The sequence below is a fragment of the Phacochoerus africanus genome, chromosome 1 (assembly GCF_016906955.1).
Source record: "Phacochoerus africanus isolate WHEZ1 chromosome 1, ROS_Pafr_v1, whole genome shotgun sequence".
Taxonomy (NCBI): Eukaryota; Metazoa; Chordata; class Mammalia; order Artiodactyla; family Suidae; genus Phacochoerus; species Phacochoerus africanus.
Window position 1 is genome coordinate 153,532,213 of NC_062544.1, and position 143,570 is coordinate 153,675,782.

General features: G+C 46.5%; 3 protein-coding genes across 4 annotated transcripts; 2 read left to right on the forward strand and 1 right to left on the reverse strand.

Moving 5' to 3' along the window:
* The first annotated feature begins 242 nt into the window (after positions 1–242).
* On the forward strand, positions 243–61,050 carry TXNRD3 (thioredoxin reductase 3). Of its 2 annotated transcripts, none has more exons than XM_047782650.1 (17): positions 243–532; positions 11,413–11,460; positions 15,197–15,257; positions 16,513–16,622; positions 18,457–18,561; positions 18,786–18,858; positions 19,924–20,043; positions 23,998–24,140; positions 25,341–25,456; positions 26,178–26,403; positions 27,563–27,655; positions 33,404–33,480; positions 34,013–34,169; positions 37,280–37,387; positions 53,817–53,912; positions 60,108–60,242; positions 60,476–61,050. In XM_047782650.1, exons 2-17 carry the CDS (start codon positions 11,455–11,457, stop codon positions 60,536–60,538), a joined length of 1,689 nt encoding a protein of 562 aa, XP_047638606.1. In that variant the 5' UTR covers positions 243–532; positions 11,413–11,454; the 3' UTR covers positions 60,539–61,050. The 2 variants fall into 2 exon arrangements, with proteins under 2 accessions (XP_047638606.1, XP_047638597.1); XM_047782641.1 differs by lacking the exon at positions 60,476–61,050 and adding an exon at positions 55,447–55,528 and having other exon boundaries at positions 477–532; positions 60,108–60,188.
* Positions 61,051–69,900: 8,850 nt separating this feature from the next.
* C1H3orf22 (chromosome 1 C3orf22 homolog) lies at positions 69,901–72,546 on the forward strand. The gene is made up of 3 exons (XM_047752076.1): positions 69,901–70,088; positions 71,055–71,186; positions 72,321–72,546. The coding sequence occupies exons 1-3, from the start codon at positions 70,000–70,002 to the stop codon at positions 72,544–72,546; spliced, it is 447 nt and encodes a 148-aa protein (XP_047608032.1). The 5' UTR covers positions 69,901–69,999.
* Positions 72,547–74,933: 2,387 nt separating this feature from the next.
* Positions 74,934–91,473, reverse strand: CHST13 (carbohydrate sulfotransferase 13). Its single transcript, XM_047782662.1, has 3 exons — positions 91,261–91,473; positions 80,646–80,728; positions 74,934–76,532 (listed from the first exon to the last, which is right to left on the reverse strand). Exons 1-3 carry the CDS (start codon positions 91,361–91,363, stop codon positions 75,687–75,689), a joined length of 1,032 nt encoding a protein of 343 aa, XP_047638618.1. The 5' UTR covers positions 91,364–91,473; the 3' UTR covers positions 74,934–75,686.
* Positions 91,474–143,570: the final 52,097 nt, after the last annotated feature.

Below are 143,570 nucleotides of genomic sequence, written 5' to 3' on the forward strand. Positions count from 1 at the left end.
CAGCTTAGCACACGCCCCTTTTCTAAAAGCAGGCGAGTCCGTTGGGCGTCCGGGCATTGGCCTAGATCGCATGCGCCGGGGGTGGGGCGGAGCCAGGGGCGGGGCGGGGCGAATGGGGGGATCCGGGGGCGGGGCGGGATGGATCCGGGGCGGATCCAGGGGCGGGGCGAGCTCCATAACCCCAGTCGCCGCGGGAGCCTGAGTGTGGTCGCTTGTCTGGCGGAGTCCGGCGGGGGGTTAAACCGCGGCCCTGGCACAGCCATCTCCGCCGCCGCCGCCGCCGCCGCCGCCGCCCTCGCGGGCGCAGACGTCGCCGGGACCGGGGAGGGGCGCCACTCCCAACCGCCGGCTGGGCAATGTCCGTGGTGTGTCCGTGCCGTCGCCACCCGGACGCCGGGCCCGCTTCTCCGCCCCTGGGACCAGCCGCTCGTCCTCCGCGGCCCGCGAGGAGCTGCGGCGCCGCCTGCTGGGCCTCATCGAGGGCCACCGAGTGGTCATCTTCAGCAAGAGCTACTGTCCGCACAGCACGCGGGTAGGCAGGCAGTGGCTTCTGGGCCTGCTGGTCCGTCCGCCTCCGCGGCCTCCAACCCCCGGACCCGATCCGTTCTCCGCCCGCGCCCCTAGACCCCCCCCCCCCCGTGTCCGTCCGCTCAGCCCTCGCGTGGAGCCCGTCCCGGGGGCGACACCGGCCCCGCCGGCTGCTCTCCTGGCTTCCGCCTCGGGTCGGGCCTGCGGGCGAGCCACGGACACCCCTGGCCGCGAGCCTGGTCGATGTGGTCGGGGCCGGGTGTGGGAAAAAGCCGGGTCTTGTTCTGAGAGGAGAGCACTAGGAGAGGCCGCAGTTCTGGCAGGTGTGCTGGCGCTTCCTGGCAGTTTCAGCCGCCCTGCACGCGGCCCAACGGGGTCAGCTGGGGGCAGACGTGCGCGTGTGTCCTGAGTTTTAGATCCTTTTGAAGACAAACCCATTGTACGATGGGACTTTGAATATTTGAACTATACTTCACGTTTATTGAGAGTTGAAATAATACTTGGAGGATGCACATGCGGGAACCGTTGGGTTAGGTGCGTGAAATTATAGATTATGATTTGCAGATTTGCATTAAGTTAAACATTGTTTGGTGAGATGTGTATCACAAACACCTTAGAGTTTCTCTACGAAGACCACACCCTGCCCTGCAGGGACCTCATGATGTCCCCAGCCCCACTGCCTCCTCCCCGCCCCCAGGGTAACCTCTAGCCAGAATTCCTTGCTTTTCTTTAGGGTTTTGCCACATACATATATATCCTTAATATTTTGTTCCTTAATATTTGTATCCTTAATATTTTGCTTGTCTTGGTACTTTATATAAGTATTATCATGCATTTGCCTTCTGCACTTTTTTCAACAGTTATGTTTTAGAGATTCATGCATGTTAGCATCTGTAACTGTGGTTTTTAAATTTTCATTACTGTATTATTCGCTAGGATGAATCATACCACAGTGTATCAGTTCTATTGTTGCTAGTATTTTGCTGTTTTTAAAAACAATAAGGCTCTGCCTATTGCCTGTCTCCCAGCGCACACACACAAAGCTTACTTTAGAGCACATGTCTTGAAGCTGAGTTGCTGGGCCACAGAGGATGCATGATTTCTGCCTTAACTAGGTGAAGCCAAAATGTTTTTCCAAGTTGTCATACATACCAACTTACCCTCTTAATGACAGTGTAGTATTAGTCCCCATTGCTCTACATCCTTACCAACAGTTGATAGTTTTGCATTTCCCTCATGAAGCTGAACATGTTTTCAAGTGTTTATGCCTTCTTTGAGTTTCCTTAGCTGCAAAACATTTAGGTATTTTGCTTATTTCCCTATTAGGTTGGGACGGTTTTTTGTACATATTATAGGCATTCTTATTATGTTTTTGATCCTAGTCCTTGGATTATATGTATTGGAAAATCTCCCAGATTTGGATTTTCTTTTCACTTTTTTTTTGGTCTTTTTAGGGCCACACCTGAGGCATATGGAGGTTTCCAGGCTACGGGTTGAATAGGAGCTGTAGCCGCCAGCCTATGCCACAGCCACAGCAATGAGGGATCTGAGCCGTGTCTGCGGCGTACACCTACACCACAGGATCCTTAACCCACTGATCAAGGCCAGGGATTGAACCCACGTCCTCATGTCCTCATAGATGCTAATCAGGTTCTTTAACCACTGAGCCACAACAGGAACTCCTCTTTTCACTCTCTTTATGGGATCTTTTGATTAACTGAGATTTGGAAATTTAATGTAGTTGAATCTGTCACTTTTTCTTTTCTAGTTTGTACTTTTTGTGTTATTTAAGAAACCTCCTTCTACTCTGAGTCGTAAGGATACTCTCCTGTTTTAGGTCCTGAAAGAGTTAGAGTGTGCTTTTCACACACCCCTTCTTTACTCCACCTGGATGTGAAGCTGATGACATGCAGGGATCCGGTTGGTTTTGTCCTTTCTAACTTATCAGTTTTCCCTGTGCCCTTTATTGGACAAGCCATCCTTTCCTCGACGGTTGGAGAGCTCACTCATCATCCATCTGGTTCTCCAGGCTCTGCCTTCTATCTCTACTTTTAAAAATTGTCATTGGAGCTTTTAAAATGAGAACTGTGCCTGGCCGCCACTGTATCGCTGGGGCCTAGAATAGTGAGGCAGGCAATGTGGTTTGAATAAGTAAATGCTCTTCCATCATTCTAGTCAAACCTTTGCTGACAGAAAATCTTAGGACAAATGATTTTTTATTCTGTGTGTGTCAACACTTCCAATAATGTGCCCACTACTTTGAGTCCCATTCTGTATTTGGACAGCTCTAATTACTAGAATTGTTTTAATTGAATCCAAATCTGTCTCTCTGAAACATTTACTCCCTCTTGGAGGTGATAGTTGCTCCAATGCACAGAATTAGGAATTGGGCTTCTACCTGGATGACAGATCTTTCAGTACTTTCCCTGAGCGTTTTTCTTTCCTGGCCAAGCAGCCTGCTCTTTATGTGTTCATTTCATCTGTCTTTACATACAACCCTTTGCTTGCTGTATCATGCAATAGTTTCAGTATGAGCTGCTGAAATGTGTCACCCAAGCAGGACACCACATTCCACATCCTTTCCTTTGCAGAATTAAGCAAAGAGGTTTGTTCCTTGATTGGGCCGCCAGGTACTTAGTGTTGTGGGGGCACAGAAGTAAAGAGAGGGTGGCCTTACCTCCCAAGAACTCATGATGTAATTGAGCTGTAATCATCCAATTCTCATGCATCGAAAGAAACACGTGTGCAGGACAGGCGCCGTGGGACCAAGAGACCAAAACAGCTGCTTCTGTGGGGTTGGAAAAATTGAAGACTATTTAAGCTTGTCCTTGAGGACTTAGTTGGCTGTCTGTAGGTAAGGGAGAGCATCTAGCTAAGGAATATGTATCAGCACAGGTAGAGGATAATGAATTTTGGAAGGCTGAAAATAGGGCGAAAGAAAGGAAGTCAGGAGAGTAACTGGAAAATAGCTGAACTTCCGTTTCATAGTTGTATTGAGATTTTAAAATGCTCTGTGGTATGCGTAGACTTTTGAGACAGAGTGAAAGGCTCTGACCTGTGATTTGAAACCTGGGAACAGTACAGAGAATAAAATAAATGTGGAGGCCCCTGGGCTGTTTGGGAAGTTCCCATGAAAGTCAGGTCAAGGTGATGGCCCAAATGGAGTCATGAAAAAAGCCTTGATTTTGCTAGCTCCTCCCCACATTAACTTTAAGCCATGTTTTCCCCAGTCCTTAATTCATCCATTTCTGGATGTAAAATATATACTTCCATTGGTTAGGCTTTTTTTTTTTTTTTTCCCTGTGGAAAAACTCAGATAACATGAAGTTTACTGTTATAACCATTTTCTGCTTAGTGGCATTAGGTACATTCCCATGGTCGTGCAGCCGTCACCACCCTCTGTCCACAGAACCTTTTTCATCTTCCCCAACTGAAACTGTCCCCGTTAAACAGTAACTCCCCTCCCCCAGCCCCTGGCAGCCCCTGTCTGTCTACTCTCTGTGAAACTGACTGCTCCACAGACAGCATATAAATGGAATCATACAGTACTTGCCCTTTTCTGATTGGCTACTTTCATTTAGTCTAGTGTGCCCAAGGTTCATCTGTGTTGTAGTCTGTGTCAGAATTTCTTTCCTTTTTAAGGGTAAATAATATTGCATTGTCTGCAGAGACCATATTTTGTTTATCCATTCATCTGTACACTTAGACCACTCTCAACTTTTGGCTTTTGTGAATATTGCTACTGTTAATGTGGGTTTGCAATATCTGTTTGTGTCTCTGTTTTCACTTCTTTTGGTGTAGACCCAGAGGTGGAATTGCTAACTCATATAGTATTTCTATATATTTCTAATTTTTTGAGGAATCCCCACATTGTTTTCCAGAGCAGCCACACTTGTTTTATATTCCCACTAACAGTGCACAAATGTTCCAGTTTCTCCACATCCTTGTCAGCACTTGTTATTTTCTGGTTTTCGTATTGTTTTTGTTTTGATAATAGTTATCCTGATGGGTGTGACGTGGCATCTCATTGTGGTTTGATTTGCATTTCCCTAATGATTAATGATGTTGGATATCTCTTCCTGTGCTTGTTGTCCCTTTATTAATGCACAGTATCTTTTTTCATTTTTAAAATTTTATTGAGGTATTTACAAGGTTGTGATAATTTCTGCTGTACAACAAAAGTGATTCAGTTATCCATATACACTTACCCATTTTTTTTCAGATTCTTTTCCTATATAGGTCATCACAGGATATTGGGTAGATTTCCCTGTGCTGTATAGCAGCTTCCCTTTGACCATCCATTCTATATGCCACAGTGTGCACATGGCAGTCCCAAACTCCCAAATCATTCCTCCCCTCTACCTTTCCCCTTTGGTAATGCTGAGTTCATTTTTGAAGTCCTTGAGTCTGTTTCTGTTTTATAAATGTGTTCATTTTTATCATTGTTTTTAGATTCGATGTATAAGTTCTCTCCTGTGATGTTTGTCTTTCTCTGGAGAGTATCTTTTTTGGAGAAATGTCTATTCAAGTACTTTGTCATTTTTTTTTTCTTTTTTTAGGGCCACACCTGTGGCGTGTGGAGGTTCCCAGGCTAGGGGTTGAATCAGAGCTACATCTACCAGCCTATGCTACAGCCACAGCAATATGGGATCTGAGCCATGTCTGCAAACTGTACCACAGCTCATGGCAACACTGGATCCTTAACCCACTGAGCAAGGCCAGGGATTGAATCCACATACTAGTCAGATTCATTTCCACTCCTCCACAATGGGAACTCCCTGTCAGTTTTTAAATTGGGGGGTTTTGTTTGTTTGTTTCTTTAGTTCAAGAAAGTTCTCTGTATAATCTTTATGTTAATCCCTTATCAAATATGTGATTCGAAATTTCTCTCCAGGAGTTCCTGTCGTGGCTCAGTGGTTAACGAATCTGACTAGGAACCATGAGGTTGCGGGCCTTGCTCAGTGGGTTAAGGATCTGGCGTTGCCGTGAACTGTGGTGTAGGTCGCAGACGAGGCTTGGATCCCGTGTTGCTGTGGCTCTGGTGTAGGCCGGCAGCTACAGCTCCAATTAGACCCCATATGCTGTGGGTAACCTCCGTATGCTGTGGGTGCGGCCCTAGGAAAGAAAAAAAAGACCAAAAGAAAAATGAAATTTCTCCCCAATTCTAGGATTTGCCTTTTTACTCAGTTGATACTTTCATGCACAGTATTTTTAATTTTCATGAGGTCTAGTTTTTCTGTTTTCTTTTCTTACCTATCCCTTTGGTGTCATATCCGAAATATTGTAAAATCCAGTGTCAAAGTTTTTGTCCTGTTTTCCTAAAGTTTTAGAGTCTCAGTTCTTACATTTAAGTCTAATCCATTTTGAGTTTTTTTGGTGTGTGCACAATGTTAAGTAAGGGTCCAGCATTATTCATTTGCATATGGACATTCCAGTTTTCTCAGCACCATTTATTGCAAAGACTTTCCTTTCCCCATCAAATGGTCTTGGCACCATTGTCACAAATCATTTGACATTATATGTGGGGTTTTATTTTTTGGCTCTCTGTTCTCTTCTGCTGATCATATGTCTGTCTTTATGCCAGTACCACACTGTTTTGGTTACTGTAGTTTTGTAGCAATGTTTTGAAATCAGGACATGTGAGACCTCCAACTTGATTCTTCTTTTTTCAAGTTTTTTTTTTCTTTTTGGCTATTCAAGTTTCCTTTGGAATTCATATGAATTTTAGGATGGATTTTGCTCTTTCTGCAAAAATCATTTTTGGAATTTTGATAGAGATTACACTGAATCTGTAGATCACTTTGAGTAGTATTGACATCTTAGCAATATTAAGTCTTCCTAATCCATACACATGGGATTTCTTTCCATTTATAGATGTCTTCTTTAAATCTTTCAGTCTCATGTTTGTAGTTTTCAGTGCACAAATCTTTGCCTCCTTGGTTAAATTTATTCCTGAGTGTTCTTTATGGTGTTTAAGTAGAATTCTTTTTTTTTTTTTTTTTGTCTTTTTGCTATTTCTTGGGCTGCTCCCGTGACATGTGGAGGTTCCCAGGCTAGGGGTCGAATCGGAGCTATAGCCACTGGCCTATGCCAGAGCCACAGCAATGCGGGATCCGAGCCACATCTGCAACCTACACCACAGCTCATGGCAACGCCAGATCGTTAACCCACTGAGCAAGGGCAGGGACCAAACCTGCAACCTTATGGTTCCTAGTTGGATTCGTTAACCACTGTGCCACGACGGGAACTCCGAAGTGAAATTCTTTTTTAAATTTCTTTTTTGGATTGTTGATTGTTAGTATATAGGGAAACAACTGCTTTTTTCGGGGGGGGGGGCACACCTGCAGCATGTGGAGGTTCCCAGGCTAGGGATCGAATCGGAGCTATAGCTGCTGGCCACAGCTACAACCACAGCAACACAGGATCCGAGCCATGTCTGCAACCTACACCACAGTTCACAGCAACACTAGATCCCCAACCCACTGAGCAAGGCCAGGGACCCAACCCGCAACCTCATGGTTCCCAGTTGGATTCGTTTCTGCTGCGCCATGATGGGAACTCCAGCAACTGCTTTTTTAAGATTGAAATATAGTTGATTTACAGTGTTTTGGGTGTACAGCAAAGTGATTCAGTTTTATATATACACACACACTCTTGTTCAGATTCTTTTACATTTTAGGTTGTTACAAGATATTGAATATAGTTCCCTGTGCTATACACCAAGTCTTTGTTGGTTATCTATTTTATATATAGTAGCATGCATCCATTAATCCTAAATTCCTATTTTATTCCTCCCTGTCTCTTTCCCTTTTGGTAACCCTAAGTTTGTTTTCTATGTGAGCCTCTTTCTGTTTTGTAGATAGGTTCATTTGTGCTGTATTTTATATTCCACATAAATGATGTCATAGGAAGTTTGTCTTTCTGACTTACTTCACTTAGTATGATAATCTTGAGGTCCATCCATGTTGCTGCAAATGGCATTATTTCAAACTTCTTTATGGCTAAGTAATATTCCATTGTGTGTGTGTCTGTGTGTGTGTGTGTGTGTGTGTGTGTGTATATATATCTTCTGTATCTGTTCATCTGTCAATGGACAGTTAGTTTGCTTCCATATCTTGGTTATTGTAAATAGTAACGTTGTAAACATTGGGGTGCATGTATCTTTTCAAATAGAGTTTTCATCTTTTCCTTATACATGTCCAGGAGTGGGACTGCTGGATCCTATGGGAGTTCTATATTTAGTTTTCTGAGGAACCTCCATAGTCTTCTCCATAGTGGCTACACCAATTTATATTCCCTCCAGCAGTATAGGAGGGTTCCCTTTTCTCCACACCCTTGCCAGCATTTATTATTTGTAGACTTTTTGAAGACTACCATTCTGACTAGTTTGAGGTGGTACTTTGTTGTAGCTTACATTTGCATTTCTCTAATAATTAGTGGTGTTGAACATTTTTTTCCTGTGCCTATTGGCCATCTGTATCTCTTATTTGGAGAAATGTCTGCTTATATTTTCTGCCTATTTTTTTGATTACACTTTGTTTTTTTCAATATTGAACTGTATAAGCTGTTTGTATATTTTGGAACTTAAGCCCTTGTCAGTCACATTGTTTGCAAATATTTTCTCCCATTCTGTAGGTTGTTTTTTCATTTTGCTTATGGTTTCCTTTCCTGTGCAAAAGCTTTTAAGTTTAATTAGGTCCCATTTGTTTAGTTTTGCTTTCGTTTCCATCACTTTAGGAGACAGATAAAAAAAAATATTGCTGTGATTTATGTCAAAGAGTGTTCTGCCAGAGTTCCCGATGTGGTGCAGTGGATTAATGATCCAGCTCATCTCTGTGGTGTTGCTGGTTTGATCCTTGGCCTGGCACAGTGGGTTAAGAATCTGGCACTGCCACAGCTGTGGTGTAGGACACAAATGTGGCTTGGATTCAATCCCTGGCCCAGGAACATCCATATGCATGTGCAGCCGAAAAAGGAAAAAAAAAAAAGGAGTGTTCTGTGTTTGTTTTCCTCTAGGAGTTTTATAGTATCTAGTCTTATAGTTAGGTCTTTAATCCATTTTGAGTTTAGTTTGGGGTATGGTATAAGAGAATTTTCTAATTTCATTCTTTTACATGCAGCTGTCCAATTTTCCCAGCACCACCTATTGAAGGGACTGTCTTTTTTCCATTTTATATTCTTGTCTCCTTTATTGTAGATTAAGTGACCATAGGTGTGTGGGTTTATTCCTGGGCTTTCTATTCTGTTCCATTGTTTTTGTGCCAGTGCCATACTGTTTTGATTACTGCAGCTTTGTAGTATTTTCTGAAGTCAGGGATCCTGATCGCTCCAGTTTCATTCTTCTTTCTCGATATTGTTTTGGCTATGGAGTCTTTTGTGTTTCTATACAAATTTAATTTTTTTGTTTCAGTTTAGTGAAAAATGCCATTGGTAATTTGATAGGGATTTCATTGAATCAAGTATGATCATTTTAACAATATTGATTCTTCCAATCCAAGAACATGGTATATCTTTCCATCTGTTTGTGTCACCTTAAATTTCTTTCATCAGAGTTTTGGAGTTTTCAGAGTACAGGTCTTTTGCTTCCTTAGGTAGGTTTATTTCTAGGCATTTTATTCTTTTTGAAGGAATGGTAAATGGAATTGTTTCTTTAACTTCTCTTTCTGCTATTTCATTGTTAGTGTATAGAAATGCAATAGATTTCTATATATTAGTTTTGTATCCGGCAACTTTATTGAATTCGTTGATGAGCTCTCGTAGCTTTCTGGTGGTACCTTTAGAATTTTCTATGTGTATTAGCATGTCATCTTCAAATAGTGACAGTTTTATTTCTTTCTCCATTTATATCTTATAGTTTTTGACTCTAATTTCCTCTCTTACTGTTTTCCTTTATAGTTAGTTGATTTTTTTGTAGTGAAACTTTTTGATTCCCTTCCTGTTTCTTTTGTCTATATTTGCTAGATTTTTTTTTTTTTTGGTCTTTTTGCCCTTTCTAGGGCCACTCTTGTGGCATATGAAGGTTCCCAGGCTAGGGGTTGAATCAGAGCTATAACTGCCAGCCACAGCCACAGCCACAGCCACAGCCACGTGGGATCTGAGCCACGTCAACAACCTACACCACAGCTTATGGCAATGCCGATCCTTAACCCACTGAGCAAGGCCAGGGATTGAACCCGCAACCTCATGGTTCCTAGTCGGATTTGTTAACCACTGAGCCACAACGGGAGCTCCCTATTTGCTAGATGTTTTTGCGGTTGCCATAAGGATTACATATAGCATCCTAAGGATAAAATTTATTTAAAGCTGATATCAATTTGACTTCCATGGCCTACAAAAACTCTACTCTTTTACAGTTCTGCCCCACCTTTATGTTATCAGTGCCACAGACTACATCTTTACATATTGTCTACCCATAGACTTATAGTCGTTTTCTGGCTTATATTTTTTAAATTCAGTAGAAGAACAAAAAATATAATTATAAACCCAAATTACAGTAATACTGATCTGTATGTTTGTATGTGTTTATCTTTATTAGAAAATTTTGTACTTTCATATGGCTTTAAATTCCTGTCTAGCATTCTTTCATTTCAACTTAAAGAACTCCCTATAGCATTTCTTACAGGGCAGGTCTAGTATTAATATACTCCCTCAATTTTGTTTATGTGAGAAAGTCAGCTTCGTCCTCATTTTTGAAGGTCTTTTTCCTTATTTTTTCTTTTTTTCTTTTTTTACCAGTAACAGATTTCTTGGTTGATTTTTTTTTCTTTCAGGACTTTAAATATATCATCCACACTCTCTGGCATGCAAGGTTTCTGCTGAAAAATCCACTTATGATCTTATTGAAGATCCCTCATATGTGATGAGCCGCTTTTCTCTTGCTACTTTCAAGATTCTGTCTTCTGTTTTTGACAATTTGATCATAATTGTCTTCTTTTTTTTTTTCCTTTTTTGGCCACCCTGTGGCAAATGGAGTTCCCAGGTGAGGGATCAGATCTGAGCCACAGTTGCAATCTATTACCACAGTTGTAATCTATACCACAGTTGTGGCAATGCTGACTCCTTTAACTCACAGCTGGGATGGGGATGGAACCCGTGTCCTGGTAATGTAGATATGCCACCAATCCCATTGCACCACAGCAGAAACTCCAAACTCATAATGTGTCTTGATGTGAGTCTCTTCAGGTTTTCCTTCTTGGAATTTTTTGAGCTTCTTGTATTTGTATATGCATGTTTTCCTCAAATTTGGGAAGTTTGGGGGCATTATTTCCTCAAATAAGCTTGCTGCTCCTTTCTTCTGAGACTTCCAAAATGTGTATATTGTTCTGTTTAATGGAGTATCTCAAGTCACTTATTCTGTGTTCATTTTTCTTCTTTACTTTTCCTCTTTATACTTAATTTCAAATGGCCTATTTTCAAATTTGCCAATTCTTTCTTCTCTCTGTTCAGGTTTGTTGTTGAATTCCTTTAGTGAATTTTTCAATTCATTGATTATCTTTTTCACCTTCAGAGTTTCTGTTGATTATTTCTGTCTCTTTTATGGCATTCTCATTTTGTTCATATGTCATTTTCCTGATTTCCTTTAGCTCTTTGTGTTTTCCTCTTTGAGCATATTTAAGAAAGTTGTTTTCAGCAGAGTTTCCATGTCTGCCTGCTTGCATCTCTCACAAGCATCCTATCTTAATAAATCTATTTCTTGCCTGTCAAAAAAAGAAAGAAAGAAAGTTGTTTTCAAAACTTTGTCTAGTAAGAATGAAGTCTTTTTGTTCAGGGACTTTTTTGAGATTTATTTTTTTCCTTTGGGCCACTTTTTCTGTTTCTTTGTATACATTTGATCTTTTCTTGAACATTATAATAAAAAAAAGATAACTCTCCCTGTCTTTGCAGACTGGCTCCATTCTGGGGAAGAATTTCACTGACCATTGCAGCATGAAGGTACAAGCTCTTCTCAGTCCTTTTCTGGACAGTCATATTCCCTGGGCCTGTATATGTGCTTTTCACTCACAGGCCTAATTCTCCTATATACTTGGCTGCTTTAAAGTATCTGAAACCCGGAGTTCCTGTCGTGGCGCAGTGATTAACAAATCCAACTAGGAACCATGAGGTTGTGGGTTCGATTCCTGGCCTTGCTCAGTGGGTTAAGGATCTGGCGTTGCCGTGAGCTGTGGTGTAGGTCGCAGACGTGGCTTGGATCCCGCATTGCTGTGGCTCTGGCGTAGGCCGGTGGCTACAGCTCCGATTTGACCCCTAGCCTGGGAACCTCCATATGCAGTGGGACGTGGCCCTAGAAAAGGCAAAAAGACAAAAAAAAAAGTATCTTAAACCCCTTAAGACACACACACCCCTTCTTCTCAGGGCCTCAGCTATTAGATTGTGTTCCTCTGCCTGTGTGCTCTTGCCCCCAAGTGTCTTCAGATTTACAGTTCACTTTGGGTTTTCATGAACCACACCCACTCCTTCATGGCTTCCTTTTAGTAACTAGTCCCTCAGGCAGCTCTCAGACAGGGAAGAGTGCTACAGATCCAGGCCTCTATGCTCTACCCATTTTGTGAAAGAGACCTGGGGTCCAGGCTGCTGCTCCCCTCTGTTGTGCCGTGCCAGGGAGGCTAAAAACACTGCAACATTTTCTGCTGTTTTAAATGTGGCCCTTTCTTCATTGAGCATTTACTTGCTTGCTGTAGATCTCTGACCAGTTTCCAAAGCTTCTATTAAGTTAACTTACTTTGATATTGTTTGGCTTCTTGTATATTTAGATTACTGTTTTTCATCAAATTTGGCATATTTTTGGACATTTCTTCAAACACTTCTTTTGCTCTTTTCTTTTTCTTTTTTACTGGTATTCATGCCATGTGTACATTGTGCTTAATGCTATCCCATATTTATTTAAGGCTCTGTCATTTTCTTCATCTTTTCTCTCTGTAGCTTGTGGCTGCATAATCTCTACTGATCTGTCTTCAGCTCTGCAGATTCTGCCAGTTCAAATTTACTGTTGAGATACTGTAGCAGACTTTTGATTTTAGTCATTGTGCTTTTCCATAATTCCATAATTTCCAGTTGGTTCCTCTTTGTGATTTCTCTTTCTTTATTGATATTTTCTACTGGATAAGGTATTACCATCATACATTCCTTCATCTCATGAAGCATACTTCTCTTCAATTCCTCGTACATATTTACAGTGGCCATTTTACCGATTCGGTATGCAGTCTGGGACCTCTCAGAGGCAGGCAGGTTCTCTTGCCTGCTTTTTTTCCTGTGTGTAGATCCACTTTCCTGTTTCTTTGTATGTCTGGTAATTTTTTTTGTTGGAACTGGGACATTTTAGGTAATATATTATAACAAGCCCAGATTGAACTCTAATGCTTGTTTGTTTCTTTTTTTCTTTCTTTTCCTTTTTTTACAGCCATACCTGTGGCATGTGGAAGCTCCGGGTCAGGGGTCAAATCAGAGCTGCAGCTGAGACCTCTACCATAGCCACAGCAACACAAGATCCAAGCCACATCTGTGACGTATGTTGCAGCTTGTGGTGATGCTGGATCCTTCACCAACTGAGCAAGGCCAGGGATTAAACTTGCATCCTCATGGAGATGCCAGGTCCTTAACCTGCTGAACCAGAGTAGGAATTCCGCTTGTTTCTTTAGTGAGTTGTCTGGATTATTTGGGGAAGTTTTTTGTACCTGAAGATGGAGGCTCTGACACTCCTCAGAGGTGCAGCCTTGGGTCTGCCCAGTCTCTGGGGGTTGGCAGGTCTAGCAGGGCTCTGACTAGACAGACGTCTGTGCTCTGCTGTCTGACACTGACAGACTCATGCCTGGATGTTAGGCAGCTTAGTTGCGCTGTTGTTTTTGACAATGCCCTGGGTATAAATGGTGCTATACCCTGATCCAAGTAAATCTGGGCCCCTTTGCAGCAGAGTTTGGAGGCATTTGTGGTTTGCTCTGATGCTGGAGGGTTGTTCTGCCTGTCTCCCCTGGTCCTGCTGAACCAGCTTCCTACAGTTTAGGCGGTTGCTGGGATGGAGCTATCAGCTATCAGCCTCCTAAGTGCTCAGTGCTGAAAACGCCTTTATTTTCAGTTGCACATTTAGACTTGAACTTCCCCACAGTCCGTTTCAAATAAAGTCAGTTCCTCTGGGCAGAGTTTTGAAATTCTCCGATCTTGTGCTTTAACTCTTGCCCTGAGTGAGATCTCTGAGACCAGCTTCTCTTAGCAGCACAAGCTTGCTTTATGAGCAGACTCTGGTGGTTGTGGCATTCTCTGGTCTTTCTGAATTGCTGTTCCCAGCCTGGAGTCTTGCCCTACAAGTGGGCTAGGGCCAAGGTGATCAGGGGGCTGGTATTTTCTCCTAGTTAGAGACTTTGATCTATGAGTGGGTGAGGAAGGGAGGGTGCCTTTCCCGTGTTTCCAGTCATAGTCACCAGGAAAACAGCCTTTGCCATCCAGAACTGTGGGTAGATTGAGAAATGATAGTGGCCTAACCCTTCTGGTGACTAGGATTTCAGGGGACGAGGAGCCTTGTTTTCTTGACCACGTTCAGTTGAAGTGGAACATCCATCATGCTGCCCTGGAGCAGGTGCCTCAGACATGTCTGCTCTTATTGACATCTGGTAGATTTTCTTGAATGAACGTTTCCTTACTTGCTATGTGCTGTCAATTTCCAGAGACTAAATGGCTGTTTTTAAATAACTTGCACCTGTTTCAGATGTTTACCGGGAACCAAGTTCATCACGTGTCCACCCTGGAGTCAGAGCCTCTGGGCTTCATCTTGAGGTCCGAAAGTCTTGGAGGGTGTGAAGAGTGGGAAGTGGGCTTTGACAGTCCTCTTTGGCTGTAGTTTAGAGAACCAGAGGGAACATAAGGATGCAGAGAGAACTCTTAGGATGTAGCTGAGAGATTCAGTAGTAGAAATTACTGGCTCATGATAATAAGCATGGGGATTGGGCAGGGGAATTGGTTCAGCACAAGGCAGTTACTTGGACAGATGGGGAGTTATCATGGATGGGAAGATGCCGAGAGAGAGGGAGGCACTGAAGACTCGGAATCAGTGCTCAGTGGAGTTTTCCTGCTTCAGATGGCATCTAGGGCCCCAACTGCAAGTCTGACCAGCTATTGGTGAGGCGGGTACTGCTGGTCCTCCACCTCATTTGAGCAGCAAGGACTAGGATTTAGTGTTCAGGCAACTGGGTGAACTTGTCAGTTTCCTTGTCTGTTTCAGGGGGATGATGGCAGGGGATTGTGTCTTTGTCCTGTCTCCAGTAGAAAGAACAAGGGAAGACACATAGTCGGTGTTTGATCAATAAATATTTGTTGAGTGGTTTAATGACTATTGAGAAAAAACACAAAGAGTAAAAGGAATGTGGAAGAAGATGATTTTTATTTGGGGCATGTTGCACGTGAAAGACCTGTGCTCGCTCAGGTGGAGAAATAGTGTTTATCTGAGTTCAGAAAAGGGATTTGGGCAAAAGTTACAGATTTAGAGGTTGAGGATGTAGATTATAAAAGAAAGAAAGAAAGAGATGGGCCGAGATTATTCTGGGAAGATGCATAGAGGGAACCAGACCAGAGCTCATATTCCAAAGAACACCGGTTCTGAACACCCCCTGTTACTATGCCCATACTTCATTCCTCTCTTGAATCTTTGTGAGAGTAAACTTAGCAAAATTTTTTGTTGCAGGTTAAAGAGCTCTTTTCTTCTTTGGGAGTTGAATGTAATGTCTTGGAACTTGACCAAGTTGGTAAGTAGCATGGTTAGTACATACTGTTGTTTATCATAAATGTTATCAGGATTGACCTCTTTCCATTTGCCTTGTTCACTTCAATCTACTCCTGCATCTTTGGGTTAGATGAGCTGTTTTCATCTACAATCAACTCTGTAAAAAAGTGACTCTGTACATGAAAATAATTTTTGTGTAAATTTTTTGGTTATGCTTTTTGCATCTGAGGGGCAGGGGTAGAAGGAAGGTAGATAAGCCGGTAACATGGAAATACTTCGGGCATTTCAGATGTGTCTGACAACTTTCTAGCAAAATAGATTAAGCTGTCATAGATGAAATGAGTCTGCCCCTATTTCCTGAGTGTATTACCCATGAGGGGCAGCGCATTCAGTTTTCTGCTTTATACGTTTGAATTCTTGTCGTCCCTGTACTGCACATAGGCATTTTTTTTGCAGGATTGGGGATGTTGTGGTGAACAGAAAAAACTGACCTCTGCCTTCAGGACCTCACCCCTCCTTTTAGCCAAGTTTAATAAGTGAAATATTCTTCAATCTTTGAGACTTCTGTAAAGAGAATGCCCAGTTAGGACTCTGAAGGACTTACAGCCAAGTTTTATTTTTCAAGATGAAGGATGCATTTTGATCTATAGTGATAGAGATTTTTCAAATGTGATTGTAGGAAATATTTTCTGCGTTGTCTACCGTTGAAGTAGAGTTTATCTTCTATTTGCTCTTTAAAGAGGGTTCTTATCTGTCTCGGCCTCGTCATTGAATTTTTTTTTCTCAAATGATTTTTATTTATTTATTTTTATTATATATATATTTTTTCCTCCTATACAGCATGGTGACCCAGTTACACATACATGTATACATTCTTTTTTCTCACATTAAGTGTTCCATCATAAGTGACTAGACAGAGTTCCCAGTGCCACAGAGCAGGATCCCATTGCTAATCCATCCCGAAGGCTGCATTCTGCACCTGTTTACCCCAAGCTCCCTGTCCCTCCCACTCCCTCTGCTCGTCACTGAATTATGAATCAAACTCTCATTTAGAAGGGTTTACTGTGAAAGGAGTCAGTGGCCTGGTCTTTATTCTTTAAGGTTGCCTTTGGACACCTGAGTGCTCTCCCCACTTGAGTGGTTATCTCATAACGCTGTGTGCCATACCGACCTCGCAGGTGTGCACATGTGGGTGGTCTGAGTGTCCTAATGCTGTGCTCAGCTCACGGAGGTGTGGCACTGGCAGAGCTATACGTGATTTGTCTTTTGCTCCATAGATAATGGAGCCAGTGTTCAGGAGGTGCTGTCGGAGCTCACTAACCAGAGGACTGTGCCCAACATCTTTGTGAATAAAGTGCACATGGGCGGCTGTGACCGGACTTTCCAGGTAGTGACAGTGCCATGTGTTCTTGAGTGCTGTTTGTTCAAGTTTTATTTTGAAAAAGTGTTTAAAAGGGGAGGAGATGCGTTTTAGGGCTATTCATTTGTCTTTTGAAGCTTGTGCAATGAAAAGCATGTGGTTATCAGATAATCTTGATTACTTTAAGGGAAATTAGCTTTCCTACCAACTCAAAGTTCAGAAGCTGAGCAGGAGCGGCTTTGAGAGAGGGTGCAGGACAGGTGAGTGGGCTGTCCTTTTTTTTTTTTTTTTTGTCTTTTTGCTATTTCTTTGGGCCGCTCCCACAGCATATGGAGGTTCCCAGGCTAGGGGTCGAATCGGAGCTGTAGCCACCGGCCTACACCAGAGCCACAGCAACGCGGGATCCGAGCCGCGTCTGCAACCTACACTACAGCTCATGGCAACGCCAGATCCTTAACCCACTGAGCAAGGCCAGGGACCGAACCCGCAACCTCATGGTTCCTAGTCGGATTCGTTAACCACGGCGCCATGACGGGAACTCCTGGGCTGTCCTTCTGATGGCACAGAAGCGGGGCCTCCCCTCCTTGAGGGAAGTGCAGTCGGGACAACGCTGACATTCAAGTCCAGGAACTCCTGTCAAGGCTGCTGACCCTGGGAGCTTTGCAGAGCTTTTATGATTTGATTCCTAGGATGCTAAAGTGAGCAGGGATCATTCAGTTAAGTAGGGATTGACGAAAATTAATACTTATTAAATAAGGTCCTTATTAAATAAGGTCCTTATTTTAAGTAGTTGTTTGCTTTTGTTAAAATTCTGCTCTCTATCCTTTATATACATATGCAAATGGTAATAAGCCATGATTAAATGTTCATATTTACATTTTAATTAAGAGTTATGTTCTTGTTGGGAGAAAGGATTGTCTACACAGATGTTAATCTGGGTTCAGCATCATTACCTAGCAGCTGCTTGCCATACCTGCCCTGGAAGCTGTAACCCAGCCCCCGTTGGGCTAAGTGTGCAGTCATAGCCTCTCAGCACCTTCAGAGGTGCCACTCTCGCCAAGCTTAGCCTGGAAAATGCTGTCGGAGGAGGTGTCGGGGGTGGGGGCGCACTTGGAGACCTGAAGGCATGACCTTGGACGGTGGCCGACTAGGAGGCAGATTTCCCTGAGGGCACCTAAGAATAAGGAGACCCTGGCCTGGGGACCATAGGGCCAAGTGACACTTCCACTGTGGCCTCAGGATGAGCAGGTTCCAAAACCAGCTGGTGGAACTGAGCTACCAACTCGGACAGACCGAACTAGTGTTAGCTGCACATGGAGCCTCTCACCTCACCTCAGGTGTTTCTGACCACAAGGACGACCAGGGACAGCAGTGCCCTGCAGGGCCAGCGTCCTGACCATTCGCAAGAGGAAAAGCAAAATGTGTGTGCTATCTAGAAAGTTGCAAAATTTAGGTCGGTTTATGGGAAACTAGGAAAAAACTAAAAGTGCATGTCCTGCTGATGATGCGTGAGAATTGTTTTTAAAGTGAAGGCTAGCAAAGATGAACAAAATATAGAGGATCCGAAAAAATGGAACTTGGGTGTTTGACCACACTTGGGTATGGTATTTTGATAAATGACCTTGTCTGACATGGACGTAAAGCTGTGACCACCCTGTCATTTGACACACACGCTGCTGTGGGGCCATAACCAACAAAAATATGTTGGCATACTTTCTAACTCGCTGGCTCCAACTGAGTAGCAATTGTGGGTCAATTGTTTCCAAGATTTTTGTAACAGAAATTTATGCTGAAGAAGCATAGGGTGCACAGAAGCAGTTTGAAAACAAGTCACTCTGTGTTCTCTTTGATTAACCCTCAGGCCCATCAGAGTGGCTTGTTACAGAAGCTTCTTCAGAACGACCCAGCCTACGATTATGACCTCATTGTCATCGGTGGTGGCTCTGGTGGCCTCGCGTGTGCTCAGGTATGAGGAAAAAGACACTCAAATATCATTTTCCTGGTAATTGCCTCAAGCATGTCTTCAGCCCCTTAAAAAAAAAACAAAACAGGACGTTCTAGTTGGAGTTATAAGTGTATGGTGTAAGCTGGTGTAATGGGGAGAGACTGTGCGACAGCACAAGCAAGGTCTGATCCCTCAGGGGGTGTCGGGAAAGTGACACCATCTTTACATATAGCTTTTTTTGGTAGGAAGCCGCCATTTTGGGGAGGAAAGTCCTGGTGCTGGACTTCGTGGTCCCCTCGCCCCAGGGCACATCATGGGGTGAGTGGCTCTTCTGTCCTTATGTTGTTGTTGTCTGTTTTTTTTTCTGTTGTTGTTGTTGTCTGTGGGCTTGTCATTCTCATGCAGTCCTCAGCAACAACCTCAAGTGTCACCAGCCCGTTTCCTGGGTTTTGAATCTCAGATCACAGCATTAACAAGAGGAGTTGGAAAATAATATAAAAATAATTAAGGAAGAGTTTGCAAAAAGAAAATCCCTTGACCCTATCATTCCAGCATTTCTGCCAGGATGATGTTTGCACACACGTTGATGTTTTCACATAGTTATGGCATGATGTGGCGTGTGCCTCGTCCTGTCTGAGGTTGCTATGACGCTTTCCTTTGTTACTGAGTTGATTTTATAACTGACCCCAATAGCAGCAGGATGGTGGGTCGAGGTAGTATGTGTGGTCGCTCCAGGTCAGTTTAATGCAACGTGGCTACCTCCTAGCCCTGGACTTTGCTGTAGCCCAGACTTGCTGGCCCTCGTTCTTTCCTTGGTAACACAGCACACAGACTTTGTGCCAGGTCATTTCTGCTCATGCCTCCAACCCTCCTGTTGTCAGCCCCTTTCCACAACGCTGATAAGTTAGCCAAGCGCCAGTTTTGCTCATCCTCAGCTCCTTCATTGACCCTTGGTCAACAAGTTTGGCTAATCATTTGCATGTTATTGTAGAGTGCGATGTTGGCCCTACCACCATTCATGTTTGTCATTTCCATGTTTTAATAACACCCACTCTGCATGTATATAAAACCACGCACACACAAAACACTAAAAGTGGAGTTCCCATCATGGCTCAGGGGTTAACAAATCCGACTAGGAACGATGAGGTTGCGGGTTCGATCCCTGGCCTTGCTCAGTGGGTTAAGGATCCGGCATTGCCGTGAGCTGTGGTGTAGGTTGCAGACGCAGCTTGGATCCCGCGTTGCTGTGGCTCTGGTGTAGGCCGGTGGCTACAGCTCTGATTCGACCCCTAGCCTGGGAACCTCCATGTGCCGCAGGAGCGGGTCTAGAAAAGGCAAAAAAAAAAAACAAAAAACCATTAAAAGTAGTACTTTCTTTCTCAGGTCTTGGCGGTACTTGTGTAAATGTGGGCTGTATTCCTAAGAAGTTGATGCATCAAGCCGCACTCCTGGGGCAGGCGTTAACCGACTCAAGGAAGTTTGGCTGGGAGTATAGTCAACAAGGTTGGTGAGAGTTCATAAAAGTAGGGATTGGGTAGAAGGAGGGAAGAATGAGTTTCTTAGAAGGACTTGCTATTTATATTTCCATGAGTTTGAAATTCATTTAATCAACAGTTGTTAGGCCCATCGAGCATCAGCCGGGCTGACCGGAGGACTCCAGTGGTCAGTTTAAAGCTGCTTCCGTGGCCTAAGTGCTTTAGGGAGGGAGTTGCTGCAGCCACAGCCACTCAGCACCCTAGCCCAGTGGAAGTGAGAGGGAGTTGTCTCTGTTCTCAAATAGGAAGAACATAGACTAGCAAGGGGCATCTGAGGGTTTTACCCGCTATTGTATGACATTATCTGTTTTTATCAGCGTTTATGTGTGTCTTAAGTTAATGAGAAATGGAAAACAGATTCACCAATAAACATGTACTGGTGAGGCTCTGAGGATGTAGATAGGAAACCATCACTCCTGCCCTGGAGCAGCACAGTCTGGGCCGGGGGAGGAAAGGAAAGAGTGAGAGGAGGGGAGAGAGGAGGAAAGGTGGAGGGGAGGGGGAGAGGAGGAGGAGAGAGAGGAGGGGAGAGAGGAGGTAAGGGGGGAGGGCAGGAGAGGGTCGGGATGACAATGCCTGTCTTCTTCCCAGAGGCTTGGACCCATAGATCACACATGCGTGTGCAAGTTTAAAGCATCATAGATGATTCTGACACAGCTGATTCTGCCAGGATGCCAGGCCCTCAAAGGGCAGAGGGTGAGGGTGAGGAGGGGGTAGGAGAGACCAGATGGAGCAGGCAGGTTTGGTGGCATCACAGTGACCTCCCTGGGACAGATTTCCCCAGACAGTCCACTCTGCCTTGACGGAGCTTTCTGTCAAAATGGAGGTAAAATGAGGCCTCTCCACCTGGCAGGTAGCTTCTGAGGAGTCCCCACTTTCAGAGACTCTTCTCAAACCCTTCATTCTGGTGATAGGGTACCATGGGTCTCTTCAAGACATCCTGGTGGGAAGGTGTCTGGGGATGGCCTTTCTGGGCAAGGCCTGGTTTTGGAGCCTGGCCTGTGGGGAGGTAAAGTCTTAGGACTTACTGAGATGGAAGGTAGAAGAGGGCAGAGGACAGGTGGGATCTCTAGACACTGATACCTGAGGGGGGCTGTGCACAGAGGATGCTGATACCTGAGAGGGGGTACACTGTTTATAGAGACTGTGGGCTGAGGTCATTAAGCACAGGATTTGGACAGACAGATGGAGTCTAAGAAGAGAACTAACTTGAGTGAAATGCTGCAAAAGGGTGGGTGGAATAGAATTGGAATGATGGTCATTTGGGGTTGGTACTTTGTGGAGGCTCTTTTTAAAATTACACTTGTTTGTGCCCTGTTACTAAATGGCTGGGTGTGAGTGGGGTGGTTGCGAGTGGGGATGAAGTGTGGGTGCCCCTGTGGTGCCTGCAGCATAGCTTGTAGTGCCCCCCTCCCCAGCCCCGGGCTACATGCTTTCATGGAGGGGAGCAAGGGGTCTTTGGGCCAGACAGTGTCCCCACCTCCCCTCAGTGCTGATACGTCTAAATACCATCCCATGTCCTTGAGTGGGGTCACCCTCTGAGTTGCCCCCACACAGGACCGTATGTTAACCTGGAGGTGCGGCACCGAGATGCTCGGCAAGCCGTCAAGGCCTTGCCCAGGAAGGCCATCCCCAGACACCTCCCCACCAGGATGTCCTGAAGGGACCTGTGGTACCTATCACAGTTTTCAGGCACTAGCTCAGTGACTAGCCCAGAGAAGCAGCTGAATCTGAGGGGCCAGAGGCAGGAGGCAAGGCTTAAGCCTCCTGAACAGGAAGTGGCTGTTTCTTTGCTTACTTTGCTGGCTTTTTGTTGTTGTTGTTTTAGCAGAAATGGATATGAGGTTAGTTTTGTTTTGTATTGTTTGTCTTTTTAGGCAGAAGTGCCCACGGCACCTCCCAGGACTTCAACAATAAGTTAAATTTATAATGGAAAATAACAAAAAAAAGATAGAATAACTTGGAATCAATTTAATTAGGAATATACAAAATATACAAGGAAAATATATAAAAAGCAAAACAAAAAATATACTCTGATTGCAGATGGAATGTTTCCATATTGTGATGATACCTCAAAATTAATTTGTAAACTTTAAGTCCAGGGAAAATGGCAAAAAAAAATTTCTTTCTGGAACTTGATAAATTATTCTCAAGTTTGTATTGAAAAATAAATGTGTGAGGGAAAAGGCTGGTAAGCGACTGTGCCATCAGGGTTTGATGGTGCTGCCATTTGGTGCAGGACTGAGCAGAGGGAAGAATGGAGGACAGGCAAATCTGTAGACCTGCCTCGTCAGGGTCCCCATGAGCTTGTTAGCGGCATGGCCTCTGTGGTCCTGCCCCGAATCCACAGCCTTGTGGTGGGTCCCAGGACCCATCCATTCCAACATGCTTCCTGGGGGCCTGATGTGCAGCCGTGTCTGGAACTCCTAACAGGGAATGTCTTTACAGGAACAGAAAAAAAAGGGACACGTGAAGTGTGGATTTAACCAACAAGGTCCACGTTCCTTGGGATAAAAGGTCCTTTAAGGGCTGGGTAGGAGTACCCATTGTGGCTCAGTGGTTAAGAACCTGACTTGTATCCATGAGGATGCAGGTTCAATCCCTGGCCTTGCTCAGTGCGTTAAGGATCCAGTGTTGCCCTGAGCTGTGGTATAGGTTGCACATGTGGCTCGGGTCCCATGTTGCTGTGGCTGTGGTGTAGGCCAGCAGCTGCAGCTCTGATTTGACCCCTAGCCTCGGAACCTCCATATGCCACAGGTGTGGCCCTAAGAAGACAAGAAAAAAGGAGTGGTGCTGGGAGGCCAGCTTATCAGGGGAGTAGTGGGAGGGGCCACAGCATAAGTGGGTACAAGCCCTTGTTGGGGGGTCTTCTCTGCTGGGTCATAAGCCCTGGGATTACAGTGGGGGTCAGGGACATAGTAAACAGAATGGCTATCTGGACTCAAAATTAGGAGACTTGGTTGATGCTGATGTCCCAGGACAGGTGTCGTGACGTCTGAGCCATAGTCACTTATGCTGACCGAGCCCCCACACTGTGACCTCTTCCCCTTCCCTGTGTTCTGATGTCCCACGTCCCAGTGCATGTGGCCTCCTGGAGATGCTAGAGGGCTCGGTGTCCACATGTGACCAAAGGGCAGCTGGCCAGCTGGGTTTGCCTTTGGGGATCTCATCATTTTGGCAGGAGCCCTGGGCTGGCCCCCATGTCTCACAGACACAGGCTGCGTGGAAACTGGTCTCTCCTTGGGGACCAGTGTCCACAGACGAGGGGCAGCCAGGAGGTAATCCCCCCAGAGGGTCAAAGGTTGTAGGAGCAACCTTGGTCCCATCGATTTCCACCACAGCTTCCATGGGACATGGGTGAACTCTGTCATTTGAACGTGGGGAATTCACTGTCACAACCCTGGACCTGGTGGGAGTGGTGGGGAGGCAGGGGGAGCGTGCACCTGCCCACCAGTATAGACCACCCTCCTGCCTCAAGACTGCTGGAGGGCCGGCTCCCCACGCTCTCTTTCATGGACTTGCCTAGTTTTTAGAACTCTGTTTTTGCATGTTTTGTAATAAAAAAGAAGAAGAAGTATATACCATAACTGGCATAAAAGAGATTTAGGTTACTTTTTTCGCTTTTTAGGGCTCCACCCACGGCACATGGAAGTTCCCAGGTTAGGGGTCGAATCAGAACTACATCTGCTGGCCTATGCCACAGCCACAGCAAAGCCAGATCCTTAACCCTCTGAGCGAGGCCAGGGATCAAACCCACAACCTCATGGTTCCTAGTCAGATTCATTTCCGCTGCGCCACAATGGGAACTCCTCTTCTGTTCACTTCTTGATTCTTAAAGCGATACATAGGCTGGCTCTGTATTATATATAAATTATTGTGGAAAGTACCATCCCCTTCACACCCACCCCCCATTTCTCCCCAGTGAAGCACAACTGGGGGACCATGACAGAGGCCGTCCAGAACCACATTGGCTCCCTGAACTGGGGCTACCGGCTGTCTCTGCGGGAGAAGGCTGTGGCCTACATCAACTCCTACGGGGAATTTGTCGAACACCACAAAATCAAGGTCTGTGTGACGTCCTGTCCTGTCCATGCTTTCCTTGCTTCTGCCCATGCTTGTCATGACCCCAGGTTCCGTGTCGCCTGTTTAGAGCTGTGGCCGGTGTTGCGTGCTTTTCCCCATTGCTTGTGGAGTCCAAGTCTGATCAGACTGCAGAAATCACCTTTTAAAGAACTCTCAGTTTTAAGCTGTTATTTGCCTTTTGGTTTCTTTGCCATCTTAAATGAGAAAATGTTTAGACTAGACAGTTCAAAGCCCAAAAGTCTAAAAAGAAAAGCTTTAACAGTGTGATTCTTTTGAAAAATGAACCCTTCACTAGAATTCCGGTATGTACTGTTCATAAACGCACTAGGAAGAGTACCATCAGAATTGGTGTATTTGACACGTGCATCTATGGCATTTCTATCTTGTAAGATCAGTATTTAGGGAGAGTGAGACCGTTTTGGTGAACATCAACATTTAGCTGGGGTCTGGGAGACTGTGGTTGCCGTCTCAATGTCTGCTCCACCTCTGTCCTCTGCCTAGGTGGATAGTGTGCAGTGACCTGGACAGGACCCAGGATTGTAGTCTGCAAAAGCTGAGACCACACAGGGTGGGAGTCCCAGTGGGTGGGCTTGTTTCTCTGGCTGTAACCCGCCTGCCTCCTTGTCCCCCCAGGCCTCAGTGGCTGGGCTGCTCAGGACCCTCCTCCAGGCTGCCCTCTCTCATCTCACTGTTTTCCATCTTTTTATGAAGAGGTGTCTGTGATTTGCTTTGTGATTGAAAGTGAGCAAATAGTGAGCCCCTTTGTGGATTCCAGGGCCTGGACTTGGGGACACACATAAGGGTCCTCACCGTTATCACTACTTCCACCACACCCCAGCAGATGCCCTCTTTCCTTGTCACTTCCTGGCACTTTGCACAGATCCCAGCACCTCTCAGGCCTGTGGGCTTTGCCACGCGCCGCTCTCTCCAGCCCTCTGACCTTCCTTGGTTACCGTACAGCCGTCCTGACCAGACTTCCAGTCCCTGCTGCACCGATACGGCGGCCGTGGTGGCCAAAATGTGAACATGTCTGTTTTCTGTGTGGGAGGTTATCCCACTGCATTCCTGTCTTTGCACAGCTGTCCTGCTGACGGCCAGCTCCAGAGGGTGCTAAAATGTGTGTCCTGGGGTCTGAAACCCTGTTGTTTGTTGAAAAGTGAGGTTTACTTTGCTTTTTTCAAGGCAACCAATGGAAAAGGACAGGAAACATGTTATACTGCTGCTAAGTTTGTCATAGCAACAGGGGAAAGGCCGCGGTATCTGGGGATCCAAGGAGATAAGGAATACTGTATTACCAGGTAAGGGTCATTAGGCCATTTAACTGGAAGTTGTGTGATGTTTGTTTGTCTCCAATTTATGTACTCCCTATCTTATTTCACAAAATACTTGAGTTGATGGCGGATAAAAGTTGATGCAGTGCAAGGGGCTAATTAGTTAACTAGAATGGAGCAGAGGATGAGGGCATGTTGGCACCCACAGATGTGTCCTAGGCCTCCAGGGAATTGCTCTAGGAATTAGACTCTGAATTTCCAGAGCCCAAAGTGAAGCAGTACATATGATTAGCTTTGGGGTTTTGTGTCTGTGTGTTAGAATAGTGAGCCAGCTGAAAAGGAAAACACTGAGTCTTGATAGGCATCTTCCCTGGACAGCCATAACAGGACATCAGACCTCGATGATAAAGCAGGACAAAGACTTTCAAACTTTGACCAAATGCTCTTTAAGAAATACACTTCTTAAGAGGTTGATCAGGTGAACACACAACATGCACACACAGACATACAAAGCAGACATAGCAGTTTCTTCTTCCACAGAATGTGGTTTAATATCCTCTCTTCCGTTTTGTTGTTTAATAAGTCTTTGCCTGTGACCCACTAATTTGATCTTGAAAACACCGAGCTGGATTTCTTATCCCATGGTGGACACAGTCACAAACTCCGAAAGGCTGTTTCTGTGTCTGCTCCTGGGTGGAGGGCGTTGTGGAAGCCGCTCTGCCCCCAGGTGCCCGTTCTCCGTTTGCAGCGATGACCTCTTCTCACTGCCCTACTGCCCAGGCACCACCCTGGTGGTGGGGGCGTCCTATGTGGCCCTGGAGTGTGCAGGTTTCCTGGCCGGCCTGGGCCTCGATGTCACGGTCATGGTGCGCTCTGTGCTCCTGCGGGGCTTCGACCAGGAGATGGCCGAGAGGGTGGGCTCCTACATGGAGCAGCATGGCGTCCGCTTCCTGCACAAGTTTGTGCCTGTGGAGGTAAGTCCGAAGCCAGCACCCCTGGCCCTTTCACAGTGCCTGAGCACCCTTTGCTTTCACAGCCCCTTCCCTGAGCTTTTCCTTTGCCCTCCCTCTGCTTGTTGGCTTGTCGGTGATCTTCTCTCGGGGACACTGACAGCCTTCCCTGCCTCCTCCTCCTCTTCTCCTTCTCCCTCCCCTCCCCCACCCCCTGTCTTGGCTTCTTCCCTCCCTCTCCTTCCCCCACCACAACCCCTTACCTCCCTCCTTCCCAGGACCCCTTCTTTAGGGCCCAGGTAACCCTCCTTCCCTCTGCCTTCCGGCCCCTTCCTTCCACCTTGACATGTGAGGCTTCCAGCTCCCCACCTTTGTCTCCCTCCCTGCCTCCCCTTTGAACCCTTCGGTCAGGGTCAAAGCAGAGCCAAGGCTGTCCTCTCAGTTCTTTTCTTCCTGGGCTTCTGGGAGCCCCCCGCCCCCTCTGCCCCCACCTGGCCCACACTTCATCACCTCCTGGCTCGGGCCTCTCTCTACCTCCACATCCATTTATGCGGCTGCCTGCTGAGCATCTCCACTTGAATTCCTCACAAGCATTTTAAATTTAATAAGGATCAGAGTTCTCATCATGGCTCAGCAGGTTAGGAACCCAATATAGTCTCCATGAGGATGCAGGCTCAACCCCTGGCCCCACTGAGAGGGTTAAGGTTAATCCAGCATTGCCGAGAGCTGTGGTGTAGGTCACAAATGCGACTCAGATCTTGTGTTGCTGTGGCTGTGGTATAGGCCAATAGCTGCAGCTCTGATTCAACCCCTAGGCCAGGAATTTCCATATGCCACAGGTGTGGCTATAAAAAGAAATAATTTAATTAAATCAAACCATGAAATAGAACTCTTGATTTTCCACTGGATGTATCCCTAAGCTTTCCAGCCCATCTCTGTAGTCAGGAAATGGTCCCATGGTCCACAGTTTCTTTGGTCAAAACCTGAAAATCACCCCTTCATGGTTCCTCTTGCATTACCATCCACCTAACCCAGGAATTTACTTCCACCTTCAAATTGTACCTTGGGGCGGGCCCTCTTTCCTCTGCTTCTGCTTAGTCCAACAAACCTAAACACACACGCTGTGACCCAGCTGTTTTCTGTCACCTATAGAGAGAATGGTTCCGCTGTTCATCCTCTCCAGGTACAGCAGCTGGAGAAGGGGTCCCCTGGGAAGCTGAAGGTCATGGCTAAATCTACAGAAGGTCCAGAGACAATCGAAGGGGTTTATAACACGGTGAGTTTCTGTCTGCAAGCTCATTTGGATGAACACACTCCAAATGAGCGCAGTTGAAGCCTATGGGGAAATGAAATAGAACTCTTGATTTTCCACCTAATGTACCCCTTTTGTGCATTAATTACAAGGGGTACATTCCACTTAATGCACCCTTTAATGTACCCCTCAATGCACACCAGGATTAATCTTTTTCTTGGTTCTTGGTGAGGGTCTAATACATATGGAAGGTGGTTGGGCTTTGACACGATGATTTTCAGTGGTTCATGAAGAATATGATGGTAAGATATGTGTGTGTGTAACTGTGCAGAGGACAAAATCTGGAAGCACACATACCTGACTGTTATTAGTGCTTACTTCTGGGAATTAGATATCTTACACATTTCTGCAATTGAATATTTTTACAATAAACATTGAATAGATTTTATAATTGGAAACAGCAATCAAGATAGTTCCATTTTCAGGAGTTCTTATTGTGACGCAGCAGAAACGAATCCGACTAGTATCCATGAGGATGCAGATTCCATTCCTGGCCTTGCTTAGTGGGTTGGGAGTCTGGCATTGCCATGAGATGTGGTGTAGGTTGCAGACAAGGCTCAGATACCAAATTGCTGTGGCTGCGGTATAGGCTGGTACCTACAGCTCTGATTCGATCCCTAGCCTGGGAACTTCCCTTTGCTGCGAGTGTGGCCCTAAAAAAGAAAACAAATTTTCATTTTCAAAAACAAACAATATAAAAATCTCCAAACAAAAACGTGAACAGTCCATGGACTCTAGGGTGGCAACAGTTCTAACTTAAACTGATGATATTTGGATACCAACATTTCTCTTGTAAATTATGGTTTATGTTTTATATACTCTTCTAACATGTTTTTTTTTTTTTTTTTTCAATTAAAGTATACATACAATGCAGAGAGGATCACCAAAGCCAAAAACATATATAGTTTTGAGGATTGCAGTGAATGTGTAATTAGTTGGAAACACTCAGCTTCTCTGCAGGATCCAGTCTTCCAGGCCATGCATATGGTGTATCTGTCCTTTGATTTAGGCCGTTGTAATAGTTCCCAACAGCCTGGGAACCTCCACATGCTGCGGGAGCGGCCCAAGAAAATGGCAAAAAGACCAAAAAAAAAAAAAAAAAAAAGAAACAGACCTCCAGTGCAATGTTAATAAGAAGTTCGGAGCTGGGTGATTCTGCCTTATTCTCCGTGTCAGAAGGAAAGCTTTTGGTGTTTGATTGTTAAGGAGTAGTATTTTCTATAGGGTTTTGGTAGATATTCTTAATCAAGCTAAATAAATAATTTTCTGTTTCTTGTTTGCTAAGTATTTTTTTGGTAATTTTGGTTTCTTGGTTGTTTCTTAAAAATCAGGAGTGGGAGTTCCCATTGTTGCTCAGTGGATTAAGAATCTGACTAGTATCATGAGGATGCAGGTTCAATCCCGGGCCTCGCTCAGTGGGATAAGCATCTGGCATTGCTGCAAGCTAGGGTCTAGGTCGCAGATACAGCTTGGATCTGGTGTTGCTGTGGCTGTGGCATAGACCTCAGCTGCAGCTCTGATTTGACTCCTAGCCTGGGAATTTCCATATGCCACAGGTATCACCATTAAAAAAAATAATAATCAGGAGTGAGTATTTAGCTTTAAGATTCTTTTATAGCTGTTAATGATGATTTTTTTTTCCTTCTGATCTGTTTGTTGAATTACATTGATTTTCTAATGTTCATTCAACTTTTGTATTCCTGGTATAAACCCAACTTGGTAATAGTCCTCTCTATATATGGTTGGATTTCGTTATTTAGAATTTTTACGTCTATTCATGAATTGTATTGGCTTCTAATTTTCCTTTCATTTATTGAACTTCCCAGAGTGTTCTAGCTTGTCAAGGTTGTTCTAGCTCAAGACAGAAGTTTGGAATATGTTCTTTCTTGTTCTATACTCTGGAAGTACTTATGTAATATTATAATTGGTTCTTTGCATGTTTGATAGAATTCACTGATGCAACCACCTGGCCTAGAATCTTCTATGAAGATATATTCAATTTTCTTTAACAGAGGACTTTCAAGGCTTTCTGCTTTTTTCTTGAGTTACTTTTTTTTTTTTTTGTCTTTTTGCCATTTCTTGGGCCGCTCCCGCGGCATATGGAGGTTCCCAGGTTAGGGGTCGAATCGGAGCTGTAGCCACCGGCCTACGCCAGAGCCACAGCAACGTGGGATCCGAACTGCGTCTGCAACCTACACCACAGCTCATGGCAACGCCGGATCCTTAACCCACTGAGCAAGGCCAGGGATCGAACCCGCAACCTCATGGTTCCTAGTCGGATTCATTAACCACTGCGCCATGACGGGAACTCCTTGAGTTACTTTTGATTCATTGTATTTTCTAGATATCAGTCTTTTTCATCTAAGTTATCAAATATATTGGTGTAAAATTGTAAACAATGTCTAAAATTGTGAACTTATTTTGTAATGAGGTATAATTTACATGTAGTGAAATGTGCAGTTTTGACAGTGTACATGTTTATGTAATCCACACTCTTGAAGGTAGTAGAATATTTCAGTGAGGCTGGAAAGCTCTCAGGTGCCCTTTCCTACTCCCTGACCACAAGCAGCCCTAATCTGTGATTGTTTAACTGTAGACCCGTTTTTCTTATTTAGATGTCACAGACAAGGAGCTATGCTGTATGAGTGCCTCAGGATCTTGCTTAGGGAGCCCTTTTGTGGTTCTTTCACTGTGTGAACTGTCTGAAAACACCACGGGTTCACTTACTTTCCTGTGGGGGGACACCGGGCTGTGTGCAGTTGGGCTGTTGAGACTGTAGCTCTGTGACAGTTTCTCGAATGAGGTCTTTTGTGGGTATACATTTTCCTTTCTCCTGCTACCTCATAGGAGAGTTTCTGTGTTTAACTTTTGGGGAAACTGCCAGATAGCTTCCAAATGATTATATCATTTTATGTCTCCACCAGGCAGGCATGAGTTGGTGGTTCTGTATCCTTACCAACATTTAGGGTGGTTGGCTTTTTTGTTTAAGACACTCTAGGGTGTATGTAGTGGTATCTGTAGGTGTAATTTGCATCTTCCTGATGACTAATGATGTTGGGCAATTTTTCATGTGGTTTTTTTTGCCATTTAAATATTTTCCCTTATGAAGTATCTGTGTGAGTCTTTGGCCCATTTTTGGGTCAGGATACTGAAAACTTTTATTTGGAGTTGCAGGAGTTCTGTGTGTATTGTGGGTTCATTCCTTTCTCAGATGCATGTGTGTGAATATTTCTTCCCATCTGTGACTTGCTTGTTTAGTTTTTTATAACATCTTTTTATGAACAATTGTTTTAAAGTTTTTATGAAGTTCAGTTTATCATATTTTTATGGTTGAAGCTGTCTATGTGATCTACCAAGAGGTCATGAAGATATTCTCTTGTGTTTTCTTCCTGCAGATTTATAGTTTTACATTATATGTTTACGCCTATAATTTACCTTGAACTAGTTTTTGTTTACAGTAGGAGGTAAGAATTGAGGTTCTTTTCTTCTGTGTTAATACCCAGAGCCATTGGTTAAAAAGATGCCCCTTTCTCCATCAGATTGCTTTGTGTCTTTATTGAGGTCATGTGATGTTTAACTATGTGTCTGCTTCTCTCCTCTCTAACCCTGGACCCGCACCACTTCGTTTTGGTCCTTGAAGCTTTATAGTAAGTCTTAGACCAGAAAGGGTAGGCTCTCCCACTTTGTGTAGATACTTGCCATACACTTTTTTTTTTTTAATTGGAGTACAGTTGATTTACAATGTTGTGTTAGTTTCAGGTTATAACAAAGTGATTCATTTACACATATATGTTAATCTCAGACTGCTGGTTAACACCCCCTTTCCCCTTTGGTAACCCGAAAGTTTATTTTCTATGTCTGTGGGTCTATTTCTGTTTTGTAAATAAGTTCACTTGTATCATTTTTTTTTTAGATTGCACCAATAAGTGGTATCAGGCACTATTTGTCTTTCTCTGACTTAATTCACTATGATCATCTCTAGGATCATCCAGGTTGCTGCAAATGGCTTTATTTCCTTCTTTTTTATGGCTGAGTCATATTCCATTGTACACATGTACCACATCTTCTTTTTCCATTTCTCTGTTGTTGGACACTTAGGTTGCTTCCCCTACATGAATTTTAAAAACAGTTTGCCAATTTTTAAAAATAAAGTCCTCTGGGATTTTGATTGGGATTGTATTGCTTATGTAAATCAGTTAGGTAGAACTAACATCTTAACAACATTGATTTTTCCAGAACATCAGCCTCATATATCTTTCCAATTATTTATGAGTTCTTCAGTTTCACTCAGCAACATTTTATCATTTTGCTTGAGGTCTTTCACATATTTCATTTATCTCTAAGAATTTCATATTTTTAAGCTATTGTAAATGATATTTACAAATTTTAAATTTCAGTGATTAGTTGGTAGAACTACAAGTGATTTTGTGTATTGACATTGCTATAGCTTCAAAGGATTTATTCTGCCTAAAACAGTAGTTTTGCTTCTTCTTTCCAATCTGCATGCTTTTTACTTCCTTGTCCTGCCTGGTTACCCTGTGAAGGCCTCCAGGGCAGTGCTGACCATATGCTATGAGAGGGACCCCCCTCCTGTTGCAGGGTGAGGGCTTTTGCTGCCTCTGGGATGTCAGCGCCCGGCTTCTCTCAGATGCCTTTTCAGGCTGGGGATGTGCTCATTTATTCCAAGTGTGCTGGGATTTTATTAAAATCCACAGAGGTGTTCAGTTTGTCAAAAGCTTCCCCCATTCCCCTCTCCCGCCTCCCACCCCCAGCATCTATCAGGACAATTAGATTGTTTTCTCCTTTATCCTGTTAATATGAAGAATTACAGTGATTAATTTCTGTATGTTAAACCAGATTTGTATGTTGGGGATAAAGTCCACTTGATCATGACTAAATATCCTCTTTTTATGTGGCCCTGCTTTACTAGCTAATGTTTGTTAAAGATTTTTCGTCTGTGTTCATGAGGAGTGTTGGCTTCTGATTTTTTTCTTCTACACTCTTGTTTGGTTTTGTGTCAGAAGTTTATGCTGGCCTCCACAGAAGGCCTTGGCCCCTCTTCCTCATCCCAGGAGTTTGTGTGTTATTAACGTTATTCAGGAGTGTTCTGTAGACATTTCCAGTGAAGTCACTTGGGCCTGGAGTTAATTTATGGGAAGTTCATAAACTGTGAATTTGACATCTGTGATGAGAAGAGGGTACCTTCATCTTGGGCTGCCGAATGAAGGGTTTTTCTCACCTCTGCAGCCCAGACTCTAGAGGTCAAGGTTTATCCTGAGGCCTCTCTCCTTCCCCTGTGTGCTCACGTGTTCACCTCAGGTGGTGTTGTGTGTCCTGGGTGCCCCTTCTTCAAGGACGTATGTCAGACTGGATTAGGGCCACCCTAATGGCCTTGTTACTGTGATTGCCTCTGTGAAGGCCCCATCTCCAAGCACAGCCTCATTCTGAGGTCCTGCAGTTCAGGCTTCAACATAGGAATTGAGAGAGGGGCACCATGCAGCCCATGACATAAGGTTTTTCAGATTTGTTTATGTATAATTTTGGTAAATTCTGTCTTTCGAGGAATCTTTTTCTTCTAAGCTGTCAAATTTATTGGCATGGGGTGTTCTTAACGCTCTATTATCCTTGTAATATCTGGAGGATCCCTAGAGATGGTACCTCTTTCATTCCTGCTGTTGATAATTTGCCTTTTTGGTCTCTGCCTAAATGTAGGTTTTGTTAGCAATTGGTCGTGACTCCTGTACAAAGAAAATGGGATTGGAGAAGATTGGTGTCAAAATCAATGAGAAGTAAGTACACGTGGCATGGTCCTATTGCTGCACAAAGTGAAGTGCTTCTCTAGATCACCTTTGGAAATTCCCACTCATTACCCAGATGCATAATTTTTTAATGCTTTGAGTTTATAAGTGCTGTGCCAGCTCTGCATTATCCATTTTTCATTAATCAACCAGTAATTCTTCATGTTTTCCTTAAACATCTCACACATGAAACAGTTATTATAAAAATAGTCGTAGAAATGTCTTTACCTGTTTTCTGTGATTTAGGATGAAATATATGTCCCTGGTCATGCAAGGAGAGGAATTTCAAGTTTGACTCTGGGGGATCTAGAGATGTTCTGGGCATCTGAGAAGCAGGCAGGGTCTCTCAGCCAGAATGGGTCTCCTTGGGAGCTGCGGCAGGCCTGGTTCCTGTTGCTGCTGGTGACCAGGTGCACCAGTGCTTAGTGGGTCTTCTTCCCAGGTTAGTCTTTTCCTGGAAGCGTGTTCATCATCCAGCAGTGCAGGGTCAGTTGTAATGGTTTTTCTCTCCAAAACCCAATAGGAGTGGCAAAATCCCAGTGAACGATGTGGAACAGACCAATGTGCCCTACGTTTATGCTGTTGGGGATGTCCTTGAGGGCAAGCCTGAGCTCACACCCATTGCTGTGCAGGCGGGCAAGCTGCTGGCTCGGAGGCTCTTTGGGGGCCGGTTAGAGAAGGTAAGTTCTTCCTGCTATGTTGGTGATAACGTCTGAGTCAGCAGTGACTTAAAAGCAGTGCTGGAAGTTCTCATCCTGGTACAGCAGGAGCGAATCCGACTAGGAACCAGGAGGTTGTGGGTTCGATCCCTGGCCTCATTCAGTGGGTTAAGAATCCGGTGTTGCTGTGAGCTGTGGTGTAGGTTACAGATGTGGCTTGGATCTGATATTGCTGTGGCTATGGTATAGGCTCATAGCTGTAGCTCCGATTGGACCTCTGGCCTGGGAACCTCCATACGCCGTGGGCGAGGCCCTAAAAAAAAGCAAAAAGGAAAGTCATTGCAAGTGGCACCGTGGGCTTGTTTTGCTGGGGAAAGAAGATTCCCCTAAATTGCTAGCAGTTAAATACTGTTTACGGATGGTTTCAAATAACTGTCTTAGGAGTGTCTTACATGCAAGAGGTTGTAGTGGGTGGCATGGGGGCCACCCAGGTAGGGCTGTCTTTTTCTGACTGGTGGGGGTGGGGGTGCTCTGCCCCAGGGGAAGAGTCCTGGCCTCTGTGCCTGTGCAACCTCACCACAGCCACCGCATGGCTTGAGTCCACTCATCTGCAGTCTCCCCACCTTCCTGTGACCGTCTGTAAGCACAGACTTGTGCTGCACTTGATGGGAAAGCAGTTCAGGACTAAGGGGGAAATGGCATTTCTGGGAAGCGGAGGACAAAGGAGAGGATGTTGCAGGGGTTTGGGTTTGCTGACGAGATAGAGGGACCTCAGGAGCATAGGTTGGCGGTTGGCAGGGGAGGGTGGGACAGTGGCTCTGCCCAGTAGCCAGAGGGCGTCAGTGGGCATTCAAAGCCTGGGGCAGCACAAAGAACATCCATCCTCGGTGCCCTAGGGTGCCGGGGCTGATGGCAGGCAGGGCAGGTAGGGATGCAGGAGTACAAAGGGCAAAGAGGCTGTGAGGTTAACCTGCTCCAGGTCACCAGAAATCTGTGACGCCACAGGGGAGCAGTGTGGGGCTGGCTTCCTTGAGGCAGGGACTGTGGACGACCTTTACTGCCCTCAGCTCTCTTTGGAGGGTGTTAAACGCAGGAGGGTGAGTCACAGACGCCCGCAGACCTCTTACCGGTTCTCCACTCCGAGCATGTGGCTGACAGTGCCTGTGCTTTGTGCCAAGCTCCTGACGATGGCAGTAACAATGTGCAGCTAGGATCCAGGATGCTTTCTCCTGTACAGAGAAGCTGCACAGAGTGGCTGCGTCAGATGGAGGGCACATGTCTGAGTCACAGGGCACAGCTGGCTCTCCAGTCTCAGCTTCTGTCACCTGATAGAACCCTGTCACCGTCTGCTTGTTTGCTTGCTTCATTCTTCATGACTGAGTTTTTGGCGGATCCAGGCCGCTTTTCCTGTAGAACAGCTCACATTCTGGATCTCTCCAGTGCTTTGCATGGGCAGGTTCAGGGAAGGTTTGGGGCACAGGTTCTTCATAAGGGAAGCACCTGTGTCTCCAGATGCCTGTGAGGTCCTGCATGAAGAAATCATGGGCTCATAATGGGGCCAGGGCTCTGTTGGCCTTGATGGGTGCAGGGATGTGAATGGGGGTGGGGAACACGCCTTCCCAGGGCAAGGGCACTTGGCATGGAGGCCCAGCATGTGCCTGAGGGCTGAGGTATTGATCAAGGTGGCCATGGGTGGGGAGATGGGACAACAGAGCTGAAGAGGCAGGACCATGGGAAGGCTGCACTTGGGGCCAGGATGGCCGAGCCCCTTGCAGGAGGCAGGTCAGGATGTGGGAAAGTGCTCTGGGTGGAAGGGGGGATGTTGAGGAAGTTCCTGTGGATTTTCCATAATTGGTATGAAACAGGAAAAGCTGTGGAGAATGTGGGATGCGGGGTCCAGGAATGGACTAACAAGCTTGAGACCTCAGAGGTGTCAGGAACTGCTGCTCTGGTCTGCACAGTTCTGCAGGCTTCTGTGGCTGTGCTGGAAACAAGAAAACAGTGCTTGGTGGGTCCTGGAACATGAGGTGTCGGGGCCTCAGGTGAGAGTCAGGCTATGCCTGGTGCCCAGACTGCCCAGTTGGCACAGGAGTACCCACTGAGGCAACTGACTTTTCTTTGGTGACAAAGCAATACCTCAGTCAGACAAGCACGTTGATGGGGTTTCTTGTGAGGATCACGGCCAGTAAGTTGAATCCCATAGTAACTTGGAGCAGGACCAGGTGGGGACTGGGCTCAGGGGCTGCCCAGGGTGGGGCTCACAGGGTGGCCTTCCTGATTGGCAACCACTCTGGCCAGTGTTTCTTCCTATCCGGCCACCACAAGGGACTTCACCACCAGGGCCTTCTTCCTTTGCCTCTAGTTCATTTCCTGCAGGAAAAAGAATTTGACAGGCAGAGCTCACTTTTTCTATGTAGATTTCTAGCCAGCTGGTCACTTTCTTTGGCCTGGAGGTCTCCCCCGACCTAGTTCCCTGTGACCTGTTGTGGGGACAGGTAGCACTGTGGGCAGTGTTGCCCCTTGAGGGGCCATAGGCCAGCAGGAAAGTCACCTTCATCTCTGGCTGAACCCGCCCCCTCAGCCCCACACAAGCTTCCTCTCTACTTGACCACAGGGCACCCTCTCCTGCAGGCAGGGATGCTTGCACTCACACCTGCCACCCCAGCAGGTGCACAGGGCTGCTTGTTCAGGTCTGTGGTCTTCCCATGATATTGTCTCCGGCTCTGCCTCAGGCTGATGAGGGCCCTGAAGGGTCCCATCATAGCCACAGACTTGTCCTGGCCTGGTGGTGTGATGGCCCCCATGCATGTGGCCATCCTCCCAGGTGGTCCAAGCCAGTCACTCTGCCTGCACGGCTGAGGGGCTTCTTCTCATCCTCACAGGGGCGAGGTCACAGGCTTGGCTGGGGGTATAGTCCAGCTTCCGGTCAAATGGCCTTGGTCACTGGCTAGTGCATGGTCCCTGCCCTGGAGTCAGGGCTCGCCTGTCCACTCAGTGTCCCTGAAACAGTGGTGGGCCGGAGTGCCTTACACTGGACCATACTTGTTTATCTTCCTTTTATAAATGTGCATAATGGGTTTTCACTGTAAAAAGTGCACAAAATAAGAGAATGTGACTTGTCTGTGTTCCAGTGTGACTACGTTAATGTCCCCACTGTGGTGTTCACACCTTTGGAGTACGGCTGCTGCGGGTACTCAGAGGAGAGAGCCATTGAGGTGTATCAGAAAGAGAACCTAGAGGTGAGATGGTTCAAACTTCTCTTTTAATCAAAGGTTTGTCTTCACAGTCACTTTTTAATTTGTCGTTTTGCAAGTTACCATAATGATTATATTCCTAGTTTGGGAAAATTGGAGATTAATCATGTAGCCCTGTCTCAGCAACGATAAGAATCCATGGAGTTCCCGTTGTGACACAGTGGTTAACAAATCCGACTAGGAACCATGAGGTTGCAAGTTCGATCCCTGGCCTTGCTCATTGGGTTAAGGATCCGTTGTTGCCATGAGCTGTGGTGTAGGTCGCAGATGTGGCTCGGATCCCGCGTTGCTGTGGCTCTGGTGTAGGCTGGTGGCTACAGCTCCGATTAGACCCCTAACCTGGGAATCTCCATACGCCGCAGGAGCGGCCCTAGAAAAGGCAAAAAGACAAAAAAAAAAAAAAAAGAATCCTGTGGCTGGGCAGAAGGCTTTGCTGTGTATTTTGGACTTTGAGTGGCAGTGACAGGGGGTCTTGGGTGAGCTTGGCCAAGGCAGCACAGGTTATGAGATGGGGGTGTAGGATATTCACAGCCCTGCTGAGGGGTGAGGCCAGGAGCTGGGAGGCCGTCCTAGCTCTTCCTTCTCTCGTGGGGTTTATGTGCTTGCAATTCAGTCTTCTGCAGAAACAGAAATGCACCCCACAGCCCAAATAACCCGTGTTTGCCCCATAGTCTGGTCTTTGGAGGAACTGATGGACTCAGCACTCCTCCATCTCAGCTCCAAATTAGGGGGATTTCCTCAGGTCCCACTTGGTGGGCAGGAGCCAGATTCAGGCTGTGTGCACGTAGCTCTGGGAGTCTTGGCCCACCCTGGGCAGTTCCAGGGCTGTTGGCCTGTCAGGAGCTGGGGGCTATTCAGATGCCCCCAAAAGTGTCCTCCACCTCCCCACCCCTGGCCTGTCCAATTGTAACTGCCTCCTGAATATTTTCTTGTATTATGACTTGGTGGAGGTTTGAGTGGCTTTTTCCTGCACCTCCTCCCCACTCAGGAGGGTGGGGAAAATAAAAAGGGTTGAGGATTAGTTCTACTTGATGTTTTAAGCAGAAGACAATTGGCATTTCACTGGGAACCCTTTAAACCACAGCAGTGATACTCCCTGGTTACTTGGCCTGATGACTTGGTGAGGCTCTCCTGACATTTCTGCGGTTGGGGACCAAAATGATTATAACTTCGTCATGGTATCTTAGATGGGGTTTCAGTGAGAAATTTACATTTTTTTTTTGTCTTTTGTCTTTTTGTTGTTGTTGTTGTTGTTGCTGCTATTTCTTGGGCCGCTCCCGCGGCATATGGAGGTTCCCAGGCTAGGGGTTGAATCGGAGCTGCAGCCACCGGCCTACACCAGAGCCACAGCAACGCAGGATCTGAGCCGCGTCTGCAACCTACACCACAGCTCACGGCAACGCCGGATCATCAACCCACTGAGCAAGGGCAGGGACCGAACCCGCAACCTCATGGTTCCCAGTCGGATTCGCTAACCACTGCGCCATGACGGGAACTCCGAAATTTACATTTTAGAGGACATTATTTAATCAGTGTTTGTAATTAACTCCTGTTAATAATGAACCATCCTTTTTGCACTGGTGAACTTTATTTGGGTCTTGGAAAAGTGATAACAATTCTGGATATAATACTTAGTTCTAAAACTTGCTGAAATTACTGAGAACTTAAGATAGGGCAGGCACATGAGGAGAGGGTGTCAGAGGCTGTACCCCATGTAAAGGGATCTCTCCAGAAGAGTTCCCCTGCTTTGTGGGGTTATGTTAAGGTCTCCTTACTAAGGTTTCTGCAGATCAGCTCACCTGGTCCATGCATTTATTACAGGACTGAAATTGGATCTGTTTGTATTCTTAATATTCCTACTATAAAGGTATGTGAGGAAACTCTCATAAGTATGCATATCATATGTTTTAAGTGAGGAAATCGCAGTGAAAAGAAGGTGAGGGTAGAGGCCAGGAATGGTGTAAGAAGGAAATGTTCATTTGTTTGAAAAATTGATGCCATATAGTCCCTGTGGGCTTGCCTTAGGGCTAAGCTGACAGTTTAATTTAACTCTGAGTTTCCTTCTGCCCACCCAGGAGAGGGGGATTGAGAGCTGTTTCTTCAAGTTCTTTTAAAAGGGCCTGAGATCTGGGGAATAACATCCTTAGAGTATTTACTCAGTAAAATAGTCTGTTTTCTAGAACTTTTCTTATTAGATCCAGGAAAGCAGCTCCTGGTGTAATGCCAGAGGGTGGTGCCAAGAAAGCAGCTTCCATAATCTCTCAGTAAGAAATCAGAAGAACGGGAAGGAGGAGCAGAGGGACCCGTGTGCTGTGCTAGCCTTCCCTCCCCATGGCCTGACTCAAGGCAAAACTTGTACACTATTCTCTGGAACCAAGGTTTTAACTGCTTAATCTAAAGTTCTTTGAGGAGTGCCCATCGTGATGCAGTGGAAATGAATCCGACTAGGAACCATGAGGATGCAGGTTCCATCTCTGACCTTGTTCAGTGGGTTAAGGATCTGATGTTGCTGTGAGCTGTGGTGTAGGTCACAAACTTGGCTCAGATCTGGCGTTGCTGTGGCTGTGGTTTAGGCCAGCAGCTGTAGCTCTGATTAGACCCCTTGCCTGGGAACCTCCGTATGCTGCGTGTGTGGCCCTGAAAAGACAAAAGACAAAAAAAAAAAAAAAAAGGTTCTTTGAGAACCTAATGAAATCTTTGGTTCCCTAAATGTGCCGGTGTCCCTGAGAGTCATCCTTAGGCTCCCCGTCTGTAGGTCACTGTCAGTGGTCAGCTCACCAGGAGGAGGCCTCTAGGCTTGGCTGCAGGACACGTCTTGTGTGGATTTGCTCATTCCTGTTCCTGCCCCTCCCCACCCCCTCGCAGCCATGACGTCTCTCTGTTGCCTCTCAGCCCACACCCCTCTGGTCATCACATGCGAGCCAGAGAGCACTTTTAAAAATACAAATCAGGGAGTTCCCGTCGTGGCGCAGTGGTTAACGAACCCGACTAGGAACCATGAGGTTGCGGGTTCGGTCCCTGCCCTTGCTCAGTGGGTTAACGATCCGGCGTTGCCGTGAGCTGTGGTGTAGGTTGCAGACGTGGCTCGGATCCCGCGTTGCTGTGGCTCTGGTGTAGGCCGGTGGCTGCAGCTCCGATTCAACCCCTAGCCTGGGAACCTCCATATGCTGCAGAAGCGGCCCAAAGAAATAGCAAAAAGACAAAAAAAAAAAAAAATACAAATCAGTTGTGCCAAAATACTAGCAAACCAAATGGAGAAGCATAGGAAAAGGGCTATATATCATGACTCAGTGGCATTTTTCTCCACAGTGCAAGGATGATTTAACATACGAAAATCAATCAACCAATGGAAACACATAATCATCTCAATTGATGCAGAAAAAGCATTTGAAAAAATCCAACACTCTTTCATGATTAAAAAAATAAAGACACACTCAGTAAGCTAGGAACAGAAAAGGACCTCATCAACAGGATAGAGGCCATATCTGAAGCATAGAATTTTGTTTTCTGACTATTCTGGAGGCTGTAGTCTGAGGTCACGATGTTGACGAGGTGGTCCCTCCTAAGTTCCTGAGGAAAGGACCTGCCCCAGACCCTCTCCTTGGCTTGGAGTCACCATCTTCTCCCTGTGGCTTCACGTCCTTGTCCTTGTCCTTTTCTTGGAGGGACACAGTTGTATTGAATTAGGGCCCACCCTTGGGACTTCATTCTAATTGAATTACCTCCTTAATTACATTATTACATTTTGGGGTATTAAGGGTTAGAACTTGAACAGATGAATTCCTTTGGAGGATGGGGACGCAATTTAGCCCATAACAGAGCTAAATGAATTTACAAAGCTGCAGAATATAAAATCAACACACAAAAATCAATTGTGGGAGTTCCTGTTGTGGCACAGCAGAAACGAACCCGACTAGTATCCATGAGGATGTGGGTTTGATCCCTAGGAATCGTTCAGTGGATTAAGGGTCTAGCGTTGCCATGAGCTGTGGTGTGGGTCACAGACGTGGCTTGGATCCAGCTTGCTGTGAGCTGTGGTATAGGCCTCAGCTGCAGCTCCAGTTGACCCTCTCAGCCCATGAATAGGTGCAGCAGTAAAAAGAAAAAAAAACAGAACAAAACACAATACTATTAAACTTTGCTCAAAGAAATTAAAGACCAGAGTTCCCATCGTGGCTCAGCAGTTAACAAACCCAACTAGTATCCATGAGGACGTGGGTTCAATCCCTGGCCTCACTCAGTGGGTTATGGATCTGGTGTTGCCGTGAGCTGTGGTGTAGGTTGCAGACACAGCTCAAGTCCAGCATTGCTGTGGCTGTGGTGTGGGCCAGCAGCTACAGCTCCAATTGGACCCCTAGCCTGGGAACCTCCATATGCCTCAGTGCGGCCCACTGCAAAAAAAAGAAAGAAAGAAATTAAAGACCTAAATAATTGGAATGATGTTCCATGTTCATGGAATGCTTAATATTGTTAACCTTTGGGAGTATATATTAGGCTTGTACATGGAATTAAAGTCTGACCAGACAAGGTGTACCTCTACTCCATGGAAAATTAAAAGTTCATGAGAATGAAATAATTGTATGTGACTCAGCTTTGTGTAACTTGATTAAAAGATAGCTTTATTGAGATATAATGCACCGTTCAGTTTACAACTCAGTGGATTTTAGTGTGTTCCTAGAGTTGTTCAACGATGATCAGCTTTAGAACAGTTTTACTGATCCAGAAGGAATCCCTGCACCATTGGCAGCCACTCCTGCTTTCCTCCATCCCTTCACCCTCGGCTTTAGGCCACCACTGAGCCACTTCCAGTCTCTGTAGGTTTGCCTGTTGTGGACATCTCAGAGAAATGGGACCATTTACTGTGTGGTCTTTCATGACTGGCTTCTTTCCCTTGACGTAGGCTGGTTTCTAGGTCCATCCATGATGTAACATGTGTCAGTACCTTATTTCTTTTTTGGCTGAGTAATATTCCCTCTATGGACACATACATTGCACTTATCCGTTCTTCACTAGTGGACGTTTGAGTTGCTTCCACTTTCTGGCTGCTGTGAACAGGGCTGCTCTGAGCATTCCTGTGGAGGTTCTTGTGTGCACGTAGTTTTATCACCTCTCCCTGGGTTGGACCTAGGAGTAACAACTGCCGGGTCAGAGGGAAACTCTATGTTTAGCTTTTTGAGAACCTGCCAGACTGTTTTCCAGGGTGGCTGCACCATTTTATATTCCTGGCAGCAATATAGGAGGGTTCCAGTTTGTCTCATCTTGGCCAACACTTGTGATTGTCTGGCTTTTTAGATTTTAGCCATTTGAGTAGATCAAATGTTGACTCTAAAAAAAATATGTCAGAGTTTCCATCATGGCTCAGTGGTTAACAAATCCGACTAGGAACCATGAGATTGCAGGTTCGATCCCTGGCCTTGCTCTGTGGGTTCAGGATCCAGCATTGCCATGAGCTGTGGTGTAGGTGGCAGACGCAGCTCAGATCCTGCATTGCTGTGGCTGTGGCGTAGGCCAGCAGCTGCAGCTCCAATTAGACCCCTAGCCTGGGAACCTCCATATGCTGCAGACGTGGCCCTAGAAAAAGACAAAAAGACATAAATAAATAAATAAATAAATAAATAAATAAATAAATAAATAAATAAATAAATAAAAATTTTAAAAAATAAAAAAGATATGTCCACAACACCGTCCCCCCCAAAAAAAACAGGTGAATGTGACCTTATTTGGAAAAAAGGTCTTTGCAGGGGGAATTAAGAGTCTTGAGATAAGATCATCCTAGATTTCCTGGGTGGACCCCAAATCCAATGGCAAGTGTCCTTATAGGAGACGGAGGAGGAGAAGTCCATGTAAAGACAGAAGCAGAGGTGGAATTCCGTGGCCAAAAGCCAAGAGATACCTGGGATGACAGGATCTGGAGGAGGTGGGAAAATGGCCCTGTTAGACTGAAATTTACCCCGTGGCTACAGTAGTTAAAGTTGCACTGAGTGGCACACAGCAGGCAGAAGGATGAGTGGAGCAGAAGTTGAAACCCACATGACTTCAAATGCTTAGAAGAATGAAGATGTCAGAATAGTGGTGTTTTAACTAGTGGGGAAAGACATTCATGTACGAGTGTTGGAGTAAGTGGACAGTATTCAGGAAAAATACAAGGTCCCACTCTGAACTCTGAAGATCAAAATCTTAAGGAGTCCCTGATGGCCTAGTGGTTAAGGATGTGGCATTGTCACTGCAGGGGCCCAGGTCACTGCTGTGGCTGGGGTTCTGTCCCTGGCCTGGGAACTCCTGCATGCCATGGGTTTCTCCAACAGCAGCAACAACAAAAAACCCTTAAATGCAATAAAATATTCCAAGTACTAGGAGGTGAAGTGTCGTTGTATAGGACAATCATAACTTAGGCTATGCCTGGAGATCAGCTTGACACAGGGAAGCTAATGCTGGAACAAGCAAGAGCCCTGAGCAAACTCAGGGTCTTTCTTTTAATAGGATTGTGAACAAAAGGTGTTGGGGCAGAGACTATAGATAAAACTTACAGGGACCACACAAGCCTGGGGGGATTATGATTAACAGAGTCTGTTCTAACAATCATCAGGTCTTATCTCAGGAAGGCATACATTAACCTTTACATCAGGCCTGTTTGTTTCCTTCACAGGGACTGTAAGCCTTAATTATATAAAGTTCTTCCCTAGCATAACCCTCTTGGCATTCCAAGAGGAGGTCACGGTTTTCCATGACCTCTATAATCTATTCTCTTTCCTTACTCTAGCCACTTTCTTTCAAGTTTGAGGCTTATGGCCCTGTTTTCTTCCATCCACAGGGAACAAACAGCTAACACCAGGGAGGGCCAGAGGGGAATGTGTGAGTGCCAGGGACAGGGTGCATCACATTGAGAAATCACATTTAAAACCTCAGAGTTTGCACCATCTCTTTTCATAACCTTAGAGGGTGTGTTTTAGGAATAATATCTTGAGGTGAGGAAACATTTATATTCCGTTCCTAATAGCCACAGAGATTGAAATGTTTGTATTAAAGTATGTGGAAGAATTTATTTCTTTTCTTTTAAATATATAATGTTTTGCATTGAATCTAAAGATTTTTAATGCAAGTAACTGAAGATTGATGGGGCTTTTTTTAAATTTAATTTTATATCAGAGTGTAGTTGACCTACAATGTTGTGTTAGTTTCAGGTGTACAGCAAAGTCATTCAGTTATACATATGCATATAGCCATTCTTTTTCAGATTCTTTTCCCATATAGGTTATTACAGATTGAGTATATTTCTGTGTACTGTGCAGTAGGTCCTTGTTGTTTATCTATTTCATATATAGTAGTATGCATAAATCAACTCCAGACTCCTAATTTATCCCTCCCCCGGTTTTCCCCTTTGGTAACCATAAGTCTGTGAGTCTGTTTCTGTTTTGTAAATAAGTTCATTTGTATCGCTTTTTTAAGATTCCATATATAAGTGATATCATATGATATTTGTCTTTTTCTGACTGACTTCACTTAGTATGATAATCTCTAGGTCCATCCATGTTGATGCAAATGGCATTATTTCATTCTTTTTATGGCTGAGTAGTATTCACTGTATGTATGTACCACATCTTCTTTATCCATTCCTCTGTCAACAGACATTGAGGTTGCTTCCATGTCTTGGTTATTGTGCATAGTGCTGCAGTGGACATAGGGGTGCATGAATCTTTTTTTGAATTATGGTTTTCTCCAGACATATGCCCAGGAGCAGGATTGCTGGATCATAATGGTAGTTCTATGTTTAATTTCTTAAGGAACCTCCATACTGTTTTCCTTAGTGCTTATACTAGCTTACATTCCCACCAGTGGTGTAGGAGGGTTCACTTTTCTCCACACTCTGTCTAGCATTTATTGTTTGTAGACTTTTTGATTATGGCCATTCTCACTGGTGTGAGGGGACACATCATTGTGGTTTTGATTTGCATTTCTTGCATAATTAGTGATGGTGTGCATCTATTCATATGCTTTTTAGCTATCCGTCTTCTTTGCAGAAATGTCTTTTGATTGGGTTGTTTTGGATTTTTTTTAATATAAAGCTGCATGAGATATTTGTATATTTTGAAGATTAATCTCTCATTGACTGCTTCATTTGCAGAGATTTTTCTCCCATTTTGTGAGTTGTCTTTTCATTTTTTTTATGGTTTCCTTTGCTATACAGAAGCCTTTCAGTTTAGTTAGGTTCCATTTGTTTATTTTTGTTTTTATTTTCATTACTGTAGAAAATGGATCCAAAAAGATACTACTGCAATTTATGTCAGAAGAGCGTTCAGCCTATGTTTTCCTCTACGAGTTTTTTTTTTCTTTTTGCCTTTTCTAGGGCCACATCTGTGGCATATGGAGGTTCCCAGGCTAGGGGTCGAATCGGAGCTGTAGCCACTGGCCTACACCACAGCCACAGCAATGCGGGATCCAAGCTGCGTCTGCGACCTACACCACAGCTCACAGCAACTCCGGATCCTTAACCCACTGAGCAAGGCCAGGGATTGAACCCCAAACCTCATGGTTCCTAGTCATATTCCTTAACCACTGCGCCACAACAGGAACTCCGTCATCTAGGAGTTTTATAGTATCTGACCTTACGTTTAGGTCCTCAAGCCTTTTTGAGTTTATTTTTTTCTGTGTGGTATAAGAGAATGTTCTGATTTCATTCTTTTGCATGTAGCTATCCAGTTTACCCAGCACCAGTTTACAATGGAAAACAGAGACTGTCTTTTTTCCATTGTATATTCTTGCCTCCTTTGTCATAGATTAGTTGGCCATAGGTGTGTGGGTTTACTTCTGGATTTCTATACTGTTCCATTGACATGATAGCTTTTAAATAAAATTTTCATTTTAACTTTATATGTATGCACTAATCATTGATGCTTAACTTTTTTTTTTTTTATTTTGTTTTTTAGGGCTGCATCTGCAACATATGGAAATTCCCAGGCTAGGGGTTGCATCACAGCCACAGCAATAACAGATCCGAGCCACATCTGCAACTTACACCACAGCTCACAGCAATGCGGGATCCCTAACCCACTGAGCAAAGCCAGAGATTGAACCTGCATCCTCTTGGATCCTGGGCCACGAAGGGAATGGCCTTCCTTAACTTTTAAAATGGTTATTTCTGGACGATGGGATTTTTTTTTCCACTTTCTTTGTGATTTTCTACACTTTTTTATTCTTATAATAACTTACTGTCATTTTTATTTAAAAAAGACACCATTCAGAGTATAAAATACATAATCCTATTAAAGAACAAAGAATCAGAGGTGGAATCAAGATGACGGATGTTTGAGGAGTTCCCATTGTGGCTCAGCGGTAGTGAACCTGACTAGTATCCATGAGGACGAAGGTTCCATCTCTCTCCTCACTTAGTGGGTTGGTGATCTGGCATTGCCATGAGCTACACTGTAGGTCACAGATGCAGCTTGGATCCAGTGTTTCTGTGGCTGTGGTATAGGCAGCAGCTACAGCTCCAATTTGACTCCTAACCTGGGAACTTCCATGTGCCATGGATGCAGCCCTAAAAAGCACAAAAAAAAAAAAAAAAAAAAAAGATGACGGAGAAGTAAGATGTTGGGCTCACCTTCTCCCACAAACACATCTAAAAAAAAAAATCTATGTATACAACATTTGCACAGAATATCTACTGAACACTGGCAGAAGACCTCAGACCTCCAAAAAGGGCAAAAAAAACCCTCTACATACCTGGGTAGAACAAATGGAAAAAGAGAAAGAGAGAACAGAAAAAAAGAATCAGAACTGGACCAATACTCCTGAGAGGGAGCTGTGAAAGGGGAAGGGAATCTGCACCCTGGAAGGCTGCTTGACTGATGAGGGCATCAGGCAGTATAGAGGGCGAACCTCAAGGCCTCAGAGAAAAGCACAGAAGCTGGACTGAGGAGGGCAAAGTAGAGAGAAAGCCACACACACCATCAGTACCACCTCCTGGGACACTTCAACCTGAGATGCTTGGAAGGGGCTGGGTGCTGAGACTCAGGCCCTGGAGGTCATTCTGGGGAGAGGACTGGGATTAACTGTGTGGAGACAGCCTCAGGGGCTAGGGAGCAGTGTGCCACGGGCTGAAGGAGGAGGTCTGGGCCCACAGGAGATGCAAGGTACCACTTTGGGGGAGGGTGAGAAGAAGAGGGGTGGGGCCACCATAGGAATATTTTCCTCTGCATATGCTCTCAGGTAGCAGGGTGCCTCTTACATGGGCTACGGCAGCAAGTACAAACTGCTGCAATCATCTCGGACTCCAGAGGTGGGCCTAGCCTGCCACCAAGCATCTGTGAAAAGGCACCGCCTGTGGCCCCAGATACCTCAGGGGTCACCACCGAGGAGGGCCCTGCAACTGAACATCACCTATTGCCCTCACCTTCCTGGAAATAAACACACTCTGCTGTCAAGGGCCCTGCGCATGGCCCCCGCCTCCCCATGGGTCCCTGCCACTGTCAAGGGCCCAGTGACCAGATGCTCCCTGCAGGTGCCACCCATTGGCCCCACCTCCCTGGAAGCATGCACAGGCCATACACCTTCACACCCCCTGTCAAGGGTTAACAGCTTGCACACATTGAGGAAAGAGACAGCAAGAATCCAAACCAAAAGCCACCCTCATGCCAAAAAATAAAAAGCCCTCACAAGCTACCCAGGGATGCTCCCACATATAAAATAGCCCTCCAAAAATACAGTAGATAATTGTTTTCCCTAAACTCACAGAATAAGAAAACTATAAACCAAATGAAGAAGCTCAGGAGCCATTCCCAGTTAAAAGAACAGGAGAATTCCCCTGAAGGAGAAAACAATGAAACAGACCTCTGCAGTCTAACAGACACTGAGTTCAAAAAGGAGGCAATGAAAATACCGAAGGAATTAAGAACTGCTCTCAACAGTAATGCAGGTTACTTGAGAATGAAAATAGAAACCATAAGGAGAAGCCAAGAACAATTAGAAAATTCACTTGCAGAGACACAAACTGAGTTAAAGGCATCAAAGAGCAAAATGAATAATGCAGAAGAACAAATAAGTGACTTGCAAGATAGAATAATGGAAATCACCTGATAAGGACAGGTGACAGCAAACCAAATGAAAACAAATGAAAGCAATGTAGGAGAGCTATGGCGTAATATAAAGTATGCCAAACTACATATAATAGGGACCCTGAAAGGAGAAGAAAGGTAAAAGAAAATTGAAAATATATTTGAAGAAATTATGGCTGAAAACTTTCCAAATCTAAAGGGAACAGATATCAAGATACAAGAAGCACAGAGGGTCCCAAACAAGTTGAACCCAAAAAGACCCACACCAAGTCATTTTATAATAAAAATTGCAAAAGTTAAAGCCAAGGAGAGGATTCTAAAGGCAGTGAAAGAAAAACAAAGAGTTATTTATAAGGGAATCCCCATAAGGCTATCAGCTGATTTCTCTGCAGAAATACTACAGGCCAGAAGAGAGTGACAAGATATACTCAAAGTTCTAAAAGGGAAAAATTTGTAACCTAGAATACCCTACCCAGCAAAATTACCATGTAAAATAGGAGAAATAAAGAATTTCTCTTACTGGGAATTCCTGCTGTGGTACACTGGGTTAAGAATCCAACTGCAGTAGCTCAGGTTGCTGTTGAGGCATGGGTTTGATCCCTCACCTGGCATAGTGTGTTAAAGATCTGGCATTACTGCTATAGGTCAAAGCTGCAGCGGATTTAATCCCTGGCCCAGGAGTTTCCATATGCCTCAGGTGTGGCCAAAAAAAAAAAAGAATTTCTCAGACAAACAAAAACTAAAAGAATACAGCAATACTAAACCTATTATGAAAGAAATACTGAAATGTCTCCTCTGAATAGGAGATATAAGAAGATATGGGATGGAGAAAATCACAATGGTAATCACTTCAATAAACCATATACAGATCAAAAAGAAAAAAGAAAGTAATTGTGAAGGCGATAATAAACTCAAGGAACAGCAAGAGAATAAACATGAAGATGTAAAAGAGGATGTCAAAATCATAAAATATGGGGAAGGAGAGTGAGAAAATCTAGATTCTGTTTTTTTTTTTTTTTTTTTTTAGAAAGTGTTTGAGCCCGCATGACTGTCAGTCTGAAGCAAGCAGATATAGGAAGTGGTTAATGCACTTGAAAAACTGGGCAACTACAAATCAAAAACAAACAATATATTAACAAAAAAAAAAGGGGATACAAACATAAAATAAAAGGAAATAGTCCAACCAAAAAAAGAGTAAGAAGGGAACAAAAGAGAAATATAGAATCAATTAAAAAACATAGAAGTAACTGGAAAATAGGTATTTACAGCAATAAATATATATATTTATCAATAATTACCTTAACTGTCAATGGATTGAATGCTCCAATTAAAAGACACAGAGTCACAGACTGGATATTTTAAAAAGAGCCTACAGTAGGGGAGTTCCCCTCGTGGCTCAGTGGTTAACAAATCTGAATAGCAACCATGAGGTTGTGGATTCGATCCCTGGCCTTGCTCAGTGGGTTAAGGATCTGGCGTTGCCATGAGCTGTGGTATAGGTCGCAGATGCGGCTTGGATCCCGTGTGGCTGTGGAATAGGCCGGTGGCTACAGCTCTGATTCAACCCCTAGCCTGGGAACCTCCATATGCCACAGGAGCAGCCCAAGAAATGGCAAAAAAAAAAAAAAGCCTACAATATGCTGCCTATAGGGGACTCACCTTAGGGCAAAGGACACATATAAATTGAAAGGAGATGGAAAAAGATACTTCATAGGAATGGAAATGACAGGAAAGTGGGAATTGCAATACTCATATCAGACAAAATAGACTTTAAAACAAAGGCCATAAAGTACCTTTAAGGACACTGTTTAATGATAAAAGGATCCATTCAAGAAAAGAATATTACACTAGTCAATGTATATGCCCCTAATATTGGAGCACCCAAATATATACAACAAATACTAACAGACGTAAAAGGAGAAATTGATGGGAATACAATAATAGTAGATTTTAACATCCCACTCACCTCAATGGAGAGATCCTCTAGACAGAAAATCAACAAGGCAACAGAGATCCTAAATGACACAATAAAACGGATAGACTTAATTAATATTTTTAGGACATTACATCCAAAAAAAACAGACCATACATTCTTTTCAAGTAACATTCTCAAGGAAAGACCATATACTGGGGCATAAAACTAACCTCAACAAATTCAAGATTATAGAAATTATTTCAGGTATCTTCTCTGACCATAATGGCATGAAAATAGAAATCAACCACAGGAAAAGAAATGAGAAAACACTGACTACATGGAGACTAAACAACATGCTGCTAAAAAAAAATCGGTAAGTGAGGAAATCACAAAGGAAATTTAAGAATACCTTGAGACAAATGACAATGAAAAAACAACTATACAAAATCTATGAGATGCCATGAAAGTAGTTCTTAGAGGAAAGTTCGTAGTAATACAGGCCTTCCTCAGAAAAGAAGAAAAATCTCAAATCAACAACCTAACCTACCACCTAAACAAATCAGAAAAAGAACAAGCCAAACCTAAACTTAGAAGAAAGAAGAAAATAATAAAGATCAGAGAGGAAATCAGTATAATAGATATTTTAAAACAATAGAAAAATCAATAAAACCAAGAGCTGGTTCTTTGAAAGGGTAAACAAAATTGACACACCTCTGGCCAGACTCACCAAGAACAGAGGAGAGAACTCAAATAAACAAAATAAGAATTGAAAAAGGAGAAATCTCAATAGACACTCCAGAAATACAAAAAAAAAGTAAGAGAATACTATGAACAATTATATGCCAACAAATTTGATGACCTAGAAGAAATAGACAACTTTCTAGAGACATACAGCCCACCAAAACTGAATCAAGAAGAAATAGATCAGCTAAACAGACCAATTACTAAAAATGTAATTTAATATGAAATAAAAACACTACCTACAACAAAAATCCAGGATCAGATGGCTTCACAGGTGAATTCTACCAAGCATACAAAGAGGAACTTATACCCATCCTCCTTAAACTTTTCCAAAAGGTTGAAGAAGAAGGAACACTCCCAAAGACATTTCATGAAGCCACTATCACCCTAATACCAAAACCAGATAAAGATACTACCAAAAAAGAAAAGTATAGGCCAAAATCTTTGATGAATATAGATGCAGAAATTCTCAACAAAATTTTGGTCAACCAAATCCAACAATGGATCCAAAAAAGTCATACACCACAACCAAGTGGGATTCATCCCAAGTTCACAAGGATGGTTCAACATATGCAAATAAATCAACATCATACATCACATCAACAAAAGAAAAGCCCAAAACCACATGATGATCTCAATAGATGCAGAAAAAGCATTTGACAAAATCCAACATCCATTCATGAAAACAACCCTTACCAAAGTGCATATAGAGGGAACGTACCTTAACATAATAAAAGCCATTTATGATAAACCCACAGGCAATGTAATAACTCAATAGAGAAGAGCTAAAATCTGGAATGAGATAAGAATGCCCACTCTTACCACTTTTATTCAACATAGTATTCTAAGTCCTAGCCACAGCAGTCAGACAAACAAAAGAAATAAAAGGTATCCAGGTTGGAAGAAAGAGATAAAATTGTCATTCTTTGCAGATATCGTGATACTATAATATAGAAAACCTTAAGGACTCCAGACAAAAACTATTCAAACTGATCAATGAATTCAGCAGAGTAGCAGAATACAAGATTAACTTTCAGAAATCAGTTTCATTTCTGTATACAATGAGATGTTAGAAAAAGAATATAAAAAAACTTTTAAAATTGCACTCAAAATAGTAAAGTAGCTAGAAATAAACCTGACCAAGGAGGTGAAAGACTTATATGCTGAAAACTATAATAAAACATTAATCAAGGAAATTAAAGAGGATTCAGAGAAATGGAAAGATATTCCATGCTTCTGAATTGGGAGAGTTACTATTGTTAAAATGGCCATACTATCCAAAGCAATCTACACATTTAATGAGATCCCTATCAAATCACCTGTGACATTTTTCAAAGAACTAGAACAAATCCAAAAATTTATATGGAACCGTGAAAGACCAGAATTGCCAAAGCAATCCTGAGGATAAAAACTAAGCAGGAGGCATAACTCTCCCAGACTTCAGACAGTATTACAAAACTACAGCAATCAAGACAGTGTGGTACAGGTACAAAAACAGACATACAGACCAATGGAACAGAATAGACCCCAGAAAAAAAAAAAACAAACATGTATAGTCAATTAATCTTGGACAAAAGAGGCAGGATGTAAAATGGGAAAAAGACAGTCTCTTCAGCAAGTGGTGCTGGGAAAGCTGGACAGTGCCTGTAAATTAGTGAAACTAGAACACACCCTCACACCATGCACAAAAATAAACTCAAACTGGCTTAAAGGCTTAAACATAAGACAAGACACCATCAAACTCCTAGAAGAGAACATAGGCAAAACATTTTGTGTCATCAGTGGTACAAATGTTTTCTTAGTTCAGTCTCCCAAGGCAACAGAAATAAAAACAAAAGTGAACAAATGGGGAGTTCCCATTGTGGCTCAGTGGAAATGAACCTGACTAATAATCCATGAGGACGCAGGTTCAATGCCTGGCCTTGCTCAATGAGTTAAGGATCCAGCATTGCCTCTGAGCTGTGGTGTAGCTCACAGATGTAGCTCAGATCCAGCGTTGCAGTGGCTGTGCCACAGGCCAGTGGCTACAGCTCTGATTTGACCCCTAGCCTGGGAACTTCCAAAATTTTTTTAAATAACAAATCCTCAGTATTTAAGTCCTTCCCAGCAGGTTTGAGAACATTCTCACCCTGGCACCACACTCAGACCCCTGCCTTCTGTATGGACAGGGAGCAGCCGTGGGAGTTGTGGCCGCCTGGGGCTGGGAACCTGTGTTCTGTCCCTGCAGCTGAGCAGGTTGGGAGCCTTAGAGGCACACTGGGGGCTGGTCGGGGGGCTTCTAGTGGCAGGACAGTGGTCCTCGAACCCACGGTTGGCTGGAACAATCTTGTTTCTTCCGCTTTTCATAGGCTTGGTTTGAATATGAAGCTTGAAGGCAGCTGGTAAACTCATTAAAGGGAGGATCTCAGGCCTGTTTACTGTCTTAGCCCTCACAGGGCCTGGTGTATGGGTGCTGCAGTTGCTAGCCCCTAAATGTTTGAAAACTGAATTTACTTAATAGGAGATTTTTTTTCTGACCAACAGCAGAGCCAAAGGAAGGTCAACAGATTTGCAGTTGGCAGGTGAGGACTCTGGCCTGGATACTGTCATCAGACACATCAGCTGGGCCGCTCGAGTTTAAGTTTCTAAGAGCTATCATCTTTGTATCATTAAGGAGCCTGTCAAGGAGTGTTTTCCATAGACACTGACCCTGGTCCCTCTCTTTCAGGTCTACCACACTCTTTTCTGGCCTCTTGAGTGGACAGTAGCCTGCAGAGACAACAATACTTGTTATGCGAAGATAATCTGCAATAAATTGGACAATGTACGTCATGTGGTTTGTGGCAGAAATGCTCTCATTTTAAAATGTAGCTTGTATTCTAGTGATTGGATTTTTGTAATCTGTTTAAAGACAGCTCTAGGGGCCAGGCAGAAATCCTTCAAACTATTACCCAGGCACAGTGTTTGCAGAGATTGAACAGGTGACTTACCTTCTCAAAATCATGGGAGCTGGCTAACTTGGCAGTTTGGAACCACAGGATCTGTGGAAATGTGGGCATCAGAGATAAAATGTAAGGTGTGTCTAAGTGCATTTGGAAATACAGGTAGACCTCGAAGATACTGCTGTAAAGTGCCTGTCGCAGTTGAGTGAGTCATGGAATTTTTGATTTCCCAGTGCTTATAAAAGTCATGTTGGAGTTCCCGTCGTGGCGCAGTGGTTAACGAATCCGACTAGGAACCATGAGGTTGTGGGTTCGGTCCCTGCCCTTGCCCAGTGGGTTAACGATCCGGCGTTGCCGTGAGCTGTGGTGTAGGTTGCAGACGCGACTCGGATCCCACGTTGCTGTGGCTCTGGCGTAGGCCGGTGGCTACAGCTCCGATTCAACCCCTAGCCTGGAAACCTCCATATGCCACGGGAGCGACCCAAGAAATAGCAACAACAACAACAACAAAAAAGACAAAAGACAAAAAAAAAGTCATGTTTACACGTAAGTGTAATATTAAGTCTATTAAGTGTGCAATAGTCTTCTGTCTAAAAAAACAATGTATATATCTTAACTTTAAAATACTTTATGCTGAAAGATCTGAACCATCATATGATCCTGCAGCAAATTGTAATTTTGCTGGTGGTAGTCCTGCCTCGATGCTGATGCCGCTGACTGATGGGGTGCAGGCTGCTGACAGCTCAGGTGACCGTGGCCATTTCTTAAGAAAATACAGCAGTGAAGTTTGCTGCATTCATGGACTTGGGCTTTCATGTATGGCTTCTCTGGAGCAGGCAGTGCTATTTGATAGCATTTTACCCCCAGTAGAACTTCCAAACTTGAAATCAGTCCTCTCACACCCTGCTACTGCTTTATCAACTGAGTGTATGGAATATGCTGAGTCCTTTGTTGTCATGTCAACAGTCTTCGCAGCATCTTCACCAGAAGTAGATTCCATCTCAAGAAATCACTTTCTTTGCAAACCCATAAGAAGCAATTCCACATCCATTCAGGTTTTATCATAAGATTGCAGCAACTCAGTCCCAACTTCAGGCTCCACTTCTAATTCCATTTCTCTTGCTGTTTCCACCACATCTGCAGTGACTTCCTCCACTGAGGTCTTGAACCCCTCAGAGCCATCCATGAGGGCTAGAGTCAACTTCTTCCAGACTCCTGATAATGTTGGTATTTTGACCTCTCCCCGTGAATCACAGATGTTCTTAATGGCATCTAGAATGGCGAATCCTTCCCAGGTTTTCAGTTGACTTTGCCCAGATCCATCAGAGGAATCACTGCTTATGGCAGCCACAGCCTAACAAAACACACTTCTTAAATAATAAGACTTGAAAGTCAAAATGGCTCCTTGGTCCACAGGCTGCAGAAAGGATGCTGGGTCAGCAGGCATGAGAGCACTTGGGTCTCCTGTCCATCTCCATCAGAGCTCCCGGGTGATCAGGTACATGGGCTATGAGCAGTCATATTTGGAAAGGAATCTTTTTTCTGAGCAGTAGGTCTCAGCAGTGAGCTTAAAAAATTCAATCAACCATGTTGTACCCAGATGTGCTGTCACCAGGCTTTGTGGTTCCATTTATACAGCACAAGCAGGAGTTACCACTGTGGTACAATGGGATTGGTGTTGTCTCTGCCGCACCAGGATGCAGGTTCCATCCCTGGCCCAGCACAGTGGGTTAAGGATCCAGCATTGCTGCAACTGTGGCTTAGGTTGTACCCGCGCCTTGGATCTAATCCCTGACCTGGGAACTCCATATGCTGCAGGGTGGCTAAAATGGGGGACGGGGGGGGGGCAGGGGAGAGAGAGAGAGCACAGACAGAGTAGATTGAGCATAATTCTGCAGAGCCCTGGGATTTGGGGAATGGCTTCAACTTTGTCACCAGCTGCTTGAGCCCCTAACAAGAGCGTCACCCTGTCCTTTGAAGCTCTGAAGACAGACTGACCTCTCTTCTCTGGCTGTGAAGGTTCTAGGTGGCATCTTCTTCCAGTAGCAGGCTGTTTTGTCTACACTGAAAACCCTTTTTCAGTGCAGCCACCTTCATGAAGCTGTGGTGTATCCACCAGCACTTGCTGCTTCTGCTGGCACTTGGACATCATGAGACGGTGTCTTAGCTTGAACCTCATTCATGAGCCAACCTCTGCCAGGTTCTAACTTTGTTATGTACCTCCCTCACCTGTCTCAGCCTTCACAGAACTGAAGAGTGCTGGGGGCCTCCCTCTGGATTAGGCTCTGGCTTATAGGATGTTGTGGCTCATTTGATCTTCTATCCAGAGACTGAGACTTTCTCCTCATCAGCAGTAAGGCTGCTTCATTTTCTTATCATCTGTGTCTTTACTGGACTAGCATTTTTTTTTAAACTGAAGTGTAGTTAATTTACAATGTTGTGTTAGTTTCTGGTGTATAGAATAGCGATTCAGATTTTCTTTTCATATTCTTTTCTTTATATTTTATTACAGTTTATTGTAAGATATTAACTATAGTTCCCTGGGCTATACAATAGGATCTTCTTTATTTTATGTATAATAGTTTTTATCTGTTAACCCAAAACTCCTAATTTATCCCTCCCCACATTCCCTTTTGGTAGCCATAGGTTTGTTTTCTGTTTTGTAAATAAGTTCATTTGTATCATAATTTAGATTCCACATAAAAGTGGTATTTATGATACTTGTCTTTGTTTGACTTCATTCAGTATGATAATCTCTAGATCCATCCATGTTGCTGCAGATATCATTATTTTATTTTTTATGGCTTAATGATATTCCATTTTATATGTATACCACATCTTCTTTATCCATTCCTCTGTTGATGGACATTTAGGTTAACTCCATGTCTTGGTTATTGTGAATAGTGCTTTCTGCAGTGGACATAGGGGTGCATGAATCTTTTCAAATTAGAGTTTTCTCTGAATATATGCCCAGGAGTGGGATTACTAGATCCTATAATTCTATATTTAGTTTTCTGAGGAACCTCCATACTCTTCTCCATAGTGGCTGCTCCAATTTACATTCCAACCAACAGTGCAAGAGGGTTCCCTTTTCTCCACACCCTCTCCAGCATTTGTTATTTGTAGACTTATTGATGATGGCCATTCTGACCAGAGTGAAGTGGTATTTTGTTGTAGTTTATATTTGCATTTTTCTAATAATTAGTGGTGCTGAGCGTTTTTTCGTGTGCCTATTAGCCATCTGTATGTCTTTGGAGAAATGTCTGTTTAGGTCTTCTGCCCATTTTTTCATAGGGTTTTATGCTTTTTTGTTTTTGAGCTATATGAGTTGTTTGTATATTTTGGAGATTAAGCCCTTGGCAGTTGCATCATTTGCAAGTATTTTCTCCCATTCCATAGGTTGTGCTTTTGTTTTATTTATGGTTTCCTTTGCTGTGCAAAGCTTATAAGTTTGATTAGGTCCCATTTGTTTACTTTTGTTTTTATTTCTGTTGCCTTGGGAGACTGAACTAAGAAAACATTTGTACCACTGATGACACAAAATGTTTTGCCTATGTTCTCTTCTAGGAGTTTGATGGTGTCTTGTCTTATGTTTAAGCCTTTAAGCCAGTTTGAGTTTATTTTTGTGCATGGTGTGAGGGTGTGTTCTAGTTTCACTAATTTACAGGCACTGTCCAGCTTTCCCAGCACCACTTGCTGAAGAGACTGTCTTTTTCCCATTTTACATCCTGCCTCTTTTGTCCAAGATTAATTGACTATACGTGTTTGTTTTTTTTTTTTTTTCTGGGGTCTATTCTGTTCCATTGGTCTGTATGTCTGTTTTTGTACCTGTACCACACTGTCTTGATTGCTGTAGTTTTGTAATACTGTCTGAAGTCTGGGAGAGTTATGCCTCTTGCTTGGTTTTTTCCTCTCAGGATTGCTTTGACAATTTGGGGTCTTTTATGGTTCCCATGTAGGTTTTAGGATTATGTGTTCTAGTTCTGTGAGAAATGTCGTAGATAATTTGATAGGGATCACATTATTTTAATTCCCTTTAAGAACTTTGCTTTGCTCTTACCGCTTGGTTAACCATTTGACACAAGAGGCCTCACTATCACATGCCTTCCTCACGAAGTTTCATCATTTCTCTTTTGATTTAAAATGAGAGATGTGCTATGCTTCCTTTCACTTAAACACTTAGAGGCCTTGTAGGGTTACTGATCGTTAATTTCCCTGTTGTTTCACAGGGAATAGGGAGGCCCGAGGAGGGGTGACCAGCCAGTCTGACTCCACAAACAGAACACATACATTTCTTAAGTTCACTGTCTTATGTGTGCACAGTTCTTGGCCTCAAAACAATTATAATGGTAACATCAGAGATCACTGATCACAGGTCACTATAACAAATATAATGATGAAAAACTTTGGAACATTGTGAGAATTACCAGAATGTGACACAGAGTCACAAAGTGTCTTGGAAAAACAGTTCCAGGAGATGTGCTTGGCGCAAAGTTGCCACAATCCTTCAGTTTGTGAGAAGCTCAACATTTGCAGAGTGCTATAAAAGGAGGTCTGCCTGTTGACAGAATGCAGGTCCAGAGGCTTTAGAAGGAAATGCTTACACAGGTGCAAAAGGGGTCATTAGTAATTCATTGGAGGAGCCTTGGCGGGGTGGAGGCAGCAGGGGACTGAACCTCACACACCCCTCACTGCTGGGTCAGAGCACAGCATCATCACCACCTGCCTTGTAGACAGCCTTGAGCGCAGATGGTGTGCAATGGCTGCCTTCCTCCCTAAGAGCCTGTAGTGTCTCTGGGGAGGTCAGATGTGAAATTGCCCACATCTGCGGAATGTCAGAGTCACACAGCCTTAAGGTGCTTCCTCCCCACGTCTGCACTCGCCTTACTCTCCAACTAGGAGAGCAGGGCATCCCGGGCTACTGGTTGGCTCCTGGTCAGGATACACCCCCCGGTGCTGCTCCCTCACCACTGCTGCCTGCATGGCCCCACTTTGCTATCACACACTGGCCGTCACGCACTGGCCAAGACACACTGCCTGTCACGCACTGAATGTCACACACTGGCTGTCATACAGTGGCCGTCACACACTGGCTGACACACACGGACCATCATTCACAGGCCATCACACAGTAGCCAGCACATACTGGCTCTCACACACTGGCCCTTACACACTGGCCCTCACACACCGTCACACACTGGCCGACAGACACTGGCAGTCACGCACTGCCTGATCTTCTCTGACATCTGGAATGTCACCCTGTCCCTCATTGTCTTCCTGGGGCAGGGCTATAGTGAAAATGGGGAATTTCACCTGTAATTGAGGTTTGTCAGACGCCCCCTCTCTGGGCTGCTTCTGGCCCACCTTGCCATGCATGCACCCCCTTGGAGGTGCCAGTCCAGCCACCTTTGTGGTCTGGGCCCACCCCTCCCCCACAGCCTGCACACAGGCTGCCTGGAAGGTGGGGCCCTGGCTCCAGCTGTGTGTCCTGCTCCCTCTCCACCTTATGCTTTTACTCCAAGCTCTAGATGAGAGAGGAGGGTGGGGAAACACTGACCAATGACAGCCTGAGGGCTGGGAAGGCACTGGTGATGCACTGAGCCCACTTCCTCCACTGTGTGTGCCAAGACCTGAGCCGAGTCCCTGCTGCACAGTGCTGGAGCCCTGGTCTCCTCTGAGCTGGGTTGGAGCCAGCCACCAGCTTCCTGGACCAGGAGTCCCTGCTCTCCCAGCAGAGCAGAACCTGCTGCCCTGGAACTTGAAATCAGCCTCTAACTGGGATTTGCTGTGTGTCTAGCACCGCCTCAAGCATCATTGGGGATGTACATTACCCTCATGGTCCCTTCATGCAGCGGGCAAATTGCTCGTTCTGGTAAATTTGAGTCAAATTAACTCAGGATGTGCATTTACTGGCTCGTTGAACAGATTCATACTGGGCTTGGTGTCATGGTCACGTGCTCTTCTCGGCTCAGTGTTAGGCTTGCTCTTCTGTGGGTGATGCTGTAAATGTCAGATGTGAACTTGCAGTGACTAGCTTCCTATTCAGATGGTTAACCTCCTTGGCTTCCCCTTGAAAGGATCGGGTGATAGGATTTCATGTTCTTGGACCGAATGCTGGCGAGATTATCCAGGGGTTCGCAGCCGCCATGAAATGTGGGCTCACGAAGCAGCTTCTTGACGACACCATTGGAATCCATCCCACATGTGCTGAGGTAGGAAACAGGGCTTTTCCAGTGGACCCAACTGATGTCATTTGAAAAACTGTGACAAAGCACATTGTCTGTGGAAAGGTTTTGTTTTAGTAACTGCTTTGTATATTTTAAAGGAGAACGCGTTTGCTAAGCTGTGCTGTGGGACTTGTATATTTTAAAGGATAAGGTCAGTGTAACATTCAGGACGTGCTAATAGCTAACTGTGAACCCTGTTCTATCCTCCTGTGGGACAGGTGTTCACAACGTTGCAGATCACGAAGGCGTCGGGCCTGGATGTCACTCAGAAGGGCTGCTGAGGCTAAGTTGCTGCTGTGTAGTCTCGTCTGCGCCTGTGAGCACGGACAGGGAGACGGGACAGCAGCGGTGCCTGCCTGGCCTGCTGACGGGGAGGGGCAGCCACGCTGCCTCCTTGACGTCCTTGCTCGAAGCCCGCCCAGAGGTGAGCCAGGACCGACCTCTTCCCAACTCATCCATCGTCCTTGGATGCTGCATTTTCCCTCTTGCTTTGTTGATTCCCTGGAACTGTTTTGTTGTGAAACTGACTAAAGTGGGTCTGCTCAGCTCCACAGCCGCAGGCACGGGTGGTGGAAAGCGGCGCCCACCATCTCCTGCTGTGGGCACTTTTTCTTGCGGTCACAACCCGCCTCTCCCCGGCCTGGTCCCCAGTGGCGACTACCTGGCCATTCTCCACTTCGAGCCCCTGACTGAGCAGAAGAGCTCACGTCAAACCATGCTGAGCTTAAGAGTAACATTAAAGGGTTCTCAATAGTATGTTATGAGAAATCTAATTTAAAACGATTTAAAATGATTCTGTTCACAGTCTATTTCCTGATATCAGGTTCAGTACATGAATGGGTGATATTAGGAGATTTAAATTTGTACACCTATTGGCATCTTTTTTAAAAGGCCCTTGAGGTGGGCCTGGGGGTCCTTTGGGAACCTTGTTCCTTGAGGTGCAGATGTCAAGCACTGAGTTGAGTGTTCTAGGCCGAAGTGCTCCCCTGTGGCCACTAGCCCATTGGTTCTGCAGTCAGAACGTCTAGGCACATGTTTTTTGTTTTGTTTTGTTTTGTTTTGTTTTACTTTTTAGGGCCATACCTTCGGCATATGGAAGTTCCCAGGCTAGGGGTCGAATTGGAGCTACAGCTGCCAGCCTACGCCACAGCCATAACAACACAGGATACAAGCTGCATCTGTAGCCTAACCACAGCTCACGGCACTGGTGGATCCTTAACCCACTGAGCGAGGCCAGGGATTGAACCCATGTCCTCATGGATACTAGTCAGGTTCTTTACCACTGAGCCATGATGGTAACTCCTAGGCACACATTTTAGAGGAGACTTTAAGGCAGTGAACAGTTAGGGACACCACCTGTGGACAGGGCGTTTGCTGCCCTCCCTGCAAGCGGAGGAGCCAGATGGAGCAGGGTGGGCACCCAGAGTAACGTATGCGGACTGGGCACTGGGGAGACAGACAAATGAGGCAGGTGCACTGCTATAACTGAGGTGGAAACTCCTCGGCGGGAGACTGGGGGATGCTCTGTGTTCCTCTGGGTGTGCTTTGGGGGCCAGTTGAACAGAACGTAATATAAGCAGCTGAGTTGTGAGCGATGATTAGGATTTCAAAGATTAAAAGCAAAATGGAGAAGACCTTGAATAGTGCTTTCAACAGCTGCAACTAAAATCCTGGGTAAGATAATTAAAAAAATTTTTTTTTGTTACTGTATTATTGAGTACCACATACACACACACAGCCACATGTTTCCAGAACCCACATAAGGCGGAACCGGGGACCCTGGTAGTCCTGACTCTGCCTTGCACTGAGCGTAGGGCAGTAAACATGGACACACAGCAGTCTAGCCAGTCGGTGGCAGATGAAGGTCTATGGACCAGTCAAGCACTGGCAGAGCCTGCGTTGGGCAACCACAGCCTCGTGTTACCACAGTTGATCTGGTGAGCAGTGACACACGGCAGAAGAGATGGTTGTCACCTCTCATATTGGTCATCAAAGGACTACAGCTTAAGCTATGGTCACTCTCCTGCCCTGTCTGGATGGCTTTGTTCCTGGAGCACTTGGGCCCATAACTGTGACCCTCTCGTGGAGCGAGGGAGTCGTTTGGAGCTGGTGTTGAGACAGCCCAGGCTGTGACAGTTGTGGTGTGACGTGCTTTGGTGCACTTTATGTGTTTGTGGGACTAGCAGGTTTCTTAAGTGGTTCTGTTTTCCATCAGAGAGCCATGCAAGGCATCTAGGCTGGGAGTGATGGCAGCCTTCTGGGAATTCACAGCCCGAGTTTGGGGCATCCACTAAGCCCACACTCCCGCCCCTGCTTGAGCAGCGGGGCACCAGAGGTAGCGTCCCTCAGTAAACAAACAGGACATCCTGCCTTCAGACAGTGCAGAACTGTGGTCCCCAAGGGAGGAGAACAATGAAGTGATACCTGCCCTTGCCCCAACTTTCTGCCTTAAAGTAGTTCTCAGACCACAGACCTGAGGGAACCAAGGAGAGGCTGGGGACTTGCTGTGTTGAGGGGAGGTTGTAGCTGGGGTGGCGGGAGGCAGCCAGCGTTATTGGGAGAATCAGGTAGGAGCTCCTGAAATCTGAGCAGGACCCCAGGAGTGCCCCAGGGGCCAGGCCACATGCCGTCAAGGAAAGCCCTAGAAGGCTGGCAGGAGCTGAGCGCTTGCCACAGGTCTCAGAGGTGCAGAGAAGTTCAAACTCTGGGTGGCAGAGGAGCCCCTGTAGCTAAGGACCGTGGGAGCCTCACAAGTCCTATCTTCATGGGAGGCCTGGGACTTCCCCAGAGTGGGGTTTGCTATGGACCAAGGCTCCTGGTCTTGTTGAGATCTTATGGAGAAAGGTGGTGTTTTGTTTTCTCTGACATTTACCTGATTGCAGGGGGTGGGGGAGTGTCAGTCTGCATGTTCGAACTAGCATTCTGGATTGTGCTTTCAATACCACTTCCTCCCCCAATTCTTCTGCCACTGTTTACTTTCCAGAGGCCATGTGTTATCAGTGGGAGGCATGGCATGAAGTATGCTGACTTTTTCCTTTCCACAACTGGAAGCTACATGCAGTCTTTTAAAAAAAAATAAATTTAGGAGTTTCCGTCATTGGCTCTAGTGGTTAACGAATCCGACTAGGAACCATGAGGTTGCAGGTTTGATCCCTGCCCTTGCTCAGTGGGTTAAGGATCCGGCGTTGCCGTGAGCTGTGGTGTAGGTTGCAGACGCAGCTTGGGTCCCTCATTGCTGTGGCTCTGGTGTAGGCTCACAGCTCTGATTCGACCCCTAGCCTGGGAACCTCCATATGCCGTGGCAGTGGCCCAAGAAATGGCAAAAAGACAAATAAATTAAATAAATTTAATATTTATATAAAAATGCAAAGGGTCTCCAGATAACTAAAACTGTCTTGAAAAATAAACGTCGGAGGGACGTTCTCATTGTGGCGCAGCAGAAATGAATTCGCTGACTAGTATCCATGAGGTTGCGGGTTTGATCCCTGGCCTCGCTCAGTAGGTTGGGGATCCGGTGTTACCGTGAGCCGTGGTATAGGTCGCACATGCAGTTTGGTTCCCACATTGCTGTGGCTATAGGGTAGGCCAGGAGCTGTAGCTCCGATTTGACCCCTAGCCTGGGAACTTCCATATGCTGTGGGTTATGGCCCTAAAAAAGAAAAAAAAAAGGGGAGGGGGGTGGGAAATAAAAGGGAACTTTGTTTCTTCCCTTGCTATAAAGCTGCAGTAATCAAGACAGTGTGGAATTAGCATAAGGACAAATAAACAGACCAGAGGCCAGAAGTAGACCCAAATATATCGGTTAACTGAGTTTTGACAGATGTGCTGGGTAAATCCACAGGGAAGTGACCATCTTTTTATAAAGATGAAAGGTGTGGCTGGAATGATAGAGCATCCCTGTGGGAAAAGGTCCTCAATTCACAAAAATGACCTAAAACTGTAAAACTTCTGAAAGTCCTAAGAGAAAATCTTCATGATTGGAATAGACAAAGATTTCTTAGCATTCAAAAAGTATGAATCATAAAAGAAAATAATGATCAATTGTACTTCATTGAAATTAAAAAAAACTTCCATGGAAGGCAGCATTTAAGAAGTGGAAAGGTGGAGATCCCATCGTGGTGCAGCAGAAACGAATCCAGCTAGGAACCATGAGGTTGTGGAGCACCGCCCACAGGAGCTCCTGTGCAATCCCTGGCCTCACTCAGTGGGTTAAGCATCTGGTGTTGCTGTGAACTGTGGTGTAGGTCACAGATGTTGCTCAGATCCCATGTTGCTGTGGCCATGGTGTAGGCAGGCAGCTGTAACTCCGATTTGACCCCTAGCCTGGGAACCTCCATATGCCATGGGTGTAGCTGTAAAAAGCAATAAATAAATAAATAAATGAATAACATCTGACTTGCTGATCCCTAAAAAGCAAAAAAAAAAAAAAAAGGAAAGGTAAGCCACAGATTAGGAGAAAGATACTGCCATGTACATAGCTAGCAAAGAACTTGTACTGAGAGTATATAGCTTCATTATAAGTAAATAGTAATAAGAAATCACCCAGCAAAAAATGATCAAAAGATTCGAGGAGAGATTTTGCCACACTTGGCCCAAAAGCAACACAAAAAGCTGCTCAGCATCCCCAGGTGTGGGGAAAGGCACCTTAAAGCACAGAGAGCATAGCCGTGAGAATGACTCGAATTCATGCCGACAGCACCAGATTTGGTAGGGATGTGGAGCAGCAGGAATTCTCACACATTTTTGGTGGAACTTGGAGTCATTCAACTACTTTGGAAAAGTTTGGCAGTTCCTAATTAGTAGCACCTTACCCTGCATCCCAGCAATTCATCTCCTGGGTCTCCCAGGATCTTGTATGTGAATATTCAGGGCAGCATTCATTCATAATGGTAGAAAATGGTAAAGAACCCGAACGTCCATCAAAAGATAAACGATTTGGCATTCTCACTCTGGACACTGGGTTAAGGATCCAGCTTTGCCTCAGCTACAGCTCAGATTCAGTCCCTGGCCCAGGAACTTCCATATGTTATGGGTGCCACCATTTTAAAAAAAAATGGATAAACAAATTGCAGTATATTCGTCAAATACTATTCAACAATAAAAATGAACTACTGACAGATATAAGAGTGTGGATACATTTCAAGGCCATCATTCTGTAGATAGGTAGATAATGCTTAATACTTCCAAGCTGACTTTTATTCAGTGAACAAACACTGATGGGTGGTGGGCATTGGCTGGGTGAGAAGGGCGTGTGAGTGAGAAGGACGTGTGGGTAAGGGGATGAACATGTTGGGAACACTTCCTGAGTTGGCCCCTGTGATGCAATGTCTCAGGATTTGCCTGTTAGCAGGTGGCTGGTAGCATTATGAAGTCTCGTGATGAGCTGAGCAAGTGCCCCTGGCACTGACAGCCTGCCCTGGCTCACTCCCTCACCCTGGTGGTACTCCAGTACTCCCGGCACTCCTGAGAGGGGCTGTGCTCTGTCTAGCACTGCCCACAGGACCTCCTGTGCATTGAACCACGTCTCCCTGCCCAGGTCACTCAGAGTGCTTCTCTCCTTCCACCTGCTCCCTAGACTCAAAAATGCTATGTGATGGTCACAGTTTGGGGAGCCATAAACTTGGTTTCATGTCTCTTGTGAGGCCACCTGACAAATGAGTGAGAAAAAATTTCATTTATTGTGGCTTTTCTGGGAAGGAGTTTCTACCTTGGGCGTGCAAGCAGGATGGGAACTTGTCCTTGGTGTGGGTGACATGGTCCTCCAGATGAAACCTTGTGGCCCCTTCCTGAAGGCTGTGATGATGCACAGGCAGGGAGAGAGCTGTGTAATGTGTGGCCTGCCTCCCCCACCCCAGGCCCAGCTCCCCAGAGGCCTGTCAGCCTTCCTCGGTCTCACTCTGCCTCTGTTTCTACTTTACGTGACAGCAGACTTGGCCCCACCCAGACCCCAGACTGGTGCCCCCAGCCCACCGCTGTGAGGTGCTGACTGGTCACAATGCACCAGGGAGGTGACACCACAGGACCCACATGATATCAGGGCCCTGGACCTTCCAGGCTGCCCCCACCTCTGGTCAGGAGATGCTGTGGAGCTTTCCTGCCGGGCTCTTTCCCAGGAGACCCTAAGCAGCGTTTCCTCACATATTCATCACGGGTAAGGCCTGGGACATTGGAGCAGAAGGCAGTCTTACTTTTGCCCTGTGTCCTCCTCCTCTCCTCACGTCCCCCACCTCTGCAGCAGGGGCCTGACCTGGGAGGCTCTGCATTGCCTGTCTAGCTGCGACCCGGCCATTTCTCAGCCCTGTGGGGCCTCGGGGGCAACAAGCCTTGGAGCTGTGCCCTAGAACTCCACACTCTCCGGGGTCAACCTAGCCCGATTCCTGGGCTCAGCCAAGGTTCAGGTCAAGGGCAGCCAGAAAAGGAGCTTTTCTATACCAAAGTCAGTCTTCAGCTATTTCTAGGCCCTTGTTTGTGTTTGCAGTCTGAAGTGGGGGTTGTCTGTGCTCCCAGACGCACAGGTGTGGGTGCTTCTGTCCAGGGTCTCTCAGCACTGGAATGTCCACCAGCCCAGCCCTCACGTGGCCACCTCTATGGCCACTTGCAGCCAGAGCAGCTGCAGTGTCTGATTGTGACCTCACAGTTTCTGATGTCTAGTGAGCCTGTGGGCCCTGTCCCCAGGCTCTGGGGCCAGGTGCTTGCAAGCTGGGACAGCAGCCAGGACCATGGCCAGCACCTGCCTCCCCTGGCATCATGCAAGCCAGCCCATGAGTAGCCTGCCTCCGGCTGGTTTGCTCCTTTTTGGCTGGAGGCTCGGGCGCCTGGGACTGTGTCTTGGGGGCTGGGCAAGAGCCTTTGCACTGGCATCTTCCTAGGCAGGGTCAGTGCCAGGCCCTCCGATCTGTGTCACTTCCAGGATTGGGGAGGCAGCCTGTGGAGCGGTAAGGGATATCCCAAGTCAGTCTGGGGAACAGCAGAGGGACAGAGGGCTGCCCTGGACCTAGCAAGCCCTCCTGTCCTGTGGGAAGCAGATTCAATGCCGCTGGCAGAGCCAGGCCCCTGGCTTAGAGGGTCTGCATGTGGGGACTGGTGGGCATTGCCACTTCCTCTGCCATCAGTGTGATCACCACTCCAGGCCTGTCCTGTGTGGCCCAGATGCCACCCTGGACCTCACCTCTTTACCCCCACTCTGTGAGGAAATGGAGGCAAAGTAGTTCAGCTTTCAGAGCTTCAGTGTCCTTACTTGGAAAGAGGGTGACTGTGATCTTGTCCTCTGTAAGGTGGAAACATGAAACAAGGTCTTACACGGAGCTTATCAGACACTTGGCTTCCCGCGCTGAGCTAGCCCCCATCCTGGACCAGGGCTCTTGCCTGGCTTCTTGAGGAAGGGGGCTGAGAGCTTTACCTGATAGCAAAGGGTTGGGAGCCAGGTGCAGGGAGGAGACCCCAGGGTCCTCCTAACAGCCCACATCCCACATCAGAAGCGGCAAAGCCCGCCCAGCCAGCACCGTGTAGAGCTGCTCGTCACACGGCCCTCTGCTGCCAGTGGGCAGGTGAGCAGATAGGTCCCATGCAGGGTCAGGGGGGCTCCTTGGTGGGACCCAGGGGACAGGTCAGAGCAGGGTTTCGGCATTTCTGAGCCAGGCCAAGGCCCACTGGGTCCCAGCCTTCAGGCCCGGGGTCAGTCTGCCAGAGCACCAGCACCAAGCCCAAGGCACCCTGGAAGTCCTGGGGGAGCAGCTGGGCCCATTTTTCCCCTTTCCCCCAGGAGAGAAAACCACACCCCCACTGGGACAATAGCCTCCTGGGGACCCCAGGCCCCAGACTTGGGAAGGGGCACCTCTTTTCCTAGAGGCTTCTCTTCAGATTTCATGAGACCCTTTGTGCAAAGTGTTGTCATGGAAACCCAGTAGTTTGAAATAGAGAAGAGATGGGGGGCAGTGGGCCTAGGGTGGAGGGGGAGGGCTCCAGGTCCAACCGGAATGGGGAGTCGACACACAACTGGCCACCCTGCTCCAGGGCGTAGTGAGGGGCATGGGATGCCAAGGCCAGACAAGATGCGAGGGCCAGAAATGCCACCTGTGTACATCTGTGTATGTGTGCCTGTGTGCTCCTGTGTGTTTGTTCCTTTGGGTGTGCAGCTCTGTGTGTGCAGCTCTATGTGTGTTCCTGTGTGTGTGCCAGTGTGTTCCTATGTGCATGTGTGTGTTCTGTGTACATGCACCTCTGTGTGCTTTTTTACATTTGCTCCTGTGTGTGTGTGTGTGCTCCTGTGTGTGCATGTGTGTGTGTTCCTGAGTACCTGTGTATTCCTGTGTATGTGTGCTGCTGTGTGCATGTGTGTGTATACTCCTGTGTATATTCCTGTGCACATATGTAAGTATTTCTGCATGTGCTCTTATATGTGTGCCTCTGTGTGCTTGCGTGTGTGTGTGTTACTGTGTGCCTCTGTGAATATATGTGTGTGCCTGTGTGCACTGCACTCACACATGTGGTTAGACACATTGGGGAGCTGTTGGGGGGACCAGCCTTTGCCTTCCTGGCCTAGGTCCTAGTGTCTCAGCCCCTCATATGACTGATGGGAACAAGGCCTGTTCTGCTATGAGGTCCGGAACCTCTGGAAGTAGGAGGTGAGGCTGTCAGGGTAGCCTCCAGCTTTGGGAGCTGCTCCCACAGCACAGCAAGGGGCAGGGGGAGAAGGAGGAACAGGCGCTCTGTCTGCTGCCCCTACGGTAGCAGCTCAGCCCAGTCCCACGGGTCCTTTGTGGGTGGTGGGCGGCTGTCCCACCGAGGAGCCAGGCAGCCGAGTTTCCATCCACCACCCTGAGCCTGCGTCGCTGGTGGGGGCTGCTTCAAGGGCACCAGCTGCTCTTGCCCCCACCTCCATGTGGTGAGGTGCGGGCAGGCTCAATCTAGGGTACTGACAGCATCTGCACGATGGCTGTTGGGGCCACAGTGCAGTGATGTCAGCACAGCCGCTGGGGGGATGAAACTCCAGGGGTTAGTTCTTAACCCCAGTCATTCACAACCCTGACTTGAGTTAACTTGAACCCCTTTATGAGGCAACCTTTCACACACTGCTGGTGGACATGACAAATGGCACAGCCACTTGGGAACCACTGAAAGTGGACTTGCTGCCAGCCCAGCAGTTACACTCTTAGGCTTGAAGGTGTAACAGGGAAGCAACAGCTTGTCTTCGTTCATGAGGCTGTTCAAAAACATTTGCAGCAGCTTTATCCATAATGTCCCCAGACTGGAAAATGCCAAGTGTCCCCCAGTGGGTGACGGTTAATCCAGCTCAGCCTGGAGCAGGAGCCCCTGTAGACACAGCCCTGTGATGACTCTCTCGGACATGATGCTGGCGGAAGGAGGGTGCCTTCCATGTGATTCCATCTGCATCCCATCGTGAAGTCCTTTCCTTAGAGGCCAGGCTGGCGTAAATCCATGGTTACCAGAGTTACGGGTGGGGTGGAGGGTGGGTGGGATAGAAGTGCATGGAGCCAGGCATGTGTGCACACAACACCCCCACACGCACGCACACGCACACCAGAGCAAACATCCTAGAGCAGTGTTATGAGGGTCCTGGGCAACGTGGCTCACTTAGCCCTCCCTCAGTCCCAGGGCTCTGCACACAAGGGCCTATGGTGGGTCAAGGGGAAGCTGTGTGCCACCCACGTCCCCACTGGCTCCTCCCACCCATCTTCCAGCTGTGGCTGAAGGGCGCACCTCAACTTAGCCCCCTTCTGTGATGGACACGGAGGCCCCCAAGAAGTGCCATCCATGTAAGAAGAGTAGGACTGGGACCCAGGAGAAGTTTGCCAGGAAGTTTCCATACAGGTACAGGCGCTGACCTCCACCAAGTCATGGCCCCCTCAGCCACCCGGGAAGGCACTCTGGGTATAGCGTGGGTCCTGGGGGCTCTGTCCACAGGGAGCTCCCTGAGCAGCTCTGTGCTCCATGACAGTGGGTGTCCACCTCTGCCCCCATCCCAGCCTGGCCAAGGCCTCCAGAGAAGTGCCAGGCACCCCAGAGCCTTGGCTGGAACTTCCCTCAGGGCCAGTGGCCATCCACCTGGGCCACCCAGGAGCCCATGCAAGACACCTGCTCCTGCGAGGTTGTGATTCTGACCAGGGTCAGGCAGGAGTTTGCAAAGCCCCAGGGCCCCTGGGAATCAGCAGAGACCAAATGCCAGGTGGTGCTGGGCCTCAGCCAGCAGCACCCTTTTCTCAGTGTATTGAAGAAGCAGGCTGGGGCCTGGGTCCCACTGTCAGTGAGGCTAACAGCCTCCAGGATAAAACACAGCAGCCTTGGAGGGGGAGGGAGGGCTGACGGCTACCCCCAGCTGGACCTTTGGGACAAAGATTCCTGGCGTGCACCTGCAGCAGGCTGGCTGGATGCCTGTCCTCACCTTGCACCCTTGTTCTGTCACCAGGCTGCAGACTCTTTTGTCCTGTGAGGCCCAGCATGGCAGGTAAACATGGCAGAGTGGCCTTTGAGTGAAACAAGGGGAGGCTGACAGCTGGGGCTGGGGGGTTCCCTGGGCCAGGCCACTGTTGCAGGACCAAGGCAGGGCTGAGGCAGCTGCTGGCCCAGATCCCAGCTCTGCCACTTCCTAGGGGTATGGCCTTGGCAAGTCACTTAACCTCCAGGCTCAGTTTCCCCATCTATAAGGTGTGCATAACAATACCTACCTTCCAGCCTATAAAGCACTCAGAGCAATCTGGGACATAGGAAGAGCCACCTGAGCGACAGGTAGTTCATGTGGCCTGGTTACAGCCCCCAAAGGTGCCAGGTACCCCACAGGTTCTCATGGCTGGCAGAGCCCAAACTGGAGTCCCTGCAGGCCTGGGCAGTGGCGAAGATGAACAGCTCGCTGCGGGAGCAGCTGCCCCTGCAAAAGATGTTGGTGCCAACGAGGTCCATCCCTGTCAGAGGGTGAGTCCCAGGCCCAAGTCTGCTGTCACCACCTGGGAACCATGCCACCTGGCTTTCCCCTCCACCACCAGGCTGAGGAGGCCGAGACCAGAGGAGACGCTAGAGCCTAGAGTCACTCCATAGTAGACAGCTCAGGGTGGGGGCCTGGCCCGTGGAGGTAGTGGGGGGAAGCAGGCCTGAAGGCAGAGTGGAGGGGAGCCAGCCAGCTTCTGGATGGCGCACAGCCTTCTCTGAGGGTGGCAGTGCCAGCAGGGGACCCTGCACAGGGTGGCCCACACGGATCACATACAACACAGCCCATGCACAGGGGGAGACACTCAGGAATACACCTTGACACACTTGCAGAGACCCACATACTCGAACATTAGGACACACAGACACACACTTGTCCTAAACTGGGCTGTCACTCACCTGGCACACAGCAGCTGTCAGACATTGAGGGGCCTCTGGGACTGGCTGGTTTAGAGCTTCCACCCACCTCCCAAGGGCCTCAGCCTCACAAACAGGGTTGCACAGGTATGCCAGGCCTCAGGGCGACATCTTTTCTCCCTGGGGTGCCCCTGGTTCCATACTCGGTGTATTACCCTGGCAGGTCACAAGGATGCACGAGGTCCCCTGAACACCACCTCAAGAGTCAGTGCACAGATGTATGTACACACACACACACACACACACACACACACACACACAGAAGCACAGGTGGTGCTCTGCTCTGCCCTCTGTACTGACAGGCCAGGGCTAAGGGCACAGGTGTCCCTGGTCAGTTGAGATTATCCTCACTCTGGGGTTGGGCATGGCCGTGCCCTTGGTACTGGGGGAGGGAGGCTGAGGCCTGCCCCTGGAACTGCCTTTCCTCACACCCCAGCCCCAGGGGTGGGTCACCAATTTGCTAAATGGCCACATTCACCGGAGGGTAAAGGAAGCGGCTGAGACCCTGATGCAGGTGGGGGTGGTCTCACTGGGCGGGGGAGGGGGGGAGATGGGGGAGTGGTCTCCCTGGGGGAGGTGGCCACATGATGCTCGTGCACCTCCTGGAGATTGCAGGCAATCTGGCGAGCACATGGATGTTGCAGGCTGCCAGGCTGGGAGTAGAGTCTTAGTTGTGGCCAGCGCGGGTCTCTGTGGCTTCTCCAGGCTTGGGGCCCCAGACTTCCCGGCACTGTCCAGTCTCTGCCCACCGCCTCCATCTCTGCTTCCACGTCCACCACCACTGAGCATCATCTGGGAGCTGGTGCTGCTGAGCCGCCGCTTCCCTACCCCTGATACCCACACCCCAAGAAGCCCCTCCAGGAGCCCAGCCCTGCTCAGCCAGCATCTCAGACCACCCCTGAACCCCACTGCCCAGGGCGCTCAGGGCTGAGGCGATCTGTGTGGAGGGAGCAATTTGAGGAGCCTGGGAAAGGTCACCACTGGAATAAACGCTGCGCAAGTCATATCCCTTGGACCAGTTACTCTGCACATCTGCGCTCTATGTTCTCATCCATAAACTAGGGTGATGGTCAGTCTTACAGAGTGTGAATGTCATTTCCAAGCATTTACCCCAAAGATATGCTCATACACTGAAGTAAAGATGTTTGGACCATGATCTTTCTTCCTGTGCTATAGGGACTATTGAGAGATTGGAAGCCACCTAAGTATCCCTGATGAGGGGCTTTCAATTTTGCTTTGGCTGCTTCCCAAATACCAGGCAGCCATTAAAATGAAGATGCAGGTTGTTACATACTGATCTGGAACAATCTACAAAGTATGCTCAAATCTTTTTTAAAGCAGAGGGTCTAATATGCTGCCATTGTGTCTATTAGAAAACGTGTGTGCATGTGTGTATATATACATGTATGGGTATGCCCTCACGTGTGCAGATGTGTGTGTGCACATGTGTGTACATGCATATGGGTGTGCTTATGGAGCATGTAACAGCTGTTGCTATAGAAAAACTTGGGACTTGGGTCCAGGGCTGAGAGGGGCATGACATTTTCTAAATTTTAAATGCATGAGCCTAATACTGTATTGTTGGTGTATTCTGACTTCAAAGAGAAGTCACCTGGAGCCAAAGCAGGGTCCTCTAGCCCGCTGGAGAGCAGACACTCAGGATCCCTTTGGAATCCACAGTGGCAGCACACGTGAGGACTGGGGGCTGAAGATGTCACGGTTTCCCTCTGTGCCACAAAAACGGGGCTAGACAGTCATCTTGGTGCCTTGGGCAAGAATGTGAAATAAGACCACTCGCTATAGCCCTCTCACTGGGAGAGAGGCGTGTGAGGACCCTGAGGGTGATCAGATTGGCCACCCTTAATGAGGTGGGCAGCAGCCATTCTCTTTCCTCTAGATGTTGGGTTGTCTGCACTTTGCTGTGGTGGAAGATGCTGCTCTGAGCCATCCTGTCCTTGTCCCTGGAGAGGACTTGCTGGGCAGAGGCTCCTGAACATACCTCCCCCGCCCCCCCGCCAGCTAGCACCACACAATTCCCAAGGATCCCTCTGCATGTGGCAGGAGTAACTGACCGAAAGAGGCTCCTTCAGATCGACCTCCAGCTTCACCTGCAGAGGCCCAGATGTGGCAGGGCTCCTCCAGCCTGTGGTGCAAAGGGAGTGGGTCTGTGAGTAGAACAGGCTCAGTTGGTCCCTGAATCTAGAGTCATAAGATGTGTCTGGTCAATGGGCTCCTTCCTGGGGTTCACTGTAGAGTGAGTGTATTCAGGGAGCAGGAACTGTCAGTACACTGTGCACTGAGTGTCCACGATGTCCTCAAAGAAGATAAGTGTCAGGGGGCCTCATGCTAAGGGTGTGACAGCAGGGGGCTGGCTTAGCTCTCTGTGCAGTTACCCATAGACCTGAGAAGCTACCATGAGGGGCAGCAGGGGACGTGCTGCCAACGTGCCCAGCCGATATATCCCCATGCAGAGTGCAGCTGGCACCGGGAGGGGCTTCCTAAGGAGCAGGTGGCTGGGCTGCCCGCCATCAGGGAGCTTCCACATTGGTCACACAGGCGTGAGGGACCAGGGTGCGCCTGTGCACAGGCCAACCTGATCACCCTCAGGGTCCCCACACCCCTCTCTCCCAAAGCAGCAGGTGTGCAGGGGATCCAACCTGGGGAGGTCTGGAGACAAGCCTCGCCCATGAGGGGGGCCCAGAGGAGGAGCAGGGAGGGCTGTGCTATTGAGCTGGCCACCAGCACAGACACCCAGGGCTGAGTCACTAGCGCACCCCAGGGAGAACTCTACAATTTCCCACCTGAGGGGCAGCATGGCAAGGGTGGCCCCCATTTCTGGCAGACAGGTCCAAGGCCTCTTGGGGCCTGAGCTCCTCACCTGCCCACTCCCTGTGCACAGGCCCAGCAGGCCCAGCAATCAGGGGAGCCCCAGGGAGGGGGTGCAGTTGCCACGTGGGAGCTCTGGGCAGCCCCCCAGAAGTGGGTACTGCAAAGGGCACTCACCCAGCCTACCCTGCAGCTGGCAAAGCAATGCCAAATGCACCAGGGGCTCTGGCTGGAAACAGAGCCCGAGCCATCCCGCCAGGCCTACCACCGCCTTCGGACAAGAGGGACCAGCTGAGGCCGCCTGGTGTGAGTCACAGTTGGTGCCCTTCGAACAGGCAGCCCCTTTTTCCCATCACTGGAACAGCCAGCACCCAAGCCCTGGGCCACTGACCCCTCAGAGTGTCTCCATGACAGCCTGAGCAGCCCTGGGTCTGCATTCACCCCAAGGCCATCAGTCAGTGGCAGACGATTCTAAAACTGGGTGATGCAGTGTCAGTTACAAAGAAACAGGGGTTTATTTTAGCAAACTTTTAAATCACGGAAATATGCCTCCTGGGAAGCTGCTTGGATGTCAAATCCACAGCATAAAATTGAAACCAAAACCAACTCCATAACTACAAAAACCTGAGAAATATTTTCCTGACAATAAAAGCCAGAAAAAGCAAAGAACGATGAAACTTCAAACAAGTTTGTAACCCAATCCACCCACATCACGTCCATCCCGAGGAAGTGCTAACCAGGACTACCCAGTTCCAAGTGACTGGGACATGCAGGTCAGTGATGAGTTAGAAGGCCTTCGAACCTTCCATTGGTAATCTCTGTCCCTTTTAGGAACTTGGTGTGTGGTTTTAGTAGAAAATCGCTTATGGGGGCCCTCACGACCTGTCCAGCTCTGCCCATGAAACCCTGCTTTCTCAGGTCATCTGGTGACCCAGCCGAGACCCCATTTTTTTTTGGGGGGGGGAGCAGTTGACAGCCTGTGACCTTCTGGCACCAGCAAGAGGTCAGAGCAGGCAGATCCTGGAGACAGTCGAGGGGGCACTGCTGCACACAGTGCTTGCAAGGGAGACGTGTGACAGACAAGCACCAGACAGCAGGAGCTGCTGAGGGGTGACAGCAGAGCAGGTGGGTGAGTTATAATTGTGATGCACCTGGGCTCGGGGTGGAGTCGGACCCGCAGCCCCCGCATCCCCCTCATCCCCTTCTCTTCTCTCCCTCTCGCTCGACACACACTTCCCCGCAGGGCTAGCGCAGCCGCAGATAGGAGGGGGCGGAGTAATTGAAGAGCAGGAAGTCCATCTTGTAGAGGCCAAAGAGGCGTCGCTGGTAGAAGGGGCTGATGTCGCGGAAGAGGCGCGCCGCCCGGTCGTGTGCGGCGGCCGCCCCGGCTCCGGGCGGCGGTTCGGGGAAGCGCAAGCCGGGCGCGCCCACCAGGCTCAGCACGAAGGCCGCGTCCTCAGCCAACGTCTCGAACTTGCCCACTACGTCGTAGCGCAGGCGGCATGGGTGGCAGAGCGCGTGGGTGCGCTCCCAGTGCTCGTTGAAGGGCCCATCGCGGCGCGTGCGCGGGTCCAGCAGGTAAGCCAGGAACTCGGCGAAGCGTACGTCGTGACCGCGGGTTAGCGCGTCGGGGCCAGGGCGCGGCCGCAGGCGCCGCACGATGCTAGTGCCGAAGCGGCGCTGGAAGTCGGCGCCCCAGGGCCGCTGCAGCTTGTTGCGGTAGGCCGACGCCAGGCGCTCGAACGGCTCGCGCACGAAGAGGAAGGCCAGGTAGGCGCGCAGGCGGCGGTTGACCTCGGCCGGGCTGAAGTCGGCCAGCGAGGGTAGGCGGCCGGGCGCGTGCGCCTCGTGCGCGGGGATGGTGCGCGGGTCGCTGGGCGCGCGGCCACTCAGCGCCAGCAGCACGCGCTTCCAGTTGGTGCAGGCCACCTTGGGCACGTAGCAGTAGAGCAGGCCGTGCGCGTCGTCCACCAGCACGTGCCGCAGGTCCTCGGGCTGCAGCAGGTGCTGCCGACGCGTGTGGCGGCTGCAGGTGCGACGCAACCAGTCGCGCCGTTGCCGGTGCACCTCAGCCAAGTCGGAGAGCCGGCCCTGAGAGGACAGGGTGGGTCAGGGTTGCGGGGCGGCGGCGGGCGGGGGACCCAGAGTTGGGGGATGAATTTACCCTGCCAGGCGGCAGGAGGACAGGACTGAGGCAGGTAACCAATTTGCGGCGTCGAAGCCAGCCTGATAAAGAGGTGTGACCCGAGCGCTCAGCACGGAGGGGGCGAGCGCAAATTGAGCAGCTGCCTTAGGAAAAGCAGGGTGAGCTATGGGAACTGTAGCTTTAACTACATATAAATAGGGTTGGAAAATGCAGCGGCTTGTAGGCTCTTGAGTTATTTTTGTTGTTCAATGAGAAAGGTAATTTTGTTCTGATAAATTGGCATATGCCTTTGAGTGTTGATTTCTTCGCCGCCCCCCCTCCCGTACCTCCCAACAAATTCTGACCTCAGTTCCTATCCTATCCTTGCCCCCTCTGTAAAATGACCTGTATCCAGGCTTCCCAGGCGCCAGGCTCCTTGCCCTGCACTTGACAATGCTCCGAATTCTATGATGCCCATCACCTCCTGGCCAGCCTCCGCCAGGCAGGGAGCCAAGGCGCCACTTCAGGTTCTCCCTTCTCTTTCTTCAAGTCATTTCTGCCCTAAGGAGGGTCTCCACTCCCAAGACTAACCCCCCAACCCCCCTGCCCTTCCCCTTGGGGTGAGTCATCTAATAAGAGTTCTTAGGAGAAAGTGTTTCAGTTTCTCAAAGTTGCAGTAAAAGTTTTCGGTATAGAAAAAAAAAAAAAAGATAGTAACATGTTGATGAGGATGTGGAGAAAGCAGAACCTCCACTCCTTGCTGGTGAGAATGTGAAATGACAAAATGGCACAGCTGCTATGGAAAAAAGTAAGCATTGGGCCCAGCAGTTCCACTCATAGATATTTGCCCCAGAGAACTAAAAACGTGTATTACATAAAAACTTGTACACAAATGTTCATGTCAATATTATTTATGGCCCAAAAGTGAAAATAGCTTAAATGTCCATCAGCTGATAAATGGATAAGTGGTATGTGGTCCATCCATACGATTGGATGTTATTCAGCCATAAAAAGGAATGACACCGGATGAACTTAGAAAACATTATGCTAAGTGAAATAAGCCAGGCACAAAAGGCCACATGTTGCATGGTTCTGTGTATGTGAAATGTCCAGAACAGATCCACAGAGACAGGAAGTAGGTGGGTGGCTCTCAGGGGTGGGGGGCAGGGGAAATAGGGAGTGACTGCTCATGGGTACTGGGTTTCTTTTTGGAGTGATGGAAATGTTCTGAAATTAGATAGGAGTGCTGGTTGTGCAGCCTTGTAAATATACCACAGCCCACTAACTTATACACTCTCAAAGAGTGAACTTTATGGTATGTGAGTTATACCTCAGTTAAGAAACAAGTCTTGAGAGTGTTTCCATTTTAGAGGAGGCCCACGTAGCATGTGGAGGAAGGGCCGATTCACCCAGGGCCTACAGGGCAGGCACATGAGGTTGGAGGAGTGTGGGTGCGGGTGGGGCACAGGTTCACAAGGGCTTCTGATGCCTTTAAGCGGATTCACAGGCGTCCCAGATCCTTTAAGTGAAAAACACTAAGGCATAGAATAGAATTTGACATGTTACACACCGGGTTTAAAAGAGTGGGGAAAGGTATAAAAAATGTTTCAAAAAGGACAGGTTGCAAGGAGTCTCTGAGATCTGTACCAGAATAGTCACAAAATCAGCACAGCTGGGATTTGCCTCAAAATAATGCCAGGTAGGAGTTAGGGGGAGAGGGTCTGATGTGACAAGACTGGAGAGCTGGTCACCATTCAGACTGGATGGGGAACGTCGAGGTTTGTTTATTCTCACTACTTCTGTGCATGTTTGATTTTCCAAAATGAAAAGTTTAAGCAGAGGAAAACGAGGACCTACGTAGTTGTAGAAGAGATTTTGACTAAGTATCAGAAGTCATGTTGGAGCCGTGAACGCTCCGCAGGGCCAGGCAGGAAGCACAGCCACATGCCCGAATTATTTTTCCACGTAATGTCGTGGGCGCTGCTACATCCAGCTAGGGTTGTGGGAGGCCTGGGAACATCAGAGTCCTGCTCCCACCTCTGAGGCACTGACTCAAGGTTTGGCCATGGAAGTCTGGCTCTGCCTGGGTTCCCGGAGCAGGCTGTGTCCAGGGGCCCCACGGCCAAGGTTTGCTTTCACCATCCAAACCATCCACCCATCTTCTGGCAGAAACATTTGGCCACTCCTGTGTCCGTCACCCTCCTCCTTGCCAGCAGACCACAGTTGTGTTAGGCTGTGTGTCCAGCCTCAGGGAAGAACCCGTCACAGCAACCTCACACACCTTCACGAAAGCACTGGGTCCAGAATTGGGCATGTGGCCTGCTTCTGGCCAGGTAGATGTGAGGGGAGGTCTGCAGGATGGCTCCCAGGAAAGACTCTCCTTCAGGACAAAAAGTAAAGGCTCTGGAAGGAAAAAACCCTTTGCCCCACCCCCTTCCTTTCTGCTTGGGTACTGTCCTGTGTGTAGCTGTCTGGAGCCCTGGCAGTCATCTCGAAGCCATGAGGCAGCAGGTCTCTGACAGAAGTCAAAATCCAGAGGATGACGGTGACCAGTGTGTTGCTGCTGAGCCATGGGCTTCTGCTCTCTCAGCATCTGGAGAAGTAAGCAGTGACCATCCTCATGGCTTCAATTGGCCTCAATTAGCTTTTCTCTTGTTTGCAGCCCCATGAATACCAAGACAGTTACTGCTAGCTCCATTTTACAAATGAGAAAACTGAGGCTCAGAAGAAATGGGTTGCCTCCAGGTTTCAAGTAGAGAAGCTGGGGCTCCAGCTTGGGTCCTTCAGGACTCAGAAGCCAGGCTGTTCCTGGGCGACCCCTACCAGCCTGGCTGGACTCAGCTGCCTGACCCTTAGCCTGGCTCTAGTCCTTACGAGCTGTGTGACCCTCTCAGAGTCCATGGCCTTCTTGTGCCATCTTCTCAATTGTGAATGGGGAGGACCAGTTTTTCTTACTTAGCTGCCATGAGGCCATCGTGAGGTCTCAGAACCTGAGCTCCTGGTGTTGGTCACACTGCTGCTCTGCTCTTACCTGTCCAGCAGCAAGGTGTCTGCACACGAGATGGCCCCTGGGCCTTTGGGCTGCGAGGGGGCCAAGCCAGCCCCTTCTGCCCCTCAGAAGCTGCCGAGGGCCTGGCCTGCCCTCCGCTTGCTCTGTGGCCCAGGACAAGTCTGTCCCCTCTCTGAACCTAGACCTCCCCACCTGCAACATAAGGATGTGGGCCCGTGAGCCCCAGAGGCCCTGTCAGCTCAGCCCCCAGGGATTCAGGGAGCATTATCCCGGCTTAAAACCCCCTCCATGGCTCCCTACTGCCCCTGCCCAGTCCTGGCCCACCTCACACCCCCTCCATCCTCCACTCACCACCAGGCACTCGGCCCCTGCTGTTCATGTCTTCACCCCCTGGAGGCCTGAGCCTCATGTCCCGTTCTTAGAGAGGGTCTCCAGTCTACACAGGTCCCTCCTGGAAGAATGCTCTTGGCAGCTTGTCCTGCCCGTCTAGATGAGAATCAGTGGAGGCCAGGGCAGGAGGCAGTGGGATGCTGTCCCCCCAACCATGGGGCCATGAGCCCCACAGGGCAGGGACCCAGCCCACCTGAATGACACTGTATCCACGGGTGCTGAACACAGCCAGCATCTAGCAGGTGCTCAGTAGTGGTGTCTGAATGTGCTGCTGGGCTGTGTGCCCTTGGTGGGCATAGCCATTTACCTTAGGGAATGACGGTGTGCAGTCCCAGCAAGGGCGTGTGCCTGAGAACTACACGCAGGCCTGTTTCTCTGTCGTGGTGGCACTGAAATTGGGGTTCCTATTGTGGCCATCCCTGCTGTGGGCAGCATGCAGTCTGCTGCTCTTTTATGTGGGACTTTGCCCACTGCTGGCTTGGGGTGGGCAGGCAGATGCGTGCTGGACACCCTAGGACTCTCCATCTGCCCCTAAGCCTTGCGCTTGTCACAGCCCCATACTCTTTCCCAGACAGAGCCTGGATGCAACTGCAGCCCCATGACAGCAGGTCTGCATGGACTCTTGGATTCCCATGGCTGCAGGTGGAGGGAAGTGGCAGGGGGATGTCTGTCCACCTACCTGGTCCAGGTCGTGGAGCATCTGCAGGGGACTCCTCCTCCTCCCACCAAGCCAGCTGGAGCCCATGGCCCTGTTGTCAAATACTGGGGACATAAGGACAGAGGTGTTCACTGATGCACCAGATAGCTTGGCCGACTCACCTGGGCACATCTGACCCACCTCTTGGACTGTTTCCCCCCATGTATCACCTGCCTTGGGGGTGCAGGAGTCCCCCGGGAGAGGGTGCTTGGTGTTGCTCCTGCCCCCATGTCCTGCCCTCCAGAGTTGAAAGGTGCTGGGCAAGGGGTTAATAGATGCAAACTATTGCCTTTGGAATGGATTAGCAATGAGATCCTGCTGTGTATCACTGGGAACTACATCTAGTCACTTATGATGGAGCATGATAATGTGAGAAAATAGAATGTGTACATGTATGTGTAACTGGGTCACCATGCTGTACAGTAGAAAAATTGTACTGGGGAAAGATGCCAGGAAGGAGGTGACAAGAGGCAAGGTAGAAACCACAGCCCTCCCAGAATGCCCTAACCTCCAGCCTCACCTGGCCCATTGCCTTCACCTCACACTCTCCTCTGCCAGCACCATGTTCATGGAGCCTGGGGAAGAGGCCTCAGCAGGTTGGTGGGGGCCCAACCTCCCCAGATCCTGGGTGTAGGCAGGAGAAGGAGCTGGGCAGCTGTGGAGGGGGCACAGCCAAGCTGCAGGTGACTGGCAGGTGGCAGTGCAGGTGACCCACTGTGGACACTATAGCCACCCATGGTTCCCCTGCCCATGGTACCTCCTGGTAAATGTGGGTTCAGCCGTGGCCCAGGGTGGATACCTCTGAGCACAAGAACACCGTTTGTCTCATTACCACATTCCTCAATCTTCCTTAAAACTACCACAAACTCAGCCTGCTATGTTACTCTTTCACTCAAAATGTGTTTTTTAGTGAAAACCAGACAAAGATACTACAAAAAAAGAAAACTACAGGCCAATTTCACTGATGAACATAGATGCAAAAATCCTCAACAAAATACTAGCAAACCGCATCCAACAATACATTAAAAGGATTGTACATCATGATCAAGTGGGATTTATCCCAGGGATGCAAGGATTCTTCAATATCTGCAAACCCATCAGTGTTATACACCACATTAACAAACTGAAGAATAAAAACCATATGATCCTCTCAATAGACTCAGAAAAAGCCTTTGACAAAATCCAATACCCATTTCTGATACAAACCCTTCAGAAAGTGGGCATAGAGGGAACCTACCTCAACATAATTAAGGCCATATATGTCAAACCCACAGGTAACATCATTCTCAATGGTGAAATTCTCGCTGAGATCAGGAACAAGACAAGAATGTCCGCTCTCACCACTACTATTCAACATAGTAGCCACAGCAATCAGAGAAGTAAAAGAGATAAAACAAATCCAAATTGGAAAGGAAGAAGTAAAACTATCATTTTTTGCAGATGACATGATACCGTACCTAGAGAATCCTAAAGACTCTACCAGAAAACTGTTAGAGCTCACCCATGAATTTGGCAAAGTTGCAGCACACAAAATTAATACACAGAAATTGACGGCATTTCTATACACTAACAATGAAAGATCAGAAAGAGAAATTAGGGACGCAATCCTGTTTACCATCACATCCAAAAGAATAAAATACCTAGGAGTAAACCTACCTAAAGAGACAAAACACCTGTACTCTGAAAACTATAAGACACTGGTGAAAGTAATCAAAGATGACACAAATAGATGGAAAGACATACCATGGTCTTAGATTGGAAGAGTCAATATTATCAAAATGACCACACTACCCAAGGCAATCTACAGATGCAATGCAATCCCTATCAAATTACCAAGGACATTTTTCACAGATCTCAAACAAAATATTTTCAAGTTTGTTTGGAAGCACAACAGACCCAGAATAGCCAAAGACATCCTGAAAAAGAAAAATGGAGCTGGAGGAATCAGGCTTCCAGACTTCAGACTGTACTACAAAGCTACAGTCATCAAAACCATATGGTACTGGCACATATGAGAGAGAGAACTATAGATCAGTGGAACAGGACAGAAAGCCCAGAATTAACCCCATGCACCTATGGCCAACTAATCAATGACAGAGGAGACAAGAATATACAATGGAGAAAGGACAGCTTGTTCAATAAGTGGTGCTGGGAAAACTGGACAGCCACATGGAAAAGAGTGAAATTAGAACACTCCCTAAATCCACACACAAAAATAAACTCCAAATGGATTGAAGACCTAGATATAAGACCAGACACTATAAAACTCTTAGAGGAAAACATAGGCCAAACACTCTCTGACATAAACGACAGTAACATCTTCTCAGATCCACCTCTTAGAGTAGTGACAGTAAAAACAAAAATAAATAAATGGGACTTAATTAAATTTCAAAGTTTCTGCACAGCAAAGGAAACCCTAAACAAAATGAAAAGACACCCCACAGAATGGGAGAAAATCTTTGCAAATGAAGCGACTGACAAGGGATTAATTTTCAAAATTTATAAACACCTCCTATAGCTCCATACCAAAAAAAAAAACAACCCTATCAAAAAATGGGCAGAAGATCTAAACAGACAGCTCTCCAAAGAAGACATACAGATGGCCAAAAAACACATGAAAAGATGTTAAACATCACTCATTCTTAGAGAAATGCAAATCAAATCCACAATGAGGCACCACCCTACACCAGCCAGAATGGCCATCATCAAAAAGTCTACAAGCAGTAAGTGCTGGAGAGGGTGTGAAGACAAAGGAACCCCATTACACTGTTGGTGGGATTGTAAATTGGTGCAACCACTGTGGAAAACATGACTCAAAAAGACACATGTACTCCAACATTCATTGCAGCACTATATACAATTGCCAAGACATGGAAACAATCTAAATGTCCATTGACAGAGGAGTGGATCAAGAAGATGTGGTACATATACACAATGGAATATTACTCAGCCATTAAAAGGAACAAAATACCTGCATTTTTGGCAACATGGATGGACCTAGAAATTATCATGCTAAGTGAAGTCAGCCATACAATGAGACACCAACATCAAATGCTTTCACTGACATGTGGAATCTGAAAAAAGGACAGAATGAACTTCTTTGCAGAACAGACACTGACAGACTTTGAAAAACTTATGGTCTCCAAAGGAGACAGTTTGTGGGGTGGGGGCATGGGCTGGGGTCGTGAGATGGAAATCCTATAAAATTGGATTGTGATGATCATAGTACAACTATAAATGTAATAAATTCATTGAGTAATAAATTTTTTTAATTACAAAAAAATCTTAAACATATTCAATTAATATGAATATATTCTCAGTGATAGAGTCAGTATAGGTAAGGATATGCTCCTGGATCATATTTTTTCTTAAATATGAGTATATTAACATACTAATAAATTATAATTCAGTCTTTAAAAACATCACCAAAATCGGCACGTCTTTGGCTAGACTGACCAAGAAAAAAAGAATGAAGACTCACATTACCAAAAATGGGAATGACAGAGGAGACATTAGTACCAGACCTTACAGAAACAAGAAAGGTTGTAAGTCTATAATATGAACAACAGTACAACAGGGATCTTAACCTATGTGAAATGGACACGTTTCTAGAAGGACACAAATTCCTGAAGTTGACTCAAGAAGAAATGGAAAAATCTCAGAAAAGAAAATCATGGACTCGTGGTTGCCAGGGGGGAGGGGGAGGGAGTGGGATAGATTGGGAGCTTGGGGTTAATAGGTGCAGACTATTGCCTTTGGAATGGATTAGCAATGAGATCCTGCTGTGTAGCACTGGGAAATACATCTAGTCACTTATGATGGAGCAGGATAATGTGAGAAAAAAGAATGTATACATGTATGTGTAACTGGGTCACCATGCTGTACAGTAGAAAATTGACAGAACACTGTAAACCAGCTGTAATGGAAAAAAAATAAAAATCATTATATAAAAAAAGAAATGGAAAAAATCTCAGTAGACATATAACAAGTAAAGATATTGAATTCATAATTTAAAAAAATTCCCACCAAGGAAAGCAGTTAGATGGCATCTCTGGTGAATTTTACCAAATATTTAAAGAAAAATGAATACCCATCTTTTACAAACTCTTCAAAAAACAACAAACAAAAAAGAAGAACATTTCCCAATTTGTCATGAGGCTAGTATTACCCTGATACGAAACCCAGACAAAGACATCACAGGAAAAGAAAACTATATACCATTATTTCTCATGAATACATATATAAAACTCTCAACAAATACTAGCAAACTGAATCCATCAACATGACCAAGTGAGATTTATTCCAGGAGAGCAAGGTTGGTTCAACATAAAAAAATCAATCAAGGAGTTCCCATCACAGCTCAGTGGAAACAAATCCAACTAGTATCCATGAGGATACAGGTTTGATCCCTGGCCTTGATCATTGGGTTAAGGATCTGACATTTTGCCATGAGCTGTGGTGTAGGTTGCAGACATTGGCTCGGATCCATCATTGCCGTGACTGTGGTGTAGGCTAGCAGCTACAGCTTTGATTTGACCCCTGGCCTGGGAATCTCCATATGCTGTGGGTGCAGCCCAAAAAAAGACACACACACACAAAAGATCAATCAAGGGAATACAATATATTAATAGAATAAGGAAACAAAAACCCCACAAACACAGAAAAAAAGACATTGCATGAAATTTAATACCCTTTCATGATGAAAACACTATACCAACTGGGAATTGAAGGGAGCTTCATCAAACTGATAAAAGCTAACAGACTTAATGGCTGGGAAAAACCCATAGCTAACAGACTTAATGACTATATAAAGGAATGGGGAAAAAAAAGGAGTTCCCTTCTGGCACAGGGGTTAAGGATCCAGCATTGTCACCACAGAAGTCTGGGTTGCTGCTGTGGTGCAGGTTTGCTCTCCGGCCTGGGAATCTCCACATGCCACATGTGTGGCCAAAAATAAATAAAAATAAGGAGGAATGAGGAGTTCCCATTGTGGCTCAGCAGTAACGAACCTGACTAGTGTTCATGAGGGTGCAGTTTCAATCCCTGGCCTCACTCAAAGGGTTAAGGATCCCGAGTTGCTTTGGCTGTGGTTTAGGGCAGCAGTGGCATCTCCGATTCAACCCTATCCTGGGAACTTCCACATGCCTAGGGGAAAAAAAAAGAAAAGGAATGAAGCACTGCAACCTGCTCACCTTCTACCATGTTACCATGTGACTGAACTTTGCAGCACGACCCTGAGTGAAAAAAACCAGTCACAACAGGCCCCGTATTGTTTGCCTCCATCTGCATAAAGTGTCTGGAACAGCAAATGCTGAGACAGAAAGTAGATGAGTGGTTTCCCAGGGCTCTGGGTGGGATGGGGAGGGGAGGACCTGGGAACTGGGGCCTGCTGATGGCTGCTGTGCTGCGTTTGTACAGTGGTGATGGTGCCCGGCTGTGGAATACACTAAAAACCACCTACCTGTACACTTAAAAAAAGTGAGTTTTATGGAATGACAGTATTATCACAGTAAAAATAAGTTATATCCTAGAACATTTTATGTAAATCTGACTTAAAATTTAAATATATTCACTGGCTATCAAGAAATTGTTGAAATCATAAGAATATAGAAAGAATACTCATAAGAAAAACAGCTTTAAGAATTCAGGATCAGGAGCTCCCCCTGTGGTGCAGTGGGATTGTTGGCATCTTGGGAGCCCTGGGACACAGGTTTGATCCTGGCCCAGCACAGTGGGTTAAGGATCCTGTGTTGCTGAAGCTGCAGCTTAGATTGCAGCTGTGGCTTGGATATGATCCCTGGCCTGGGAACTTCATAATCCAGGGCAGCCAAAAAAAAAGATTTCAGGATTATAGGAGGAAATAATATATTTATAAGAAAAATAAATGTTGCCATGATCCTTGGATTTCAACAAAATGGAGTCTTTATAATGCTGCCAGGATTCAAGAGTTTTCCTTAAGACAAGTTTTTGGCAAACAAACAAACTTGGGAAATTGGATGAACTCATCTGTTGGCATACTGACCACAAGCAGTGGTTCTCAAACTTTAGCTTTGGGGTGGGGGGGCTGTTAAACAAAGATGGCCTGACCCACACCCAGGGGTTTTGCCCAGTAGGTCTGGAGTGGAGCCCAAGAATCTGCATTTCTGACAGTCTGAGAGCACGCTTTGAGAACCACCGAGCTGCAGTGGTGCCTGGTGGAGGCTGGCTGAATGAATGAGTCGATGCCAGCCTGACAGGCCTTGTCTTGGCCTTCAGAACCCTCTGTGTGCCTGAAGGCCACTGTCCAGTCTGCCTTCCATGCCTCTGGCAGCCTCAGGGCCCCTCCCTACTCCAGGGTCCCTGGAACAAGGGCTAGGCTCTCCTGTGACCAGGGCACGTGGAGGGTGAGGTCTCAGGGCCTGTGTCTCTGGAGCATCAGCAGTCCCAAGACGCGAACCTCTGTCTCCTGGCAGCTGGACAGGTCCCAGAAGGCCACTGTCACCAGATGATCTGGCAGAAAAGGCAGCAGCCCTGACTGGTCCCTCAAAGTGCAGGGCAGTGCCAGGAGCTGCTCTCCTTCCCTGCAGCTGGGAGCAAACCATGGTGTCACTGCCCTGGGGCCCCATGACTTGGGAACACCAGCCTTCCAGAAACAGCAGTGTTTGCGTGGGATTCTCATTTCCTGGCCAGACCACAGCTCGCAGCAAAGTGGGTCCTACCAGACCCCAGAGGCCAGTGGGAGGGAAGCGGGAGGCCCAAAATAGCCAAGGCCAGTGATTACAGGGCTGGGCTGCCCCCACCCAGCTCCACCCCCACCACTGCCCTCCGCAGGAGAACCGTGGTCCAGTGGGATGGGCAGGCAGGCCATGGAGGGGGACAGAAGAGTCTAGGAGGGCCTTAGGGGGATGCCTTGGCCATCCCTGGGTCTGGTCCTGACTCTGCACGGCTAGAGGCAGGGGCCCTGAGGGTCAGGTTACATCCTGCAACCTTCCATGGCCCAAGCCCATCTGCCCTGTGACCTCTGCCCCTACCCCTCCATTGGGCTTCTGGTCCCAGACCTCTCTGCCCAGGGTAAGTGGAGTGGACAGACCCAGCCTCGTGGCTGGGGAGTAGCCTGGGCCAGGAAAGAGCAGCCACAGGCAAAACCACGGGCAGGTTCTGCTTTGAAAAAGGCAACAAAAATAGCAAGAGGTTATAGAGAGGGGAGGGGCTGAGGGTGCCAAAGACAGAACTGCGCACTAGGACAGGGACACAGAGTGGGAGAAGGCAGACAAGAGACACAGGGAAACAGCTGGATGTTCGAAAGAGCACACAGCCAAGCATGTGTGAAGGGGCCGGAAGCAAAGGGTTAAGCTGCCTGCGGTCAGGGGGACCCCAGGACCCAGGCCCTGGGAACCGCAAAGCCCAGACTCAAGAGCAGGCCTAGGGCTAGTATGAGGCCCAGCCTGACACCCTCGGTTCTCTGCACATGGCTGGCAGGTCCTGGGCGGCACAGGAGTGGGCAGGCAGTCTGGGGAGCCGGGCAGGCTGTACTCACCAACACACCTACTCCTGGGGGAGAAACTGCTCTTATCCCCACTGACAGATCGGAAAACTGAGGCTCACAGAAGCAAAGAAACATGCTGTGGCCTCACAGCAAGTGAGGGCCAGAAACAGGCTTGACCCCAGGCTCCTCTTGGGCTCCCACTAGCCCTGCACTCGAGCCTGCCCAGCCTCACCACTCCACAGGCTACATGGGGACACCAAGAACAGAGAAACAACAAACGGTCATCAGCACAACCGCATGGTACCGTGAGCCCCTTACCGCTCGGGGGGACCCTCAGCCCGGTGACCCCTGGCCCAGTGCGCAGAGGTTATGACACATGGTTTCTGGTTAATAAGTTCTAGCTGGGCCAGTGTTGCAAGATCAGACCATTTAGACCAGCTTCCTGGCCCGTCTCTAGGGGACCTGGTGGCCCGGGGTCAGGGACGTTTCCAGTGGTCACCAAGCCCTTGGCAAGCGAAAGTCCTCCTGCCTCGTTTTCATTTTCCCAAGAAGATCTCTTCACTTGTCTTTGTTCCACACCCCCTGTAGGACCCTGACCGGGCAGGTCACTTCCACTGCAGCCCGGGCAGCTCTGCCAGGACAGTCACAGGCTCTTCCTGCCACCATGGTGATGGTAAAGCCCATGTGATGTCCTGCTGGCTCACAGCCAGTCCCAGTCCCAGTCTCTCAGGGCCTCCAGGTGTACCCCCACCCTCCCCTGAGAACTTCAGCTCCAGCCCCCAGCGTCCTGTTGGCTTGTGAACACATTAGGTGCCTCCAGTTCAGGGCCTTTGCGCTGACTCCTGCACAGACAAGCCTGCAGAAACCTCTACACTTTAGGGTCAGCACTTCTTGTTGTTCGGATCTCAAGCCAAACGTCCCTCCAGACTGCCTCACATCAATTAACTCCCGGTTCATCACTGCCAAGATGGTGTATGGGCTGATGTCCGGCTGGTCAGCCCTGTGAGGAGGGGCCTCTCTTGTTTTCTTATAAGCCCTGTGCCTCACCTAGTGTCTGGGAATACCTACTTCAAGACTGATGACCCTTCCTAGCTGCTGCCCACCACCTTTCAACTGGGGCCATCCTGCTGGGACACACAGATGCTGAGAGCCCTATTGAGGCTGTTTCCCTGGGCTCTGGACAGAAGGCCCAGCTATGTCCGCTCCCCCTGCCATTGGCACAGGCTCACTGGCTCCAGAAGGAGAAGAAAGTGGCTCTGGGAAGCAGAGGAAGCGCCCATCACCACCCAGGGCCAGGGAAGCAGGGCTCCAGAGGGGCTGCCAGACCAGACACATGAGGTCACCTACTGGGTGGGAGGTTTGTGGCCAGGGATATTCACGAGGCAGGTGGGCCCAGCCTGGGCAAAGGCTAAGAAGCAGGGTGGGAGGCAGCTCCCTGACACAGGTGGACAAAGCACAGATGGTGACAAGGACTTGGCTTCCTGTCTCTCAAACCTTGGTAGAGGGGGTGGTAGAAGAGATCTGTCCATCAGAGGAGAACAGGTCACACACAGCCCCCTTCCATAGAGGCCCTTCCCCGCACCCATCCTGCACACCCCCACAGCCAGGGCTGAGCCCTGGGGGCTGGGAGCCACTGTGCCTGCCTGGTTCCAGGTCCATGAGAGTGGGTGGACAGAGAGTGGGTGGAACGGGCAGGGCCAGACACTAGGACCACAACCCATGCTATGATGAGGGACACTCCACTCAGCTAAGACACAGGAGCTCTGCCAGGAGCCAGGAGCACCAGCCCCCTGGCAGCCAGCTCTGGGAACTCATTGGGGGATGGAAAGGCTGACTTGAGCTCCCTCTCGAAGGCTTGGGGAGGCTCAGGTCTGGACAGCTGTGTCTAGATGTGGAGGAGACAGTGTGAGCAGCAGGGGGACTAGGAGGAGCACCAAGGTGGCCTCCCCCGCCTGGATCACCTGGTCCCCAGCCCAGACATAGTCCCAGTGGCTTCTGACTGGCTAAAGAAGCCCCTCGACCCCAGGATGCAGGGGTGTCTTGGTGAAGCTAACTCCACCTCCCCAGAAGCCCTGTAAGGAAGAACCTGAGCAGGCCATTTTATAGATGAGGATACAGAGGCCTGAAAGGGCAGGGCCAGGTCACCCAGCAGGGAAGGCTGTGGTGTGATTCTTATCCACCAACCCAGACCCAGCCAGGTGTGTCAGTGCTGCCTTAAAACAAGCCTCACCTCACCTCTTGGGCCACCCTGACCCCACACCTCATAGTATCCTCCCACCGGGGGCACAGGGACTTCCCCCCTACGCCCTGTCTACCAGGCACCAACCCGGACTCCAGGGATTCTCAAAGACCCCCCAACACACACACATACACACCAAGAAAAGGCAAACACAAACGCACTCCCACACCAACCCCCCCCAACACACACACACACACACACACACACACACACACACACACACACACACACACGGCAGGAAAAAGCAAAGAAAGGCAGAGATCAGAACCGGCCCCAGGGCTTCCGAAGCCCCAGGCAGCCTGTTTAGCCAGCGGGTGAGACGGCCACGCCGTCCCTGTCTCTGAGGTAAGTGGTCTCAGCACAGGCCTGACAAGCAGGTCACTTACTCCGCACGGCCGCAGTCACGACTGGCTGGCTGGTTACCCCAGCAGTCCTGGAGGTGGGCGCTCAGGGCCTGAGAACTTCACCGTGTGAATTTCAGGCTGACCAGGTGCACCACGCGCAGAGCCAGGTGCACTGAGGGGCTACCTCCGCACCCGGAGTGGCAAGCTCGCCGCCCACGCGCGGCCGCGAATCTGGAGGGCAAACCCAAGGGAAGGCGAGGCAAACGAGGCTACCCTCCCCCGGCGCCTAATGCCCTCCGCCACCCACCACTCACCCGGAACCAGCGCGCAATCTGTGGTGCACGAACCGTTCCCTCTCACTTCTCCAGGCCTTGGGAGACCCGGTCCCGAGGGGGAAGACGCTTACGGGCAGCCGGGACACAGGCGGGGCATCTGGAGCTTTTTGAGTCCACCCGCCCCTGCCTCCCACCCCGGGAAGACACATCAGGTACCCCCATCCGTCGGGGGTCCGGCCGCGCTGGGGCGGCCCCGGGGCCGGTGAGCACTCACCCGGTCGCAGGGCGCGCGGCGCGACGCTCAGGAGCAGGAGCAGCAGCGCGGCTCCCAGACACGCGGCTGCCAGCGCGCGCCGCCGCCAGCAGCGCCTCCCCATCCCTGCCCCGTGCGCGGTGCCCTACTCGGGTCTGAAGAGGCGGCGGGGCGGGCCCGGGCCAGGGACCACACCGGGAGCCAGACCGGGACCCGCCCCGCCCAGGGACTAGACCTTGGACCAGCACCCGCCCCAATCGCCCGGCGGCGGCGGCGGCGGCGGCGGCGGCGGCGGCGGGGGGCGAGGCAGCGCCTGCTGGGGACCAGGCAAGTGGGCAAGGTCGAGTCGGCCGGCCTCGTCCAGGCTGCCTAGCTCCCACCCTGGCCAGCGGGGCAGCCAGACTGCGGTCCAAGGCGCGAAGGGTGGAGACTGGCAGGAGGCAGCCCGGTCCCCAGTGCTACTCCTCCCGCTTCCGTTCCCCCGAGGGCACCGTCCACCACCGCGGCAAGAAGCCTGGTCACAGTGGCGGGTGGGCGGGTCGGGGGAGCACAGTGTCTGTCCCCTTGTCTTTTCGCTACCTTACATGACAGAGGTCCAAGGGCCGGCTCCGTGGAGGGGCCGCCTGTCCTGTACATGACTCCCGGGACCCCCACCAACCCCATCCTCAGAATCAGGCCCAAGGGTGCCCCTTCCTCCCTCCAAGCCCACCGCATGGCCTTGTTTTCCACACCGGGGGGCGGGGGGCGCCTCCAGCCCTGCTTGGAACCCGGCTCCGGCAGGTCTTTGCCGGACTCGGAGAGGTGAATGGGAGTCTCAGTTCACACCTCTGGCATCAGACCCTTATGCCTCCTCTGGTCTCCACACAACTGCTCCACACTCCGGGTAGCACTTGGAAGTGGCTGACGACCCCTGAATTCGGAGGTGTGAAAACGCAGCCCAGCCTGGAGAGACAGGCACTCAGCTCTCTCTGGATTGGGAGACCCAGCCTGGCCCCAGGGTCTTTCTTCCCAGAAGTCAACTTATAGGGTGCCTGAGGGGCAGTTGGTGCTATGTGCTCAGGGATGTGTGTGTTTGTGTGCATGAACGTGCCTGCTTGAGCCAACAGGGAGCCGTGAGAGTGAGAAATGCTTTCAAAGAAACTGATGATTCCAATCTTGTTGGTGCCATTTACCTGCTGTGCGAGATCAGGAAAGTTGCACACCCTCTCTGTGCTCTGGGCAGTAAGCTAGAACTAGGACACACCTCATGGTGCTATGAGAACTAAATGAGACACAGGAAGTGTTTAGACTGGTGTGTGGCACCACTGCAATCTAAGCAGTTAATGTAGATGATTAATTCATTTTTACAGTTAGTGCTTGTTTCCATCAAGTGATTTTGGTTTCTAAGACAGTGATATAAAAAGTCTTTTCCCATTACGTTTATTTAAGTTTTAAAGGTCTTTTTAAAGAATGATATTAGGTAAATAATAGTTCTGCTGACTTAAAGATATGGCTCCAAATGCTGATGATAGGTCTTAAATGGCAGAGGGGTGGGAAACAGCTACACCTAAACTAGAAGCTTCTTATTATGATTTTCCAGGCTACCTGGACAGAGAGCCTTGGGGAGTGTCCAGTTTACCCCTGGAATGGCCTGAAGGCAGGGCTGCTGCTGCTCTGAGCCCAGGACTGGTGATTCCTGGTTACCCAGACCCTGACTGGGCCCCAAACTCCCCTACACCTGCATTAGGACTAGAGATCTCTCTGTCTCAGCCTCTGGCGTCCTTGGGCAGGAGTCTTGGTCCCTCTGCTGCCACCTCGTGGCCAAAGTTGAAGACAACATCTCAGCCCACCTGCGCCCAGGAGATTCCCTGGATGCACAGTGCTGGGTCCTGGGTCGCTAGAGGCCCAGGGCCTCAGGAGGTCGCCCAGGAAGATACCATTGGCAGCCTCTGCCCTCTCTCGGGGCCTCACATGCATTCACTCACTCATTCAGCGGAAGCTGGGTAACCACTTGTGCTGAGGCTCTCTGCAGTTGTGCTCTCTGCTCTCGTGGGGATTGCATTAGGGGTGGGGGAGGTCATAGAAGGAATGAACAGGTCCAATCACGGCAGGTGGTAAGTAAGCCATGGAGAAAACAAAGGTGGAGAGAAGGAGGTGTGCAGGGCGGCTCCAAGAGGCACCAGTAGCAGAGGTGAGGTGGGCAGGGCCAGCAGTGGAGGTGATGTGGACAGGAGGAACAGCCCTTTCGGAGGCCCTGAGGCCCCTTCTAGTAGCTGTTGCCAAGTAACAAGGTGCCCTACAATTTGGGTTTCAAACAAACCTTTAACATTTGCTCACAGTTTCATGGTGAAGATTTGGGGAGGGGGCTCAGTTGGATGCCTCTCTCTGGCAGTCCCCTGCCGCTGTGTCAGTCTGGCCATCCAGATAGCCCCTCAGCACCTCTGCTCGTCACACCCACCCTGTATCCCAGGTCCTGAGGTTGCTCCCGAGGTGTCTCAGGCTGCCTTCTGTTTGTTCCAGGAACCACTAAGTCTGCCCCAGACTTGGGGCAGGGTGGCCACACCACAGCCCCACTCAGAGAAGCAGCCAAGCAAGGATTTGCCCACATGTTTCAAACCTCAGTGAGTGTGGAGATGCACATGCTTCTTGAGTGGGGAGCAAGATGGCTCCAAGGTGGACTCTGGGAGAGGTCAGAGAGGCAGACGGGGCATCTGCGTCCCAGCTGGCCTTAAGTCATGATGTGGGCTATCCTGCTGTGCTGGACTCCAGCAGCTTTGCTGCTGCTAGACCTCAGGTGGGGATGGGGAGGGTGTGGGGACAGGAAGGGGATGGGTTGAGGACCAGAAGGGAGGGGATGGAGGGTGGAATCGGGGGACCAGAGTGGGTGCTGCCTCTGGGAGAGATTAAGGGCGTGGACTGGGGGTGGTGGTGTTGGGGGCCAGGTTATATTTTGAAGGTAGAGGGGTCAGAGGCCAGGGTGCCTAAGACAGCCCCCAGAGGGGCCAGAATGGCTGGAGGGGGAGCTGAGACTAGGTTGATGATCTGAGGGACAGAAGTCCTGCCTGGCTGGGGAAGGCCAGGTGGGCTTGCTGGTGACACAGCAGAGATCGGTGCCCAGTGTGGCCTGGATGGGGATGCCAGGCAGGCAGAGCTGGGCTCTGCAGTGCTGGTCACCAAGTGGTGCTAGGATGGGGCAGCTAAGGCCCAGGTGCTACCCACACAGCCAGGAAGTGGCCGCCCTAGAGCCCCAGAGGCCCTGGGGAGGCAGCATCTGGGGTGTGAGTCCAGCTCTGCTGCAGGCTGGCCAGCCCGTGACCCTGGCCTCATCCTGATCCAGGCAGTTGTGGGAGACCCAACAGGTGACAGGGCAGCTGACATGGCCCAACGTTTACTCCTTGGAGCATGGTGCTCCATCCCATTTCATGGGTGTGGAAACTGAGGTCAAGGGAGGTGAGGGGCTTGCCCAAGGCCACACCACAAGTCACAGTGGAGCTGGGACGGGCCCCCTTGCACCTCCCTCGGCTGTTAGCAGGTGGGGGTGGGAGTCTCCAGGGCTCCCAAAGAGAGCTGTGGGCAGGGCTAGTTTGCCTGCCACAGCACATCTGTCACACAGGTGGCTGGGGGAGGGCACAGGGGCACCTCACTGTGTTAGGGTCCCTGTCATCAGGACATAACCCCACCTCTTCCTCCCAGCATAACTGCCCCACAAGACCACAGGACAAACTCATGCTACATCCTAGAAGACAAAATCCCTTGGGGGCCACACCTCACTGAGGGACAGACAGCCCCTCAACATCCCAGCAGGAAAGCCAGCCTCCCCACAGAACACCACTCCCTCCAGGTCAACTGCAGGCAGCAGCCTGGGCCGTGACCCCATGACCTCTGCACGGCCCCTTCCGGAGTCCCAGAGCCAATGAGGGGCTGGAGGAGGTGGCCTTGGAGTCAGAGCAGCCCGCCCATCGGGACCTGGAGCCCCGTCTCTGCAGAGTGGCCTTGGCTGAGTCTTGGGCAGACAAGTGCAGCCCGTGTGGTCACTCTTGGAGAACCATGGGCACTGCCCTGGGGTGCCCTACACCCTGGTCAGGACCCCTGGGCTCAGCCCCGCAGAGGAGCAGGTAAGAGGCTGGGCCCTGTCCCTGCTGGGCCTTGGGCGGTCTGGGTGGGTAGCACTCCCCTCCTGCTCTCTAGCAGGAGCTGCAGCCCCTCAGCTCAGCCTGGACCCTGGCTCCAGCCCCCCAGTGTGACCAGAACACAACCAGACCATCACACCAGGGCCCCTCACTCTCTTCCCAGCAGCCAACTTGGGGTGTAGGACTCCTCTTGCTTACTGGCTGGGAGGGACCCTGAGACTCAAAGTCACCCAGACAGGAAGTGGGGACTGTGGCTGCCTTCAGTCTGAGCATGAGACAGGGGTCAGAGGTGAGCACAGGAGCCAGACTCTACCTCCCACCCCATCCCCGGTTCTGCCTGCCCAGTGCCTCCCCATCTTTCTGAATTTGCAGCTGGACTGGAGCCTCATGGAGGCAGGTGGTGCTGGCGGGAGTTGGTCAGGTGCCCCCGCCTGCAGGAGATGCACTGGCGCCAGGCAGGTCGCTGACTGCCACCCTGGGAGCCAGGATGAAAATAATTAAACATGGGGAGTTCCCCCTGTGACACAGCAGGTTAAGGATCCCATGTGGTCTCTGCAGCTGCTTGGGTCACTGCTGAGGTCGCGGGTTCAGTCCCTAGCCTGGGAACTTCTATCTGCTACAGGTGTTATTAATAATAACAACACAACACACAGGTGTGCAGGAGATGGGCTGGAATAGTGCAGGAGCCTTGCCAGAGAAATGGCTTTCTGGCATTTTCCTTTTCTAAAGATTATGTGAGGGCTTTAGGAACAGTGAGGAAAAGAGAAAGTGAGCACTGGGATTAAAGGAGGAATCCCACCGCCCATTTGGAGACCTGCCCTTCCTGGTGACCTTCTGCCAGCGTCACCCACACAGGAGGGAGGGACTGGGGCCGGTGGTACCAGAGGCTAACCATGGGAGGAAACCCCCCAAACCCTCCCTGCCAGCTTGGGAGAGCATCTGGGGGCTGCAGGTGCCCCCACCCTGGCTTCTTCACTTGACTGCAGGCCTGTCCTTCATCAGAGGCTTTATTATGTACCAAGCCAGGCTCCAGGAGCTGACCTAGCAAATGCTCAGACCTGAGGGGAGGTGTGGGGCCCCACCTTCTGCCCCATTGGGGAGGCGCTGGTGACAGCCGGGGGATTTGATGGCAATGGAAGTGGGGGTGTCTCATGGGACTGAGCCCTGAACCTGTGGGGGGTCTTGGCTGGCTCAGTGACAGTGGCAGAGCTGGACTGAACTGTAGGGCAGCAGTGGGGGTGGGCATTGGTCAGTGTTGGTACTCCACACATCCAGTCCTGGGAGTGACCAGCTTGAGGACACGCTGTCCTGCAGAGAAGCAGGAGGGCTCCGTCTGGACAGTCCCAAAGCCAGGGATGGCTTCTTCAGCAGCTGGCTTTGCACTTTCTTTGGCTCATTTTCTGTTTTATTTCAATGTCACTTTGACTTTTGATATGAGCTGTTGAAGGTAATTTTAAGGGATCGGCAAGTCAGATATTTATTTATTTATCGGCATATGGAGGTTCCCAGGCTAGGGGTCGAATTGGAGCTGCAGCTGCCGGCCTACGCCACAGCCACAGCAACTTGGGATCTGAGCTGCATCTGTGATCTACACCATAGCTCCTGGCAACACCAGATCCCTGACCCACAGAGTGAGGCAAGGGATCGAACCCACATCCTCATGGATACTAGTCAGATTTGTTTCCACTGCACCACAATGAGAACTCCCAAGTCAGATGTTATGACGTTTTGTCATTTTGGGGTGTCTCTGTCCAGATGCGACCTGTGTGCACACAAGGTGCACGCGTCCTTGAAAGTCAGTGGGAGCTCTCAGTTCACACTGCTGTGGTTGAGGCCGCCCTGTTCTTTGAGCCGTTGTGGTATTTTGTGGTTTGGATGGACAGAAGGTGCCCCACTCTTTGTTCTCTCAGTGGGCTCTCTGTTTAAGTCAGACTATGGTCAGGCTGTCACATTTCAGTCCTTGTACCCCTGCACCAAGAAGGACTGTGTCCACAGTGCAGAGGAACATTTGCCTCCTGTCAAGAGGGCCACTGTTAGAAACCCCTCCAGTAACCCTGTCCTACATATGCAGCTTTTCTCGTGATATTTCCACACCCCACATGCCACCCCAGGGGCTGCACTGCACTGCAGATCCCAGACCTAAAGACCTCGCATCACTACTTGTGCTTCCTGAGGGCAGGGCTGTCTGGCTTACTGAGTCTCCGTGATGCCAGAACTGTTTGTTGAATGAGTGAACAAGACTCTCTGGTAAATGCCCAAACCAACACCCTCTGAAAGTTCAGCGGGCAGGAGAAACCTAGGAAGGCTTCCTGGAGTGGGTCGCCTTGGTGATATGGGCAAGGTTCCCAGACTGGGAAATCTGAGAAGGAAGCCCATTTGGAGACAAGCGGGACAGTGCGTGAAGGTGCGGAGACAGGCCTGTGCAGAGTATGCTGGGGTGGGCCCCACTGGGCGCAGACCTGGGAGAGCCAGGCCCGGCCTGGGTGCCAGCCAGCCTTGCACTCCTTCAGTTCTAAGGAAGAGCCTGAGAAGGTCTGAGCAGGGGCATGGCCTGCTGCCCACTGCTCACACAGCGGGGTGGGGGTGGGGCTTCTGCAGAGCTAGGTTGGCAGGGTGGCCAGAGGTCCAACTGGTGGGAGGCTGCCAGTGTGGCTTTGCTGGCCTTCCCCCCAACCCACCCAGCCCTCAACTCATCTGGTCCCCAGGGCAGCCCTGTGAGGCAGGGTGGGACCTCCTGCTCATCTCACAGAAGAGGAGACTTGACGTTCAGAGCGGGGAAGGGTGGCATGTGCTTCGTCACAGACCTTCTGGTACACACTGAGGCCTGGGAACTGGGCCCTGAGGCAGCAGCCACAGAGAGGGTCCCCACTCCAGTGGGCAGGAGTCTGGCCATAGCTGGGACCCTGGGAGGCTGGCCCCAGTGAGGGCAAGGCCAGAGGGTGCAGGGGATTCAAACAAGGCCAAACCCATCAGATCTTGGCTGTCATTTTGGCATAAGTGGTAAGAGTAAAAGCTTTCAGATGGGGGAGATATTTCCCTACCCAGCTCACCACCAGGTCATATGCAAAACCAAATTCTCTCCCTTTTTCCTCCCCCTTCCCCCTCTCTCCCCCTCTTCCCTCCCTCCCTCTCCTTCCCCCTTCCTCTCCCCTCCCCCTCTCCCTCTGTCTTCCTCTCTCTCTTCTCCCCCCCACCCCCCCCACAACCCCCAACGCCTACCCCTGTGCTGTGAGCTACACCAGCAGGACCGGATTGTTGGTGGCAGAAGTGAGGTTTTCCTCACACAGGATGCTCACTGTCGGCTGAGTTTCCTAAGGCTGCTGTAAGAAATCCCCATGAATGCAGGGGCTTTAAAACAGCCCAAATGTACTCTCTTATGATTCTGGGTTTTGAAAATCTGAAATGGACTTCACCGATGGAAAGCAGGAAATTCATAGCCAATGCAAGGACAGTGCTGGGGCTATTCTGTCCCTTGGCTCTGTCACTGAGGTTCTCGTTGAGGGCGCAGCATTCATTACAGAGCAGGTTTGTCCTGCTTTATGTCTGCATGTTCTCAAAGTTCACACTGTGCTTAGTGGCATGAAAGGCCCCATGAGAAAGAGGTGAGGTCCAGGGAGGGGGGATCCCCTCTTCTTCTGCCCCAGGTCGGGGGCGGGGGGGCACCTGGCCTGCCCCTGTCTTCACAGCAAGGGCAGATCCCTCTCCTGGCTCTGCCCTGCCACCTGCTCCCCTTGGCCGGATGTGGGTGGTTAGGGCTGACTGGATGTGCAGGACCATCTCGAGGCTCAGAGTCCTTACTTAGGTTGCCTCTGCCATGTCTCCTTTGATGTGTAATGTGACACTGCAGGGAGCAGGGGCTGGACATCTGTGGGGGCTGTCATCCTATCCACCATCCGTCAGGCACCCAGAGTTCTCAGCCCAGGCTGAACACAGGTGTTTCATGAACTAAACCCCTGGCCCCAAGGATACAGGCCAAAGTGGAGGCATTCTCTAGAACATTCTGTGCAATTTATGTGCCTTGGGTACATCTGATTTTGCCAATCAGAGCCCACTAGTAACACACATTATATGATTAACAGGCCACAGCCTCACCTGTGAAAATCCACATGCTGCATGGCAGACCCTTGGTGTAAACTGGGCAAAGGAGCCGAAGTGGAGGCTTCCTGTGATTGGCAGTCTGGGGGGGGGGTGGTTCCTAAATGGGGCCCCCACAAGCTCTTCCTGGCATGGAAGACCTTTGAACAGGAAGCTGCAAAGCCAGGGCGGGGGAGGAAGCAAGAAATGCCCCAAGTTCTGGCTTGGGGGATCTTTTTTTTTTTTCCTTTTTTTTTTTCATTTTTCCTTTTAGGGCTATACCCATGGCATATGGAGGTTCCCAGGCTAGGGTCAAATTGGAGCTGTAGCTCCCAACGTACACCACAGCCACAGCAATGCTGGATCCTTAACCCACTGAGCGAGGCCAGGGATCAAACCCACATCATCACGAACACTACATTGGGTTCTTAACCTGCTGAGCCGCACTGGGAACTCCCTGGCTTGGGGATCTTTACAAGAATAGGAGGGTGGAGGGCCTGTGTTGTGTCCTAGGCAGCAGCATCATCTCAGGCCTTCAGCTGTGTCCCCTGGGAGGCCACCCCCATCTCTCTACCTGGCCTGTCCCTGTGCAGCACCTCCCCAGGCAGATCACACCACATATCTGAGCTCCATTTTCTCATCCTCACCCTGAGAACTGCTCCCTCCAGAGGTTAGAGTATTGAATCCAGGCCAGAAGCAGAGGTGCTGCATTTTTCTTTCTTTTTTCACTCAAGAAATATTTACTGCATGCCTATTGTGCAACTTTAGGTGTAAAAGAGAAAGTTATTGAACAAAAATATAATAGAATACAACTTTCCTGAACTAATAAAAACATGAAATTACAGATAAAAAGACAATTTATCCTCAAAAGGAAAGAAGGAAACCCTGAAGTGGAACAGTTGACTTGAAGACATATCCACGCTACCTGACTGAATTTCAGGGGTAAAGAGAAATTCAACACCCCTCAAGTGGGAATCTTATAGTAGGGGGTGCATGGCAAACAGAGCTTTTGCTGCATGTAGGATTGGGGGAATTGCCAGAATCGCCTTTATGTTTACGGCACACGTGCACCAACACTTTGAGAACAGATGGAGTTTGGGGGCTTTTGCATGCATTCTGTAGAATGGCTGAAATGTTCCCATCATTTCTGTCAACAGACACAGACTTAAAAATAGCAAATGTTGACGGGAGACTTGGCCATGGCTTTGAGTTGCCGTGGTGCTCTGACAGGTGTCACAGGAGATTGGGCGCAGGGACAGCCTCCCTCAGTAACACAGGAGACTGTGACTGCAGTGAAGTGGGGGTTCCAGCTACAGCCGCCACCTCTCCCTAGGTTGGCAAGTGGGTTTAGGGGGTCAGAACCAGCGTTTATTAGGAAATGAAATAAGAGAAGCTAGAGTCAGGGTAGAACATATTAGCATGTGTCATGTGTTGCCTTTGAAACTTTTCTGCAAGTGCCCGTTTCACTCAGCAAGCTCTGGTTAGAAGGTGTGTGCCTTAAAAAAAAAAAAAACCCAGGAGTTCCCTTCGTGGCTCAGCAGTTAACAAACCTGTCTAGGATCCATGAGGATGTGAGTTTGATCCCTGGCCTCACTCAGTGGGTTAAGGATCCAGCGTTGCCTTGAGCTGTGGTGTAGGCTGGCAGCTGTAGCTCCACTTCGACCCCTAGCCTGGGAACCTCCATATGCCATGGGTGCAGCCCTAAAAAAGCATAAATAAATAAATTTAAAAAAAAATTTTAAAGCCCAGCCTCTGTGTCAAGGTGCCATGCAGAGAGCAGCAGGGACCACAGAGGTCCAGGCCGAGGGGACCAAAGGGACCTCAAAGGGATCTGCTCTCCTGACCTCTGGCACAGACCTCGGCCCTATGCCCTGGAACCTGAGCCCCCTACCCCTGAGGCTTGCACCTGACCCTCCGGTGGGTCTGACATCTGCCAGAGTTTAAGAGCCTCCTGTGGGCATGTGTTCCCAGCCGCCTTTCTTAAGGGAGACATGTATTTGTGGTCAGTTTTTTTCCAAGAGAGAAGGGATTGTGTGCTTTTAAAGAGGGTCTTGTCCTGCAAATCTTTTCAAGTTCCCATGACTCCCTGCGCTGGTATTTTCTTCATTGGTAGCCCTTCAGCCCTCTGCTCCCTCCTAGGCCAGCCCTCTCCTCACTCCTGGGCCAGCCCTCTCCTCCTGCCTTCTCCCTCCCCACCCATCCCCAGGCCCCTGTGACACCCTCGTCACATGGTGCTGGACCTCATGGCACATGGGACAGGCTGTCCTCCTCCCGGCCCATGCCCTTGGCCTCTGGGCACCCGAGCCCCTGGCTGGGCTCCCAGCTGTGTCCCCAGCTGGCATCTCTGCTGCGGCCCACCTGCTAGTGTCCTCAGGGCTCTTGTTCTGTCACCACCAGCCTTCCAGTTTCCACAGCCCACCTGTTCTCTCCAGGGCTCATGCCCCTGCCGCTTTGCCTTAGATGTGTGTGGAATGAATGCATTCACACCAGCTCTTCCTCTTGCCCCCGAAGCGCTTTCTTCCCCAGGGTTGGCTGGTTGAATAAGTGGCCTCAACATCCACCCTGACACTCCCCAATCCACCTGCCTCTACCCTCAGTCTCCCACTCCCTAGTCTGCCTCCCTCCACGCTTAGGCCCCCGGATGGGTGCTGGGAGGAAGTGCCTGAAAGGTCAGCCAGGACTCGGACCCTTGAGCTCAGAGAGACTGATGAGAGCAGGAAAGGAACTGAAAAGCCTTGGGAGATACAGGACTGGAGAGTGGAGGGGTGAGGTCAAGGAGGCCCCCTGGGAGGGGTCCCCAGGGAGGCAGGTGGCACAGGGGCTGAAATAGGAGGGTGGGTGCAGAGGCCCTGAGGTCTGACAGGAGCACTGAGGAGAGGGCAGGAGTCGTGCTGCTCTGCCTGGTGAAATAAGCCAAGAGCAGGTTGCTTTCCTTCTGCTCTCTGCTGCCCGTCCCTGGTTTGGGCTCTGCCTGGGGGGTCCTCCATCTAGCAGAATCTCACTCCCAGAGCCACGGATGTGCGATGTGAACTGCCTGCCTGAGGCTGCCAGCCATGCTGGAGAGCGGGTCTGCACTTGTGCAGGGTGCCTGTGCTCCGGCACATCTTCATCTTTCCCTGCCCCAGAGCCTAGACCTCCCACTGTAGTCACAAGCCTCAGGGCAGGTCCCTCTCTGGCCTGGGGTCATGCAACCTGGTCCCTGTTAGGCCAGAGAGGGAGGGACTCTAGGGCTGCCTATGTAAAGCAGGAAGGGCAATCAGGGAAGGCTTCCTGCAAGGTGTGACATGGCAGCTTGGGGCGAGATTTAGGCTTAGGGGACATAAGTTCCTGAGTGGAGCAGAGGCAAATCCAAGAAGAAAGAAGATGGCTCATCACAGAAACCTCTGCCTCTGGTCTGGAGCCTGCTCCCTTGCTGCCCTCACTGCTCTCCCCTGGCAGCTGGCGCTGAGGAATGCCCTACGGTACTTCCCCCCACATGTCCAGGAGCTGCTGGCCCTCGAGTTCGTCTAGCAGCTGCAGCTAGCTGTACAGGTACATCTACATGTATCGGTTTTGCCCTGACTTGGAAATGAAGTGAGTTTGGGGTTTGGGGGCAAGCTTCAGGGGCCAGAGTGGGGGGATTGGGGGTGCTTCCCAGAGGTACCCTGCCCAGGTCGGGATGCAGTCAGAGGGGAGTACAGGCCGTCCACTTTAGGAGGGCTGTGGCCACATCCCCCGAGGGCCAGGCTTGGGGCTGCAGCTAGCCCTAGGCAGAAGGACCCGCCTTCCTCACAGTCCCCAGGGGATGCTGCCTAGCCCTGTATCACATTCTGAGCACCATTGTCCTTGAAAACACCAGAAGGCCAGACTGTCTGGAACAACCCCACAAAGCAGGCACCATGTCCCCTCGCTCCTGTCCAGGCCTGCTGGCCTGGCACCCTCTCCAGAATTGCTCAGGAGCCCTGGTGGTGCAAAGGAAAGGACAGGTAAATAGTCTGTCAGGAGGGGAGGCTTCAGCTTTGCTTTGCCAGCAGCTTTCTCCCCGTTGGAGCCTGTCAGGGACTGGGGGAGGGCATGGGTGGGATGGGGCTGAACTGCCCATCCTAGGAAGGGCCAGCAAAGCACAAATACTTCAGACCCACCTCCTGGCGGGAGCTCTGAGGTACCTCCTGTGGGGTGCCAGGGCTCACTGTCCATACCTGAGCGGCCCGGGGCTGGGCCGAGGCCAAGGCTGGGCCTGAGTTTTAGCAGGAAGGAGGCCTCTGCCCCCTGTCTTTTGTCATGCCTGGCAGCTGGACTCCCTCATAGGGCCGTGGAACAGTACCGCTGCTGGACTAAAGCCGCTGCAGCCATCATGCACATGATCAGGAACAACCTGGACCCTGCCTGCTGTGGCCCAGGTAAGGATGAGACACCAGGGCTGGAAGCAGCAGTGGGAATGTAATCTGAGAAACGCTCTCAAGCTGTTTATGTCGAGATAGTGATAGATTCTAGGGACGTTGCAAAAATGGGCAGAGAGGGCCTCCTCCCTCTTCACCAGGAAACCCCAGTGACTGCATCTTCAGTAACTATGGCGCAGCATCAGCAGCAGATACCAACACTGGTGCAACAGATGTGCAATTTCACATCTTCTAACAGCCACCTGAAAACTGAAAGAAACAGATTCAGTGCTGTAGTTTACCCCAACATACCCAAACATTATCATTTAACATGTAATCAATGTAAAATTGAGATATTTTAGTGTTTTTTTCTTACCAAGTCTCTGAAATCAGGGGTGTATTTTATGCTCAGAGCATGTCATAGGCCGTGGCTCAAGTGCTCAATGGCCACAGGTGAATGACGCAGGTCTGGTTGCATGCATCTATCCCTGGCACTCTTGACAGTCTGTGCATCAGATACCCATAGTGGAGAAAGGATAGCCTTGGCCCTCCCAGTATTATACTTGAGGGCAAAAGAGTCCTAGAATGTGACCACTCCCCCAGTCAGGGAGCTTCCTGAGCCAGGCCTTTGAACCTGGCCACCAACAGACCCCTGACACTGACCCCAGCTAACCCGGATCACTGTTCGTGGGCCCTGCCCCTCCTGGCTTTTCCCCCACCCCACCCTCCTCCTTCAAGGATCATCCTGAAGTCCACTTGGCGCCTTGAGCCCAGCACGGGGTAAGGCCCTGATCCCAGATGACACCCTGTCTTCTCTAGTTTCCCCAAGAGCGCGTGACCTGTGGAGGAAACAGGCAGGTGTTCTGCAACTGGGCTCAGGTACACTAGACTGTGTGGCCTGGCCCCACCCCCACCCCGGGCCTCTGGCCCTGAAGGACCTTGCAGACCAGGCTCGGGACTCAGTCTCTGCCTCCCTGGTGCCTGAGATCCCAGCACTGGCGTCTGTTTGGGGATACCGGAGGTCTGGGGGGCCTGGGCCTGGGCAGGATGCTGGCCCCGCTCACAGAGCCCCAGGCTTCCTTCTCCCTGCAGTTCTGTCTGACAATATCCTACTTGTCGCAGATGACAAAGGAGCAGATGTTGGTCATGTACAGTGGATACCTGCTGGGCCTCTTCCCTCGCAGCCACGGGGCCCCAAGGCTGGGCATCACCAACGGGATGGTGGGTCCTGGGGCGGCAGGACAGCCAGGTGCCCCCACACCCACCTACCCATTGTTCCGACAGGCACAGCTCTGCTCCCAGCCCCCCGTCCACCCCTCTTTTCCGGGTGATTTCCAACTATTCCAGGATAGAACGTGAGAAACTCTTTGCCATGAGGATTACCATGTAAGTGCTGTTTCAGTTTATAGAGGGCCCTAGCCAGGCTTTACTGTAAAATAATGAACACTAACCAAGATTATTTTTTTTTAGTAGATATTGTAATGTTTTCTTTTCTTTTTTTAAAATCACATCTGTGGTTGTATCATGATCATCACAATCCAGTTTCACAGATTTCCATCCCACAACCCAAGCACACCCCCCAGCCCCCAAACTGTCTCCTCCAGAGACCGTAAGTTTTTCAATGTCTATGAGTCAGCATCTGTTCTGCAAAGAAGTTTGGTCAGTCCTTTTTTCAGATTCCACATGTCAGTGAAAGCATTTGATGTTGGTGTCTCATTATATGGCGGACTTTACTTAGCATGATAGTTTCTAGGTCCATCCATGTTGCTAAAAATGCCGGTATTTCGTTCCTTTTAATGGCTGAGTAATATTCCATTGTGTTTAAGTACCACATCTTCTTGATCCACTCCTCTGTTGAAGAACATTTCGGTTGTTTCCACGTCTTGGCAATTGTATATAGTGCTGCAATGAATGTTGGAGTACATGTGTCTTTTTGAGTCATGTTTTTCTTTGGAAAGATGCCCAGGTGTGGGTTTGCTGGATCAAATGGTAGTTCTATTTTAGTTTTCTGAGGCATCTCCATACTGCTTTCCACAGTGGTTGCACCAATTTACAATCCCACCAACAGTGTAATGAGGTTCCTTTTTCTCCACACCCTCTCCAGCACTTATTGTTTGTAGACTTTTTGATGATGGCCATTCTGGCCGGTGTAAAGTGGTGCCTCATAGTGGGTTTGATTTGCATTTCTCTAAGAATGAGTGATGTTTAACATCTTTTCATGTGTTTTTTGGCCATCTGTATGTCTTCTTTGGAGAGCTGTCTGTTTAGATCTTCTGCCCATTTTTTTGATAGGGTTGTTTGTTTTTTTGGTATGGAGCTATAGGAGGTGTTTATAAATTTTGAAAATTAATCCCTTGTCAGTCGCTTCATTTGCAAAGATTTTCTCCCATTCTGTGGGGTATCTTTTCATTTTGTTTAGGGTTTCCTTTGCTGTGCAGAAACTTTGAAATTTAATTAAGTCCCATTTATTTATTTTTGTTTTTACTGTCACTACTCTAAGAGGTGGATCTGAGAAGATGTTACTGTCGTTTATGTCAGAGAGTGTTTGGCCTATGTTTTCCTCTAAGAGTTTTATAGTGTCTGGTCTTATATCTAGGTCTTCAATCCATTTGGAGTTTATTTTTGTGTGTGGATTTAGGGAGTGTTCTAATTTCACTCTTTTCCATGTGGCTGTCCAGTTTTCCCAGCACCACTTATTGAACAAGCTGTCCTTTCTCCATTGTATATTCTTGTCTCCTCTGTCATTGATTAGTTGGCCATAGGTGCATGGGGTTAATTCTGGGCTTTCTGTCCTGTTCCACTGATCTATAGTTCTCTCTCTCATATGTGCCAGTACCATATGGTTTTGATGACTGTAGCTTTGTAGTACAGTCTGAAGTCTGGAAGCCTGATTCCTCCAGCTCCATTTTTCTTTTTCAGGATGTCTTTGGCTATTCTGGGTCTGTTGTGCTTCCAAACAAACTTGAAAATATTTTGTTTGAGATCTGTGAAAAATGTCCTTGGTAATTTGATAGGGATTGCATTGCATCTGTAGATTGCCTTGGGTAGTGTGGTCATTTTGATAATATTGACTCTTCCAATCTAAGACCATGGTATGTCTTTCCATCTATTTGTGTCATCTTTGATTACTTTCACCAGTGTCTTATAGTTTTCAGAGTACAGGTGTTTTGTCTCTTTAGGTAGGTTTACTCCTAGGTATTTTATTCTTTTGGATGTGATGGTAAACAGGATTGCGTCCCTAATTTCTCTTTCTGATCTTTCATTGTTAGTGTATAGAAATGCCGTCAATTTCTGTGTATTAATTTTGTGTGCTGCAACTTTGCCAAATTCATGGGTGAGCTCTAACAGTTTTCTGGTAGAGTCTTTAGGATTCTCTAGGTACGGTATCATGTCATCTGCAAAAAATGATAGTTTTACTTCTTCCTTTCCAATTTGGATTTGTTTTATCTCTTTTACTTCTCTGATTGCTGTGGCTACTATGTTGAATAGTAGTGGTGAGAGCGGACATTCTTGTCTTGTTCCTGATCTCAGCGAGAATTTCACCATTGAGAATGATGTTACCTGTGGGTTTGACATATATGGCCTTAATTATGTTGAGGTAGGTTCCCTCTATGCCCACTTTCTGAAGGGTTTGTATCAGAAATGGGTATTGGATTTTGTCAAAGGCTTTTTCTGAGTCTATTGAGAGGATCATATGGTTTTTATTCTTCAGTTTGTTAATGTCGTGTATCACACAGTAACCATGATTTTGAAAAGCCTTCTCAATCAAAGCTCTATAGCACAATTTTGTATTGACATATTTCTTGCTCGTTTTCATGGATATGCCACAATTTTTATATACGTGGGAGCAAATAAACATACAATTTGAATCCTACTTTTTGCAACAATTTCTAATGAATTTCAAACATAGAGAAAATTGAAAGAATTAACCAGGAACACCAAGGTTCTGTGATTAACAACACACTACTGAATTCACTTTATGTCCTATCTATTCATCCCACTATCCATAATCTTTTTTTTTTTTTTTTTTAAGGGCTGTACCCATGGCATATGGAAATTCCCAGTCTGGGGGTTGAAATGGAGCATAGCTGCTTGCCTACTCCACAGCTCATGGCAATGCCAGTTCCTTAACCCACTGAGCGAGGCCAAGAGTCTTCTATCTTCCAACTTGCAAGGTGTATGCCAGTAAGTGAAAAAATATCACGCACATTGATGGTTTCCAATGGAAAGCAATCTTTGCCATTTTTCCACCTAGGCTTCTCACGTTCAGCTGGGGCTAAAAAGGCACTCATCTGCCCAATGCTCTTTGGGGGCTAGATTCTGGTGGTGGGATCAGCTAGCATGCAACACACTCAAAAACTGTTCTCCATTATAGAAAATGCTGATTTGATATTTTTTCACGTGCATACACCTTGCAAGTTGGAAGCTAGAAGCCTCTTGTTTTGTGACATTTGTAAAATTGTTGACACACAGCAATCAGATGAGCTTGCTATGGGCTGCATTGCCACTGGAGTGAAGAGAGTGCCTATTCCTAACAAATCAACATTTTCCAGCATGGAGAAGACATTTTGAGTGTGTTATCAACTAGTTGAGCGCACTTCCAGAATCAAGCCAACACAGGGCAATTTGCAGCTGAGCGCCTCTATAACCCCAGTTGTAGTGAGAGGGCTATGTGGAAAAAAGGCAAAGGTTGCCTTCCAGTGAAAACCACCATTATGCCTAGTGTTCTTTCACTGACTGATATACAATTCACAAGGAGGAAGCTGGAAGCCTCTTGTTTTGTGACATTTATAAGACTGCTCCCACACAGCGATCAGCCCAGCTCACTATGCGCTGCATTTCCACTCTGGTGAAGAGAGTGCCTATTGTTACCAAATCAGCATTTTCCAGCATGGAGAACAAGTTTTGAGTGTATTGCAACCTGGTAGAACCCACTGCCAGAATCTGGCACACAAAGCATTTGGCCACTGAGCACACTAAAACCACTGATGTATGTGAGAGGCCTAGGTGGAAAAAAGGCAAGCACTGTTTTCCTTTGGAAACCACCATTGAGCCTGGTGTTCTTTCAGTGACTGGCATAAACTTTGCATGTAGAAGCTAGAAGCTTCTTTTGTGACATTTGATAAGATTGTATCCACACGGCTATCAGCTGAGCTTGTTTGGCATTGCATTACAACAGGAGTGAAAAGAGAGCAACTTTTCCTACAAAATATGCATTTTCCATAATAGAGGACACATATTGTGTGTATTGCAAGCTACTTGAGCCAACTGCAGAATCTAATGCACACAGAGCATTTGGAAGTTGAGCCCTATTATAGCTCCAGTTGAACATGACAGGCCTAGGTGGAAAAAAGGCAAGATTTGCTTTCTTGTGAAAACAAGTATTGGCCTGGTGCTCTTTCAGTGACAGGCACACACTTTGCAAGTAGGAAGCTAGAAGCCTCTTGTACTGTGACATATGTAAGTTTGCTCCCAGGTGGTGATCAGCCAAGCTCATGATACACTGCACCACTGTAAACAGGGCATCTTTTCCTACCAAATCAGCATTTTCCAGCATGGAGAACACGTTTTGAGTGTTTCACAACCTGGTTGAGCTCACTGGTAGAATCTAGCTCACCCAGAGCATTTGGCAGCTGAGTGCTTTTCTAACCCCATTTGTATGTGAGAGGCCTAGGTGGTAAAAATCAAAGGTTGCTTTCCTGTGAAAACCACCACCAGGCCTGGTGTTCTTTCACTGTCTGGCATACACCTACCAAGTGGGAAGCTGGAAGCCTCTTGTTTTGTGACATTTGTAAGATTGCTCCCACTCAGATCTACCAAGCTTGCTATAAGCTACATTTCCACTGTAGTGAAGAGAGCATCTTTTCCTACCAAATCAGCAGTTACAGCATGGAGAACAGGTTTTTAGTGTGTTGTAAGCTAGTTGTGCCCACTGCCAGAATCTAGCGCACACAGAGCATTTGGAAGCTGAGCGCCTCACTAAACCCAGTGGGATGTGAGAGGCCTTGGTGGAAAAAGGCAAGGGTTGCTTTCCCATGGAAACCACCACTGAGCCTGGTGATCTTTCAGTGAGTGGCACACATGTTGCAAGAAGGAAGCTGGAGTCTTCTTGTTTTGTGACATTTGTAAGATTGCTCCCACATGGTGATCAGCCAAGCTCACTAAGTGCTTCATTTCCGCTGTAGTGAAGGGATCACCTTTTTCCACCATGTCAACATTCCACCATGTAGAATATGTTCTGAGCGTGTTGCAAGCTAGTTGATCCCACCACCAGAATCTAGTGCACACAGGGCATTTGACAGATGAGTACCTCTTTAGCCCCAGTTGTAAGTGAGAAGTCTAGGTTTAAAAAAAAATGCAAAGGTTGCTTTCCAGTGGAAACCACCACTGGGCCTGATATTCTTTCACTTAATGACATACACCTTGCAAGTTGGAGGCTAGAAGCCTCTTGTTTTGTGACATTTGTAGGATAGCTCACGCACAGCAATCAGCCGAGTTCGCTATGGGATGCATTGCCACTGTAGTGAAGAGAGTGCCTTTTCTTAACAAATCAGCATTTTCCAGCTTGGAGAACGTGTTTTGAGTCTGTTGCCAGCTAGTCAAGCCCACTGCCACAATCAAGCTCACACAAGGCATTTCGCAGCTGAGCACCTGTATGAGTTCTGTGAGCACTAGATTCTGGTGTTTGGCTCAAGTAGCTTGCAACACACACCATACGTGTTTTCTATTACGGAAAATGCATATTTTATAGGAAAAGGCACTCTCTTCACTATAGTGGTAATGCAGCACAAAGCGAGCTGTGCTGAACACCACATGGGTGCAATCTTACAAATGTTACAAAACAAGAAAGTTCTAGCTTTTTACATGCAAAGTGTATGCCAGTCACTGAAAGAACACCAGGCCCAATGGTGGGTTCTACAGGAAAGCAACCCTTGCCTTTTTTCCACTTAGGCTTCTCATGTACAACAGGGGTTATGATCATGCTCAGCTGCCAAATGCTTTGTGTGTGCTCTTAATTCTGGCAGTAGGCTCAACTGGCTGACAACACATTCAAAATATCTTCTCCATGCTGGAAAATGCTGATTTGGTAGGAATAGGCACTCTCTTCACTGGAGTATAAATGCAGCCCATAGTGAGCTCAGCTGATCCCCACATGGGAACAATCTTACAGATATCACAAAAAAGCTTCATACTTGCAAAGTGTATACTAGTCAGTGAAAGAACACCTGGCCCAATGGTGGTGTCCACAGGAAAGCAACACTTGTGTTTTTTCCACCTATGCCTCTCACAAAAAACTTTGGTTATAGGGGTGCTCAGAGGCCAAACTCTTTGTGTGCTAGATTCTGGCAGTGGGCTTATACAGCTTGCAAAAACACTCAAAGCATCTCCTCCATAATGGAAAATGCTGATTTGGCAGGAAAAGGTGCTCTCTTACTACAGTGCCAATGCAGTGCATAAGGAGCTTGGCTGATGGCCATGAGAAATCAATATTAAAAATGTCAAGAACAAGAGGCTTCTTGGTTCCTACTTGCAAAGTGCATGCCAGTCAATTAAAGATCACCAGGCCCAATGGTGGTGTCCACAGGAAAGCCACCCTTGCCGTTTTTCCACCTAGGCCTCTCACATTTCACAGGCTCAGCTGTGAAAAACTCTGTGTCCGCTGGATTTTGGCAGTGGGCTCAACTAGCTGGCAACACAATTAAAACATCTTCTCCATGCTGGAAAATACTGATTTTGTAGGAAGAGTTGCTCTCTTGACTACAGCGGCAATGCAGCTCATAGCAAGCTCGACTGATCGCCATGTGTGAGCCATCTTATAAATGTCGCAAAACAAGAGGCTTCTAGTTTGCAAGAGCTAGACATCATACAGATGTCTTACAAATGTCATCTTACAAAATGTCTTACAAAAGACATCTTACAAATGTCACAAAACAAGAGGCTTCCAACTTGCAGGGTCTATGCCAATAAGTGAAAGAACATCAGGTCCAATTGTAGTTTCCACAGGAAAGCAACCCTTGACTTTTTTCCACTGAGTCCACTCATGTACAAAATTGGTTATAGAGGTGCTCAGCAGCCAAATGCTCTGTGATAGATTCTGGCATTGGTTTCATCTAGCAGGCAACACACTCAAAATGTGCTCTCCATGCTGGAAAATGCTGAATTTTTAGGAAAAGTCACTCTCTTCACTACATTCAAAATGTAGTGCATAGCAAGTTTAGCTGAACACTGTGTGGAAACCATCTTACCAATGTCAAAAACAAGAGTCTTATACATTCCTACTAGCAAGGTGTATGCCAGTAAGTAGGAGAACACCAGGCCCAGTGGTGATTTCCACAGGAAAGCAACCCTTGCCTTTTTTCCACCTAGGCCTCTCAATTACAACTGTAGTTATTGAGGTACTCAGCTGCCAAATGCTGTGTGCGCTAGATTATGGCAGTGGGTAAACTAGCTTGCAATACACTCTAAACATGTCTTCTATGCTAGAAAATGCTGATATGGTAGGAAAAGGCTCTGTCTTCACTACAGTGGAAATGTAGTGTTTAGCAAACATGGCAGATAGTGTGGGAGCAATCTTACAAATAACACAAAACAAGAGGCTTCCAGCTTAATACTTGCAAAGTATGTGCCAGACAGTCAAAGAACATCATGCCTCATGGTGGTTTCCACAGAAAAGCAACCCTTGCCCTTTTTCCACCTAGGCTTCTCACGAACAACCTGGATTATAGAGGAGCTCAGCTGCCAAAAGCTCTGTATGCGCTAGATTCTAGCTGTGGGCTCAAGCATCTTGCAACACTTGAAAATTGTTCTCCATTCTGGAAAATGTTGTTTTGGTAGGAAAAGGCACTCTTCTCTACACTGGAAATGGGGCACATAGTCATCTAGGCTGATCGCTGCAGGAGGAAATCTTACAAGTATCATAAAATAAGAAGCTTCTAGCTTCCTACTTGTATGGTGTATGCCTGTCACTGAAAGATCATCAGGCCCAAAGGTGGTTTCCCCAGGAAAGCAACCCTTGCCTTTTCCACCTAGGATTCTCACATACAAGAGTGTTTATAGAGGCACTCATGTGCCAAAAGTTCTGTTTCGGCTAGCTTATGGCAGTGGCCTCAATGAGATCGCAACACACTCAAAACATTTTCCACATGCTGGAAAATGCTGATTTGCTAGGAAACAGTGCTCTGTTCACTAGAAGGGTAATGTAGTGCATAGCAAACTTGGCTGATCGCTGCATGGGATCGATCTTACAAATGTCACAAAATAAGAGGCTTCCAGCTTCCTTCTTACAGGTTGTATACCAGTCAGTGAAAGAACACCAGACCCAATGATGGTTTCCACAAGAAAGCAACCTTTGCCTTTTTTCTACCTAGGCCTCTCATGTACAACTCTTATTAGAGAGGCTCTCAGCTGCCAAATATGCACTAGATTCTGGCAGTGGGCTCAACCAGATTGCAACTCACTCAAAACGTGTTCTCCATTATGGAAAAATGCTGATTTGGTAGGAAGAGGTGCTCTCTATACTAAAGTGTATATAAGGGCCTATCGAGCTTGGCTGATCACCATGTGGGAACAATCTTACAAATGTCTCAAAACAGGAGTCTTCCAGCTTCCTACTTGAAAAGTGAATGCCACTCATTGGAAGATCACCAGGCCCAATGGTGGTTTCCAGTGGAAAGCACCCCTTGCCTTTTTTCCTCCAAGGAATCTCACATACAAATGTGGTCAGAGAGGCAGTCAGCTGCCAAATGCTCAGTGTGTGCCAGATTCTGGCAGTGGGATCCTCTAGCTGGCAACACAATCAAAACATCTTGGGCATGCTGGAAAATGCCTATTTGGTAGGAAAAGGCACTCTCTTCACTACAGTGGAAAAGCAGTGCGTATCAAGCTCTGGTGATCATGCAGTGGGAGCGATTTACATATAATAAAACAAGAGGTTTCTAGCTTCCTACTTGAAAGTATGTTCCTGTCACTTAAAGATCACCAGGCCCATACTGGTTTCCACAAGAAAGCAACCCTTGAATTTTTCCACCTTGGCCTCTCACAACTAGGGCTATAGAAGCACTCAGCTTTCAAATGCTCTGTGTGCTCTAGATTCTGGTGGAGGCTCATATCTTGCAACGTACTCTAAACGTGTTCTCTACTATGGAAAATTCTGATTTGGTAGGAAAAGGCGCTCTCTTCATTAGAATGGAAATGCAGGGCATAGAAAGCTTGGCTGATCACCACATGGGAGCAGCCTTACATATGTCACAAATCAAGAGGCTTCTAACTTCCTATATGCAAATTGTATGCCTGTCACTGAAAGAGCACCAGGGCCAAATGGTGGTTTCCTCAAGAATGCAAACCTTGCCTTTTTTCCACCCAGGCCTCTCACAATTGGGGTTAAAACAGCACTCATCTGCCAAATGATCTGTGTGTGCTAGAGTCTGACAGTGGGCTCAACCAGCTTGCAAAACACTCAAAACATCTACTCCATGCTGGAAAATGCTGATTTGGTAGGAAATGGCACTCTCTTCCCTACATTGGCAATACAGCATATAGTGAGCTTGGCTACTCACCTCATGTGTACAATCTTTCAAATGTCACAAAACAAGAAGCTTCCAAGTTCCTACTTGCAAAGAATTTGCCAGTCACTGAAAGATTGCCAGGCTCAATGGTGGTTTTCACAGGAAAGCCACCCTTGTCTTTTCCCACCTAGGCCTCTCATGTACAATTTTGGTTATAGATGCACTCAGCTGCCAAATGCTCAGTGTGGGCTAGATTCTAGCAGTGGACTCCACCAGCTTGCAACCCACTCAAAGCGTGTTCTCCATACTGGAACTGCTGATTTGGTAGGAAAAGGTGTTCCGTTCACTACAGTGGAAATGCAGCTCATAGTGAACTCAGCTGATTACCATGTAGGAGCAGTTTTTAAAATGTCACAAAACAAGAGGTTTTAGCTTCATACTTGCAAAGTGTATGCCTGTCACTGAAAGAGCACCAGGCTTAATTGTGATTTCCACAAGAAAGCAAACATTGCCTATTTTCCACCTAGGCCTCTCATGTACAACTCTGTTTATAGAAGAGCTCAGCTGCCAAATGATCTATGTGTGCTAGATTCTGGCAGTGGGCTCAATTAGCTTGCAAAGCACTGAAAACATGTTCTCTATTATGGAAAATGGTGATTTGGTAAGAAGAGGCGCTCTCTTCACTACAGTGGAAATGCCCTCATAGCTAGGTCAGCTGGTCGGCATGCGACCAATTTCACATATGTCACCAAAAAAGAAGCTTCTATCTTCCTACTTGCAAAGTGTATGACAATGAAAGATTAGCAGGCCCAGTGGTGGTTTCCAACAGAAAGCAACTCTTGCCCTTTTTCCACCTATGTCTTTCATGTATGACTGATGCTATAGAAGCACTCAGGTACCAAATGCTGTGTGTGTGCTAGATTCTGGCAGTGGGCTCAACTAGATTACCACATGCTCAAAACATGTTCTCCATGCTGGAAAATGCTGATTTGGTAGGAGAAGGTGCTTTCTTCACTACAGTGGTAATATAGCGCCTATCAAGCTTGAATGATTGCCGCCTGAGATCAATCTTACAAATGTCACAAAACAAGAAGCTTCTAGCTTCCTACTTGCAAAGTGTATGCCACTCACAGAAAGATCACCAGGACCAATGGTAGTTTCAACAGGAATGCAACCTTTGACTTTTTTCCACCTAGGCCTCTCACATACAACTGGGGTTATAGAGGCACTCAGCTGCCAAAAGCTCTGTGTGCACTAGATACTGGCATTGGTCTCAACTAGTTGGCAACACACACAAAACATCTTCTGCTAGCTGGGAAATACTGATTTGGTTGGAAAAGCTGCTCTCTTTACTACACTGGTAATGCAGTGCATAGTGAGCTGGGCTGATCACCTCATGGAATCAGTCTTTCAAATGTCATAAAATTAGAGGCTACTTGCTTCCTGTTTGCAAGGTGTATGCCAGTAAGTGAACAATACCAGCCCAATGGTGCTTTCCACAGGAAAGCAACACTTGCCTTTTTTTTTCCACCTAGGCCTCTCTGGTACAACTGAGGTTAGAGAGTTGCTCAGCTGCCAAACACTCTGTGTGTGCTAGATTCTAGCTGTGGGATTGACCAGCTTGCAACACACTCAAAACGTGTTCTCCATGCTGGAATATTCTGATTTGGTAGGAAATGGCACTCTATTCACTACATTGGTTATGGAGCACATAGCAGGATCAGATGATCACCGAGTAGGGGCAAACTTACAAATGTCACAAAACAAGAGGCTTCTAGCTTCCTACTTGCACACTGTATGCCATTAAGTGAAGGGATATCAGGCCCAATGTTGCTTTCAACAGGAAATCAACCCTTGTCTTATTTCCACCTATGCCTCTCATATACAACTGGGTTATAGAGGTACTTAACTGCTCAATGCTCTGGGTGCGCTGTATTCTGGCAGTGGGCTCACCCAGCTGGCAACACACTCAAAATGTGTTCTCCATCCTGAAAAAAGCTGTTTGTCATATGTGTATTTTATTACATTGAGTTATATTCCCTCTACACTCACTTTGTTGAGAGCTTTTGTCATAAATGGATCTTGAATTGTCAAATGCATTTTTTTCTATTGAGGTACTCATATGATTTTATCCTTTTTTCATTAATGTGGTGTATCACGTTGACTGTTTTCCAAATCTAGAATCATCCTTGTATCAAAGGAATAAATCCCCTTTGATCATGGTGTATGACCCCTGTAATATATTGCTGAATTTGGTTTGCTAATAATATTCTGCTGGTGACTTTTACATCTGTATTCATTAAGAATAATAACCAGACACACAGATCAATGGAACAGTATAGAGAGACCAGAAAGTAATCCATGCTTATGTGGTCAATTAATCTACGCCAAAGGAGTCAAGAATATACAATGGGGTGAAAATATCCTCTTCAATAAAGAATATTGGTAAAACTGGACAACTACATGCAAAAGAATGATACTATCCCACTTCCTTACACTATGTACAAAAATATATAAACTCAAAATGAATTAAAGACTTGAAACTATAAAACTCCTAAAATAAACATAGGCAGTATGCTCTTTGACATCAGTCTTAGCAATTTTTTTTTTGATCTATATTTTCAAGCAAGGGCAACAAAAGCAAAAGTAAAGAAATTGATACATTAAACTAAAAATATTTACACAACAAAGACACAATAAAAATGAAAAGGCAACCAACTGAATGGAAGAAGATATTTGCAAATAAAATGTGCAGTAGGGAGTTAATATCCAACATATATAAGACACATGGATTAAGATGGAGGAATAGAAGGACTGGAGTTCAACTTCTCTCCTAAAAACAACAAAATTTACAACCAAATTCTGAGCAATCTTCAACCAAATGGATCAGAAACTTTCAAAAAGATATCCTATTCCACAAGACAAAGAGGAGGCCACATCAAGAGGTAGAAGGGGCAATTATGTAACATAAGCAACTCTATATCTCCCGGGTGGGAAGCCCCACAGACTGGAAAGTAACTGTTTTCACAAAGACTCACCTACAGGAGTGAGAGTTCTGAGATGCACATCAAACTCCCACTGTTTGGCACTGGGAGAAAGAGCCCCTGGAGCATCTGGCATTGAAGGCCAGTGGGGCTTGTGTGCAGGAGCTCCACGGGACTGGGGGAAACAGAGACCCCATTCTTAAAAGGCGCACACAGACTTTCACATGCACTGGGTCCCAGGGCAAAGCAAAGTCTCCATGGGAATCTGGGTCAAACCTGACTGCAGTTCTTGGAGGGCCTCCTGGGAAAACAGGGGTGAATGTGGCTTGTTGTGGCCGAAGGACATTGGAAGTAAAGCTCTTGGGAATATTCAGCAGCATGCCTTTCTCTGGAGGTGGCCATTTTGGGAAAATCTGGCCCCACCCATCAGCACTGAGAAGCCCCATGGGATCACAGCCCCGCCCATCAGTAAATAGGCTGCCTAAAGGCCCCCCCCAGACACAAAGTCACCTCTGATCTCACCCAGAGACAAAGCCCCACCCACCAGAGGAATAGGAATCAGCTCCACTTACCACTGGGCAGGCACCAGTCCCTCCCATCAGGAAGCCTACAGCAAGCCCCATACCAATTTCAGCCACAAGGGGGGAAGATACCAGAAGTAAGAGAGGCTACAACTCTACTATCTGTAAAAAGGTCTACACACCAAAAACCTATAAAAGTGAAAAGATGGAGAACTATAACTCAGATAAGGAAGAAAGAAAACCCCCCAGAAAAACAGCTAAGTGATTAGGAGATTCCCAGCCTCCAGGAAAAAAGACTTTAGACTGTTGATGCTGAAGATGATGCAAGATATTGGAAATAAACTGGAGGCAAAGATGGATAATTTACAGGAAACACTGAGCAAAGAGATACACGATATAAAACTTAAGCAAGAAGAGATGTCAAATATAGTAACTGAAATAAAAAATGCATTAGAAGCAGCCAACAGCAGAATACAGGAGGCAGAAGAACGAATAAGCAAGATGGAGGACAGATTAGTGGAAATCATGGATGCAGATCATAAAAGAAAAAGATTGAAAACAAATAGAGTCTCAGAAAGCTCTGGGACAATGTTAAATGCACCAACATCCGTATTATAGGGGTGCCAGGAGAAGAGAGAGAAAGGGACAGAAAAAATATTCCAAGAGATAATAGCCGAAAAATTCCCTAACATGGGAAAGGAACCACTCACTCAAATCCAGGAAGTGCAACAAGTACCATATAAAATAAACCCAAGGAGGAACATCCCGAGACACGTATTAATCAAACTGACCAAAATTAAAGACAGAGAAAATCTTGAAAGCAGCTAGGGAAAAGAAACAAATGACATACAAGGGAACCCTGATAAGGTTATCCGCAGATTTTTCAGCAGAAACTCTGCAGGCCAGAAGGGAGTGGCATAATATACTTAACATGATGAAAGGAAAAAACCTCCAACCAAGATTACTCTACCCAGCAAGGCTCTCATTCAGATTTGAAGGAGAAATCAAAACCTTCACAGATAAGCAAAAGCTAAGAGAATTCAGTGACACTAAACCAGCTTTACAACAAATACTAAAGGAACTTCTCTAGACAGAAAAGGCCACAACTAGAAACAAAAATACCACAAATGACAAGGCTCATCACTAAAGGTATGTATACAGTAAAGATACAAAATTATCCATGTGCAATTATGCCACCAAAATCAGAAATCATGAGAAGAGGAGGGTACAAATGCAAGACACTGGAGATGCACTTGCAGTTAAGAGACTAACAATGTAAAACAATCTCAGGTGTATATATATATATACTTCTATATCAAAACTTCAGGGTAACTGCAAACCAAAAATCTACAAGTGATACACAAACAAATAGGAAAAATCAACCCAAATACAACACTAAAGATAGTCATCAAACCACAAGAGAGAGAACAAGAAGGGAAGAACAAAAAGCAACAAAAACAAATCCAAAGCAATTAATAAAATGGCAATAAGAACATACATATCAATAGCTACGTTAAATGTTAATGGAATAAACGCCCCAACCAAAAGACATAGACTAGCTGAATGGATACAAAAACAAAATATATAAGACATACAATTCAAGAGCAAGCAATCTGATTTTAAAATGGGCAGAGGGAGTTCCTGCTGTGACACAGTGGGTTAAGGATCCAGCATTGCAATAGCTATGGCATAGGTTGCAGCTGTGGCTGGTATTGGATCTCTGGTCTGGGAACTTCCATGTGCCACAGGTGAGCCAAATAAATAAATAAAAATGGGCAGAAGACCTGACTAGAAATTTTTTTCCAAAGAAGACATACAGGTGGCCAACAGGCACATGAAAAGATGCTCAGCATCACTAATCATTAGAGAAATGCAAATCAAAACTACAATGAGATATTACTTTACACCTGTCAGAATGTATCAAGAAGACAAGAAATAACAGGGTTTGAGAGGATGTGGGGAAAAGGGAACACTTATGAACTGTTAGAATTTACTACACCCACACTATTGAAAACAGTATGGAAGTCTCTCAAAAAATTAAAAATATATCCAGTATATGATCCAGTATTTCACTTTCAAAGAAAATGAAAACACCAGTTGACAAGATACATGAACATTTATGTTCATTCCAGTATTTTTTTTTTGCTAAAGCCAAGGTATGGAAACAACCTAAGTATCCATTGATAGACAAATTAATAAAGAAACACACACAATGGAATAGATAATGGAATATCACTCAATCATAAAAAAGAGTGAAACCTTGCCATTTGCGAAAACATGGATGGAATTTGAGGATATTATGCTAAGTCAAATAAGTCAGACAGGGAAAGACAAACACTGTATGATTTCACTTATATGTGGAATTTAAAAAACAAAACAAACATTACAAAAGACAGAGAAAAAAGTGGTTGCCAGAGGGTAAGGGAGTGGGGGATGGGAAAAGAGGGGAAGGGAATAAGAGGTACATACTTCCAGTTATAAAATAAATAAATCGTGGGGATATAATGTATGGCATAAAGAATATCATCAATAATATTGAAATAACTCTGTATGATGACAAATGGTATTTCATAATGCATAAAAATATCAAATCACTATGTTGTACACCTGAAGGTAATACAATACTTTGAGTCAAAAAAAATATTGTGAGTCAATAATCCTTAAAATTAAAATTTTTTTTAAAGAAACTATTATTACTATTTACCTCTCAGATTTGACATGAAGATTAAAGGGATGTATGTGAAAAAAGAAATATAAGATATTGTTATACTCAGTTTTTATAGTTCTTCATATGGGGTTTCAGAGAAGAGGACAAGTAAACAGGTATGCTGTGTCACCCATCCTGAACAGGAAGTTTTATTTTTAATATTCTTATTGACAGGTAAGAAAATATTCCCTATACTAAGTAGACAGCAATTGAGATGGGAGCTATGCATTTGGGGTTCCCTGAAGATGTAAACTACTTGGAAGTCAACAGAATTTTGAATTACCTGCTGATCACCACTGCTGCTCTGTTAAAAGTGAAGCTTCAAACCTTAGCAAGGGACTGACTCCAGACATCTTCCTGCAGGACCAGATCAAAGGAAGATGGAGTATTGGGGAGAGCAAATGGAGGGGGAGGGAGACTGGTGGATGAAAGTAGAAAACAAAAGTTTCAGGGCTCTTTGAAGAGGCAATTAAGAAAAGTAATCTGGACAACAGAGAAGGAAAATCAGGACAAGATTTAATTATGTCCCCAACTTTGCTAGTTGTGTTATCCCATGTGTATTTTCCTGGAGAAATGAGCAGTAAAATCCTTCAGTAATTACTGAAATAAAAACAACTGAATTTAAAAGTTAAGCTAAGAAATCTTCGTTTAATACTAACAACAACACAAAAAGTCTTTGTTCTCAAAGACAACAAAGAGTATGTGAGCTGAGAGGCTAATGACCAGCTTGTCAAGAAGAGGTCAGAGACAGGAAAAGTGTTTGAATGAAGAAAGGGGTAAACAGGATACTACAGTGGGAGAGAAAGAGTGTGCAAATAATATAGATTCAAATCTAGACTATGCCACTTCTGTGTTATGAGATCTTGGGCAGAATACCAAAATTCTTCAAGTCTTGGCTTCATCACTAGCAAAAAAAAGAAGAAGAAGAAGAAGAATTATTATAATGACAACAACAACAATATCATAAGTTGAATTATATCTCCTGCAAAAGTTCATAGGTTGAGGTCCTAACCATCAGCTGCTTAGCGTGTGACTGTATTTGGAGATTGGGTCTTTAAAGAGATAGTGAAGGTTAAATGATGTCGGAGTGGACCCAAATAAGAAGACAAAGAACCATCATAGATAAGCCCTCAAGGACAAAAGACCCTGTGAGGACACAGCAAGAAAGCAGCCATCTGCAACCCAAGGAGAGAGGCCTCAGAAGAAACTAACTCTGCAGACAACTTGATCTTGGACTTCCAGGCTCCAGAGCTGTGAGGAAATAAATTCCTGTTTTTTAAGCCACTTGGTCTGTGGTATTTGTTCTGACAGCTCTAGCAAACTAATAAAAATACCAACACAACTGTGTGTTTGTGAGGATTAAATGAGAAAAAGTAAAGAGGCAGGGGAAAATAGATACCTAAATGGTTGTCTTCCCACCACTTTCCTCATTAAAAATGATGCTTAACTGCAAGTAGGCTATTTGGGTAGAAGAGAGTCAATTCAAGAGGGAAGTATACACACTGATCCTAAGCCACTGACTGCGGAAAACTATTGCTGTTACAGACTCTGAATAACCTAAGAAAAATTAAGAAAAAGATTAGTGTGGGGATGATTTCAGGAAAAGTATCTTCTAATGTCAGTTATTTATCATAGTCTTTGTGTGACCCTCCAAACTGTTGATTTGCTAAGGTCTGTCCAGAAAGAGGGAGGGAAAGAGAGAGAGAGGGAAAGAAGGAAAGAGAAAGTGCAAGTATGCTGTTTGTTTCTCACATGAAGAAATTGTAAGTTCTGAATTAACCAGTGTCTGAATCAACATTTTGGACCCTTGATTCCATGAGTTTTGCAATGTGACCCATTCCATTTCTGCAAAAATTGCTTTGTTGTCTACAGGAGTCACACATTCATCAGTTCCTTAGCATTTAGTGAGTACTAACCATTGACTGGATCTCATGTTAAGCTCTATGCCTGTGAATTAGACATGGAAAGACATGGAAAGTTTATATTTCATACTATTTCCAACCCTCTGACTCCAAACTTAGGAGGAGGCTCACCAGCTGCCCACTGTTTAGTCCTCTGAAGTAACTAAGTGTGCAAGCATTTCATTTCTTAGTAACTTTGTGACTAAGGCTCGCTTTAGCCTTTCAGGATTTCCTCTCCCAGAGGAGAGTTTTCGTGGATCACCCATAGATGGCACTAGATGAGTTTATTAAAAATTTAAAATGTCTTACTGTGGAAATTTTAAAACACAAAAATGGAGGTAAAAAATTAATGAGATCTGCAATGTTTATTTTAGGTTCTCTCTCTCCTTTTTTTAAATTTTTTTTCTTTTTTTCAACACAGGCAGCATGTGGACTTTCCTAGGCCAGGGATCGAACCTGTGCCACACTGCAGTGACCAGAGCCACAGCAGTGAGAACACAGGAGCCTTAGCCTGCTAGGCCATCAGAGAACTCTGGAAACTAGAAATATTATAATGAGCCCCTATGTATTCATCGCCTAATGTCAACAATTAGCAGCAAGTGGCCAGTCTTGTTTACCCAACCCATCTATTTACCCCATCCTCTGGACTACTCAGAATGAAATCTCAGACATAGCATAGCATTTCATCTACAAAATTTTAGTGATGTCAATAAAAAAGACAGATAAGTACCTTGACCATGATGCACTCAATCAGGATTTTTCTTTCTGTTTCTGTCTTTTAAACCTCTAATGTTTAATTCACAAAGAATTTTCTATGGGGCTGTTTAGACTACTGTTTCATTTCAGAGCTTCTCAGCCCTTTGCTTTCTCTTCCTCACTGCATACCACACTCCTCCCCTTGTTTCTCTCACTCTACATCTGCATCCACTCTCTGGCTTCATAAATAACCGTAAAGTGAAAGCTGATTGAATTTGTTTAGGCAACTTTCAGTTTTGTTAGAGTTTTATTGCATCAAGTTTGTTGTTAACACAATGAGGAGTGTTAAGAATCAAGTCAGGAAGGATCAAGATGGTGGAGGCGTGAGATGTGGCACTCACCTTCTCCCACAAACACATCAAAAAGACCCAAAAAACCAAAACCCTACATCTATAACGATTCACATAGGACATCTACTGAATGCTGGCAGAAGACCTTAAACCTCCAAAAAGAGAAGAAACCTTCCACATAAGTGGATAGAACAAAAGAAGAGAGAGAGAGAGAAAAGGAATCAGGACGGGACTAGCATTCCTGAGAGGGTGCTGTTAAATAGGAAAGGAACTCACACCCTGGGAAGCCACCTAACCGATGGGGAGGTCAGCTGAGATGGAGGGACCCAGAAGATGCGGAGAAAAGTGCAGCAGCTGGACTGAGGAGGGAAAAGCAGAGTGAGAGCTGCACAGATCATCTGTACCATCGCTGGACACCACAGCCTGAGACGCTCGTGGGGGTGCTAGGTGTGGAGACTCAGGCTCTGGAGGTCAGTTCTAGGGAGAGGAATAGGGTTAGCTGGGCAGAGACAGCCGAGGGGCTAGAGAGTGTGCTCCAGGGGCTGGGGAGCCAAAAGCCGTGGGCTGGGAGTGGAACACCACAGCCTAAGGGAACCCTGGAGGAGGTCTAGGCCCTCAAGAGAAGCAAGGCACCATTGTTGCGGAGGGCAAAAGTAGGAGGGGCAGACCACCATAGCGATATCTTTCTCTGCACATGCACAGACTCTCAGAGGATGGGGTGCCTCTGATGCAGGCTACGGACGGTGAAGAACCACTTGCTCAGTGTACAGGCAACTGGCTGCCTCTTGTGTGGGATATGGGTGGCCAGGCACGTCTTATGTGGACTAAAAGCAGCGGGGGCTAAGCATGATGCAGCACGTCTATGTGATCTACAGGCAGTGGGGACAAACCACAGTAGTCATCTCTGACACCAGATGGGGCATGGCCTGCCACCACTAAGGGTCTGTGAACAGACACCACCTGCACCCCAGGTACCTCAGAAGTTGACAAAAAAGAGGGCACTGCATCTAAGCACCACCCAATTTTGCTCTCACTCCCTGGGAACACACCCACCCTGCTGCTGCCAATGCCAAATGCTCTGGGCACCACATACACAGGCCTGATCAGTGTCACTTCCCAGGGCCCTGCAATTTGGAGCAGCCTGTGCCACCTTCCTGCAGGTCCTAGCCACTGTCAAGTGCCCAGCAACTAGGCACTGGCTACTAGCTCTGTGTGTTGACTCCATCTCCCTGGAAGTATGCATGGCACCCTAAAAATAAACACTAAGCCCTAACAAAATACTCAGGGGTTCTCATTCATATAAGTAGTCCTCCAAGACTGCAGTAGTTGTTTTCCCTAAACTCACAGAATTAAAAAAAAAAAAAAAAAGCAAAATGAAGATGCTCAGGAACCATTCCCAGTTAAAAGAACATCTGAAGGAGCAAATAATGAAACAGACCTCTGCAGTCTCACAGACACTGAGTTCATAAAGGAGATAGTGAAAATACTGAAGGAATTAAGAGGGAATATGAAGGAATTCAGAGCAGATATAAACTGTAATGCAGATTACTTTAGAAAGGACCTAGAAAAATATAAGGAGCCAAGAAAAACTAGAAAATTCACTTGCAGAGATGCAAGCTGAGTTAAAGGCATTAAAAAGCAGAAAGAATAATGCAGAGGAACAAATTAGTGACCTGGAAGATAGAAGAATGGAAATCACCCAAAAAGGATAGAAGACAGAAAACCAAATCAAAAAATATGAAAACAACATAAGATATCTATGGGATAATATAAAGCAGGACAATCTATGCATAATAGGGATTCCAGAAGGCAAAGAAAAAGAAAAGGGATATTTGAAGAAACTATGGCTCCAAACTTTCCAAATCTAAAGGAAATAGGTATCAAGATACAGGAAGTACAGAGGGCCCCAAAAAAGCTAAACCCAAACCAAGGCCCACACCAAGACATACCTCAATAAAAATGGCAAAAGTTAAAGATAAGGAGAGGGTTCTAAAGGCAACAAGAGGAAAACAAAGAATTAATTAAAAGGGAACCCCCATAAGGCTATCAGCTGTTTTATGTATAGAAACACTACAGGCCAGAAGAGAGTGGCAAGATACATAGAAAGTTCTAAAAGGGAAAAATACTCTACCCAGCAAGAATATCATTTAAAATAGAAGGTGAAATAAAGAATTTATCAATGTCCCTGTTGTGGCTCAGAGGAAATGAATCTGACATCCTCATGAGGATGTAGGTTCAATCCTGCTCAGTGAGTTAAGGATCTGACATTGCTGTGAGCTGTGGTATAGGTTGCAGACACGATTGAAATCTGGTGTTGCTGTGGCTGTGGCATAGGCCAGCAGCTATAGCTCAAATTCCACCCTAGCCTGGGAACCTCCATATATGGGTGTGGTCCTAAAAAGACAAAAATAAAAAATTTTTAAAAATCAGAAGAGAAAAAATTTCTCCAGCAAACAAAAACTAAAAGAGTACATCAATACCAAACCCATTCTAAAAGAAATACTGAAAGGGATCCTCTAAATAAAAAAGAAGTAAGAAGAAATAAGATGGAGGAAATCACACTTGGAAAGCAATTACTTAAAAACCCAGTATACAGATCTAAAAGGAAAAAACAACAACAACAAAAAAAACCTATTGTAAAAGTGACGATTAACTCAGGGAACAAGAGGACAAACACGAAGATGTTTAAAAAAAAAAAAAAGACTTCAAAATCATAAAATGTGGGAAAGGAAAGTAAGAAAATCTAATTTTTTTTTTTAAGAATATGTTTGAGCCTATATGACTATCAAGCTAAAGTGAGCAGATATAGGAAGGGGTTAACCTACTTGAAAAACAGGGCAACCACAAATCAAAACTGAATCTTACATTCACAAAAAACTAAAAAGTAAAGGACACAGCATAAAATAAAAGAAAATCATCCAACCAAAAAAAAAAAAGAAGAAGAAGGAGAAACATAAAACCAACTGGAAAACAAGGTTTAAAATGGTAATAAACATATATTTATCAATAATTACCTTAAATGGACTGAATGCTCCAATCAAAAGACATATAGTGGCAGAATGGATAAAAAAAATGAGCGCCTACAATATGCTATCTACCAGAGACTCGCCTTAGGGCAAAGGAAACATATAAAATGAAAGTGAGGGGATAGAAGTTCCCGTTGTGGCACAGTGGAAATGAATCTGATTAGGAACCGTGAGGTTGCGATTCCTGGCCTCATTCAGTGGGTTAAGGATCCGGGGTTGCTCTGAGCTGTGGTGTAGGTCACAGACACGGTTTGGATCTGGCATTGCTGTGGCTCTGGCATAGGCTGGCAGCTGTAGCTCCAATTAGACCCCTAGCCTGGGAACCTCCATATGCCACAGTTTGGATCTAAAAAGCAAAAAAAGAAAAGAAAAGAAAAAAAAGAAAGTGAGGGGACAGCAAAAGATATTTCAAGCAAATGAAAAAGACAGGAAAGGAGGAGTTGCACTACTCATATTGGACAAAATAGACTTTAAAACAAAGGCCATAAAGAAAGATAAAGAAGGGCACTACTGAGTGACAAAAGGGTCCATTCAAGAAGAGGCTATTACAATCATCAATATATATACCCCTAATATAGGAGCACCCAGATACATAACAACAAATACTAACAGACATAAAAGGATAAATTGATGGGAGTACAATAATAGTAGGAGACTTTAACAACCCACTCACATCAGTGGACAGATCCTCTAGACAGAAAAATCAATAAAGCAACAGATCCTAAATGACACAATAGAAAAGTTAGACTTAATTGAAATTTTCAGTACATTACATCCAAAAAACCCCCAGAATATACTTTCTTTTCAAATGCACATGGAATATTCTCAAGGATTAACCACATACTGGGGCACAAAACAAATTTAAGATATAGAAATTATTTCAAGCGTCATCTCTGACCACAATGGCCTGAAACTAGAAATCAACCACAGGAAAAAAAGGAGAAAAAACTCACTACATGGAGACTAAACAACATGCTACTAAAAAACCAATGGGTCAATGAAGAAATCAAAACAGAATTAAAAAATTCCTAGAGACAAATGATCATGAAAATAATGAAAATACAACTCCTCAAAATCTAAGGGATGCCTCAAAAGCAGTGCTTAGAGGGAAGTTCATAGCAATACAGGCCTTCCTCAAAAAAGAAGAAAAATCTCAAATCAACAACTTAACCCACCACCTAAGATAGTTAAAAAATGAAGAACAGACAAAACCTAAAGTCAGCAGAAGGAAGGGTATCATAAAGAACAGAGAGGAAATCAATAAAACAATAGAAGGTGTTCCCGTCATGGCTCAGCGGAAACGAACCCAATTAGTATCCATGAGGATAAAGGTTTGATCCCTGGCCTCAATCAGTGGGTTAAGGATCTAGCATTGCTGTGAGCTATGGTGTAGGCTGCAGATGTGGCTTGGATCTGGCATTGCTATGGCTCTGGTATAGGCCAGCAGCTGCAACTCAGATTTGACCCTTAGCCTGGGAACCTCCATATGCCCCAGGTGTGGCCCTATAAAAAGAAAGAAAAAAAAAACCAATAAAACCAAGAGCTTGTTCTTTGAAAGGGTAATAAACAAAAATCGACAAACCTCTGGCCAGACTCACCAAGAAGAGGAAAGAAAGAACTCAAATAAACAAAATAAGAAATGAAAAAGGAGCAATCTCAACAAATATTGCAGAAATACGAAAAACCGTAAGAGAATACTATGAACAATTATATGCCAGCAAATTTGACAACCCAGAAGAAATGGACAACTTTCTGGAGACATACAGCCCGACAAAACTGAATCAAGAAGAAATAGGTCAACTGAACAGACCAATCAATAGAAATGAAATTGAGGGAGTCCCCATCATGGTGCGTTAACAAATCCAACTAGGAACGATGAAGTTGTAGGTTCAATCTCTGGCCTCTCTCAGTGGGTTAAGGATCCGGTGTTGCTGTGAGCTGTGGTGTAGGTTGCAGATGTGGCTTGGATCCCTTGTTACTGTGGCTCTGGCGTAGGCCAGTGGCTACAGCTCCAATTAGACCCCTAAGCTGGGAACCTCCACATGCCTCGGGTGTGGCCCTAAAAAGAAAAAAAAAGAAAAGAAAAGAAAAAGAAATGAAATTGAATATGTAATAAAAATACTCCCTACAAACCAAAAGTCCAGGACCAGATGGCTTCACAGGTGAATTCTACCAAACATACAAAGAGGAACTTACACCCATCCTCCTCAAACTTTTCCAAAAGGCTGAAGAAGAAGGAACACTCCCAAAGACATTCTTTGAAGCCACCATCACCCTAATACCAAAAAAGAAAATTATAGCCAGAATCTTTGATGAATATAGACACAAAAATTCTCAACAAAATTCTAGCCAACCAAGTCCAACAACATATAAAAAATATCATACACCACAAACAAGTGAGGTTCATCTCAGGTTCACGAGGATGGTTCAACAAACACAATTCAATCAATGTCATAAATCACATTAACAAAAGAAAAGTAAAAATCACATGATGATCTCAATAGATGCAGAAAAAGCATGTGACAGAGTCCAACATCCATTCTTGGTAAAAGCTCTAACCAAAGTGGGTAGAGAGGGAACATACCTTAACATAATCAAAGCCATTTACAACAAACCCACAGACAATTTAATACTCCATGGAGAAAAGCTGAATGCCTTTCTGCTAAAATCTGGAACAAGACAAGGATGTCCACTCTCACCACTTTTATTCACTTGAATTTTATTGGAAGTCCTAGCCACAGCAATCTGACAAACAAAACAAATAAAAGGTATTCAAATTGGAAGAGAAGAGGTAAAATTGTCACTCTATGCAGATGACATGATACTATATAGAGAACACCCTAAGGAGGCCACACAAAAACTACTTGAACTAAACAAAGAATTCAGCAAAGTAGGAGGATACAAAATTAACATTCAGAAATTGGTTGTATTTCTGTATACTAAAAATGAAGTATAGAATAAGAATATAAATATACAATACCTTTTAAAATTGCACCCAGAAAAATTAAATACTTAGGAATAAACCTGTCCAAGGAAGTAAAAGACTTATATGCTGAGAACTATGAAACATTCATAAATTAAAGATGATTCAAAGAAATGGAAAGATATTCCATGCTCCTGGATTAGAAAAATTAAGATTGTTAAAATGGCCATACTACCCAAAGCAATCTACAGTTTCAATGCAATCACTATCAAATTACCCATGACATTTTTCACAGAGCTAGAACAAACAAGCCAAAAATTTATATGAAACCATAAAAGACCCCGAATTGCCAAAGCAATCCTGAGGAACAGAAACCAAGCAGGAGGCATAATTCTCCTGGACTTCAGGCATTATTACAAAGCCACAGTAAACAAGACAGTGTGGTACTGGTACAAAACCAGACATATAGACCAATGGAACAGAATAGAGCACCCAGAAATAAACCCAGACACCTATGGTCCATTAATCTTCGACAAAGGAGGCAAGAATATAAAAATGGGGAAAAGTCTTTTCAGCAAGTGGTGCTGGGAAAACTGGACAGCTGCCTATAAATCAATGAAACTAGGACACACCCTCACACCATGCACAAAAATAAACTCAAAATGCCTTTAAGTCTTACATGTAAGATAAGACACCTTCAAACTCCCAGAAGAGAGCAGAGGCAAAACATTCTCTGACATCAACCCTACAAATGTTTCCTTAGGTCAATCTCCCAAGGCAATAGAAATAAAAGCAAAAATAAACCAATGGGATCTAATCAAATGGACAAGTTTTGCACAGCAAAGGAAACCATTAAAAAAACAAAAAACAAAAAGACAACATATGGAATGGGAGAAAATAGTTTCAAATGATGCAACTGACAAGGGCTTAACCTCTAAAACATACAAGCAAAACATACACCTCAACAACAAAAAAACCAACAATCTAGGCCTGGCCTCTCTCAGTGGGTTAAGGATCTGGCATTGCCATGAGCTGTGATGTAGGTTGCAGATGCAATTCAGATCTGGTATTGTGGCTGTGGCATAGGCCAGCAGATTAAACTCTGATTTGACCCCAGAAGATAAAACTCTGATTTGACCCCTAGCCTTGGAATCTCCATATGCCACAGGTGTGGCCCTTAAAAGAAAACAAACAAACAAACAAACAAAAACCAAAAAACCCACAAAAACCCAAAACCCAATTGAAAAATGGGCTGAATAGACATTTCTCCAAAGAAGATATACAGATGGCCAAAAAGCACATGAAAAAAATGCTCAACATCAGCAATTATTAGAGAAATGCAAATCAAAACTACCATGAGTTACCACCCCACATGGGTCAGAATGGCCATCATTAACAAATCAACAAATAACACATGCTGGAAAGGGTGTGGAGAAAAGGGAACACTCCAACACTATTGGTGGAAATGTAAATTGGTACAACCGCTATGGAAAAAAGTATGGAGATACCTCAGAAAACTAAATATAGAATTACCATATGACCCAGCAATCCCACTCTTGGGCATACATCTGGACAAAACCTTCCTTGAAAAAGACATATGCACCCCTATGTTCATTGCAGCACTATATACAATTGCCAAAACATGGAAACAACCTAAATGTCCATTGACAGATGAATGGATTAAGAGGTATGGTGTATATACACAATGGAATACTACTCAGCCATAAAAGAGAACAAAATAATGCCATTTGCAGCAACATGAATGGAACTAGAGACTCTCATACTGGGTGAAGTTAAGTCAGAAAGACAAATACCATATGATATCACTTATTTCTGGAATCTAGTACACGGCGCAAATGAACCTTTCTACAGTAAAGAAACAAACTCATGGACTTGGAGAATAGACTTGTTGCCGAGTGGGAGGTGGAGGGAATAGGAAGGACTGTGAGTTTGGGTTAGTAGATGCAAACTATTACATTTGAAGTGGATAAACAATGAGATCCTGCTGTATAACACAGGGAACTATATCCAATCACTTCTGATGCAACATGATGGAGGATAATGTGAGAAAAAAAAATGTATATATAACTGAGTCAGAAATTGACAGAACAATGTAAATCAACTATAATAGAAAAAATAAAAACCTAAAAAAAAAAAAAGAAGCAAGTCAGTGAGATAACTATGTTTCAAACTAAAACTATAGATTTTTTTTTTTTATGGGAAGTTTTCAGGTTTTGTTTAAAAACAACAAAAATAAGAATTTCCCATTCTAAGGGCTTTACAATGTACCCTTAGTAATTGGTTAAGTTCCCACTCAATTTTGTGTTCAGCTCAAGCCCTGACCATACCTTTAGGCTAAAGAAGCAGAGGTTGGAAAACAGCAGATTTCCTAGAGCAGCATGGTGGTGGAGAGAAACTGGACTTGGAGACTATATGGATCCCAGCCTTGATCCCATCACTTGCTACTGTGGAACCTTGAGCAAGTCATTCAAACTCTCTGTGCCTCAGTTTCCTCCTCTGAAGCAGGGGAGTCATGCACCTCATACCTCATACCTACCTGCCCTGCTTCACCACCTTACGCGATCACAGCAGAGTTGTGGGAGGTGAGAGCACATTCACCTTCCCAGAATGCTTCACACACACGTAAAGTCAGACACTACACACAGTGGTTCAGAGTAGGGGTTCTGGCATCAGACAGATCTGGGTGTAAGTCCTAGCTATGTGTGAGCTTGGGCAGGCGGCTTTACCTTTCTGAACCTCAGTTTCAACATTTACGAAATAAAGATAATTACAGAACCCACATCATAAGGTCATTTGACAGCTTAAAAGACACAGTGCATGTAAATGATGCCCTTAGCAGGGTGCCTGACATGTGGTAAGCAGTCAATCTGTGGCAGCTGTTCCCACTATTATCACTTCATTTCTATGCTTAGAAGGACCTAGGACCACAGAAACCAGCCAAACCCAAGAGAATGCTTCCTAAGAGAACAATTTAGGGCCATTCATACAAGTTCACATCTGTTTCCTGGGGCGAATTCACCCCCTTCTCAGCTCGCCCCTAGGATCCTGGCTTTCTCAAATCCTTCAGACCAGACTTCACCTCCTTGGAGGGACGTACTGGTCAGAACTGTACTTCTGGATGTGGTATATATACACAATGGAATACTACTCAGCCATAAAAAAGAGTGACATAATACCATTTGCAGCAACATGGATGGAGCTAGAGAATCTCATACTGAGTGAAATGAGTCAGAAAGACAAAGACAAATACCATATGATATCACTTATAACTGGAATCTAATATCCAGCACAAATGAACATCTCCTTAAAAAAGAAAATCATGGACTTGGAGAAGAGACTTGTGGCTGCCTGATGGGAGGGGGAGGGAGTGGGAGGGATCGGGAGCTTGGGCTTATCAGACACAATTTAGAATAGATTTACAAGGAGATCCTGCTTGAATAGCATTGAGAACTTTGTCTAGATACTCATGTTGCAACAGAACAAAGGCTGGGGGAAAAATGTAATTGTAATGTATACATGTAAGGATAACCTGACCCCCTTGCTGTACAGTGGGAAAATTAAAAAAAAAAAAAAAAAAGAACTGTACTTCTGGACCCAAAACAAAGGAAATTGAGCTCCCAGGCTACAGGCAGGGGAATTTGCAACTTCCCCTCAGCCTTCTTGTTACACCATACATCATCTCAAGCTGTCAAGCCCATGCATTGCTTAATCAAAGTGACTATTGCTGTGCCCACATGTACAAAACAGTCTTTTAGAAAAAAAGAAGCAAATGCACATGATCAGTACATATTGAAATAGAGTTTTAACTAAAGAACAACCCCCCTTGGCTAAGAAGGCAGCTGCAAGCCTTTCCAGCTGTGCTCATCACTATGCCACCCTTCTTGTAATAATGTAACAACTGTGTGCTCTCTGTCCAAGCCAGCAGCCCTGCTAATCAGGTACCCAGCCTTGCTTATCAGTTCCGCTTCTGTAACCTTGCTTGCTCAGTTTCTTAGGGAGGAACACTGTCTGCTTGGGGATGGGGTGGTCCGGGATGCTTACATGGGAAAATCAAGACCTTGTAGTGTATAAAAGTTACTGAGAACACAGACCTGGTGCTCAGACTCTGGAGGTGATTCCTCTGAGCCCGCACCAGTGCTGAATAAACCTTGCTTTTCCATATCTCTGAGTGCTGTTTGTCTCCTTCCGTTGCCATGGTTTTTGCGGTTTCCGCAACAATATTACACAAAGTTAGATTCTCCAGGAAGAAATAATGATTCTAAATTCCATCATTCTAATGTAATGTTTTTCAAATCTATTAACAGAGTTGACAAAAAGTAAGAGAACTAGAAAAAAAAATCTTATCATTGTATCTATCATAATAACAGATTTAATACACTTCTCTTGGTAATCCACAGATTGAGAAGACAAAAAAAATCAGTAAGGACGTAGAATATTTGAATAAACAAAATGCTTGATCGAATGGGAACTAATAGAAATATAGCCGTCCCTTGGTATTGGCAGGGAATTGGCCCCAGGACCCTCAAGCATACCAATCCATGAATGATCAAGTCCCTTATATAAAGTGGTATAGTATTTGCATATAACCTAGGCACATACTTTAAATCATTTCTAGATGACTCATAGTATTTAATACAATGTAAATAGTTTCTGGAGTACAGTAAATTCAAGTTTTGCCTTTGAAACTTTTTGAAATTTTTAAAAATGTTTTGATCTGAGGTTGATTGAACCCATGAATGCAGAATCCATGAATATGGAGGGTTGACTGTGTATGGACTACCACAACCAAGCTCTTCAAATACACTATATTTCCAAGCTCACAGAGAATATTACATACTAGGCCAGAAAGCAAGTCTCAAAAAATTTCCGAAAAACAGTAACAAACAGACAAGAGTCTCAAATCACAATGTGCTAGAGATCAATACTAGCTCCACTGTTGCCACAAGCTGGGGTATTGTTTACAGAGGCAGCCTGGTTTGGATCCTGTGTTTCTGTAACTGTGCCGTAGGTCAGCAGTTGCAGCTCAGATTCCACACTTAAGTTGGGAAACTCCATATGCCACAGATGCAGCCCTAAAAAGAAAAAAAAAAAAAAGAAAAAGAAAAAGACACAGTCAAATGTGATATAGAGATTTAAAAGATACCAAGAGGATATTATGAATAATGTTACAATAAATTTGAAATAGATGAAATGGAAACATTTCTAGGGAAAATACAATGCAATCCAATAAAAACCCAGAAGATATAGCCCTAAAAATGAGTTTCCTCGAGTCATCTGACACTGAAATCCAGGAGCCAATTATTAAGTGTTATGGAATTTTGGGTAATTATGGATTGTTAACTGTTGATAACTTGATACAGGCCATAGTGGAAGAATTTACACTACTGAAATTAGTGAACACACAAGAGTCATTAGTTTAAAAAGTCTGCCAAAAACAGGAGTTTCCATCACGGAAAAGCGGAAACAAATCTGACTAGCAACCATGAGGTTGAGGGTTCGATCTCTGGCCTAGCTCAGTCGGTTAAGGATCTGGCGTTACCATGAGCTGTGGTGTAGGTCACAGACGAGGCTTAGATCTGGTGTTGCTGTGGCTGTAGCTCTGATTGACCTCTAGCCTGGGAACCTCCATATGCTGTGGGTGCAGCCCTAAAAAGACAGGAAGACAAAAAAAAAAAAAAAATCTACCAAAAACAAACGAACAACCCGCCTAAAAACCTGTGCTCCAATAGTTTGACCATGGACTATATCAAACATTCAAGAAACAAATAACTCCAGTCTTTATACAAACTCTTTCAGGGGATAGATAAAGAAAGAATCATTTAATGAGGTTAGTAAAACCTTGATATCCAAACTGAAAGAGTATGAATAAGAAAAATAACAGGGCAATCTCACTTATTACTATACATAAATGTTATTTTTGCAAAAATGGAAAACAAATGTAGCAAAGCAAATCCAGTGATGTATTAAACAGGTAACAAACAAAATGGATTTTCCCCCCCAGGAATGCAAGGATGGTTTAACATTAGAAAAATCCTCCACCTTAATAAACTTAATGAGAAAATTATGTCACCATCTCAATACATAAAAAAGAAACTTTGATGGATGAACATCATTAATATTCTTAATTTTAAGAAAAGAGGAAAAACTCCTAACTACCAAGAATAGAAGAAAATTTATTTATCCTAATAAAGAGTAGCCTCTTCCCTTCCAGAAATAAGAGCAAACATGGTAACATATTGAAACCATTTCTTATAAAGTCAGAAACAACCTCAAAGGGTGAGCAATCACTTTCACCACTTCTGTGCAACATTGTACTGGGGGTTCTAGTGTAGCCAATACTCAGCCTCTGTACACTAGCACCAATTAAGTCTTGGAGACAGAGCTTTGGGTGAAGCAGAAAGAACTCTATTGCTTTGCTGGGCAAAGGAGGCCACAGCCAGCTCACACCTCCAAACTGTGCCCTCCCTTGAGAGGAAGGGGTTTTACAGCTTTGACTTGGAAAACAAAAACAGGTCTGTTGATAAGGATTAGAGTACCTGCCTTCTTCTCCCTCCAAAGATTATTTCAGAGTCATCAAAACTGGAGTCTGGTGGTCTAGTAATGGTTTCTGGTGGTCTTTGGGGTTTATCACACCTTGACCTGCAGTGAAGATTGCTCACAAAGGGAATGGGGTGTTAGGGAGGGTTCCAATTACAAAAGAAAAATACTAGGTGCAGTCAAACTCTAACTAGAAAGTAACCATTAGTAAAATAAGGCAATTAAGCAGGGAAGGAATCACGTGTGAAAAGCCTGTTAAAATAAGTTCATGGGCCAAGGCAGGCCATAACCCCATGGAGACTGTTTTAGCTAGTTTTTACCTGTAACAATATTTCCTAATCATTAACTCTTGGGTTAGCCTTTTGAGACTGAGAGAAAGCCTTGGACTTCAAAACACAAGGACTGAGGGGCTTGTACAGTTTCACTAGCTGGCACTTTAAGGCAGGGAAAAAAATAATCCTGAGTGTGGGAGTAGGCAGCTGGTACTGCTCAAGGAGGAAGTTTAAAGTCAGTACCTACCATGATGAGCCATGAAAGCAGGGATAGAAGAGTTCAGGGGAAAACTCAAGCTAGGAAAATAGCTCCCCACTTGCTATTATGTAACAATTTAGCTGATAGATGAAACCACCTCTACCTCCCTTCTATTAGGGATCCTTGGGATCTCTCCAGCCTCCCAGGGACCATGGTTTCAGGAAGTACAATTAGCAGGAAGTCCCATTCCATTACAGCCCACTGCAGCCTCCAGGGGCCAGCACAAACCCAGGGTGAAGCAATCACTCCTTCCCTCCCAGGACACAGAATCCCCACTCACTGCCCATCCTGTTTGGCTGGTAGTTCCAGATCCCAGAATCCTCTAGCAAATTTTTCAAAATAAAACAACCAACCAAACAAAAACACCTGGTCCATCACCTGGGGCATTCTTTATTAAATTCTCATGGCCCGGGCCACACCCTACACCTACTTAATCAGTCTCATGGGTGACACAAAGCATCAGTTTTTGTTTTACTTTTTTAAACCCAGGCTATTTCAATGTGCAAACAAGTTGGAGATTTTCCCCCTCCAAGCGTGTATGGTCTGGAGCATTGGCAGCACTGGGGAGCTCTTTAGAACCTCAGAAACTTAAAGCCCACTCAGAACCACTGAATCAGAGTCTGCATTTCAATTAGATTTGTATGCTCCCATGTTTAAGTTTGCAAAAGTTAAATTTAGAGATATAGAACACAGGCAGGAATTCTAGCGGAGTCCCCAGGACAGAGATTTCTCTGGAGTGGCAGGGTGAGAATTAACAGGGGCGAAAAGCTTCCCTCTCCCATCCACCTTTCCCACTGCTGCCAGGGTGACCTTCCCTCACCGTAGATCTCCAGTAGGTCTCCTGTGGCTTAAGGCAAATTCCAAACCCTTGAGCATGGGGTCCACCCACCACCTCTCCCCGCGACCCATATTCTGTCCCCCACCTTGTCTGCCCAAACTCCTTCACAACTCCCCCCCCAACACACACACACACACACCTGCCACTGACACACACCCCCCCCCCCTTGACACACTCCTGCCTGTGCCAATTCTGCTCTTCTGTCTGGAAGTCTCCCCCACCCCAGGCCCCAGTTCACCTCACCTTCCTACCTGCCTAAAGAACTCCTCTCCCTGCTTCAAAATCAGTGCAAATATCTCCTTCTCCAAGTAACCTAGAATGAGTAACCTCAGGCATTTCGCCTCTTGTCTCCCCACATCTTCACCTACAGCAGTTCAAATGCAGCCTTCCCTCAGCCCCGCCCCATCTGCGGGGGCTTTGTTCTAGGACCTTCTGTGAATGAAAAATACCCTGATGGCCAAGTCTCTTACATAAAATATAAAATGGCATTAATACTTGCATATAACCTATGCCAGTCCTCCTCTACACTTTATCTCCAGATTACTTGTAATACCTAATACAGTGTGTTATGTAATTGTGAATACAATGCAAATGCTATGCAAATAGTTGTGAATATAATGTAAATTACATGTAAACAATTGCTGTGATGCTGCAAATTCAGGTTTTGCCTTTTTTCATTTTTCTTTCTGAACTTTTTCAGTTCACCGTTGGTTGAATCCAAGGAGGCAGAACCCTCAAATACAGAGGGCGCCAATGGTCTAGCCATGGTTATGGAGTTAGAATTGTCTATAGGCCAGTCTTGCTATGGTTTTGCCCTGCAGGGACTGTAGAAAGTAACATAATGTCTTTTCTATCAAAGGACATCTTGCTCTGGTTTTGTGGAAATTCCCCTGTGACCCCCTTCCTGTTTACTCTTTTCCCAGCAACAATTTGTTTCAATTAGCCAACTGGGAAGAATGTGTGCCCTGATCTGACCAATGGGAAGGGGACAGGGACATCACCTGTGTTAGGGATAAATAGGGGAGGGTCCTTTTTGGAGTACCCACGCCCTTTTGCGGAAGTAAAGAGCCTTGTCAAGATTTCTCCTTGCCCACGTGTCTCACTTTCCAACACTGGCAACCCGAGCCAAGTTATCTTAATTTCCAACAGGACCATGGCCTCTCTCACATCTACTCTGTAGCTAAAGGAATTGTGAATTTTGCTAATACCATTGGCCAGGGGCCTAACTGGGTCTGTATCCCTCCTCACAGTTCTATCACCAGCTCATGCGGTTTCCCCATAATAAATGCCCCCTAGAGAATACAAAGATGAAGCCACACACCGCCTTTTCAGAAAACATACCTCTGTAACACTTGACCATTCCATTCTCCATCCCATCCAGCAAGTGCTTTGAAATTCACAATCCAGAGGGGAGGTACAGTGATGGCCATCTCTAAATGTTCAGCCAAGCCAGTTAAAGTATTAGCTGCAGACAGTTATAAGCCTTGCCCCTGGAGTGATATTCTAAATACAGTTGATTCCCATTGTCCACAGCTGTTGTGTTGTAGACATGCACCACAAACCCTGAATTACTGAATCCTGAACCACTGCTTCTAAGAAAAACATAGGGTTAGGTTCCTGAAAGCCTATGATCACAACTTCTTCATCACCAAATCAACACAAAACCTTGTTTCATATGTGTTTCTGATTAAAGACACTTATTTAATATATTATTGATTAACACTGAACTTGTGCCAACAGCACTAGAATTCAGGCCTGAAGGAAGCTCATCTAATACAGCATTTTCTCTCTAAGGCACATCAGTCTCTGAGCTTAGGAACCCTAGATGGCCCTCCAGCACTTGGGGGCCATTTTAAACAGTAGAGTCACCAATCAAAAAGCACAAAAATGTGAAAATTCGTGGCATTTATAGATGAAAGTTAAAACAAGAAGGCAGAGCACAGCTTTGTTCAACATTAGCATGGAATGCCCTAGCCTGGCAGGTTGTATTTTCCCCACTCTGCACACTTTCACCAATGACCAGCAGAGTGGGGTTACAAATAAATTTTAGCAAATAAGCACTTCACAAATGTAGAATCTGTGAACAGTGAGGTTTGACTGTATCTAACAACTGCTAAGGTAGGGGAACCAACAAATCAGAAGAGATTCAAACCATTTAAAGTCCTGGGGGATCCCAAGTGCCCAGAAAGAATAGCTAAGAGTGTTGAGTGCTGGATCAGGAAGTCTGGGAGAGGCCAAAGGAAGAGCTGGGTGGCTGGGGTGGCCTGGTAAAAACAGCCATTTACCAACCACAGTCGAAGAATTGCAGGTTGGCTGTACTGGCCCTTCCTAAGGCCAGGGTTATACCAGGCTGAGAAATCTCAAATTTTCCCCATTACTCACTATTTTCTAAGTCTGTTTGACCCTTGCTTCAGACAAAAAAACTTAATTGTTATCTGTAAATGAGAAAGAGTGCCTGCCATGTCAGGAAACAAAGGCTGTTGCAGCCTCAAGCCATCACATTCCAGCCCCCTGACAGTGAGCCCTGAGGGAACCCATCATAGAAACAGGATGCCCACCACCTAGCAGATAACTGCTGCAGCCACCCCTGACAGCGCACCCTGAGGAGACTCAGGACAAGAAAGAACAGGACACTGGCCCAGAGAGCTGAGCTACATATCAAGGCAAAGATTTAAGTGGGCCCAGAATCTTGCTTCTTCCATACATAGAAAAGTGCTAAATTCCTTAACTTGAGATAATCTGGTTTTAACTTACAGTAATCTTTTGATGTTCCCACTACCTGGTCTTTGTTGCCAAAAAAAAAAAAAAAAAAATCCTCCTATATATCCTGGCTCCCCTCTTTGCCTCTTCAGAGTAGTCTTTCAGAGTTATCTGAGATGATGTGACCTGGGCTTAAGTGCTCAGTTTTGTTTACTGAATAAAACATAACTCTCAACTCTTAGATTTTGTCCACCAAATAAAACATAACTCTCAGCTCTTAGACTGTGCTTTTTTTTTTCAGTCAACATATCTGAAGAAGGAGGGATCTCCTGCCAAAATATTTTAATAGCAACCTGTTGGCTACAGGCAAACTGATTATGTTTTCAAGTGGCACCCCCTCAATCTTTATGGCCAGGAGCAGAGTCTACTCTGCAAGCAATCTTAGTGCTTTCCAAGTTTGCAGAATTCTAGGTCATAATGGTATCACACAAGTTCAGAGGAAAGTGGAAGGGATCAACCTGTCAGTGTGTTTCAAAGAATTGATGACAAAATGGGAGGAGTCATAGCCTGGCCCTGGCTCAATGTCCTCCAAGGAACAATTTGTCTGGAGCAGTGCTTCATAAATGTAATGTACATGCAGATCACCTGGGAATCTTATGAAAGGGCAACTACGGATTCAGTTAGTCTGGAGTGGAGTTCAACCCTCTGTTAGGAAACAACTTACCAAAACTGCCCACCTTGGCCAGGCACAATAATAGATGCTTGCATGAGTTGTCTCACAGTAGAGGGCCCAGATGAGGAATATGGCACACCCTGAAGACCAACTGAGAGGATTAGGGAGGAACCAATAGGAGGGAGGAGAAAACAAACCTCCTAGGTTCCTTGGCACTGGAATCCATCCTGGCTGGGAGATGCACACCACCAAGAAGGACCCTGGGCCAGACCAAGTAAGGGCTGAGCAAAATGACTGGCCAGAAATGACCCACAAACTAACCCCATTTCCCATAAAACTGGAGACTGCAAGCCATGTAACAGAGCAGTTCTCCTGGGTTTCCTTACCCTGCTGCTCTCTGCCCAGGTGCACCTTCCCAATAAAGTCTTGTATTTTGTCAGCATGTGTATCTCTTGGGACATCTCATTTCCTAAGTGTTAGACGAGAGCCCATTCCCAGGCCTTCCTGCAGCACCTCTACAATTATAACAAGCTCCCAGGGGATGTTGTTGCTGCTGGTCCATGAATCACACTGAATTATCAAGGGCCTGTGCTAAAGCAGTGATTTTCAATCATGCCTGATCTTGCATCAGAATCACTTTAAAGAGTCTGTTAAATGTTGCATGGCTGCTCCTCACCCCAACCCTGCTCCCAGAATTTCAGATTCAGCAGTCCTGAGTTAGAACCTAAAATTTTTTCTTTTTAACAAGTTCCTAAATAAAAATAACCCTGCTAATATGGAGAGCACACTTTTGAGAATTACTGAGCTAGACTAAGCAAGTCAGACTGAGAGGGATAGAGTAGAATAGTTACACATGTAGCTGTAAAAGTCCCAGGAGGAGACCATAGATAGAGAGGGACACCTATAGGGAAATTTGGGAGACCACTGTAAGTTAACAATGGCTCAAGAAAGCCATCAGAACATCATGCAACAAAGCAGGCTTGCTTAAATAAACCCATAAATACTCAATGGAGAAAAGTTGAATGCCTCCCCACTAAAATCTGGAACAAGACAAGGATGCTCACTCTCACCACTTTTATTCACTTTAATAGTATTGGAAGTCCTAGCCACTGCAATCAGACAAACAAGAGAAAAAAAGGTATCCAATTGGAAAAGAAAAGATAAAATTGCCACTATAGTGCAGATAAAATGATACTATATATATAAAACCCTAAGGACTCCACATAAAAACTACTTGAACTGATCAACAAATTAAGCCAAGTAGCAGGATAAAAGATTAACCTTCAGAAATCAGTTGCATTTCTGCATACTAACAATGAAATATTAGAAAAAGACTATAAGGGAGTTCCCACTGTGGCTCAGCAGTATAATGATCCCAACTAGTATCCATGAGGACACAGATTCAATCCCTGGCCTTGCTCAGTGGGTTAAAGATCAAGCATTGCTGCAAGCTGTGGTATAGGTTGCAGGCATGGCTTTTATCTGGCATTGCTGGGGTCTTCGTATAGACCAACAGCTGTAGCTCCAATTCCACCCCTAGTCTGGAAAATGCCATATGCCTAAAAAGACAAAAAAAGAAAGGAATGAAAGAAGGAAAGAAAAAGACAGACAGAGAGAAAGGAAGAAAGATAAGGAATATAAAAATTAAATAACCAGGAATAAACCTGACCAAGGAGGTAAAAGACTTATATGCTGAAAACTATAAAACATTCATCAGGGAAGTTAAAGAGGACTCAAATAAATGGAAAGATATTCCATGCTCCTGGATTAGAAAAATTAAGATTGTTAAAATGGCCATACTACCCAAAGCAATCTACGGATTCAATCCCTATCAAATTACCCATAACATCTTTCACAGAGCTAGAACAAACAAGCCAAAAATTTATATGAAACCATAAAAGACCCAGAATTGCCAAAGCAATCCTGAGGAACACAAACCAAGCAGGAGGCATAATTCTCCTGGACTTCAGACAATATAACAAAGGTACAGTAATTAAGACAGTGTGGTACTGGTACAAAACCAGACATATAGACCAATGGAACAGAATAGAGCACCCAGAAATAAACCCAGACACCTATGGTCCATTGATCTTCAACAAAGGAGGCAAGAATATAAAAATGGGGAAAAGTCTTTTCAGCAAGTGGTGCTGGGAAAACTGGACAGCTGCCTATAAATCAATGAAACTAGGACACACCCTCACACCATGCACAAAAATAAACTCAAAATGCCTTTAAGTCTTACATGTAAGATAAGACACCTTCAAACTCCTAGAAGAGAGCAGAGGCAAAACATTCTCTGACATCAACCCTACAAATGTTTCCGTAGGTCAATCTCCCAAGGCAATAGAAATAAAAGCAAAAATAAACCAATGGGATCTAATCAAATGGACAAGTTTTGCACAGCAAAGGAAATCATAAAAAAAAAAAAAAGACAACCTACAGAATAGGAGAAAACAGTTTCAAACAATGAGACAGACAGGACTTAATCTCTAAAATATACAAACAACTTATACAACTCAACAGGAAAAAAAAAAACCAACAACCCAATTGAAAAAAATGGGCAAAAGACCTGAATAGATATTTCTCCAAGGAAGACATACAGATGGCCAACAAGCACATGAAAAAAATGCTCAACATCAGCAATTATTAGAGAAATGCAAATCAAAACTACCATGAGTTACCACCTCACATGGGTTAGAATGGCCATCATTAACAAATCAACAAATAACACATGCTGGAAAGGGTGTGGAGAAAAGGGATCCCTCCTGCACTGTTGTTGGCAATGTAAACTGGTACAACCACTATGGAAAACAATATGGAGGTACCTCAGAAAACTAAATATAGAACTACCATATGACCCAGCAATCCCACTCTTGG

Excerpts from the sequence above, each read along its gene's own strand:
- TXNRD3 (XM_047782650.1), top strand. Across the intron at positions 27,656-33,403 it reads TCGAAGGGGTTTATAACACG|GTTTTGTTAGCAATTGGTCG; the intron begins GTGAGTTTCTGT and ends GCCTAAATGTAG. Across the intron at positions 33,481-34,012 it reads GGTGTCAAAATCAATGAGAA|GAGTGGCAAAATCCCAGTGA; the intron begins GTAAGTACACGT and ends AAAACCCAATAG.
- C1H3orf22 (XM_047752076.1), top strand. The coding sequence starts at position 70,000 with ATGGACACGGAGGCCCCCAAGAAGTGCCATCCATGTAAGAAGAGTAGG. Across the intron at positions 70,089-71,054 it reads GCCAGGAAGTTTCCATACAG|GTTCTCATGGCTGGCAGAGC; the intron begins GTACAGGCGCTG and ends GGTACCCCACAG. Across the intron at positions 71,187-72,320 it reads AGGTCCATCCCTGTCAGAGG|GCTTGGGGCCCCAGACTTCC; the intron begins GTGAGTCCCAGG and ends TGGCTTCTCCAG.
- CHST13 (XM_047782662.1), bottom strand. The coding sequence starts at position 91,363 with ATGGGGAGGCGCTGCTGGCGGCGGCGCGCGCTGGCAGCCGCGTGTCTG. Across the intron at positions 80,729-91,260 it reads GCCGCGCGCCCTGCGACCGG|TATTTGACAACAGGGCCATG; the intron begins GTGAGTGCTCAC and ends TTATGTCCCCAG. Across the intron at positions 76,533-80,645 it reads TGCTCCACGACCTGGACCAG|GGCCGGCTCTCCGACTTGGC; the intron begins GTAGGTGGACAG and ends CTGTCCTCTCAG.